Source organism: Strix uralensis, chromosome 5 (genome assembly GCF_047716275.1).
Source record: "Strix uralensis isolate ZFMK-TIS-50842 chromosome 5, bStrUra1, whole genome shotgun sequence".
NCBI classification, from domain to species: Eukaryota; Metazoa; Chordata; class Aves; order Strigiformes; family Strigidae; genus Strix; species Strix uralensis.
Window position 1 is genome coordinate 57,073,149 of NC_133976.1, and position 104,906 is coordinate 57,178,054.

General features: G+C 45.6%; 4 protein-coding genes across 11 annotated transcripts; 1 reads left to right on the plus strand and 3 right to left on the minus strand.

Annotated features, from left to right (window-relative positions):
* Positions 1-3,057: 3,057 nt before the first annotated feature.
* On the plus strand, positions 3,058-8,241 carry CHADL (chondroadherin like). Of its 2 annotated transcripts, XM_074871056.1 has the most exons (5): positions 3,058-4,558; positions 4,650-6,311; positions 7,017-7,183; positions 7,512-7,778; positions 7,913-8,241. In XM_074871056.1, exons 1-4 carry the CDS (start codon positions 4,319-4,321, stop codon positions 7,735-7,737), a joined length of 2,295 nt encoding a protein of 764 aa, XP_074727157.1. In that variant the 5' UTR covers positions 3,058-4,318; the 3' UTR covers positions 7,738-7,778; positions 7,913-8,241. The 2 variants fall into 2 exon arrangements, with proteins under 2 accessions (XP_074727157.1, XP_074727156.1); XM_074871055.1 differs by having other exon boundaries at positions 7,512-8,241.
* Positions 8,242-9,621: 1,380 nt separating this feature from the next.
* Positions 9,622-27,219, minus strand: L3MBTL2 (L3MBTL histone methyl-lysine binding protein 2). 3 transcript variants are annotated; one of them, XM_074871061.1, is made up of 17 exons: positions 27,131-27,219; positions 25,088-25,361; positions 24,713-24,846; positions 24,250-24,373; positions 23,179-23,258; positions 22,141-22,258; positions 21,644-21,778; positions 20,865-20,953; positions 18,998-19,229; positions 18,223-18,302; positions 17,528-17,632; positions 16,180-16,327; positions 15,223-15,305; positions 13,181-13,415; positions 12,339-12,404; positions 11,281-11,400; positions 9,622-10,414 (listed from the first exon to the last, which is right to left on the minus strand). In XM_074871061.1, the coding sequence occupies exons 1-17, from the start codon at positions 27,149-27,151 to the stop codon at positions 10,308-10,310; spliced, it is 2,151 nt and encodes a 716-aa protein (XP_074727162.1). In that variant the 5' UTR covers positions 27,152-27,219; the 3' UTR covers positions 9,622-10,307. The 3 variants fall into 3 exon arrangements, with proteins under 3 accessions (XP_074727162.1, XP_074727160.1, XP_074727161.1); XM_074871059.1 differs by lacking the exon at positions 27,131-27,219 and adding an exon at positions 26,378-27,066; XM_074871060.1 differs by lacking the exons at positions 12,339-12,404; positions 27,131-27,219 and adding an exon at positions 26,378-27,067.
* Positions 27,220-28,819: 1,600 nt separating this feature from the next.
* On the minus strand, positions 28,820-33,021 carry LOC141944467 (histone acetyltransferase p300-like). Its single transcript, XM_074871068.1, has 4 exons — positions 32,697-33,021; positions 32,178-32,295; positions 31,592-31,766; positions 28,820-29,624 (listed from the first exon to the last, which is right to left on the minus strand). The coding sequence occupies exons 1-4, from the start codon at positions 32,810-32,812 to the stop codon at positions 29,581-29,583; spliced, it is 453 nt and encodes a 150-aa protein (XP_074727169.1). The 5' UTR covers positions 32,813-33,021; the 3' UTR covers positions 28,820-29,580.
* Positions 33,022-42,934: 9,913 nt separating this feature from the next.
* On the minus strand, positions 42,935-104,065 carry EP300 (EP300 lysine acetyltransferase). 5 transcript variants are annotated; one of them, XM_074871064.1, is made up of 32 exons: positions 103,994-104,065; positions 102,099-102,920; positions 87,292-87,950; positions 79,848-80,024; positions 77,398-77,659; positions 76,519-76,632; positions 75,372-75,608; positions 72,735-72,828; positions 72,267-72,401; positions 71,749-71,866; positions 71,163-71,337; positions 69,041-69,118; positions 68,062-68,171; positions 67,427-67,582; positions 65,941-66,381; positions 65,245-65,433; positions 64,151-64,307; positions 63,470-63,588; positions 62,246-62,485; positions 61,600-61,688; positions 59,085-59,165; positions 58,485-58,541; positions 56,985-57,062; positions 55,811-55,878; positions 54,300-54,450; positions 53,817-53,963; positions 53,300-53,413; positions 51,391-51,556; positions 50,553-50,717; positions 48,369-48,530; positions 47,646-47,927; positions 42,935-46,344 (listed from the first exon to the last, which is right to left on the minus strand). In XM_074871064.1, exons 2-32 carry the CDS (start codon positions 102,190-102,192, stop codon positions 44,101-44,103), a joined length of 7,359 nt encoding a protein of 2,452 aa, XP_074727165.1. In that variant the 5' UTR covers positions 102,193-102,920; positions 103,994-104,065; the 3' UTR covers positions 42,935-44,100. The 5 variants fall into 5 exon arrangements, with proteins under 5 accessions (XP_074727165.1, XP_074727163.1, XP_074727164.1 ...); XM_074871062.1 differs by having other exon boundaries at positions 103,990-104,064; XM_074871063.1 differs by lacking the exon at positions 103,994-104,065 and adding an exon at positions 103,234-103,530.
* Positions 104,066-104,906: the final 841 nt, after the last annotated feature.

Genomic DNA, 104,906 nt, shown 5'->3' on the forward strand with positions numbered 1-104,906 from the left:
AAAAGGACTTGGGACGCTGGATTGGAATAAAGTGGGTGGTGTGTGCAAGGCCTGCTTGCGCCCTCTCTGCTTAACGTTCTTCTACGTTGTGGGCCTGTTCAAGGCAACTGCTGGTGAAACTGGGGTGGCTGTGATCCAGCAGGCACAGGAAAGCAGTGTTTTGTCACTCTGGCAAGGGAGGTGCTGGTCTGTGTGTAAGAGCAGTGTCCCCTCATTAAAAAAAGGCTGCCCTAAGGCTAAGAGCAAAATGCATTTTCTCCCAGTTTCTGTGACTGAATCTGGAACTCCTCTCTGTCCAAATTGGTAAAAATCAACTGAAGTGAAGGTACCTGCACCTACAGAAGGAGCTTTAATCACTGCAGGCCCAGCCCTGCCTCCTTCACCTCATCCCATCCTGTTCTTTCAGCTGTCTGTTGCAAAAGCAAATCTGTTAAGTTTTGCCATGAGCTTGAGGGCAAAACCAAGACATAAAAGAATCTGTATTTTCTGTAAGTCTTGAACCTAGCGTAGCTTTCCTCAAAGCTCCCTGGCCTCTTGCTGCTGTTGATGTCCCTGTGCCCTGGAGGAGGGTCATGGAGAAGAGAAATGTGATGCAGAACAGATGTGCAGAGACCAAGCCAAGGGGTTAACCTCTACAGGAGGCGGTCTGCAGTGGGTCCCATGGGGCTTGTCATGTGTGCACCAGCCTGCCAAGGTCAGAGGGATGCTGCTGCTTGCACAAAGACCTGTGGGCCAGGTCCTGGGGAGAACCTGTGCGGGAAGGTTTGAGTAGCAAAGCCAGAGTAGCAGAACAAGTGTGAGATGTTGATCTGTAAGTTTCTTTCAAAAGCAAACAATATTTAGAAACAGGATTCTCCTGGTCCTGATACTCAGTGTGAAGCTTAGATGTTTATAGGAAAAAGGGGTGTGTGAGGGTAGAAGTGACAGTCTCTGCAGAAGCCAGATTCACTTCTAGGTAGGACAGGGACTCAGAAATCCCTTAAACTTGGCTTATGCTTCAGGATTAGGGGAAAAAAAAAAAAAAAAGGATGGGAATTGCGAACTCTGGTTTCCATTAGAAGTTGCTCCAGAGGATGACTTTCCCAGCAGTGCCCTGGAGGAACGTGGGGTCATTCCAGTGCTGCTTCAGTCTCTCTTGTGCAACCATCTCACCCCAAAAACACTGCTGTTGTCAGAAGTATTTTTAATTTGAACTTCATTAGTCCAGCAAGGCAGTGGCGGTGCAGAGCTCTGTCTGCATGGAGCAGTTTTGGGTGCGGCAGGGCTGGGTTAAACCCCACCAAGTGGACGTTCAAGTGTGCTGCCTTCATGTGCCCTGCCCCATCAGGGAGACTGGCTGCCTCCCTAAAGCTGGTGATATCATGGCTGGCAAGATACTGCTGGCTGAACGAACAAAAAGCCTGAGGGAGGAAAGGACAGAGGTGGCACTTGGTGCCTGGTACCACACCTCCCTCTCCCCAGGGTCCTCCAGCAGAGCCCAGGCCACTGCCAGGGAGGTGTTGCTGCCCACATGGTTGGCCAGGCAAGGGTAGGGTCTCCCAGCCAGGGGAGATGAGGGGGCAGCCAGGAAGGGGGGAGCAGGGTGGGCTGGGCAGGGGCCGGAGTTGCAGGGCGGGTGATGGTGGCTACGGCGGGTGGTTCCACGTGAGCTGGCGGCTGGGGCTGCCGCTGAGATGCAGCGTGGCCTGCAGCGGGGCAGAGGAGGGTGTAGTTCAGGTGGAGGAGGTCAAGGTTCCCCAGGCCCCTGAAGGTGCCCAGCCGGAGCTGCTCCACCCTGCTGCCCCTTAGGCGGAGGGCAGTGATGTCCAGCAGGTCCGGGAAGAAGCTGGCCTCCAGGTGTGGGGAAGTGGTGCTGCGAGGTCATCTCGGTGGTGGCGCGGGGGATGGCAGTGGTCAGTGAGGACAGGCTGGTGCTGGGGCACCGGACGCAGCTAGCCAGAGCGGGAGCAGCTCGTGGGGGCACGAGGGCTCAGCCACGCAGGCAGCAAGCAGCAGGGGCAGGGTGAGGACCACCAGCCAGGCACCACAGAGCGCAGCTGTAACACAAAACAGGCACCTCTCCCTTCACCTGGCCCTCCCTAAGGCCAGCCATGACCCCGAAAGAAGGTCTTGGTGATTTGGTGTCAGCAGCCAGCTTCCCAGGGTGACTCCTACCAGCCCGGGGCAAGTTCATTCCCTCTAGACCTACCTCCCCAACGGTCCTTCCTGCGCAGCAGAGCAGAGATGAGTAAGAGCTGGTGCCACCGAGCTGCTCATCACATCAGTGCGGTGGGGCTGTCACCCTGTGTCACGGGAGCAATAAGCACCCAGGGACAGCGGAGATGATGGCCCAAGGCAGTGGCAAGGGAAGCTTTGGCCATCCAGCAGTGGGGAGGCTTGCAGAGCCTGGCCAGCATGTCCATCATCGCCCACGGGTGCCACCGGGATGGGACATACTGGTTCTGGCAGCTCAGATTGTTGACCTGGGAAGGGCTTGAAGGGGAGAGAGACATTCATGTCAACTCTTAGAGATTTTTTGTCAGGCTGCAGATCTGCTCGCATTCCCTGGGAGAGCAAAACACGGAGCTGAAAAAGGGAAATGACAGAGTCGGGGAGCAAAACAAAGGCCTCCATGACCTTCTGCAGGCAAATGATGTTTCACAGAGGCACTGCCACCCCTGGCCTCTTCAAAACAAGTGGAGATGCAAAATTAGGAGACTAAAGAGCTGTAAATGTGGCACGGCCCTGCAGCCTGCCTTGCCAGCTGCCTCCTCCCTTTTGCTCAGGCTTACCTCCACAGTTTTGGCTGGATGTCACCTTTCTGCCCTGCACCTCCATAGCTCCTGTGACTTAGCCAGAAATGGAAAGGCAGAGACAGGGAAACAGTGAGTGCAAAGCCCACATGGGTTGTGGCTGGGCTGGCGCTGCAACATGCCAGACTTCAACTCTCCTGCCCCGGTGCTCCCGGCCCCCTGCGAGGCGAGGGGGAGGCGATGTCTGGGTCACTGCCCTCTCTTCAGGGGTGCCTCCCCGCCCCCCCTTCTTCTCCTCCTCCCGCATTTCTGGCTCCGTCCGGTGAGCGCTGCTGGGAAAGCAACGCAAAGGGGCCCATTCAGCTCTCGCTTCTGCAAGGAAAGCAAACAGCAGCGCAGGAGCTTGGCAGCTGTTGGACGGCGGGGAGAATTCCCCCTCTTTTTTTTTGCCGCTTCTTGAGGAGCAGGTACCCTCCAGCCCCCGGGTGCGTGACCCCTCCCCAGGTGTGCGGGTTGGGGTGGTAGGGTGGTGCCTGGCTTGTGGCAGCGCCCAGGCACAGGATGGGGCAGGGGGGCTGAGCTGGGGAGGCATCGCGTTGGTGGCACTTGCCGGTGGCTGGGGGTGGTGCGGGGGGTGACCCCCCGGTGTGTTTGTGGGCTGAGGCAGAGCTGGCTGTGGCGGCGGCAAGAGGGCAGAGTGGGACCATGGGGGACGATGAGCCACGGCAGGCAAGGGAATGGGCACCATGGTGGCTCCACGGGTTTGAGCCTTGCAGACCCCACTGCTGCTGCTCCCCAGAACTTAAGGGGGTTGTATTGGCCATACCTGCAGCCACACTGCTCTCTCTGTGCTTACCCCAGCCTTGGTCCCTCTCTGGCACCTCCACCCCAGGCACTCGCTCCTGCCTGGCCAAAACCAACTGGTCCTTCCTGCAGCTAAACAGTGGAGATCTATTCCAAAACTTGCTATGAATAGCATGGGAGCGGGGGGGGGGTGAGGGATGGTGGTGGTGGAAGCAGGGAGCCTGCAGGGTGGGAGGCACAGAGCTAGGAGGTGGCCAGGATAGCAGAGATGAGACATTTGCAATTAAAAGAAAGGTAGCAGCTCTGAAAGCCAGTGTGATCATGTCTCCTGGGTGGGGAGGGGGTAGTGTGCTCCAAGCCAGTTCCCCATGAGTACCTACTTGCCTTACAAAAAACCAAGTCTCAATTGTAGAAGGAATATTGATACCTTGTACAGATCAAGACAATTTTATGGTAATGATATATGAATAAAAAGGGTTGGGGTGGGGGAGGTAGTGTGCTCCAAGCCAGTTCCCCATGAGTGTTGCAATGTTCCTGCCAAGCCCCTCAGAGGTGCTCCCAACTGTCCCTCAGGGAGTTTAGCTAACCCAGGTAAAAGCTGTTTCCGGACAGAGACCTGCTACCTGTGACCTTCGCTTTTCATTCTAAATATTTCTTTTCTCCTTCTTCTGCTCTCTTCCTCATTTACAACCTGTAAAATCATGGTGTGAGAGCAAGAGACGGTGAGACCTGCCCCACTAGGTCACAGCACTGGCCCCCCCTGCACCTGGTGCTGGTAGGTGATGCTGTTTGGGCACACACAGGAGCTTGGCCCCTCTCCTGGCCTCACTGCTGTCTCTCCCCAGCTGCAGGTGCCCCCCGCCATGAAGCTGTCCTGGGGGCTCCTCCTGCTCATGGTGGCCCTGGCTCTGCAGGGGACGGCTGCCACCCGCTGCCCTGCACCCTGCATTTGTGACAACCTCCGTGCCCATGTCCTCTGCCTCAATGGGAACTTGACGGCCATGCCCGGCACCATCCCACAGGTGGGTGAAGGGAGGGGCAGGGGACAGGGGGAAGAGGAGGTGGGGAGGGCAGCCCTGGGATAACACAGTGTTTTATTTTTGTGTGCAACAGCTCACCAAAAAACTGGACCTTCGGGGCAACAGCTTCACAGTCATCCCAGTGGGAGCCTTCCTTGCCACCCCTTACCTCACACACTTGGACCTGCAGCGCTGCAAGGTGGAGAGGCTGGAGGAGGGAGCTTTCCGAGGGCTGGGGAGGCTGGTCTACCTCAACCTGGCCTCCAATGGCATAACCCTCCTCTACCAGGAGTCCCTGGACGGGCTCTCCTCCCTCCAGCAGCTCATCCTGGAGGGGAACCGCATTGAGGAGATCCAGCCGGGTGCTTTCGGCCATCTGGGGTCCCTCGCTATCCTTGACCTGAGGGCAAATGCCTTGGTTTACCTCCCAGACATGGTCTTCCAGGGTCTGCAGGCCCTCAGGTGGCTCCGGCTGTCCCACAATGCTCTCCATGTGCTGGGCAGCGAGGCCTTCGCCACCCTGCCTGCCCTGCGCAGACTGAGCCTAGACCACAATGAGCTGCAGGCACTGCCTGGCGAGGCCCTGGCCAGGCTGGATGAGGCCACCCGCCTGGACCTGGGCCACAACCCCATCACCTACGTGGCCGAAGAGGCCCTGGCCATGGCCTCCCTGAAGCACCTCTTCCTGGACCACGCCTCCCTCCAGGACATGGCGCCCAACGCCTTTGCCCACAGCCCTCAGCTGCGCACACTGGACCTCCGTGAAAACCAGCTGCAGGGGCTGCCACCCCTGGCCGGCGTCAGGGCACTGGTGAGGGTCAGCCTGACTGGGAACCCCCTGCTCTGCTCCTGCCTTCTGCGCCCCTTCCACGACTGGCTGGCGAGGGCACGGGCGCAGGTGGAGGGGGCCTGTGCCGCACCCCCTGCCCTCCGCGGCCGGCCCCTTGACTCCCTGAGGCCCCAAGAGATGAGATGCAGTCACCCTCGGCCGCCCCCCAGCCCCACCACACCGTCACAGCAGCCGAGAGCGGCGGGCAGTGGGCAGTGCCCCCAGGGATGCACCTGTTCCCCCGATTTCCATCATGGGTCCTGCGAGAACAGGGCCCTACAGAAAATCCCCCAGGGCTTTCCTGGGGACACCCGCCTCCTCGACCTGCGCCGAAACACGTTTGGGACGGTGCCACCGGGTGCCTTCCCTGGCCTGAAGGAGCTGGTGTCCCTCCACCTGCAGAGCTGCAGCATCAGGACGCTGCGCCCTGGGGCACTGCGGGGGCTGGAGAGTCTGGTGTACCTCTACCTCACCGACAACTGCCTCTCCACCTTGGCTGCCACCGCCTTCAAGGGGGCCCCGCGGCTGGCCTACCTTGACCTGGACCGCAACACCTTCACCCGCCTGCCCGCGGGTGCCTTCCAGCTCCTGCCCAACCTCATCTCCCTCCACCTGCAGCACAACACCATTGAGGAGCTGGCGGAGGGTGACCTGGCTGGGGCTGGGGGGCTGCGCTGGCTCTATCTCTCTGGGAACGCCATCGGGCGCGTCGCTCCCACAGCCCTAGCTCCTGCCAAGATGCTGGAGAAGCTGCATCTGGAGGGAAACCGCCTGGTAGAGGTGCCCACAGCGGCCCTGCAGGGCCTGCCCTCCCTGAGCGAGCTGAAGCTGTCCCGAAACCCCATCAAGCACGTGGGGGAAGGTGCCTTCCTGCCGGTGGCCTCCAGCCTGCAGCACCTCTACCTGGACAACATGGGCCTGGAGCGGGTGCGTGTGGCTGGGGACTCGCGGGGGGCAGGGGCACCACAGGGCACAGCCATAGATCCATCTCATTCCAGGGACCAGGGCTGGTGGCCCCTAATAGGAGCATCCAAACAGATGTCCTGAACTCCCAAAGGCTTTAGGAGATGCTCCATAGCCTGGCTGGGAGGAGAGGCTGCTTTGGGCCCAGCTGGACCTTTGTCTTGCTCTAACCTGTCCCCCAGCTCCCCAGGACAACCTCGCTCCCTCCAGACCTTAAGCACACCCAGTTTCAGAGGGGTCCAGACCATTCTCCAAACTGCGCCCTTCCCACAGCCATTGTCTTATTTCTCCTGCTCTTATTACGAGCTGTCCTGCAGGACTCTTCACCACCACTACCCTGAATTCCTCCAGCCTCTAAAGAAAGTGGTGTTAGTACCACTCTCATAAGGACCATCCACCTTTAACAGTACCCAGGGATTGCTCTAAGACCTCCTGTGTGTCACCTTCCTTCCAGGAAGACTGAGGAGGGTCTAGTGAGTCCAAAATGTGGCCAGAACTGGTTGAGTTAATTAACAGTCCCCTAGCACATGTGCTGCTGCTTAGAACAGCTCTTCCCTGGGGCTGCCAGGTTCAAGACAGGCTGTGTCAGCTCCCCGGGCTGTGTAGGGGCAGAGATTTGCTCCCCTGCCCACATCCAGCCACCCCTGACTCACCCTCCCTTCATTGCAGATTTCCCCCGGTGCCTTTGCTGGCCTCGGTCCCAAGATCAGAAGCCTCTACCTGGAGAGTAACAAAATGAGCAACATCCCTGACATGAGCAGCTTCACAGGGCTGGAGATCCTCAACCTGAGGGATGTGCCTTTCCACTGTGACTGCCAGCTCCTTCCCCTGCGCAGGTGAGTGCTGTGAGGGGGGAACAGCCCCAGGGGAACAGCTGGACCTTGCCGTGCCAGATGCACAAGCCCACAGCACACTGGCTGTTTTGGGTCTTCTCCCACAGTGGCAAGATAGAGCATGTGCCTATGTGCAAGGAGGGAAATAGCCTGGGCTTTCCTGGTGTAGGGAGAGCAGCCATGTGCTGGGGTAGGGAGATTCTCAGATATTCAAGAGTCACCGAGCAACCTGGCCTGGCTTTAAAGTGACCCACACCCACTCACAGGCAGAGTTTTGCCTCTCCCTTTGCCCCTTCCTGTTCCTTTTCCTGATCTCCTGCCATGTTTCCAGGTGGATCGACAAACTCAACCTCCGTGTAGGGGCTACCTGTGGGTCCCCTGCAGAAGCCCAGGGGCTGAAGGTGAAGCTTTCCACCACTTTCCAAACCTGCCCTGGCTGGGGCCAAGACAAGGCTGGGGGAGCCCGTCCTGACAAGACCAAGGCCGCAAGCAAGCCCAACAAGAAAAAGAGATCAGGAAAATCACCAGCCAGAGGCTTCAAGAAGAGCAGAGCTTAGGAAATGTGTGCAGGATGCCCGAGGGCCGTACCTACAGTCTGGTGAGAGCAGTTTTTCTAGACCAGTCCCCACTGCGGTGACATGCATCTTGCACAAGGTGCAAAGGAGAGAGCCTGGTGCCACCAAAGCAATGCCAGTTTATCAAAGATGCAGGTGTTTTGGTTTTTTTTTGCAGGACCCTGGAAAGAACTGGTGCAAAAAGCTTCCTAGTGTTTGCAGCATGCTTTGATGACTCAAACAGAAAAGCCAAATACTTGCTTTTTCTTCCCAAGGCTCCCTCCAGCCATGTGGAAAAGCTGGAATCCACAAGTCTGTTTTTAAGAGCACTGTGCTTTCACAGCTTCAGAAACGACTGAAGAGCCCTGAGTGGGACTGCAAACAGCACCAGCGCAAGATCCTGCACTGGCTCAAGTCTTAGAGCAGAAAACTTAAAAATTATCATCAGTGAACACATTGCCTGAATTCCCAGCAGCTCCTCACAATTAAAACATAAGCAGATCAAAACCTTTTTATTTCCTGCAAAATTTGATCAGTGGTCCGACTGGTGGAATGGGATCACTGATCCTGTAAGTGATCCCATCGTAAGTGATGTGCCCAACCTATTCCCTGTTGGGTAGCCCAGGTTGGGTCCCCCAGGCCCCATTTTAAAGTCAGAAGTTTGTTCAAATTGAGGAGGCTTTAAAAATAACCACTTCTAGCTATTAAACGACCATGTGGGGCATGGAACTGTTACAGAAAAAAACAGGAGGAAGAAAGTCAAAGGTGTTTGGAAATTACCATCCTAAAAAGACAGGTGGCCCTACAAGGCCAGCTGTTTGGCAAGGCTGGGGAAAGGCGTCAGCCCAAGAGGGAGGGGAAGGGAGAAATGCAATGGCTTTGCCCTGAAATGAGATTCTCCTGCATTAAAACATCTATTGCAAGCTGGAGATAGGCAGAGCTGCCAGACCAGGCAAGCAGCCACAGGCAGGTGGGCAGGGAAGCCCCATTACACACCTTCAATGAAAAATCCCACACCCCTCCACATTTACCCCATCACAGTTTCCTCAGGAGCCCAGGGCCCTCCCAGGGGGTCAATTAAGGATGAGCTGGGATGGCACAGTTCTTCCGCCTGGTTTGACACAGATCCTCTCCACTTTTTCCACTTGTTTCATTGCTCCCCCACTGCCCTTTCTTCCCTTTCCTCTTAAAGGCTTCATTTGCTTCTTTAGAAGGGAAAAGAGGAAGACTCTGTTAATTACTCCCAGTCTCTGTCCCATGTTTTCTAGACAGCTTGCCAGCATGGTTTTTTTCATCATGAAGCAGGAACTATTTTGGCATCACAAGCTTTTGCCTGGAAGCTTGTGGGGAAGCGTGGCCAAGGCAGCCATTTCGTGGCCAAGGCAGCCATTTCGTGGCCAAGGCAGCCATTTCGTGGCCAAGGCAGGGTCCTGGGCAGCCACCATTTCCCCATAGGGTTTGACAAGGCACTTGCCCTACAGCCGGGCAGGCCCTGCAGTGGCACTGACAGGCTGGGCACTTCCTCACCTGCAGAAAGTTCACAGGAACCTGTTACAGGAGATTTAAACTGTTTCTCATCACTGTTGCCATACAGACCTTTCTGATTTCTGTCCTGAACTTTGATGGCCAGTCTGGGGGAAAAGAGCAAATGGCATCCCCTGCCTTAAGTTATCTAATGTGCTCTTGTGATACTCAACCCTTATGCAGAACTGGCAAGCAGATAGTGGTGAGTGCCCAAAGAAACCCTGTTGTATGCCTCAGAAGAAAACCCCAAACCCAAAACACCCCAAAACACTGTTTACTTACACCTATCCACTTACAGTTCTCTTCTCCTCCCTGTCTTGGCTAACCCTGGTATTTTGGTGACCCAGAAAGCAATTCACAAGCTTTTGGCTTCTTCAAGTTTAATTCACAGGGCTTTAGGGTACATAAATCAAATTTACAGTAGGACTCCTAAAAAATTAAAAATTCAAACTCCTCTGCAGTTCTGGGTTCAAAAGCAGGAAGTGATGACACTCAAAAAGGTCTCTTGCTCCCTCAAGAGACATCATCACCCCTTTTTGATTTTCACTTTTCACCCTTCCTGTCCTGACTTTCTTTGGGGTTGCAGGGCCTAGACCAGGGAGCACGGCACCAATGTCCTACGAGGGCAGGCAATTTCCTGACGCATGTGACCTGCACACATCATCTCAGACTGCAGCTCGCCACCACCAGCCACAGCCGAGAACCCAAACTGCCCCTTCGTGCTCTGGCAGCCTCCTTCCCCATTGGGAGCTCCTTCTCAGAAAGGTGCCTTCAAAGTCTGGCACACACAACCCCAGCAGCCACCCTGGTCATGCTCCTCAGCACGCCTGCGGCCTTTCTGGAGTCTGTTTCCCAGGGCTTAAAATGACAAGTCTGGGGGAAATTTTCTTGCATACCAGGAAAGCAGACTTGTGACGCTGCAGGGTGGTCTGCCTCAAAAAGGGAAGGGAAGGCCCCTTTAGTCTTCTGCTTTCCTCTGCTAGGGCCTTCTCCAGAGAGCCACAAGGTGAAGCGCAGGCTGCTGTGGGCAGCTGGGGGATACTCCAGGATCAGTCTGAGACCTCCTGCTTAATGCTGCTGATGGGAACAGGAAGCTCTGTGGTTCCAAACTCTACCGAGGGGTCAATGGTTTCTTCTTTCACCTGCACTGCAATGACTAGCAACAGACAGAAAGAGGGAGGGAAAAATACATAAGTAAAATCAACCCATGCTGCTTGGCTCTACATGCAGCACCCCACAAGTAGCTCTGTTCATGCAGACACTCAAAATGCCCCATGTTCCCAGCCCCCTCCTTGAGGGTCCCTTAGCACAAGCAGCCCTGTCTTGCCAGCACAGATCTATCCATGGTCACAGCAGTGATCAGGATGGGATTAAACCCTGGCAACACTGAGCTGCCTGCTCCCAAGAACAACTTCTCCTAGGGCCAACGCAGGAAAAGGTAGTGCGGTCCGTTCTTACCTGCCTGGATTCCCACAGGGGAAATGAAACCTCTGGGAGCAACAGGGACCTTCATGAAGCTCCACCCCCACGTGCACAAAGCACCTCACCCAGGGTTAGCAGGTGACCCAGCTGTCAGATGCTCTTCTGGTCACCACACCTCTTGGTGCTCAGCACAATGGGCTGTGTTCACATGCTGCGGCAGCCTTATGGGGCCTGGGATGTGACAGCACACCTCCGACATGTCCATCTCATCTCTCCTCCCTGACCTCGCAGAACCAGGCTGCTCGGTCGGGCAGGCAGACCCTCAGCAGGCATCAGCAGTATCAAGCTATCTACCCTGGTGCCACCAAACCTTCTCAGGAGATAAACCTTCCCAGGAAAAGCAGGCAAAGGCTTTCATCCACTCTCTCTGTCTCTGGAGGAGTGGGGAAGGACATTTGTCACAGTGCTGCCTTTCCCTGCCTGGGGGCACCCGTGACCCGTGCCAAGAGGCAGCCCAGGCCTCAGGGGCGGGGGGCCAGTGGCATGCAGGGCATATTAGAGTTGCATGTGGCTGCTGGTTAGATTAATTCACTGCCTTACTCTCATCAGGTGCTGGCTCTGGCAAAGCCTTGCTGGCAGCTTTTGCTTCTCGTTTTGTCTTCAGGGTAGGCTTCTTGACAGTCTGTTTCATGTTGCAGGTTTTGGCAGGTAACTTTTTTCCTTAACAAAGAGATAACAGAGCATGGGGGAAAGTGTGTTTCTTTTCGCCTAGAAAAATCAGCAACCCTGCTCCACTGAGAAACCACAGGCCAGGGACCAGCACAACTGACCAGCAAGCTACACGGTCATTAGCTGCCAAGTGGTAACTCAACAGAAATGGCCTACTGGAGAAAAACTCTATAGTCATCTCAAAATATGCCCCTCCGTGTTCTCCTTCATTAAAGGCAAGGCACTTCAGCACGTGCTTAACTTCCAAGGAGCAGGTCCTGTTGAAATCAGTCTGGAGTCAGGTTTGCTTACCTGTCTGGGTCTAGTCCTAGGCAATGGGCATGTTGGCTGCAAGGCACGGACATTGTAGCATTAATGTTTTCATTTCTAGTTGACGTTTTATTTAGGTTGAACGTCTTTATATTCTTTAGATGTCCCTTCCTCTCCACCCCCCAGAAAGGAATTTCTTGCTTGTCTACACATGATTTGCCACAGCTACTGCAACAATGACGACAATGACAAAATGGAACAATAACATGGTCCAGCCCCACTACTGGCCTCTTCAGCCATCTTAAGGCCTTCTTTCCCTCAGCACAAAGCAGGCAGGGTTGCTCTCCAGCTACCCTCCAGCTGCAACAGACAATCCCCCTCTGACCATGGACACAATAGGGTAAGTAACACAACCTCACAGCTGGAAGCAAGTGCCATCTATACCCTGGCCAACAGAAAACAGACTACAAAACAGATCCTTCCCACACACAGAGCTCTGCTCTTTCAGGTAATAGGGCAGTTAAGAAAGATGAAGCTGTGTTGTCAAACCCACAGGTGACTGAGGGCATCCACAATAAGACAAAGCCTCTCTCTCCTGCTCTGATGGGACATGGACAGAGTTCCTCTAACTGGGCCCAGCCTGCGAGCGAGCGGGAGGGCGCTAATCAAACATCACTCACTCTTCTTTCCATAGGGTTTCCTCTTCTTCTTGGGCACCTCCTTGGCCTTCACTGGAGTTGTGGGCTCTGTCATGGAGACGAGAGGGAAACGAAAGCCAAGTCCCATAACCAGTAGGTAACTGGGATGAAGTGACATAAGCGAGAAACAAGATATACCCGTCCCCCCGAGCCAACGCCCTCTTCCCAAGACAACCAGCTGAGGGGAAAGCAAGGCTCTAGCGCAGTTGCTGCCTGTGCTTCCAGGCGAGGGCCCAGGGCGGCAGACTGGGGCAGCATAGGGGAGAGAGGCCCAGTAGAGATTTGGCAGGGGCAGTAAAGAAACAAGATTCGTAGCTTGGGACAAGAAGGAAAACATCTGCAAAGGTGAGGCAGTGGCCTCCCTGTGACAAGGGAAGGAATAAACTCTTGAGAGGGATGCTCTTGCCTTTTACAGACAGAGTCAGTGAATTGATGAGAAAAGGGAGCAGGGGCCAAGCTCCCCCTGCTACCTGGCTGAGGTTGTAGGTACGCTTAGTAAAAGGGAGCTGTGCAGGGACAGGACCGCCTGGAACTCTGCCCGACTTCATCAGGAGCAATTCTCTGTTGGTATGCAGGTGGGGGAACAGAGGGAAAACAGAGCCAACCTCAAATCTCAGGCTGTTTTCTCCCACCACAGACTCCTCCTCCCTCTGCCAGCTGCTAGAATGTGTGGCAGCAGAGGAGGACCTATGGTAGCCAGCGCAAATCAAGGAGGCAATTTTCTCCTCCCTACAAGGCCCAAAAAAAGGAGGAGCCACTCACAGAGCAGGAGGAAGGAAACCTTTGCCTCTAGCATTAGAAACCACAGTAAAATCTTTACTCACCTGGAACAACAGGTGGTTGAAGCTGGTAGCCTGTCAGCTCGCACCACCCCACAGGATAAATGTCTGGAGACTCACAGTCCACCCACTGGTCATACTCATTGTCCCAGCCATCAAAATGGATGCTAAGGAGACGGTGGACTACACGTTTCACTGTGGCCACGCAGATGAGTCGGGGCTCCATCAGGTCCACTGCTTCCACCTTCATGCCTGCCTTGAAGCCATGGTTTGGGCAGTCCTGGGTGCAGAAGAAAAGAAAAGAAAACCCAAGGCCATTGTACCCAGTCCAAACCCACATCTGGCCACCAGCACCCTAGAACAGGCTTGTCTCCAGCTTAAAGCAAGCAGAGAGAGAACAAGCCCACAGACACGCAACAGAACCAGCCAGGCAGATACCAGAAGGGGGTACACATGACCAGATTCAGGGTGAGCTGTGTCCTTAAGGAATCTCAGCCCAGCCTTTGGAAACATGATCCTGACCTAGGGGAGCAGCAGGCAGCAGTTAAGGGACACCAGATCAAACCTGTTAGCCTGAGATAGCCCTGGGAAATCAGAAAGACCAGCACAGGCCCAGGTGCTGCAGCAGTGTTGCTGATGCAAAGCAGACCCCCTCCACCCACACGTCCACAGGCAGAACCCACCAGGAGCCTGAGGCTCCTGGAAACACTAGAGGATCACAGGTCACACTCAGAGGGACCAAGATACCATTACATCCACAAGGGCATGATGCTGCTTGTCCTGACTAGCCAAAAAGGGCCTTTACTTAGAGAATACATACTCCTGTGCCTTGGGGTCTCCTTAGAAGTGCTGACAGCAAAGAGCAGCCCAGTAGAGACACTGGATATTGTCTATCCTGACTTCAGGAAGGCTTTTGACAATGTCTCTTATAAGAGCCTCATAGAGGAGCTGATGCAAGTATAGGCTGGATGAGGAGACAGCAAGGTGGACTGAAAACTGGCTGAGTGGCTGGGCCCAGAGGCATGAAGTCTAGCTGAAGGCCAGTAATTAGTGGTGTACCCCAGGGGTCAATACTGGATCCAATCCTGTTCAACATCTTTGTTAATTATCTGGATAACGTGACAGTGTCACGTCAAACTCAGCAAATTTGCTGGTGGTACAAAACTGAGGAGAGACTGATATATAGAGGGTTGTGTTGCCATCCAGAGGAACCTCAACAAGGTGGAGAAATGGTCTGGCAGGAATCTCATGCAGTTCAACAAAAGGAAGTGTAAAGTCCTGCACCTGAGAAGGAACAAGTCCAGGCACCAGCACATGTTGGAGGCCGAGTGGCTGGAAAGCAGCTTGGCAGAAAAGGACCTAGGGATCCCGGTGGACACCAAGTTGAACATGAGCCAGCCATGTGCCCTTGGGACAAAGGCAGCTAATGGTGACCTGGGCTGCATTAGGAGGAACATTCCCAGCAGAGCAAGGGAGGTGATCCCTCCCCTCCACTCAGCTCTGGTGAGGCCACACCTGGAGTGCCATGTCCATTTCTGGGCTCCCCAGTACAGGAGAGACATGGACATACTGGCAGAGTCTAGCAAAGGGCCATGAAGATGAGGAGGGGACTGGAGCATCTTTTATATAAAGAGAGGCTGAGAGAGCTGGGGCTGTTCAGCCCAGAAAAGAGAAGGCTGGGGGGGATCTTATCAATGTGTATAAATGTCTGAAGGGAGGGTGCAAAGATGGAGCCAGACTCTTCTCAGTGGTGCTCAGGGATAAGACCAGAGGCAATGGGCACAAACTGAAACACAGGAGGTTCCCTCTGAACATCATGAACCACTTTTTACTGCGAGAGCAACTGAGCACTGGCACATGTTGCCCAGGGGGCTTGTAGAGTCTCCATCCATGGAGATATTCAAAAGCCATCTGGACATGGTCCTGGGCAACCTGCTATAGGTGACTGTACTTGAGCAGGGGTGTTGGACAAGATGACCTCCAGAGGTCCCTTCCACCTCAACCACTCTGTGACAGCCAGGGCTCTTGTGCTCCTCTTTGCTGACTGTAAGCACCCCTACACATCTCTTCTTCCTGGCAGCACTCACTGTGTTGAAGAGCCGTGCTGGAACAGGTCTTGCTTTAGTCTCTTCCAGGTAACTTTCCCAGTTGAAGATCTTTGCATCATGCCCTGCAGCAGGAAGAAACAGTAAGAGGGGAAAAAGGCAGTCACTGCGTAGACGAGCTGGGGGAAAAGGCAGAATAGGCAAGAAGGAAGCATAGCAACTGGTTGCAAAGTAATTGCATGAACCAGCATGTACAGCCTGATCTTGGCCATAAATCTAGTGCACAGATTCCATGGCAGTCCAGCACCCCCTCCAGAGGGCAAATACAGAAGCTGCAACTCTGATCATCCATGTTAGTCATATATCCAGACCACAGAGAAAGATGAGGAGAAGCAGCAGGCAGAAGAATTATATTCAAAACACACCACTAAGACCAGTCTTTCTCCCACCGGCAGGAACATCAAAGGAAGACAGAATAGCACTGCACAGAGGTGCTGCAACACAGAAATTCAGAGCAGGCCTTTTTGGGTATGGCCAGATGAGGCAGTAAAAACATTCCAATGGTGATTGCCTCTCAGGATCTTGCAGAAATATTGGTCTCAGATTTATTCATACAAGAACAGAGGTGACTCTGACCACTTTTAAGTACTGAGTCACGCAGCAATGGCTCTACTTATTCCTTCCCATCCTCCTTGTCCTTCAAACCTTTGATTCTGTTCAGTTTGAGGAGTGTACTCCTCTCCCACTGATCCACCAGGAGCTAACCACCATGACAATAAAGCCCTCTGGAGATGTCACTTCCTTCCACAAAGTACCAAGACTTGGTATACAGGCAGAGCTCAAATCGACTGGCTCTCTGAACCAGCCCTATCTCCCTGAAAAACAGGCAGATTGGGACCTTGTGATTTTGCTTGATCTGAACCTGACATCTCTCAGAAAAGCAACGCCCAGCAGATTCTGCATGCAGGTTTGTACTCCAGGGCAGAGTCCAAATCTCACCTTTTGGAGGGGTCAGTTCAATGCTGTTCTTCTGACAGAAGTTGACAGGGAAGATGGCGTGCGAGGAGGCATGATAGCAGAACCAGTCAGAGCCATCATCAGACATGGTTCCATCAATGCTGATCATGAGATACCCGTCCAAGAGGACCTGAGATGGGAGTGAAGTGAATGAGTGTAGAGCTTCACTTGCTCTAAAGCCTCTCCTCTCAAAGGATCCCCCTCAAGAGTCCCCACAGATGGATCACAGTTGCCACTAGATAGTAAAATGCAATGTTATATGCTTCAGGACAGGTAGTAGCTTCTCCTGGTATGTTAGACAACACAAGCTAATCCCCAAAGCAGCAATTTCTGCAGGACTGGGAACAACACTAATAGTCCTGTGAAAAGGACTCAGCCATAAACGGTCAGGAGCTCTGTTCTCCCTCAGAAACAGACTTTATTGGCAGCCCAGAGACCGTCTACACCAGCCAGGTCATTTGTTACTGGGCAGAAGGGAAAGGCACCACCTTCAGACCTGCCACTTCCTACAGCAACAAGACTTGTCCCATCCTGTCACTCACTGGTAATTGGTGCCTACCAAATCTGACAAGCATGTCTGCCCCAACTGCTTCACATTTCCAAGCAATGGCTGAAGGGAATATTTTACAGACACAAAGAACTTTCCTAGCACGCTCCTGCCAAACCCCAAGTGTCAAAGTCCTCTGCTTGGGTTCTACGAGGGCAAACAGCTTCTTGAGGGAGCAGTAAAAGCTCAAGTCGACGCTATACTTTAGGACATGCAACTCACCTCACTGAGGAAACCTGGCCAAGCAATTTACTTCCCAACACTAGTACGGGAGTAGAACTCATTACCCCACCTCATCAAGAGAGGCTGCAGGAGACATGTCCATCCTCAGCTTCCTACACCAGTAAATGCTGCCCATACAGGTACACCCCATTCCCCACACAGAGGTCACGTCACAACTCTTCCCCTCTCCTTTCTCTCCTCAAGGCAGCACTACAGAGGCCTCTCTCTACGCACACCAAGAACTGGGGAACAAATCTTCCCTACTGCATGCCCAAGGGTGAAGGAAGGGTGGCTGTCAGTCACACACACTGGACAGTTAGCTTGCAGACCAAGCATGCTCATCTTCATGCTGTCCGCTTACGCACACATGGACAACTGTGGGTCTCATCAGCTTCTCAGACCTCCAACTTCCAACGCCCCAACTTCCTCCACACATCAGCTGTCGGCCCTCTCCTCTCCCTCATGCACAATCCTACCTGGTCTTATTCATTTGCAAAGACCTGAGGAGAGACTGGGTTATCTCAGGTTCACAGTAGACCCACTTCTACACACTGAACTTACCTTGCAAACAGTGGCCACACAAATGTTGCCCAGATTCAGGGGGTCAATGGCCTCCAGTTTCATGCCTTCCTCAAACCATCCACCTTCAGCATAGACAGCTCGTACCTAAGGGAGACTCTGGTATACCATGTGCTTTTAGGGGTATGGGACAGTCCCACCCTGACACCAAGTATGCCAAGTGCAAACAGGATTAGAGCTTCTTGGCTCAATCCAAGTTGGGAGGGGATAGAAGAAATATTACAAGAAATACAAAGAGGCAGCCAAACCGATGCTGTGTTTGTGTCAGCAACCTCCTGCCAAGGCTCTGGGTCAGTCAGAGAGCCAGGCTCAGCCACTGCTCCACAGCAAAGCGAGCCTCCTTCTCACCTCAGTCCTTACTAGTATGGTCCAGCTCCTTGTTGGAACTGGTTTCTCCCATGCAATCATCTTTCCTCTCCAACTCAAAGCTCCAAGCAACAGCTTGACCTTCAGTGGAGTCCCTCAATCTGTTACTTTTAGTTCTTTAATCTTCCAATTTTGCCCTGCCCCTGCCCAACCCCAGCCTTGACACCCCAAACACTCCACTGCCCTATAGCTGCAAGAGAGACAAATGAGCCAATCTCAACAACCCACACAGCAGCATATATGCCCAAAGAAGGAAGCAGTATCATTGCTTCCTCTGCTGTGGCCAACACACAAAGGCAGACTTGTCCTACCTTCTTAAACAGATAGGGGACAGCATCACAGTAAATCTTCCGGAAGGTGGGATGGTTTACCATGTCACTTCGTTTTTCTTCTGTGAGGAATAGAAGAAACAAAGACAGGTAAGAAACCTGCAGCAACTGCAGTAAGAAAACACAGCAGTTATTAATTCCCTGGTGAGAGCTCAGCTGCTATAAAAGACCTAGATCAAAGACCATGAGAACAGGTCAGTCCCTCTACACTTTCTCATAACATGGGCTGTGAAGCAGGGCCTGCTCAAAAGCAGATGGCTGAGCTTCCTGAGCACTACTGATAACACTACCTACAGCTGTAATCACCAGGGAGAGGCAGCAAGAAAGGGAGACACAATCACAATGATCAGCAGGGCTTGAGTCTTGGTTTTTTCTGCCAGTTTAAGCTGATCAACAATTCCTCTCTGTGAAGTCCAGAAAAACATAACCTGATGGCATCCAGTCTTACAGAAATCATCATGAGACTCAAAAAGACTATAAACATCTGTGATGATGCAAACTGCATTCTCACACTGCAGGGATAGACTACCCGCTTCGGGTAAGAAACCCTACAGTCCCCCTGTCCTGACCTGTGGCAGCAGATCGCTGCGCTTTTATTTATCTAGGGGAAAAAACAGCAGACATGTGACTACTTAGACTTCATCTGTCAGATCCTGGGGCAACGGCCTGGCTCCCAGCATGTCAGGATTGGTGTAAACAGCAGGGTCCAAAAAGTTCATAGCAAATCAGAAGATGCCTGTGGGGGCCTGATCCCTACCTGCCCTCTTCATGCTGTGGCCCACTCTCCGTGACCAGCCTACAGGATGGATGAGGGGACTCCACATGTGGCACCAGAAGTCATCATCGCTGTAGCCATCCTCATAGAGGAGTCTCAGTCTGCCCCCAATCACAGTGTCCACCACTGCCATGCGTGTCCGGGACACACAGATCTTATCCACGACCTCCACGCGCATGCCCTGCCGGAACGGGTACTTCATGCTCTCCGCCATCTGGCAACAACCAACAGAAGAGGTGAGATCAATTGCACTCAGTGTTTTTCTTCTCCAAACACTTCAGAGAAGAGCTTTCCCCACAGACATGCTGGCCAACCCCCTGCACTGCCCAAGTCTGGCTGGGAGACACCTCTGGGAACGGATGCATGGTAGTGGGTTCAGCAGGGGGACAGGGAGCTGCCAGCCCCATGCTTGACAGCACGGTTGGACACATGCACCCTAAGTCTCCCCTGTCCTGGAGCCCCATAAGTGCTACCCCCACTCCAGCCCAGCAGTTTGCTCAGCCAGCACCTTGTGTGAATGTTCTGAGTGCAAGAAACAGATGTCACTTCTGTTCACCAAAAAAACAAGTGAGGAATTGTGCACCTTTTTCAGTCATGAAAGAGACTGTAAGGGTTTCAAGGCTGGCAGCAGTTAGAGGTGTAGCTTCCCAAAGGGCAACAGGATTTTCAGTTGACTTTAAAAGAGGTCAGGCCCTTATTTTTACCTTTTTACTCTGATCAGAGGTTGAGCAACATGATCTGCCAACTCCACCTCCAATGCCAGAGTTTCTCTGCAGACTGACCCAAAGGCACAGGCACATAAAGAGTCACTGGCTGCCTTCTAACTGTTTTGTTGGGGGGTTTTTTTTGGGTTTGGTTGGGGTTTTTTTTTTGAAACCTTCAGTTTGCCGATACAGCCTAGCCCTACTCATCCACAAATACCCAGAGGTGTTTACAGAACACCTGACATTTTGGCACTGTGATCCCAGAATGGTGTGCAGCAAGTAGGAACCACAGCTCAAAACAGACTCAGCCACCCAAATCAGCCTACACCTGAATCCAGAAGAACTTTTAAGGTAATGTCTTCCCTTTCCACCTCCTGTTCATTAGGTGGGAATGGAGATGCAGAGGGGAGAAAGATACTGACACCATGTGTCTCCCTCTACCACTTCCCTTCCATGGCATGAGCTTTCAGCTACAAGTTGTGGCCCAGGAGCAAGCAGCTATGAACATCCTCTCACCTTTCTGAGAAGCAACAAGGGAAATAGCAACTACATCAAGGTCTCCAGCTCAGTGTCACCAATTACCTCGCACACAGGAAAACCCATCACCTGCCTTTCAGCCTGCAGTCTCTAGGACCATCTTTCTTATCTGTAGTTCCCAAAGCTGCCAGCCACAGAAGAGCCTCTTTTCCCCAGCAAGGTCTAACCTCAGGGTGGGCTACATGAAACTCTCACTCCCTGCAAGCTGTTGTGTTACCAACACTTAAGGGAAAGGTTTTTGACTCTCAGAGCCATTCCCGGACAACAGAAACAGGGCAGAGAAAGGCCAGGTTGGAGCGGCATTGGCCTCTCCCTTCCACAAAAGGGAAAACCTCACCCCCAGTATTTTCCAGCAGACTACATGACAACAGCTTTTAAAGCCCAAAGAAGAAATAGTTGTGCTGACAGGGTATGGAGACTGACATTACCCACAGCACCATGACAGGTATCTTAGGAGCATGGGGAAGCACTCACTGCCCCCACCCTACCCAAGTTTCAAGCAGGCACATAGGAGTTGCACAGATCAAAACCAGAAGAGATGTGTTGCATGCATATCTCTTGGCTTTGGCTTCATTTCCACACATAAAATGACAGCCTCCCACATTTACCTTGATGTGGAAATCCACAGGGATGGTCCTGGCTCCCACCAGTTTTTTCATGAGGTAACTTCTCCAGTCAGTGTACTTGGCATGGATAGCTACATACACACAGGGAAAAAGCACAGGAATTACAGCACCATACTACACCTTTCTTCCTCTCTGAGAGTCCATTTGCATTAAAAGGCCTTCTTCACATTCAGATCCTGTACCTGCTCTCACGTAGACCCTGTTCTGCAAGCTTGCCCACACAACTGGCTGCAAAGGATCACCATTACAGAACTGCCTGGGCCACACAGACACCCAACTCCACTGATCTAGATGTGGAAGTGGTATTACAGCAAAAACATGTGAGCCATACCAAGCAAATCTTAGCTTGCCAGAATTCTGCTAAACTGGCATCCCTCTCTGAACTGCTAGCTGAGCAGGGACTGGAGCCACTGCACTCCCCAGAGACACTGTCCAAGATGTGGGACCAAAGAGTTCCCCCACAAGTTAAGCCTAGCCCCCATGTGGGTCAGAAGGAGGAACAGCCACCTGCATTAGCCTCTGTCCATAGGTCTGACACCAGCTCTGCATCCAGCACCCCCAGTGTCAACCACAGGGGAGATGCAGAGGGAGCAGTCCAAGCAGTCTCCAGCTTCCTGAAGAATTAACCATTCCTTGTAACTCAGAGCACAAATGGAGCTGTGGTCCCACATGCAGTGGGAGCACCTGTCCCACTGTGTTAGGCATAAACCAAGGCTCCTCCATGCCCAGGTACATGCTGGCCCCTCTTGCCCCACACTCACTTTGTGGTGGTACCAAGATTTTGCTGTTGATGGCACACCAGCCAATGGGGTGAATATCCACTGTGCCCAAATTGCACCAGAAATCATGGCCAGCATCATTCTCAAAGCCCTCGTATCGCAGAAGGGCCCTGTACCCTGTCAGGATAGAGCAGACAACCAGAGAAAGGCATTAGAAACCAAGAATTTCTCCTCTCCCTGTCAGGCACCAAAGACTTAGTCCCTACACCATGGCCTTCAGAGCTCTGCATAGGTGATCAGAGCTTCTCCAGCCATTCTGGAGGCAGAACCATCCTCGCAAAGAGCCCCGCAACCAGAAGAGGAACAGATACTGGTTTTCTCCCACCCCTACACCGTAGTATTTCCTGTTCCAAAAATCTCTCAGCAGCTGCAGAGCTCCAAAGAGCTGATGTTTTGCTTGACCAGCTAGACTCTGCTCTCTAAAGCTTCCCTCAGAGGTTAGCCATCCCCAGCTGTCAGGAATTACACTGGAGACATACCTACAGTCTGGATGACGGATGCAATCCAGTACACACGGCTGGGGAGCACGGCATCATTGTTCAGCACTTCCACTTTCATACCTTTCACCACATCATCCCACTGATCAAAGAGTGGCACCTGAAGGATTGAGGCAGCCATGTTGGGAGAGGGATGTTGACAGTTAGATCGGGGCTCAGGCCCTTGTTCTAACTCTCAGAGATATGTTTTAGGCAATTACACTTTCTCCTTAGGCCCAGGTTTGCATACCTTACCCTTCATATATATATATATATATATGCGCCAACAGCTTGAAATGCAACTGAACTGTCCCAGTATCTCACTGGGGTGTTCACAGAGGATCCCAAAAGGCAGAACATTGCATAGCAACACTTAAGTGTTTCACTGCCAGCTGTCCTATTATCCCAAAGTAGCTGCTCTCGTTCTTCTACGGTATCAAAATCCCTAACCATCAAATTGCCATGTCTTCCTCAAGAAAAATAAAATTTGGTTAGTGTTATCACAGATCACAACTCAAAAGGAACATAACAAATGAGTTTTAATATACAGAGAGGCTGGGCATGCTATAATACCTAAGAACTGCCATTTTTCCACCTATCTGCCTTGGCTACCACAAGGACTGCAAATCAGTGTGATAGGAACCACACAGGCTGGAGGGACAGCTACTGCCAGGCCCACATAAGCTGAGTTCCTCCCTGCACATCACCCTGGGCTGTGCTCACCCACACAAACTGCAAAAGCAACCGGGAGCTTTCTGCTATCCCCCCCCCAGTCATGACTAATTCTGTCCCCAGCCAGCACTGGGCCATCACCACCAGCAGTGCTTTTATCAAGTCCCTCTCTGCTTCTTCCCCCAAAACTCCTGGTCCCTCTGTGGGACTCCCATTCTTAGCTGTGAGAAGCCCCAACTTCTTTCCTTGCATCAGCTAGGGCTCAATAACCAGCTCCCCAGGCCTCTCCCCACCACTTGTCACAGGAGTACATGGCCCCATGAATACAACATGCCCTGCGCACACTGCGAGGCACAGCAAAGAACTCACGTGTTTGAAGCAGCTGACAGGAGCTGCCTTGAAGCCGTGCTCCTGCAGGTACTTTCCCCAGTCAAAGCCCAGGACAAGTGCTATAAGCAGACATGAGAGCAGAAAATCAGGTGAGATTATAGAAAAGGCACAGAATACTCAGTTACCTCTGGACTACAGCTTGCAGCCACATTGTCACCTGCTCTGGGACAGAGCCCTCTGCCCCAGCACGCAGGGACTCTGCATTCCAGTGCATTTTCCCTGGTGGGGAACTAGATTCTACGAGTGCACAGGGACCAGGGCCCACCAGAGGCACAATATATTATTAATCAACCCTTGCTGTCACTTGCTTTTGAAAAAGGAGGGGGCAGGAGGGGCAAGGAAAGGGGTCAAATCCAGCCCAGGGCTCAAGCACTCCACAGAGAGTGGAGAATGCATCCTGTCAGCACTAAACCACTTAGCAGCTTTGCCTCTCAGCGGTGACACTGCAGGGTCATATCAGCAGCACTTGCTTCCCCAGAGGGTGTTGGGAAAATCAGAGTGAAGCACTGAGATAGTAATCCCACGGTCATGCCTGATCCAAGGCTACAGCTCTACTCCAGCATCAGTCTCCGCTGGGGCTCACTTTTGCCCGAACACCAGCTTCTACTCCTTCAGCTGCAGTGACTGGCTGTTCCTCAAGCTGACCAGTGAGTGACTCGGGTTAAATATAACTCCCCACAGGCAATGGGGCAGCAAACGGCTGGGAGCAGCAGGACACATTTAAGTCAGTTTTGCCAGCAGAAGAGTCAGCACCTCATGCGACTGACTACAGAGGTTACACTCCAGGTCAAGTTGCATGAGGAGTGAGGACGAGGCTGCGATAGTGGATGAGCAGGAACCCACTAGGGCTCCATTAGCACCAGCAGAGAGAGGGAGAGAGACATGCCCTCTGTCCCGCTAGCCTGTGTCAGAGCAATCCACACACATTGTTTCAGTACAAGGCAGCGTACCAGAGGTGAAAAAGAGGACTGTAGAGCTTACAGCCCTCCAGGTGTCCCCAGCTGCTGTGGATCCAGCAGCTGCACCTCCTCACCCCTCACCTACACTCACCATCTTGGCCTGTCAGTGTCCCATCTGCCAGCTGCCCTGTACCCTGCGAATGGAGGAAGGCCCCGATCTTGGCCGACCAGGCTGCCTTGTGCAGAACTTTAGCTTTCTTCGTTGGTGGCTTCCCCTACAAAAGAAGGAACATTAGTGGCACGGGAAAGGAAGCCAGTCCCTGCAACTGGCCAGCAGGGCATGCCTCTCTTCCTTGGGCAATTTTCAGGTTACTACAATTTTTACCAACGCTCACAGGAACAAGAAGAAACAGCAGGTAAAATATCAATATGCCCTTCCTCAGCTTCTAGGGAGCACTACCTTTCAGCTGGCATGCATTCTCTGGGGACTTCAGGCAGGAAGAACAAGCCACTGGTAATGGCAGTCTGATCTTTAACTACAGAGCAACCACCCACTCCTGTGCACTGGCACATCCTTCTCTATCTGCTGGGAAGAAGGAAGGGTTTTGACTCACCTGCAGTCTGGCCAGGATGCTGGCCTTCTTGGAGTTTGAGGAGTAGCTTCTGGAGCAGGAGACACTGCAGAAACGTTTGGTCTTGGAGAAGAAAGCCTCCCTGGTACCCACAATCCCACACATCTCGCACACAGCTGAGAGAAGGAAGGCACAAAAATGTAAGCAGTTGGCAGGGTCAATGCACTACAAGGACAGAACTGAGCCCAAGTAACCTTCTTTACAAATAGCAGCTCCCCCATGTAGCCCAGAAAATGCACTCTCAATCCATTGCTGTTCCCAAAGCATAATCAAAGACCATACACCCTTCAGCTCCCCCAGCCCTTGTTCTTTCCATCGTACATGTGCTTTAGGTAGAACATGCAGGCAGTGCAGTACCTGGCTCGGAGCCACTGTCCTCTGTGAGCCGGCCTGTGGACAGCTGGGGCACAGGAGATGTTGGAAGCTCTCCAGCTTCCCGGTCTGCCACCTCATCATCACTAGATTCATCCAGACAGGAGCTGCTGTCACTGCCCATGCTGCTGTTGTAGCCCCGGAAGCTGTCATAACCCCCAAAGATGTCCAACTCATCCTCCTCCTCCTCCTCATCCTCATTGCCTTCCTCCTCCATCCGCTCCAAAGATGAAGTTTTGTGGCACAAGGTAGACACTGACTGAAAAAAAGAGACAGTCTGCTTTGAAACAGACATTTTACACCACACTCCACAACAAACCTGCCTTCGTTGCCAGGGGGGCCTCTTGGACCAGGCAGAGGCCTTGGGGTGAGCAATGAGTCCACATAACAACCCCAAAGGAGGGAGTCTGAATCCCTAGCAGGGAAGCTATTACCACCACAACAGGTCTCTTTACAGACATTTCACAGGCTGCATTCTGCTACCCAAGAGAAAACAGACAGCCATAGAGCTGCAGCTACATACAAAAAACTTGGAGGAATGTGGAAAGAATACAGGGAACTACACTGCCATGCTGATGAAGACAGAGGGGACTGCATCTTCCCAGGCACTGTCTCTCCCAATATAGTTGCACAGCACAGCAATGCAGACACCATCAACATTAAAGTCACTGCAAACTTCTAGCACAGAGTGCAAAGCTGTACACTCTGGCCACCACAGCTCACAAGACCAGTACAGCCTGGATGTCAGCAGGACAAACTCAACTCTGGAGAAAGTTCATGTTCTTTGGGAACTCCATAGTCCAGAGCTGACCTCCATTCAGAAGCTGCATCAGCAGGATGACAGAACAACATTTGTTGAAGTTTTTGCCTACAACCAGATGTCTCCACAACTAAACATCTACACTACCTCTTCGTACTTGCTGTTACAGCAAGATTGCAGAGAGGCAGCGACTGAAGAAAGAGTACAGAAGTCCAGTGACTCTTTCTCAGACTAGAAAAAAAATCTTAAACTGAACTCCAGTTTAAGCTGGGAAAAGGTGTTAGCAACTCATGAAAGAGCAGCAAGGAGTCATCATCAGCACCGGGAATGATGGAACAGAAAGGTAGACTGGAAGAGCCACACGCACGAGGCACCAGGATACAATTGTTCATCCAAGCAGGCAACAACAAAAGATCAGCAGCAAGTCCATCACCTTCCAGTGCTAAATTCCCTCCGATCCCTGGTTCCTGGGTATTATTATAGACACATGAACAGTAAAATCAGACATCACTCACTTCTGCCTCACCACATCCTCCCTGGCTTTCACACAAAACAGACCCAAGGTACCCAGGTTGTTCCCTGAAGACAGAGCTGGTCTCCTGCAGATCCACATCTTCAGACAGCACTCCTGGCATCTGAAAGCCTGAACTCCTCAAAAAAAAGCACATTCATCTCTTTCTCAACGTTATCTGGCAGATACACCTTCCTTCCTCGTAGAAAGTGATTATCTTTGGCTCGTTACTCTTCCATGAAACGCGAATGAAACTTGGGACATGCTACAAGTTCCCAGGGCTGACAAGCAAGGACAGCACCACTCGCATCTTGCTTAGAGAGACAAGGGGGAGGCAGAGGCCCCAATCAGACCCATCATCCCCTCCAGCACTAGCCCGGCCCCCGGCAGCGCGGAGGCGGGGCTGACGGCCACAGCGGGCACCACCACAACACGACGGCCGGGAGGAGGCGGCCCAGCGCTCCTCGCCCCCTCCCGGCCAGGGGCAGCCGCTACCCCCAGTACCACACCGCAGCCGTCACCCCGCTAACACAGCCTGGGCCTCTCGCCCTCCCTCAGGGCAGCGGGCGGCCCAGCCCAGGATCCCAGGGCTTTCCCCAGCACTCTGCGGGCAGCTCCGCGGCTATGGGAGCGGCCAGCCTCCCTCCGGCCCCGGTCCCGGAGGAGCCCCGGCGCCGGAGGAGCCTCGGCCCTGGCCCTGGCCCTGGCCCTGGCTCTGGCTCTGGGCCCGCAGGAGCCCCAGCGCGTCGCCGCTCACCTCCCCACGATCCTGTTCCATGGCTCCTGGGACGCTGCTAGCCCGCCTCACGCGCGAGGAGCACGTCCCCTCCTCAGCGGAGCATCTGATTGGCGGGAGCCGAGAAAAGAGAGCCAATCAGCGAGGAGTTTGTTCTCGCCGCTCTCCCCGCGGGGCACGACGGGAGCTGTAGTTCTTTTCCCGCCACGGCGGCGGTGCAGAGCGGCCATGGCGCCTCACGGCGGTCCCACCCAGGGGAGGAGGAGAGGCCGGGCCCCGCTCCCCGCTCCCGGTGGACGCACCCCCTCCGTTCTTGTAGTTCTGGATTAGCTCTCAATCCCAGAAGTTTAGGTAAACAACAAAACAAACGAAAAAACCCCAACAAAACCCAACACTTCAGCCCCATGGACGGATTTGATGCCCAGTAGCCATCAGCGTGTGGGTGCCAACACGGTGTGCGTGAAACAACGTGAGCCCCGCAGAGACGCACAGCTGGAGCTGCACATCTTAAACATAAGAGAGGACACACACGGTTTCCTAAAAACCTTGGTAAGTGGGTGAGGATTTGGTTTTAGATGGGAGGAATGCCTTTAGCGTGGCAGGTACCAAACATCACACTAGCAATGCCTTTGTCCCTGTCCTGCACCGCTGACATCACCAGCGTGTCACTGGGTGCTGGTTAAGTGCTGCCAGGCAAGCAGGGTGCAGAGGGCAGAGAACTCGCTTCTTCCCTCCCACTCTGCTCTGCCCTGTCTGAGAATCCCACGGTAAATAACCCACATGAGTTACTGCTGCTGCTCCCGCTGTCCTCATATGATCAATTTCTGAGATTTCATGCTGTGGTGGTGCAGTTCTTACCGCCCCCCCCCCTTTGTTGAGCTGCTTGGTGCTAGGTGCGATTCCACCCGCATCCCCCGAGCTATACACCAATCTGTGGAGGTAAGGACTGATAATGTTAACGAGCCTGGCTCCTGCCCCTCCCGATTGCTGGGAAACAGCTATAACGGCCCATCAACTCCTAAGGGCCTGGCACACCTGTGCCTGGGATGTGGTCAAATGGGAACAATAACAGAGTTGCACATTAATCAAATTCTTTTATAACTACTGGAAGGCACCAGAAGGTATTTGACAAAAGTCAATTATCTTGGACCCTATAAATGGCGACCACCAGGGAGACCCTTTGAGCTCTCCTGGATCACAGTGGGCCTGTGACCAGCATCTCCCCTGAGCTGGGACGCCTCTCAGGTACCAAACCCTTAAGGTGTCGTCTGCTCCAGACGGAAGGCCAGGGCGAAGTCCCCCGCTCGAGTCTCAATTATCGCCCGTTGAGGAATGCCAAGGCATTGTGAGTATTTGCTCTAAACTCGAGAGGGAAATTTTCTTTGAGCTAGCTTCTCTTTACTCTGTGTGTGTGTGTGTGGGTACATACCCTTGTTTCTGTGTGTGCATGTCTGTTCTGTGTTCATTCTACTGAATCCAAACACCTTTGTTTCTGTATGTTTGTCCGTTTTGTTATGTGCATGCATGTATATATATATATAGGTACCGTTAAGTAAGTTAGTGTGAATCTTGTCATTTTAGAATCTGAATAAGTCGCTTTTCTTTCTTTTAGTATTTCTGAATTATTTTATAATAATAAATTGCTGTTAGTTATTAATAAACCTAGATTTCTTACTAAATATTACCGTGTCAATACTTTCATCCATGACACAGGCATAAATAGATGTTTTATTTGGCAAAGAAAGTATTACCTATGCAAAACAGGCCTTGCAGTGTGCTGTGCAATTGGTTTAAAAATCTCTACACATTTATAGCATAGCTTCTTCATAACACAAATACTTCTCTACCTTTTGGCTTTTTTTCCCCCCATGGAAAAGTAGTGTGGTCTTAGCAGTACTGGTAGCAACAGCCCTCACCCCAGCTCACTGTCAAGAACAGCCAGGAAGCAACTGTCGCTCCTTATGTCTCCGGCATTGATTCTCTTCTACGCAAAAGGTACGTCCCCTGGAATTAGTGAACGATTTCCCATTCTATCCCTTTTACTTCCTTATCACCTTCATTGTGTTGACATTGTAAAAAGAAAAAAAGAAAAGCCTGTCCTGAACCTTCCTACTCTGTACAGACTGAGTAGTGAGTAGCTAAACAAGTAATGCGTTAAGCACACGCACAGTTCCTCTCTCGTGGATATAGTATGGCCTTAGTTGCAAGGGACAGTAAGGCAGCATGGAAGAGGTTCAGTCCGAAGGCTTACCTACATTACAGATACACATGGATTGCTCTTCCAGACAATCCAAAAGTGCTAAAACGCAGCTCCAGCCTGTCGCTCTAAACACAATGGAGTGTCGCCATCATTGTGAACCATGCTAAGAATCCTAGGTAGCGATTGGGGTCACAGCCAAATTACAGAGGGACAGCGGCGGGGAGCTTGCAAAGCCTACTGCGTGCAACCTGATCTGCAAACTTCCGTAGCGTCAGGGGTCCTCCAGGTTCAGGTTTTCCAAACAATCCTCCAGCGCTGTTTAGAAACAGAAAATTGCTTTTAAAGTATTTAAATAATGTAGTTGATAATTAATTATAAAGGCTGTCATTCCCTTGCAAATACTGCTAGTGCACTGTGTGACAGACAACAAAGCTGCTTCCAGAAAAGACACAGATACAGAATTAAAGGTTGTGCTGGGTTTGTGTGGCAGGTTTTTGGTAGCGGGGGAGGGGGCTACAGTGGTAGCCCCTGTGAGAAGCTTCTTGAAGGTTCCCTGGCTCCAAGTCAGACCCGCCTCTGGCCAAGGCCGAGCCAATTAGCAACGGTGGCTGTGCCTCTGCTAACGTATTTAAGAAGGGAAACCTGGGAGGAGGAGTTGTGAGGAGGACACCTGTGCAAACACCAGGGTCAGGGTAAGAAAAGGAGGAAGGGCGGCAGCGGGGGGGGGGGGGGGGGGGCAGTGTGTGCCAGTGCAGCCCCCCTGTATCCCATGGTGAGATGGCATGGCTGCCCCTGCTGCCCCCCTTGCCACCCATGGAGGTCACCAGAAGAGCAGAGATTCGCCTGTGGAGGACCCCACAGCAGAGCAGGCAGCTGCACCCAAAGGAGGCCGAGACTCTGTGGGAAGAAGCAGCCCTGCTGTTGTAGTTCGGCGCTGGGAGGGCTGCAACATGCAGGGATAACCCAGGCTGGAGCAGCACGGGAATGGCTGCATCCCATGGGAAGGACTCATGCCAGAGAAAGTTCATGGAAGACTGTCTCCCGTGAGAGGGGAACCACGCTGGAGCAGGAAAGAATGAGAGGAGTCCTCCCCGTGAGGAGGAAGGAGCGGCGGGACTGACCATAACCCCGCCTATGCTGCTGGGGGAGAGGAGGTAGAGATACTTAGCCAGGGAAGAAGGGAGGGGTGGGGGGAGGTGTTTTTAAGATGTGATAAACTTCTCACTGTCCCACTCCTGTCTGTTAAGCGTTGTTGTTGTTAAGTGTTTGAATTAAAGTGATGTTCTCTTTTTTCTTCTCCTAAGGAGCCTGTCTTTTGCCTGTGACTGTAATGGGTGAGCCATCACTCCCTGTCCTTATCTCAATTCCCGAGCCTTTTGTTTCATTTTCTCCTTCCCATTCCTGAGGGGGAAGGGGTGAGTGAACTGCTGCGTGGTGCTCAGTTGCCCTCTGGGCTCAAACCATGACAGCACAGGAGTCCAGGATGCAATGGGAGGGATTATTCCTGCAGGACAGAGGCCAGGCTGCTTCTCAGAGCTAGATACAGGTGCCCAGCTCCAAGCTGTGTGGCTAGAGCAGCATCTTATACTTCAGCACCAGCTCTGTCCCTCATCACCACACCTTCCTTTAGGAGCACTGGCACACTAGCTCTTTGTGCCTGTCTACTGGGACTGTCCCCTCACCCATGCTGAGGTGGGGAGCTCATGCTCCAGGTCCCCAGGCTTCATAAATTCATCTGCTGCTCCTCCAGAGCCTCCTTTTTAATGTTCTACTCTCTGTCATTTCAAAAGCTCATAAGAATCCTGGCAGTCCATGGGCCTAGTTTCACTTCCAGCACCAAGTGGCAGCCATTCTGGTTACAGGATCAGCTTCCAAATCCTTGAGTGCACTGGGAATTGGCACACAGCTTTAGTAATGCTTCTCCTCTCACCTCCTATGCTGACACCGTAAGAAAAAAAAAAAAAAAGCATTGCAAGGGTTTAACTTCTGTCATCAGCCCTGGAGAAGGCAGCCATTTGAAGAAAAAATGTTTATAGACTTGTAACCCTTGGTCATACATTCACCATACTGCCTTTGAAAAAGGAAAGTAAGGTAGAATAGCTCAGCAAACCAACAGGTGAACAGAAGAAAATAAAAAATGTGTGCTGCTTAAGTTTTGGCAGTCTAATTTTACAAAGGTAACTGTGAAATTAAAAGAGGGAAATGGTCACCAGCCTGACGATGATGACAATGACAGTACAGGATTCCCTGCACCAGGTAGTCAGTAACCCAACTGTTCTTACTTGCAGACATCCCTGGCTGCGGCTGTCCCATGTTGGGCCCTTGATTCATGGGAGCCTGTGGCATGCCTGGAGCATTTGGGATCATGTTTTGCTTCTGCAGCCTGGTTCTTCGTTTCTCCTCCAACTCCTTCTGAATCTTATAGATCTTCTCCGCCAGCAAGTGATAGTACTCTGCCTGTTGGGGAGGAATACAAGGCGGGAAAGATGACGACACACACATTAAGAAAAGGCAACAGGTCACAGTGATCCAGGCACGGAAAACACGTTTCGGCTTGGGTGGGGGCGGCTCCCCCTTTGCAGGGGCTGCCGGGCAGATAGGAGAGCAAAAAGGGGCACTGCTCGGGGCACTGCTGGCAACCATTAGCCCAACACCAGACATTTCTCTTCTCATGTGCTTCTTTGGGAGAACTACACACCCCGACAGGTGACACACACACAGGCAGTCCCAGGCCCCATCCAGCAGCCCCTCAACACACGCTTCCTCGGCCTGGGACTCTCATCTGTGCTTTCACCCCCCTTCCTCCCCAGCCACTATGGGATCAAGGCAGAGATACACGTGACTGGATGACGGAGGATCGCATCTCACCCTGCTGTTTGCCGATTCGTACATATCTCCTTCCACTTTCCGAGCATACGCCACCAGATTCTCCATACGCCGATCCTTCAGTGCTGCAGGGTCAGGAGTGGGAAATATGGCTTGGACTCTGGGGAAGAAAAAAAAAATAAGGCACACAAGTGATTAGGATGTTCCCAGATGGGAACATCAGCACTAACCCCGGTGATCTGAACGCAAAGCGGCAAGCAGATCTCCCCACAGACTGCAGCACTGCTACTGCTCCTGGGGGACGCTGCCCCGGGGAGATGGCTTGAGGACAGAGTGGGACACTCCCAATGCAACAGCCCCAAACCAGCAGATGCAGCTCCATTAACGACCAGGAAAGCAAGAACGCAGCTTCCAGGTTTCTGCTTTCCCTTCTCACACACCCTGATAAAACTTCCTCCCTGGCCCCCCAGTTTTGGAAGCCAGGCCTCCTCCTGCCCCACACACAGACCTCAAATGCAACAACTCACCTAACAGGAGACTGTTTTGGTATCAGCTACTCACAATTTATGAACAAGGTGGTTTCGGAGATCCTGAGTAATGTCTTCATGCCACTGCTTCCGGCTGCCCCCTGAGAGAACGGAGCCTCCTGGCCCCAGGCCGAGTATCTCGGGGCTCATGGCGGCCTACGCTGCTGCAGCTTACCGAGGAAAGCACCGACTGCACAACACCCCCCGGAAAAACGACGAAAAAAATCTTCAGGGCGGGGGTTTTCCCAGAGCGGGGGGTGGGCGGGAGCGGCGGCCGAGTGCGCTCGGCCCGGCCCGGCGTGCAGGCGGGACGGGACGGGACGGGGGAGGCGCCGCTCCCTCAGGGACTGGCAGCCGGGGAGGGCGCGCGGGGGCGCCCAGCGGCCGGCACCGCCTGTGAGGCGGGGAGCGTCCCTCAGGGTACGCAGTTGTTATTATTTTGTATTTTTTTTAAATATCCCGTGATTCGGGATCCTCGGGCAGAATCTTAACGTCGCAAGTGCGACGCCGCCAGCGTGCCGGCTGCGTTTGCTCCAGCGGCGGCACACCCTGCACTCTGTAAGTGCCCACGCAGAGGGAGGAGATTTAAGCCGTTGCTGTTGTCTAGTTCGTTCTCATGGGCTACGGAACTCACAGAAAAGCCTTGTCAGATCATCCTTAATGTTACCTTGATGGTCTTAGGTACTTACAGCAACTTGCCATTAAATCACACTGTGCAATAGCCATAGCCATCAGTTCCTGTGGTGAACAAAAAATCCCACCCCAGACCCAACAAGCATCCCAGTTAAGGGCACAGACACTAAGTTAGGCTCTAAGTATATGTCAACACAGCTCTACATACAAATAATAATAAAAAAGTAAAACAAAAACTGTGTCCAGATTTTAAAAACAACAGCTATGCCCAATTCCAAGGCTGTCCTGAAAAGGGCAGAGAAGAATTAACTGTCTAGGAGATAAACCTCAGTTTTAAGTACTTAGCCTGTCCCAGTCCTCCAAGAAATCTGGCTTTTGAGTGCTGAGCTGTGCTGCCTGTTTGATTCCTCTGCAATCCTGGGAAGATGTGGGGCATCACAGTGTCCTGCCAGGTCACCTTCCCCAGCAGCAGGGGCAGCCTGGAGGACCAGTGAATCCAGGTAATAGCAGAAGACCAGATGCTACAACACTCATCTGGCCTGGCACATAATATGCAGTTAAAGGTAGAAACCCTTTTACATATGCTTTCCCATGTAGCAGTTAAGGGCTCTCTCTCATAGTTTGTGGTGACACCAGGGAACTGGGCCCAGGTGAGAAAAGAGAAAGAGAAAAGAGAAAAGGCTTGAAATCCTTCAGTACAAGCTCAGACTGAGAAAACAGCGAGCAAACAGAAGAGCACCAGAAGTCTTTATTTTTAAACTCATGATTTTGGGGTCTAACTTCTGGCGGCTGTAACCCAGCTGGTGAATGTGGTTACAGGCTGTTAGACCCAGGTCACACCTCAGGCCTTAGGCTGCCCTGGCTTTCAATCAACAGGCCTGGCGAGATATCCGTTCTGTGGCTCCCAAACCCCTGCTCTCCAGGGAGTCATTGCCTGGGAGTTCCTTTCAGTGCCACACTCCAATCTTCACACCTTATTGATTGAAAAAGGAGGAGGGAAAACCTCACAAAATCATCCTGGAATTAAACCTTCTGATTTTAACTCCCTACCCTATCCCAGTGCTGGACAAAGAATTGCTTTGGAATAATAAATCTTGTTCTCCCCTTGATTCTCTGGAGCCAGCTGAATTGTGTGAAAAACACCTATGAGCTTCCGTAATCAGAAAATCGCTGAGTCTAAGAGGGAAGGGAAATGCTTTAGTCTCACTCTCCTGCCACCCCCACCCACCCACGCCTCAGCAGTATGAACACATTAAAAACGTCCATAAGGCTATATAGGTGCCTGACAAAAAGCATCACAAGTACCAGAGTGTGGCCTAGAAGCCTCTGTCATGGCAGAACAATGCATGATCCAAGGAAGAACCTGGCTTTTAAACAGTGCACTTGTTTTATTGCACAGTTTATCATCACAGGGTGGATGCAGAGACCAGATTCCTGAATTCCCCTTCAAAATAGTCACAAGAGAACAAGGGTGCCATAGGTACCTGCTTTGAGTCACTTGGGGGGCCATTTATATTCAGCTTCTCTTCTCCTCCCCACCTCCTCCAGCATTCATTCCACCCCCACCCCAGTCATGTTGAGAAGTGGCATCTCTGGGCTGGCTGCTTTGGGGCCCCTGTCTCCTACACCAACATCACCATCTGCACACCACTGCCAGAAAAGCAGTGATGGAAGTCCTGCTGCCTGAGCACGGTCCTGCAGGACATTCATACCAGTCCCGTCTGCTGCTTCCATCGTTGTCTTCCACCTTGTACGGGGCAGCTGAAGCTGCAGGGTGGCTCCTAGTGACTCCAGATGAGCACAAGTGGGTTAGCTCATCTTGTCTTGCAGGTTGCAGAATGCCAGCTGGGCTGGGTGGTGTGTGCTGCGGGTTTCAGTGGCAACACTGAGCAAGGACAGAGACTTGTCTTGCCTGTGGGTTTGCATGACTCAGTGTAGACCACAGACTGGAAGCTGTTTGGGATACCAACTTAAAAAGCCAGTCCCAGTGTTTGGCTGGACAGATGTAATCTCCACCGCAGCTGTGATCAAAGAAAATTAAATTCTTCGCTTCAGCACAGTACTGATCTAGCACCACAGTGCGTAGCTAGTGCCTCTGCTACGACCTGTTGTCAGCTCTCCTTTCCCCAGAGGAACCTTTCAGATGTTCTTAAAACAGAAAAGAAAATGTGTTGCTCCATGAACCAAGCAGGCTGCATGAGTTGTGTAGGGACGGGCATGCTTTTTGTCCCCCACATCCCCCCCACATGCCCCTGTAATACCTTTTCAGGCAAGATACAGCACATGGTCCACAGTCCAGGAGAGGAACAGCATGGGTTATAGTAGGTGGACTAAAAAAAAATGTCCAAAATACCTGCCCCAAGGGTTTTCTTTAGAGAAACTTGAAGTTACCGACCTGCTGCCAGAAGAGCGGAACACATCTGCACAGGAAGAACACTGTTTCCCCCAACTGCTGCTGTTGCTCTCACTGCAATCTCAAGAAAGCACAGGAAAAGCAAATGCCTGAAGGACCTTCAGCTTAGGGAGCTGGGGTTGCTATGAGTGCAAAATGAGACCCTGGCTTCCAGTGCTATGTTTGCAGACCCCACTCCTGCCCACCCCTGTGGCCAGTACCCATGGCAGTAGCACAGACGGCTGGGCCCTGTCTTGCCAGGCCTCATTTCCCAGACAAAACTTGACACCCAAGCCCTGCCTTCCAGCCCTTGGAGATCCTTTCTATATCAGCCCAGGGATGCCCCTACATTTGAGGCCTTGCTTCACCAGCCCCAGAGTCCCATGCTGCTGTGACTCTTCCTTCCACAGGGTAGGCAGCTGTACCTGCATTCTTTCCCCATTTTAGTAAGGCTACAACAGTGTGGGGCAACAATGACAACAAAAGGGGAAAGTGAAGAAGGAAACAAACCTAAGTGAAAGACTCCTCACTTTTCTGGGCAGCCTATGCCTTTTCATCCAGAGGAGCAGGACTGGCAAAGAGCTTTCTTCTTGTAATGCCACTGTCACTACCTTCCAATTCCTGCTGTTGCCCTGGGGACTGCGGGGGCATGGGGAGAAGCAAAACACCCACTGACATGTAGCTCTCTGCTCCCAAGATACACCAGAGCCTGCCACCACCCAGCACACCTGGGGAAAACAACAGTCTGAGCCATGCCAACTTCACCAGGAGCTATGAAGAGCCCTTCATAGCCCTTCAAAGATGGCTATGGGAGATGGTGCCAATAGCAATTCTTCCACCCTCCCTAAATCCACCACACTGCCTACAACAGGGAGCGTAGACTGGAGCTGTGGCTGATTGCCCATCAGTTACCCACAGCACCAGTTACAGAACAGGTTTCCCTTTCAAACATCCACCATGCGCAGGATTCCTGCTGGGGAATTACAACCAAGATCCTGTTCTAAGGGAGTGCAACTAAGGCAACTCAAGCAAATCATCAGACCCCTGTTTTTCTAAATGGAGTGCCAGATCAAAGGCGGGCAGGCAAATGCCAATGCACACAACATGCCTTCAGGGCTGATGTAGCATTGCAGTGGCTTTTCAACTGTGATGCAGGCATAGAGGCTGCCGAAACCACTGCAGATGGAACCCGTTGTGCTCTCGCACTTTCAGGGGCTGGGCTAGGCTCTGTCTCAGGCCGGGATCTATAGCATGTGATCTGTTTTGACAAGGTGAGGGAGGAAATGGTTCCTTGTGCAAACTGACAGTTACCCAAGGGTTGTGTTGTATGAAGGCAGCTGCTAAGAGGGTTTATAAAAACAAACATTCCCCAGCGAGGGCAACATATGGCTGTTCTTCAAAGAAAAGCTCATTTTAAGGGTAGGAGGCCTCTTCACACACTTAGGCAGAATCACCCACTCCAGACTCTCCAGAGAGGCTGGGCCAGAGTCCTTGAGTTTGGTTGGAACTGGGAGTAGCACAATCAAGAACATGGTGTTTGTAAAAAGACCATCTTGGAAACAGGAGGTGGAGTTTCTTGCAGAGGAACTAAGTGTGTATCAAACACTGGAAGAAGCACTGGAAAAGAAAGCAGAAGCTGGAATGGCTGTCACTGTCACATCATGTACCTCAGCCTCCACCTGCCAGCACTTGTAAGAGGCCACAAGCTCTGCACTATGTGAATAACTTGGGCCCTGTCAGGATTTGTCTGGACTTTTCTTGGCCTTCCAGGAGCTGCGTTGTAGCTCGTTGCACTGTTACAATTGTCTAATGACCAGGTGACTGGTCTTGTTCTCTCTCTCTGTCTCCCTGCCGCCCCAACATTGTTTTAGTTTTTGTACAATTATCTGGTGTGACAGTGACTGTGTATATATTATTGTGACTAATAGTCAGCAGGTACTAGGGAGAAGCCCATTGTAACTGCTGGGCCTAGAGTGCAGCTCCCAGAGAGCAACTAACAGATGCAGGGGTTTGCACAGTGGGGTGCACAGAGGGGGTCAGGGTCCCCTGCGCTCAGCAATGGCAGTGATGTGCCACATGGCATGGTCTCCCACGGACGCTGGAACGGGTCTCCCTGGGATGTCTGAGCCTCCACCCAGACTGAGCTCTCCTGTGGGAGGATATGCAGTCTTGTGCTGCAGGGAGTGTTTGAGGCTTCTCGCTTTGGCTGAGGCTGGGACAGAACAGGATCTTCTTGGAGACCCTGCAGTTTCAAGAGCCTGACCCCCCCATCTGTACTAAAGGCAGAGTCTATGCTCATTGGGTTGGGAATCAGTAATGAAGGCTGGAAGCCTGTGCCTTGTGGCACCAGGAGGATGTTTCCCGCTCTACCTGCACGTGTGCAGGACAGCAACAGAATCAGTTCAGTGCCCTCACAGCAGATGTGAGGCTGGGAGCTGTGTCCAGTGAAACGTCTAAACTGCCTGAGCCTGGGCCTGAGCCACGCAACAGCACCACATGGAAGTGGTGGGTGCTGGTGGTGGGAGACTCCCCACTGCAGGGGATGGAGGTCACCGTCTACCAACCTGCCTAAGGAGATGTGCTGCTTGCCAGGTTCTCAGATCTGGGATGTTATGGAGAGGTTGCCAAGGCTTGTCCAGCCCTCACTGTTACCAGCCCCTTGCTTCTCTTCATGTGGGCATTGACGATACTGCCAGGGGAGACTTGGAGCATATCAGGTGTGACTTCATGGCTCTGGATGCAATGGCCATGAGTATGGGGGCTGAGTCATCCTCTGCTGGTGAGGGGAAACAGATGCAGCCTGCAGGTCAACAACTGGTGGTACAGCTGGTGTCAATAGGGATTCAGCTTTTATTATCACAGGACCCTCTTCAAGGATCTTCAAGGACTTCTATGAAGAGATGGGATCCACCTGCCCAAGGGGGCAAAACCATCTTTGCTAAGCAAAGGCTGCCCAACCTGTGGAGAAGAGCTTTAAACTAGGGACAACAGGTGAGGGACAGGAGAACTGACAGTCAAGTGAGGAAGTGATGGACTAGCTTGTCAAGCAAAGGTTGCAGTGTGATGTGGACAGGAGAAATCTTGATACGTGGCAGATGGGGGCCCAGCCCATGTGTATGCATGTAAACAAGGATGTGCTGTGAGGACAGCATCCTGGGGAAAGCTCTCATAGCTCTTCTGGGAAATCAGCATATCTGGTTGCCTCTTTGAAGTTCCCTGCTTTCAGCAATCCCAGCTCCCTGAGACCAATGGGATTATCTGGAGCAAGGGAGACATTCTCAGTGAGGTAGAATCAGATTAGAGAACAGTTAAACAAACTAGACATGCTCAAGTCGGTAGGACTTGACGGTTGCACACCCAAGTGCTGAGGGAGCTGGCTGATGTCTTTGCAAGGCCACTCTCTATTATCTTTGAAAAGTCATGGTGATTGGGTGAAGTCCCTTAGGAGTGAAAGAATGAGATTCCTGTCTCAAAGACGGAGAACCTGGGAAACTACAGGCCAGTCATCCTCACCCTAATCCTTAGGAAGGTGACAGAGCAAATCTTCTCAGAAACCATTTCCAAAGACACTGAGGACAAGAAGGTGAATGGGAATAATCACCATGGATTTATGAAGGGGAAATCATGCTTAAGCAACCTGACAGCCTTGTGATGACTGGCTTGGTGAATGAGAGGAGAGCAGTGAATATTGTTTATCTTGAACTTACCTAGGGCTTTTGACACCATCTCTGACAACTTCCTCACCATCTGAGGAAGTATGGGCTAGATAAACAGATAGCAAGGTGGATTGAAAGGTTGGGATCATTGGCACAAAGTCCAGTGGACGCAAGTCTCTAGTGACAGACCCCAGGGGTTGGTACTGGGGACAATACTGTTTCCCATCATCTTCATCAGTGACTTGAATGATGGGGCAGAGAGTACATCCTCAGGAAGTTCACAGATGGTACAAAACTGAGGGGAGTGGCTGATACACCAAGGGGTTGTGCTGCTATCCAGAGGGACCTCAACAGGCTAAAGGAATGGACTGACAGGAACTTCATGAAGTTCAACAAAGGGAAAAATAAAGTCTTGCACCTGGTAGGAACAACCCCCTGAACCAGCACATGCTGGAAGGCAACTTGGCAGAAAAGGGCCTGGGGGTGCTGGTGGCAAGTTGAACAATATTCCAACAATGTGCCCTTGTGGCAAAGGCACCCAACAGCCTCCTCAGCTGCATCAGGAAGAGTATTGCCAGCAGGTGGAGGAAGGTGATCCTTCCTCTCAGCACTGGTGAGACACACCTGTGTTCAGGTCCCCAGTACCAAGAGAGACATGGACATAGTGAAGTGAGTCTAGCAAAGGGCCAGCAAGATGATGAGGGAACTGGAGCATCTGTCAGATGAGGAGAGGCTGAGAGCTGGGACTGTTCAGCCTGGAGAGGAGAAAGCTCGGGGGGATCCCTGGAGATACTCATCTGGACATGGCCCCATGCAACCCACTTTAGGTGACCCTGCTCTGAGCAGGGAGGTGGACTAGATGATCTCCAGAGGCGCCTGCCCACCTCAGCCATTCTGTGCTTCTGTAATAACAAGTGGCTCTGCAAAGAATAGGATATCTATGATGCTAGAATAAATTAAAAAACCCCAGTATTACAGTCACAGCACGATACTGCAGGCCCAGAGCTATAAGCAATTCACCAATGGTCGTCAGAGTAACCAGGAGCTGGGTAAAACCAGTTTTAGGGGTAAACAAAGAACAAGTATGCAACATATGTAAATCACTCTATAAATGGTAAATTTGTACACAGTGTGGAACGACAATCTAGGAAAGACCAAGGTGTAGAATATTTTTTACAAACAGATGACCCCAAGACTGAGGGAGAAACCATAAATGTTATACTCCTCCCTGTGACAAACTGACTATAAGCCTGCAACTTCAGTCATTGACCCTAGGACTCAAAGGAGCATCAGAAAGGATAGACATTAGAAAGTTTACATCACTGAGCTGCATTAGCATCATTGTAATCAGACAATAAATCTGACTAAAACTTTGGGTGCGAGTTCTTTTTGCTGGTCTAACAAATAGACAGGAAGTGAAACGACCTACTCTTAACTTGCATGCAACTGATTGGCAAGACGACGCAGCAGTGATACAGATGACATCCTGATTTTGTTGCCATCCTAAAGTCCTACCAATTCCCCAGTCAGCCATAGTATTTCCCCAACTGGTGGGTTCTGGTTCTCCAGTAGAATCAGGGAAAGCAGAGGCAGAAGGATGTAGGGGAAAGGAACCCCATGCAGTTGTGTTGACATAGCGCTTAGGGATATGGTGTAGTTGGGAACTGTCAGTGTTAGGTTAATGGTTGGACTGGATGATCTACAAGGTCTTTTCCAACCTAGATGATCCTGTGATTCTGTGAAATTCAAGACCATTGATCATCCACACCACCTCAATAAAATGTTTGAACTTGGCTCAGAGACAGCATCTACAAAGGGACAGAGCAGCTGTGCTGTCACATAAAATGCCTCCTGGCATTGTTTAAGCAAGTCACTACGTTGGCATTCAAACTTAGAAGATCTGTAGCCCTTGAATCAAAGCTGCTCTGCAAGATCTAGAGGCTTCCCCCCTTCAGCGTGGGTCAGATACTCCCATGCAGGCCTGGACAAACTCAAAACACATTTTGTGTGCTAACACAGAGGCACAACTGAAAGCTGTTTGCTAAGTTAGGATGCACAAAAAGCATACAAGTGAGAAAGCTGGGCACACTTTACGCTTTGCTAGCCAGTATGTGATCAGAAGGAATTTTATTTATACCCCATCCTGAGAAGCAACCCAAGGCTGAAAGTAAAGTTGGGCTTTGCTGGGGTGAGGGGAAGGAAGAGGAAAGCTTGCCAGGCTTGGCATGGAGAACACAAACTAAACCATCCCAGGCTGCTGCCCTGGCATTCAACATGGGGGTTTTTGTTTTCTGCTCTCCTTTAGAGCAGGTCAACAGCAGCCCCTCCCAGAGCAGAGGAGGTAATTGTGGGCTTTGTGCAGAGCTGGTCTGTGCCACACAGGGGCGATCGGGATGAGGATTATCTGAGGGAGAGTACCAAAGCACAGACTGCTTTCCTTAAACTTCCCACGAACCGTCCACTACCTGGCTGAAGGCTTGCTATCAAAAAATCTCTTTTTTAATACAAGATTCATTGTCCTACTAGTGTTTATATCCAAATATCAAACATTTTACTCCCCTGTTTTCTAACAGCCTCCAATGTCCATTCACACTGTGATACACCATTACTTTTGTTTGGCACTTGGATGATCCGTGCATGCAGGTTCGCCCTCCATCATCTCCCACCAGCAGTTTCCTGAGGGCAGCTTGCTCATGTTGTTACCTGTCTGGGAGTTGTGGCTATGCTGATGCTCACAACACAGCTGTGTTAGGCAGATGTGCTCTGTGACATCCCTGGGCACATCTGGGTCTTGCAGGTATGTAAGGCCCCGGTACAGCGTTAGTCCCTAGGCAGCCAGCGCTGTCTGTACATGCACAGGGGAGGGCTGTATTTTGGGAAGCCTTCAACGAAGCAGCACATAATGTTGGTGCCCAGCCAGCGCACACCATGTTCCTACATGGCAGGGGTTAATGTGCACGCAGCTACGGGCAGAACACAGAACTGAGTTTACCACACACGTGCTCCACAGCTGAAACATTTCTATTCAGGAAATCCATATATAAAATATATGGTAACCAACCACACGAGCCCTACATCTGGCAGATCACAGGGTGATGGGGCACCCACAGGCCATCCTGGTGCAGTGGCTAAGGGACATCCACACAAGCTTACCTCATGCTCACACTTCAGTGCCAAAAGGTGTACAATATATTCCAAGTGAAATAGGATCTTTTAATATCACATATCCAAACAATAGTTCTCATTTCAAAATGCAAAATAGGTCCTTTGAAGATCAGCTGCTCCCAGGCTGTGTGAGCAGGGTGGGGCACAGCTGACTGGCACAACTGTTGAGGTCAGACCTCATTTCTTTGGTAAGATACATGCCGGGAACAAACGCGAATGCAGAGCTGTACCAAAAGTGTCCATTTAGAAGACTAATTATTACTCCACGTCCCTTATTAGAGATTTGCATTTTAAAACAGTCATGTACATTAAATAGCTCTCCGACATCTAAATAGCAAACATTTGAAGTAGCATATATTCTGCTACCCCCACCATTTTAAGAACAAGCAACAGATGTGGGAGAGAAGGGAAACATTAAAAACAAGCTGTCTGTCTCACACAGTTTATTTAACAATAGGTAATAAGAAATCAATTTTTAACAGTCTATACAGTGATCGAAAGTTCATATTTATAAGTAATCAACTTTAATTGCATGATTTACAAGATTTGAGGGTTTTTTGCTTTCTATTTTCAAGTTTTACAGAAGGTGGAAGAGGGTGGGAAGGGGGCATGGGAGAGAGAAAGCAAGCATAAAGAAGAAACCCTAGGGACTTTTTCTCAGGTTAAAAGCATCCCGTTGGAATTGTTTCTTACCCTCTTTTTTATTTTTTTTCCTTTGTTAGATGTAAAAATAACGAAAAAAAATTCTTTCAAGAAAACAGAAACCACAATATATATACTACATCCATTTGGCAGCTGCCCCTGTGTATTTGCAAAAATGTCATCTTCTCTCTACATGTACAAATTATTTTAATACTTGAAGTTTTTTTTTTGAGCTCAGACTCTTGTATAGAAAATTCTTGGAGGACAAAAGTAGACTTCCAGGAGGGGACTGAGTTATTTAATATTTTTACATTTTTTCAAAGAATTGACACATTTCCAACCAAAGAGGAAAAGATCAGTATTTATTTTTATATATATATTTATATACGTAATGTATTTTTAAAGCAACATTAAACCCTTTTGTCCTCCGGTTTTAGGAAAAGGTTCTCCTGTGGTTTTTTTTTTGTTTAGTTTTTGTTGTGTTTTTTTGCAGTGACATGAAGAAAAACCAGAACAGGGAAAATGTTTACCATCTGCCTCAGTAAATAATAACTATCAATATTACATATTTTCATTAATTTAAAAAAAAATAAAACCTATTGGAGGCATGAGTAGGGCATCCTTTGGTGAACAGCCAAAAGACCACCCGCTTCCCCCAACCTCCCCAACACACACGAGGAAAAAAAAAAACCAAGAAAAAGGACTGGTTATGATTCCAGCCATAACAAAAATATATTCTTTGTACTCTACTGTCCCTCAGGTTCGTTGTTGGTTTGTTTTTAAAACCACAAACTACTGCTGCAGAGTTCAGATGTGTTCCAGGGAAAAATGTTGTTTTAGCTAAGAAAGATTCAAAAAAATTTGTCTTCAGTAGAAAAAGTCTTGAGAAAATAAGTTTTTTTTTCTTTTCTTTTTTTTCTTTTTTTTGCTCCCAAAATGCTACAATGTGTCTAGTGTATGTCTAGTGTACTCTGTGAAAGGTTTGAATTCAAGTCCGAGTTCTCGGAGCTGAGCCCCAGTTCTGTGGCGCTTGTACCATGGAGGCCTGCCATGCCGGGATTGCTAGCAAGCTGGGAGAGCATTGCACTCTGGTCCGGGCTGGCAAAGTGCCCCTGATCCATGGGGTTAGCCTGGGCAGCTACCAGTCCTGGATGTGGGGAGCTGGTCTGCGGGGAGACGTGGTGCGGAGAAGGCTGAGGTTGCATCCGAGGGGACGGGCTGGAATGGGGGGGCTGGGACTGGGGCCGCGGCGAGGGTACAGGCTGCGGAGAACGCACTTGATTGGTGAGCGATGAAGGGAGCTGCTGGCCCTGTAGGTGCGGGGACTGGGCCTGATTGGGGAGCATGTGCTGTTGGGGGCTCATAGGATTGGGCTGAGCTGGGGACCCCATCTGCTGCTGAAGTAGCCTCTGCTGGAAAGCCTGCTGCAAACTGGCTCCCGTCTCTGCACTCATCGCCTGTGGAAGCTGGCTTATTTGTCCCATGTTTCCTTGCTGCATCTGCTGCATGTGATGCTGCATTCGCTGCTGCTGTTGCTGCTGCTGCTGCTGTTGGGGATACCCAACGCCCTGGGGCTGCTGAAACTGGTTGTGGTTGGCCATCCCCGGCCCCAGTGCTGGTCCTGCTCCCTGCTGCTGCTGTTGCTGCTGGTGGCGCTGCTGCTCAATCATCTGGTGCCGTCTCATCAGGAGGTCTCGGAACTGGGGAGCCATCCCCGAGTGATTCATATTCATCTGCTGCGCCTGAGGATTCATCCCAGCCATGGCCTGCTGCGGCTGCTGCTGCGGCTGCTGCTGGGGCATGCTGGGCCTCTGCACTCCTGCTTGCATGGGGTTCATGTTCTGCATGGCTGGGTTGGGGTGCACCCCTCCTTGCTGCCCTTGCATGGCCTGCTGCGGCTGGAGGCCCGGCTGACCCTGAGGGATGCCCGGCTGACCCGTCATCCCCTGGGGGTTCTGGGACCCTGCGTACTTGGCAGCCCGCTGCTTGATGAAAGCAGCCAGCAGCTGAGGGTTGGAGTGAAGGATGTTAAGCACCTGCTGCTGCTGCATGGGTGAGCTGGGAGACCTGAGAGTCCGCAGTAAGTTTTGTAAGGCCGCCTGGGGCAGAGGTGGTTGTTTGGGCTGAGCAGCGCCAGGTACCTGACCCATCCCTGGCTGAGGTGCCATATTCATCGGCTGACCTGGCTGGGCTACTGACATCATGGATGGCCTCTGCATTCCTGGCTGCAGCTGAGCTTGGGGTAAGGCCCCCTGCACCCACGGCGGCTGCTGCTGGATTCCCGCTGGCCCCATTCCTTGATCTATATGACCACCGGGACCTCTGCCTATCTGCGGAGGGTTCATTCCCATAGGTGGCATCTGGGGCATCTGGTGCTGAATCGGCCTTTGGAAGATCTGGACCTGGGCCATCTGACGCTGGGTCTCTGCTGCCCGCTGGATCTGCATGGCCATTTCCACTGCTGCTGGGGGAGGACCCTGAACTGGTGGTTGAGGTGGCTGGGGTGGAGTTGGAGGAGTCACCTGGCCACCTGCCTTGCCCTGGGACACAGCGCTGGGGGGCTGAGTTCTTGGCATGGTGTAGGGTGGCATACTGTTGGGAGGTGCCGGTTGAGGCTGCGAGGCAGGCTGGGGCGGAGGCTGGGGTTGCGGGGTTTGCGGTGTTGGGGGCTGCTGGCCCGTTGGAGTCGTCGGCGTGGCTGGCGTGGGCGAGGGTAATCCTTGCTGCTGGCCTACCACACCGGTCCGCTGCATGCTCGCCATCCTCCTTCGGAGCATCTGCGCCTGTTGCAGGCGGTGCTGAAGTTGTTGTTGACGGAGCTTGTGTTTAATGTTGAGGCAGAAGGGCACTGGGCACTTGTTCTCCTGGCAGTGCTTTGCATGGTAGCAGCAGAGAGCAATGAGTTGCTTGCAGATGGGGCACCCACCGTTGGTTTTGCGTTTACAGCCTTTGGTGTGTTGGACAACCCGTTTCATCTTCTGACAGGACGGCAGTGAGCAGTTGGCATTACGGCACTGGCAGGCATGGACCAGAGACTGGATACAGCGCTGAATGCTCAGGCGGCGGGAATCACCGGGGCTCTGCGTGGTTGCAGTCTGCTGGTTGTTGCTCTCATCATCTAGACCAAGGCCTAATTTTTCCATCTTGTGGTCATGGTTTTTAGTGTTATAGCAGGTGATGCACAGGTCATAATCCTGGAAAGACAACGAAGGAAAAGTTATCAGTGTTCCTGAAACTCCATACAATAAATAGATGATGGCATGCCACCTTAACAAATCACTCCTAGTCCGTTCCAGGCAAATTATTGCTCTAGGGAAAAAGTCAATCTTTCATGCCATGTTGAGGTTCTAGAGAAGGAATAAATCCAAATTACATCCAGGGAAAGTGTGTGGGTGCAAGGGTGTCTGAAATCTACACAAATATATATAGCCTGAAAAACAAGTTTGCTCTGAGCTAATAAGTCACACGTTATTCAGCCGGGCCAGAAAAATCCCTTTCTTTCCTAATAGGAAAGGAGAAGAAAAAGGCAAGAAACAAAGAGCTGCCCATGGACCGCTGCTTCAAAAGAAGAGGGCAAGAGTGGCAGGAGAGGTACCAGTTCTCAAAGAAGAAAGGAGAATGAGAGCTGCATTTTCAGTTTTCAGGTGAGTTAAACAGCAAGAACAGAACAGAACCTCATTTACAACAGCACATGAGTTTGGGCTCAATAATTGATCTTTAAGAAAAAGATCCAAGTCCTCAAGATTCATTAATCCATAGGAAATTTAGAATTTATTTTCAGGTATATACAAGGGCATGGGAGCATCATATTTTCATCAGACCTTTTCAGAACCTAATCTGGAAAGAGTCATTTACTTCCAGCAGGTTAAGAAAATAAGTTACAAGCCAGATTCAAGGTTAGTCCAGCTTCTGGAGGGCACAGCATTGACCCAGACCACTGGACTCGATCTTCAAACACACTGGTATTGCAAACACTTTGGAAGACAAAAATGCTGTCTGCAGCATTCTACAGAGAGACAACAGGGTAGCGGAAGAGTCACCCAAGTATAGGAATCTGGACCTCTAGCACAGCAAAGCCTCTGTGCCAGTAAATCAGTGGAGAGCCCTGTTTACAGAAATACTGCAGCACAACACTTCTGACTCCGGAAGAAGAAAGGATGCATTGCTCTTCAGAAAAATCAGCTACCATTACAGCTCAAGCAGTTGCTACAGTTCCCAACTACTTAAGCAGCAGCACCTTAAATGAACTACAAGAAATACAATTCTACTTCAGTTCTCCATAGCTTGAAAGGAGGAGACAAAAATCACACCAAGTAGCAGATTAGCAGAATTGCTTGTTACAGAAAACATTTCCTCTCCTTTTTTTCTGAACTGCCAGAGAATGAGCTGCACAGATCATCTTCCATCAGTTAATACTGAGAAATTAGCTCAGGTAAAGAGCACTCTGGGCACAAAGATACAGGGACACAAGTAGGGAAAACTTCACCAAGCATACCTCACAAACAGTGCAGTGCCATCTGGTCTCCACATGATGCTTGCACTCATTGCAGGTGTAAACAAAGCGGTCTTGGCTCTGGGTATGCAGTTCCACCAGCATGCACATGGTTGACCACTGAGCCCTCCGTAGCGAGGAGAACTCCAGGTGCTTGTCTCTCGCAAGGGTTAGGAAAGCATCGCGCCCATCCATCAGGTCACACGGAATGAGTGGGTCAGGCTCAACGATGGGGGGCAGGGAGTTGGCTGCAGGGCCAGCAATGAGACGGATGACAAAGAAGACCTGAAAAGTAAAAAGACTTAATATGCCAGCGCTTATCAAGATGTTTTGGTTGCCAAACTTCATTATGCAGAGTGTACAATTCCAGGACCAACTAACACTTGAATGATGTGATGCCAGGGTGGTATGCTTGTTAAAGACTGGGAAATTTCAGACCTCTGGGTGCCCTGCAGGTTCACCTTCTTCAGCAGCACTGGACTGAACTGTAACAGTAAAACTGTTGTGGCAATCTGGACTGCTAGAAAGTTCTGTATGAGCACAGTTGTATTTATCCCCACTGCCCTCACAGCAAAGAGTGCCTGGACTTACTGGTACTTATCTGGTGTGCCACTCAATTCTCCAGCCAAACCTGTATAATTTACAGGGCACGACTCTGATGTATCAGAACTTTGTACACCTTGCTACTTCAGTAAAATACATATTTCTCACTCCATCAACTCTTACCTCTTTGTGCTTCTCCATAGTGGCATACAGCTTTTGGGAGAGGTCATTGGACACATTGGGCATGCCAGGCTTTTTCTTATTGCCACGACTCAAGCTGCTCTTGTTCTTACTTGTCTTCTTATTGTTCTTCTTTTTGGCATTTTTGCTGTCTCCCTTGCTCACCTATTAATTTTAAAGGCATTTTATGTCAGGTATCTATGACACACCCCATCAGCATTTTATTACTTTCACATCTTCTGCAACTGCAGGACAAAAACACACTTCACAACAATTTACTCTGGAGACACTTACCAAGGTCCCCTGAAACATTAATTTAATTCCATCAGAATCCCTCCAGAAGATACCAAGAGCAGCAATACATAGTTCTAAAAATATTAAACGCGTAAGTGCTCAGAAGGTGCAAGGCAAATGTTATTTACTGAAACTTGTTTGTCTGCTATAGTTGAACACTGAAGAACCTCTTGGATTATCACAAAGGGAGGTTCAGCAGATGGCTTCTCAGTGCAATTGAAACTAAAAATAACTGAAAAGTACAACTAATACTGCATTTAACCAGAGGTAAGGAAGACCTAATCCACCTAGATTTAGTTTGTTACAAGTGATAGATTTATTTTTAATAGACTGCATTAAACTGATTTTGATATGAAGCTACTGTTCTGAGTCCAAAAGGCACTAGTAGTACAATTTCTAGTATGCACCTTCCTCCTGTCATATCTGGCAACAGTGGAACAAAACAGGTCAGCTAAATTTCAATTATAATCAATTAGCAATGAACAGTTTATTCCTCTCTGTGCTTCTCAGAGGGCCCTTCAAAACACTACAGCATGATGATCAAGGATCAAAGCAATTCTTATCCAAATAAGCATTTTTCCTACGCTTAAAATAACTTCGTCAGGATGGAAATTTCCAGTGAACATGAATGACTATCACTTCATTTGAAAGGACAGTTTATTATTGCCTCATTTTCAAGAAGTGAAACATTGGGTCAACGAAGAGTTAAAACTATTTTTAATAATAAGGGTTAAATATTAATATGCTGCAAGCTTTCTCCATCGCAGGATTTTCACACTGCTGTGAAGGATCGACTAAGTGTTGACCAACCTCACACACAGAGCTAGGTGATTCCTTACAACTGGTTTCTGGTATATTAGAGAGATGGGAACTTGCAGCTATGCCAAGTGGAAAACAAACCTTTAAATAATACCTTCTTAAGATGTTAGTTAATGTAAATTTGATATCAAGTTGCCTAATTCCCAGGTTACTCTTTATTCAAAGTCCTTGAAAGGAGGTATTGCAAAGAGCAGCACAGGAGAACTGCAAATTTTAGTTGTAATTTTAAATCCCAACAAAAATCTAGTATCTAATACAGTGATGAAGCAGCAGTGTTTAAACAGAGTTAACTAACAATTACTACTGTATGAGCGAAACTGCTAACCTTATCCTAAATTTACCACCTCTTTCATAAAAGCTCAGAAGATCCAAGATGGGCAGATGCATAAATTCTGCATCTGTCCATTTTCAAATTTATTGTTGAATTAAGAGGCATACCTTTTTTCGTCCTTTGTGGAATGTGAAAGCACAGTTGTTGCATATTCACCAAAAAAAAAAAATTGCACAAGATACCAGCAAGAAATTTCTCTAGTTTAAGTAGCCTAACAACAGTTCAGCTGTAATTTGTGCTTCAGATCCTCAATGCCTTAAAGCTTTCTACTGAAAAAACCTACACCAAGTAAACTACTGAATCACAGTGCTTTGTTACTTTCTCAGAACATTCTGCTAAGGTTGGTGTTATAACATCTCAGTTCAAAAGAAAAGAGTTAGCCAGTATTCAAAAGCTAAAGCTTAAGGGAAAAGCTTCCAAGTCAGGCTGAGATTGCACTATAAACATTGGTAATAATTGGATTCAGCAGCAAAATATTCAACTAGCAGCTGTTTCTATCTAATTGACTTTGGTAATTAGTTAGGTTTATAGCCATATGAACAGCCACCATTCATACGAATGTAGCTTAGTGGTATTTTAACAGCTCTAATTTATAAAATGTAAAATTGAAATTTATATTAGAGTGAAGCTAGAAAGGTGAAAAATCCAGTTAACCAAAGTGCCTAGGCTGCCACTTTTTTTTAATTAGTCATATGTAATGACAACCTTTACATTAGATCATGAAATAGCAGAAGCATTCTTACATCCGTGCTTTCATTACTAGTGTTTTCTTCTCTCTTCCGTTCTTCTTCCTCTTGCTCTAGTTCCTTAATGCTCTCCTCTAGAACGTTAGGCCAGAAATCTCCTTCAAAGTAAGGTAGCTCTTTTGCACTTGTTAGACGATCTTCTGTTGCCTGCTTAAATATATCCTGAAAAAGAGCAGAACACTTGGTTACCACTACTACAAGTTACACAAGTAAAGGCAACCTTTCCAATAAGTAACAAAAAAAGGCACCAGCAGATCAAAGGAGAGCTTAATATTTCAATTCACTTTACAAGAGCGCATTCTAAGCACAAATTTAACACTGCATCAGTTACAGACAGTTTGTCAAATACATTTCAAATATTCCCACTCTGAAGAAATAAATCCTTACCATGTGGCTGGATTTACTTATCCATGCTTACCAAATGGGACAATATAATTGCTATATTGTCGACACTAGCTGAAGTCCTGATAATTCCAAAGATTTTACATATTTCTAAACTGCATCAGCAGCTTAACTCTGCAATTTTATTTAACATAGGAAGATTAAAGTTTCCATGTATTTTCTTTGTATTACTGAAATGAGATTTGCTCTTTTACAGTACTCCTCAAAAATTTAGTTTGTTCTACGGAATAATTTCAAATCTCTTGCTAGAATGATTTCAGAAGCTACATGCTTTGAAAAAAACCGTATTTTAACTCTGAACTTTTAGTGCTCAATTCTCTTAAAACTCATACAGTAAACTCCAAGAATCAGGCACAATGCATAAGACAAGGAAGAAACCAAGACAAGACTGGTCAAAACCCTGCCCCCCAATACAAACAGACACTTAACAAACCTTGTAATCATGGACAATGCGCTCCGACACAGATTTGTCCAGCATCTTTTTGTACCACTCTTGAAGTCGTTTGGGTTTGGGTATCTTTTGGTCAGGAGGATGGCAATGGAATATGTAGTCATCTCCTTCGCTAGGTGGGCATGCCCAGATATGTCCAGTAGTATACCTAGCATCATCAGACAAAAAAAAGTACATGTGGGCTATGATGAGGAACACTAGAGATTGCTCTCCTCTCTGCCACGAGATGGAGCCACCACAAAGTTGGCTGGTGTTACCAGATGGACAATAATTACAGCTCTCCAACACTTTAATTCTAGTGTTCATTCCGGCTTCATTCATGCAATAGCATTACCATCTTTGCACTATTTTTTTTTAAATTCAGCACTATATGTGGAGCAGTTTATATAAAGCATGCATGTTTTCCAGTCTAGATAAAAATCAAAGCCTGATATAGACCTGCAATTGACACCTCCCAATTAACTAATGTAAAAGAAAGATGGAGACTAGGTAATTCTGGCTTTCACTACTGAAATCTTTTTCCTTGAGGCAGTGCAGTCACTCATTATCTAGCAACATTTTAAAACCAGATTTACTTGAACACACATTCACTTTTCTACTGTAAATCCACTGGTTTTTAAACTCTGAGGATCAGTTTAAAAGGTTTCACAATTATATCTGGGAATAAACAGTCACTGTCAACCTATGCTGCTGGGTGTACAATTTAAATCCTATGAAGAGAGATGACATCCAAATAGTAGCAGCTGCAGAGAATATAATGCCACAAAGATCACTTTTTCATCCTCAGTTCTTCTCTATTAGTTTTTGAAAAGAACTCCAGTAGGAGGAATAATCAGACCTCAAGTTAGAGAAAAATGGCCATCCTTGCCGTGTTGAGAAACAGCTCAGCAGAACCCTACCCAAACCCTGGGAACTGCAGACAGTTGTCATTCCTTCTGCCTGAGAGGGGAGAGATGATACTGCATGACCAATATTGTTTTCCCAAAATGAGAACCTGATGTTACCCATTAGCACAGAAAACAGCATTAAGTAAAACTGAGGCTTGAGCTCTATGCGACAATTTTACAGACTCACAGGTTAGAAAATACACAATAGAAAAAAGCAGGAAGACGTCTAACATATACCTCTCAAGTACTAAGGAAAATATCATCTCACTGAGGTACCACCCACCTCCATTCTGACTCTCCTAATCTTTCTCATGCAACTACTCTAAACATAGTCCCTAACAATTTCTTCATGAGTAACTCTGTCAAGCTGTACCAGCTACCTTTGACACCAGATTGATGTTTATTTCACTGCCTTTTCTACTTCAGTAATCATGGTCATTTATTTTCCACCTTTCTCACTTCTTCAGTTATTCTGTGTTCTCTTCTGTGCTGTCCCAAGTATATTCTCCTCTTTCTTTTCTAGCTTTTCAGTTTCTCACAATTTCAACGACTCATTCTATAATAGATTTCTTAGTGGCCTTGCACAGCTGTTCATCAGTACAGACAGAATACACTTACCTTTCTCCTTATAAACATGGGTAAGAACTTACTTGTCAGCCCAAAGGAACAACCCAATTAAAGCAGTGGCATTACACATGGACTGCACTATCAACAAGGCCAGCAAGATTTTATGGTCCAGATGAAAAGGCTCACTTTCTACTTAGACTTAAGGAAGTTTTATATAAGTTTAGAAATCTAAAAATATCTGAAGCATAAACCTCTCTCGAAAAGCCTGAAATCCCTTTTTGTCTTTCCTCATTTTCAACTATACACAGTTGTTGCCAAGTTATTCTATCACTGGTTTTAGGCACCATATTCTGTACAACAGGATGCAGTAATTTCACTTGCAATAAGAACCACTTAGCACAAATGCTGCACAGAAGAAAACATTAAAAAAGACTTACCCTAGTTTCTTGACGTATTCTAAATATCCAATTAGTATTTCATGATAGACAGCAGTCCTCAAGCATTTAGGGCGGAAGAAATGAACACTGTCAAGGTAAGATATATACACTCGCCTAAAAAAACCAAAAAGAGGCATGATGAGTTCTACAAGTTTCATGTTATTTTATATAGTTGAAGCATCCAATACAACAGCAATCTTCAAAGCCCCTGATCCTAGTTTACCCTTAGAAACTCAGCTTTCTTTTAGAGAGATGAGGCTAGAACATCAAAATTACCCAACCCCTTCCTTGAGAAAACCGACAACTGATCCTTAAGGCAACACTGTCTGCCAGCCAGCACCCCTAGTAAGAAGCAGCTCAAACTGACATATTCCCTTACAGAAGCTACTTTGTTTCTGGACGCTCATAGCACTAAGAGTCTTCACATACGCAACACTGAAGCTCTAGACAGATCTTCAGAAGGTTCACCCAACTGAGACAGTACCAAAATAAAACAGACTTTCATGCAGCTCCTCACCTTTGATTGGGTGGAGGACAGTCTGAGCCATACTCCTGTACATGCATCCCAAAGAAGCATAAGTCCACACCATCAATCTCCTCAAAGGCGAAAAGCGCTTTTGTTCGGTAAGGGAAAGACTCAGCCATCTCTCCGCTGTCTACAAACCTGCAGATGACAGAGGGTAAAGAGGAATACCAAATATATTCACATATTGGAGAATACATGTAAAGGCAATGATGAGGTCTACTCAGCGCAATTTTAGTGCGATTTTAAGGTTAAATGCTTACAGACCACTCAAGATACAAGGCATCCACTTTTTACTATGAAGATAACACTCATCACAACTAATTAATCAGCTGCTGTAACATCTGTTTGTCAAGAGCTGGTCAGTGGTGATGTTTTGAATACAACAGTATTTTTCAAAATAGTGGCATATACGTAAATTCAAATAGCTTCAAACTCCCCCAAGAGAAAGCACAATTAGAAATGGAAAGAACATACCTTGCTTTCATTCCTGGTTTTACTTCAACAGTTTTGTCAGATGCATGTACCACCCTAACTGTAACCTCTCCTGCCTCAGGGTGATTCTGTCGTCTTAGGAAATCATTGACTCTGTTCTCCAAGAAGGTACCAAGTCTCGTAGCTGGTAACCCTGCAGGAGAAAAATACAGATCTAAACATATACAAAACTGAACTGTTAAATGTGATTTCTCTATTCAGATGTTAAATGAAAAGTTTATGATAAACACTAACATTTCTAGATGGGGTGAGCTGCTTTTCACCTGCAGGCATGTTTACGGTTTATACATTATTTAAATGAAGAAAGAATCTGTATTTCAACCCAATTTCTACCTGTCTTAAAAGTCAATCACAATTAAGACTCCTCCTGAATAGAAGCTATTAATTACTTAAACTGGGCTACAAAACACTGCTGTCAGACAGCTTCAAGAGCAGATGTTGCATTTGGAAGTATATTCTGTCTATAAAGCCACACTAGCGAAGTTAGTCTCTCCACTTACCAAAAGAATATATTTCAATAATGGAAAGAACAACTAAATACAACTGTACCTGCAGGTAATGTAGTTAGCTTAGAAGTTTCTCATTTTCAAACAATCTTCATACAGAAGAATTAAAAGCATGACATTAGCTGACAAAACACTAAAGCTGAAAAGGAGGTGTTTAAGAGTTCTGGTGTAACAGGGCCTGTCTCATTGCTGTCTGTGACTTCTGGCAGAGTTATGTATCTGCCAATCAGCTTTTTGTTTTTCCAATTTGACATTAAGTATGCAATGCATACAGGTTGATAGAAACAAAACCTGATAAAAACTGTTAAAAAATCCTTGTATTCTTCCTGTAATCTTGGTGAATCCAGGGAGTTTTGATTCTTAAAAGAGACTCAGATGTTGAAATCATTCACTGAATGGTTTGCTGAATCTTTATGCTATTGGTTGGCCAGGGATTTTTTTTTTTATGTAGCAGAAATGTAAATACTCACTATTTGTAAGAAGTACACCAACCTAAGAAACTTCTGAAAGACTTATTTTGTCTATAGACCAGAGGGACAATGGCTGCACAAATTTCCTCCTACACTGCTTTCAAATCAGCTGCCCTAATCAAGAGGAAATGTCTATAGAAAGTTTTGTCATTAGGTGATGCAACCTTTACCTCCATCAAAGCTTTTAAGAGCAGCAGTACTCACAGTGACTTGAACATGTTATAAATTTAAGTTAGACTTCAGTCACACAGCAACTATTTCCCAGTGCTATTAATACTGCAATTGAGATAAAAGGATGTGTATCTTCCATTACCAGTGCTCTGAAACAGTACATTAAACCTCTACAACAGACTATTAACGAGCAACAACACCTGTGAATGCAAACATTCAATTCAGACCAAAGGTATCCTACTTTAACTCAAAACAACTGAAATAAATGCAAACCAATCATAAAACCCACCTCTTCCCCACTCTTAACAAGTTATTTAAGATTTTTTGGTGCAAGTGTCAATCTTACTTTTAGCAGAGAATTTGTTCTCTTTCCTGGTTCGTCCTGTTTTCTTCAGGCAGCCATCACAGACAAAGCTGAAGCAGAAATAGGAGAAAGTGAAAAACCACCCCAAGTCAGACCATGAAGTTCCTTAACATCTCACCATTAGAAGCAAAATCTTTCACCAGATTTTATCTGGTGTGGAAAATACCTTAACTGAAATAAAAGACAGCACAAAGAACAGTGCCAGCAGAAACAGCCCAACTGTTTCAGAGTTGCAGAGGAGGATCTAAGTTCCAGAGGGTGCATCACCTGTCAGTCACCCATGTTATCACCTGCAAGCTCAGGAAACAGGGCCTCCACTAGGTCTAACAATATTGGCTTAAAGTATTCTTGGAACAAATAGTCTCAAACTACTGTTTCTGATGAAGATGAGATACTGCAACACATAAAGCAAATGGCTGATTTTTTCCTAAATGCCCAATTATACTGTAGCCTGAAATGACAGGCAGATTCTTCCTCAGTTGCAGGATGTCTACCCTCTTCTGCAGCAATGTGGATGGAACAACAGAATGGTAAGTCATAGCTTTCTTGTCAAGAAAAGGAACATTTGAGCTCTTACAGAACTTTACCTACGTATAATTTAGCAGCTTTTTTAAAAGCAATTAGACAACAACCTAGTCTGTTGATCACAAACTATGGAGTATCTAAAGGCTAGATTGTTTTTCAATTTAATCTGATCGCTCATTCAAAAAAGTGAATTTACCTGTTAAATTCTTTAGTTGTTACAAAATTTTTTTTGAAGATGACAAAGCAATATGATTTGTACAGAAAATAGATCAGTATGGAATTGTTACCAAAGCAGAAACATCTTTTCATATGTTATGAAAGATGTTATCTTTAAACATATATTTAAACATATCTAAGTTATCTTTAAACATAAAAGGCTGAAACACAAGACTGAAAGGCCCTTTTCACACAAAGGAATGTTAGAAACATTTAAGATTAGAAACAAATTTACACACAGCACAGTAAGATATGATGTCTAAATTTGATACCCCATAGATTCTGTAAAATTTTCAGGTGGGAATGCAACTTCTTCCATTAGACACTCTTTCAAACATAACCAATATAAGGAAGTTTATGCACTAACTAGTAAATCAATCATATACTCTCTACTTAAGAAGGAGAAATTCCTCACCCAGAAGGCCAGATTATCTCATTATGAAGAACACAGATCTGGTGCATTTTTCTTCCACACTCTATACATTCAACAAATCTGTAGAAGGAAAAAAAGGGGGGAGGGAAGCAAGGTTGGTATATCATTACTTGCTTGTATATTTTATAATATTTTATTAGAGGGGTTCTAGCATTTGGGCTCTTGAGCCTATTTAACATAGAGGGCACATTTATGCTGAGAACAGTCTCTGAAATGAATTAAGAATGTCAGCTCAAGTCAGGTAGACTATGCAGGGACACATTATGTTACCATTTGCTTGCCTTACTGTCATCCACTTCACTCATTTTCTAAAGTGAAACCCTTCTAAGGATAAAATCTGTAAACTGCTTGTTGCTATAATGTAGAGGAAAAGGGGATTCACAGGTATCAGAAGCAAAGAACCAGGAGAAATAGTTGGCTGTTAGTTGCCCCACTATGCTTGAAGCCTGAGGTACATTGCAAATATACTACAGAAAGGCAGGAAGGAAGAAAACATAAGCTATATCAAAGTCACTTTTAGAAGACTAAGAGATTTAAGGACAGCTGAGGTGACGTGATCTATTTCACAGATGTTGGTGAATGTAATTCTCAAAAATACCTAAAGTTGCTTCATGTTTCAGGACAACCTGACTCCTTTTGAACATGTCTATTAAGAGTCTGAGACTCTGAACAAATAGCTGTCATTTATGTAGAGCATATGGTACTGTACTGTAAGTTAGGCCTGTATTCTAGTGTTAGTCTGTACCTTCACTATAACAAAGGGAAAGAAAAGTTACTATTCTTTCCTTCCCACAGCCCTTGTAAAACAGAAGAACTAGCTGAACCTGAGGTCCTTCGAAGGATGGTGTGGAAGGAATACACATCCTTTTTGCTCATTCATTTGAGAATGAAGATAATGTTTGCAGAGTAGCAGCACAGGTGTGTAATACAGGACCACATAAAGTGGCTTCAAAAAACCCCTCAGGAATATAAAGAAAAGCGGCCGAGCCACCATCATCTTAACTTTACTGATTGTCTACAGTTCTGCTTCCAGAGCAGTGTAGAAGAACGGCCCGATTCAAATTTAACAACTTTTCCTTCTACTACAGCTGCCTGTAAAATATGACAACTAGAAAAGCCAATGCCACCAAGACAGCTACTGTCAAATGACTCAAATCAGTTCTGAGACTTGAGCACTTGCCACAACAGCGTTTCAAAGCAGAGTTTGCATTCATCCTTCTGTTGAATCCACATTCAAGACAACAAAATGCACTAACTTCGGCCCATACATACAGCACTACATATTTCTCAAGTACAGCTGTGGCAGTTGGGTTCTCAAAACAGAATGCCAGATACACTGCTTACTGCACAGCCCCTGCCAGCTGAGCTACATGAAATTCGGAAAACATTGAAAAACAAAGCTGATGGTGAGTGAACAACATGTCTTTTACAAAATAATTATAATAAAATGAGGATCATTCGAAGTGTGACAGCATTACTTACAGTTCAGGGTCCAGTGTATCATTTTTCCTTTTTGAAAACTGTTCTTTGTTTATCGTGCTATGGAGAAACAGGCAATAAAACTCAGTTTTAACACAAGACAACATACATTTGTGCCATACCACACATATCCAACACACTAAGACAAAACCTTCAAGCAGATTTTTTAAATGCTCACTGGCACTACAAGGAAATGAGCTGTATTTCACAAAGGGACTCTGCCTTTGGAAAACTTTCTTTTCTATGGGACAATAGCTTGCAGAGAACCACATTGCTCCCTTCTTCAGTTTTACTCAAGATAAATGGTAAAACTTGCTGACGTTCAAGTTTTGGACCAGTCCGATCAGTGTTTCATAGTGAAAGGACTATTTGATATGTCTCTGTGATATTCTGAAGGCAGAGAATTCCAATTATCTTTGATTACTGAGAAAGGCAGGTTATCTTATTTCAGATTCCTCTAGTCCTCCTCCTAGAATAACTTCAAAGGATAAATTTCAGCTTCCAAACGCTGCAACCCCAGTACTAAACTCCTTTCCTTTGAGAAAGCCCTACAGATCATGATGCAGCTTATGAATGCACAGCCCAAGCAAACAATTAACTCACGTTTGAGGTTGTGATGGGTCATCTCCCAGAGAAACGCTCTCCCCTTGGATTTCGTTGAAGCACTTCTCACAGAAATGATACCTGTCAGCAAGAAGGCCATATTTGGGTGAACTGCTCCGTCCACACAACACAGCCCAAGTCAAGCAATGGAGCCACCAATCACAGCAGGCCAAGGAAGGGACAGGAGCAGAGAGCAGGTCATCAACGGCGACAAGGATATTCAATGATGCAGATTTATGGGCCCCACATTGTGTTTGGTTGGTTTTTTTGGGGGGGGTTGTTTTTGGTTTTTTTTGCGCAATCAAAGCCAAGTGCAGACAATGACAAGCATGAAGGAGAAATAAAAAAATAACATACACACGAACAAAGAAATGGGGGTTTGCAGGACAAAAACAAAAACATAGAAGCAGGACAAGACAACACAAAGCAGAAAGCCAAGGCAAAGCACAGATTAGCATTAAATCTCTCAAATGGGTTCACAAGCAGCAAATGATTAAAGCAAATTAAACACGAGTACTCCATTTTACCATACCCATACCCTCTTCATTTTAATAATCCATGCCACGTACAGCAAAGAATTAAAATGAGAAAGGGGGAAAGAGCCGAAGGAAGAAAGAACTGCTACTCTGACTTGTACATCAGGACAGCAGTTCTGCTAGCAGGAAGATCTACAGGAGATCAATGGAAGAGGGATAGTCTTCCATCTTAAATGTATAAATGCTGAAAGGCCACAGGACTCTCTCCCAGTTGAAAGGGAAAGCTAAACATCAGAAGCTTCCAAAAGAATAAAACTTGTCCTCAAAAATCTTAGAGAAATTAATTACAAAACTGTCAAACCGTCTGTGAACTAAATACCTAACATTAACTACACACATAATGGTCTACATTGATATGATTCTGCCATAGCCCAGTTTGAGTGCAGAACAGTCCAGGCATCAGTACAGCAAGCATTACAGATAAAGATTTCATTTATACTTGAATAAAACAGATTATTTCAAGATTCTACCCCAGCCCTCAAAAATGTTCTAAAACTGTGGCCTCTCCATTACAAAGGCATGTTAACTGAGTGCACAAGACATCAAAAAAAAAAAAGAAAAAGAAAATTCAACCAAGTTTATTATAAACCCACACAAGCCAACACTATAACAGCTGATAGGCTAAAAAGGCAGGTCTCTTAACCCTCTCTCCCACTTTTCATCTGAGATAATGCAGAGAACAGTACTTCTAGAACTGTACATTTCTGTCTATAGATATGTATGCATGTGTGTATATGACATAGTTTACAAATCACATGTATACACCTGTTATAGTGCAAACATTCCCTCCTAATGTTTGAAAACACATAAAGCATGTCATTCTTTTGGTCCATCTAGTGCTTGTCCATAAATGTAAGCAGAAGATACTGACATGATATGAAAAGCTCTACGCTATGTAAGTCTAAAACTACAACAGTTACCATGGGACACTATAAGCTTATTTTACACTTCTTCACTCCTAAAAACCTCCATTAACTGTTACAAACGTTTATGAAGCCTTAGAAGGTTAAGATATAACTCCTGTAGTTCTTCGATTGCTTTTACCTGACCAGGTACTTTAGAAAACTACAATTCTTGCAAAATCTTCCTGGCTTTCAGATAAAAGCCTTAGTGTTTTCATTGTTCTGGGGATTTTTTCTTTGTTTAAGGTGTTGGAAAGAATGGAGAGCAGGAATTAAACTAATGGGAGGTGACAAGTTTGGAGGTTACCAGCCCTCTACTTTAGCAGGTGCATTCTGCTGACAGGCCAGGGCACATGAGAGTGTCAAAGCATGAATTTCCTTGCTTCTTCCTGCCTTGCTTCCCCAATTGGCAAAGAGATGCTTAGCAAGAAACCTTCTTTCAGAAGTCAAATAGGCTTAAATCCTTTAATAAACCCCAAGTCAAAAATAATTATTCAAAAGAGCTGTAGAAGTGACAGCACTTTACACTGATGCTGACAGCTACTGTGAGACAACTCCCTTAAGGAAACATAGGGAGAAAAAGCAAGCATCAATCTACTGAAGATCTGAACACACAGATCTTCCAATGAAGATTTGCATCACAAAAATAAGTTTGCTCTTCAGTGTTAACATCAGAAAGACTTGCCAAGTATAATATGTATTATGAGCATTAATATACTTGCTGCATAGTTAATTCAGTGTTCTGCATGAAAAATACTGCTGCATAGAAGGAAGCAAAGACAGACTTGTCTATATTATTTGTAGAGAACTGAAGATTTAATTAACCACAGGAAAAAAAATTTAGTAAAACATCACATTTCTGCAAATAAAAGAGGAAGAGCAAAGGCTGTAGTGAACTTTTGCAGAAAAAAAAATCATTATCATAAGGTAAACTATTCAAGGGCACTTCCAGCAAATTTTCATCTTAAAACACAAAGGTATACACATATAAAGAGGGTATATATATATAAATACATGCACGCCTTTAACAGATTGATTGCAGCATGCACAAAACTGCACCACATGAGTTTTCCTTACCTGTTCTGGTAACTGTAGTAAGTGGCATCTCGAGGGATTGTGCATAGCTGTTTGCCATAGCAACACAGAGTCTGTGGCGAGAACTCCAACTGCAAAGAGGAATGGGTTGCCTTAGTACTTGTATGTGTTCTCACTTGCTCTCCATGGGAAGCAAGTGTAACCCAGACAGCGATCATTTCCACCTTATTCTGTGCAAAGATCTCAGTACAGCAAGTGTATGAAGTAATAGTCATAAAAAACATTCAGTGGGCTGTTATTTTCAAGTTAGTCCTTCTCCAAAGATAGAATGCATATCCAAACAGACAATGGACATACACAGTCTCAATATACAGTGAACAGAAAGCACTTTGGCAGTAACACATCTGTTTAATTTGCAATAGCAAACAGGCTAACCCTAATCAAAGTAAGCTTCCAGTTACTGACTTCTTTACCCCCATGGGCTTATTTATATACAAATAGATGATTTAAGCACTAGATAGAATTAGAAGATCCATAAAAACCTCAAAATCAGATTACTCAGCATTGCTAAATCCTGGTAAACTTCCAAAATTTGACACACCATAACTGCTAACAACTGCAACTGCTGTATTTTTCCCCCTTCAACACCAGGAAGCAAGCAGCAGACTAAAAATATTTATTTTCTTACCTTTCTTCCACAGCAATAACCAAGGCTCTGCATAACCGGGTCAATTTCTTGCTCAAACACCTCTGCTAGTTTGGAACAGTACTTATACACCCGGGATGTTTTGCGGTTATACAGCCAGGCATTATTGAACATGAGCCAGATGTCATCTACATATTGCCACGGTTCTTGATACTGTCCTGTGTCTAGCTTCCTCTTGATAGTAGAAAGGTCCATGGGGTTCTTCACTATGTCAAAATAATCCTGCAAGAATACACAGTGTATCAAAACACTACTACAGAACTATGTTGTGACATGACAGCATGCGCATTCTCAGTATATGAATTCTTCTGCAGTACATCAAGAAAAACAGGTTCCTCCCTGACTTGACTGTCAAACTGCCTGTGACATACAATGAAATCTCTAAGTAATACCACATCACTCCCCAGTGCTTTCTTTTCATTATTCCTTTATTTCTCAGGCTCTATTGGTCTTCCACTCCTGATGAAATAAAGCCACTCTAAGCTTAGTCAGCAAACCAACTATTACAAAAAGTAGGAAATGGTAATGTTTTTGCAGCCACTGAGATCTTGGGATATACATGACGGCATTAATAGAAAGCAACCATTTTTAGTAGACCAGACAACGTAATAAACAGAAAGAAATAACTTTATTGGATGATAAAAGATATCATGTCTCCTCTGAAGAATGCCTTTTTCCAATCTCCTCCCATCAGTTATGGGACCACTTCTACAAGAGACCTCAGGATATGCCAGCCAATTGACAGCTTGTTAAAGAATATTAGCAATATTTATGTCTGCTTATAGTACAGCAGGCCTTGAATTTTCGTAGTACCTATCCTAAAAAAACCCACAACAAAACCAAACAAAAAAACCTTTCAGGTTGCTCAAAGCACTTAAGTAGGAATTCTACGTATACATATTTGTGTATAAATATTTAACTTGTGTGGTCAAATCCACAGAGTTTAAAAACACATATCCTTGAAGGATAGTCATGTCTTCTGAAGACAACTGTAAAACAAGCAGAAAATTCAACCTAAACAAGAACTGTAACTTGAATAGTCTCTTCCTTGCTTATAACAGATTAATGTTCCATTGCCTAAGCTAAACCTCTTCAAATGCATCAATATAAAAACATTAAGACAAACTTAAGCTGTTCACAAACAGGTATGTCATAATACAGTAGTTTTGAATTAAAGCCAGAAAAGTATCTTGCTAAGACACTCACAGGAATTCCTAGTAGTTGGGGATCTACAGGCTGTCGAAATGGAAGAGACTCTGGATCCTGACGGTAAAGTGCCTCCAGTGTTGGCATAAGTGCCTGCCGCAACTCTTCTGGCTTGAAAACTTTGAAAAAGTCAACATTAGAAAGACAGCAGAAACAGCTGTAAGAAAGAAACCTGATAGAAAATGTGAGGTCTGTGGAAAAAGACCACAGACAATGGGTTTAAGGTACTTAGCATGGCTTGTTTATCCTCTGCAACACTGAGTTCTGAGGATATTAAAATGATCACCTGGACACAAGGAGATGGCCAAAATATTAGAGAATCTTGTTTTTATCACAGAGGAGACTGCTAAATTTAATAGAGCCAGTTTACATTCCAGATACAGCCCCTCTCTGAGGTCCCAAGAAAATACTTGTCTAGAAAATCTGTAAGTAAAGAGTATTTCAAATCTCTATTGTATTGACAATTTTACTAAGGCTTAATGGCTAATACTAAAGCCTTAAAGAACTTGCCCAAAGCCAGTTACAAGCACCATGTATTATTAGATATTCTTATCCAAAAGCCACAAAGAACAATCCATATAAGCCTACTGAGTATCAGTGAAGAAAGCTCAGCTTTTCCCCCCCCAAAGATTTCTCTAGGGAGATGCAGTGAATTTCAGCCAAAACAGTGTTCCTGCTTACTTTTTTTCTTAGACTGCCCAGCTGCCGGAGAAGACTGAGTAGCTGGAGTAGTTGGTCTTTCTTCCCCCTCTGATACTTCAGTCTTCACTTCAGATTTCTTCTCTTCTTGCTCCATTTGGTCTGGTTTACATTCTTCCACGGCTGGTTCAGCTTTAACCTGCAAAGTAGTTTGAAGGCTGTCACTTATGTCTCCTGTGAAGTCGCCCATCCAATCTGCCATCCTGCCCACCACTCTTCCCTAGGATTAAAGGGTACCTACTTTGTAGTCAAAGCTTGCCTAAAACTTGAGCAGATGGGCTAGAAAGCATCGTTAAACACTGCAGTAGTAGTAATGATGAGCTGCTAACCATTCTGAGCCGCAAGTAGACACACAGGTACTCATCCAGCCCTTCAGGTAAGTCCCACAGTCTCTCATACACTGGGGCTGCCAGGATGACTCTACTGGCAACCACACTCCTAGCTGTCCTCAGTGACAAGTTGTCAGAACCCAGTAAAGCAGACCATCACATACATATAGAATCATTTAGGTTGGAAAAGATCTTTAAGATCATCTGAGCCCAACCATAAACCTAACACTGCCAAGTCCACCACTAAATGTCCCAAAGCACCACATCTATACATCTTTTAAATACCTCCAGGGATGGCAACTCCACCACTTCCCTGGGCAGCCTGTTCCAGTGCCTGACAACACCTTCAGTGAAGAAATTCTTCCTAATATCCAATCTAAACCTCCCCTGGGCAACTTGAAACCGTTTCCTCTTGTCCTAATAGCTGCTATTCTAACATTTAACAGCTGCCATCAACATTTGAAAGACTGACCTGAGTGCCCTCTTACACTGGCATTTACCGAAAAGCCTCACAGCTGCCACCACATTATCATGGTCCTTCCTGTGGCCACTGGCTTCTACTACTTCACCAAGAAACAGAGACCCTTCTTTAGAAGAAGTGGAAAAAGACACACTCAAAAGAGCAGCAGCAGCAGGTAGCACCCACAGCTCTCATTGAACTCTGGAAGGAATGGCTTGCATGGAGACAAAGCATCTAGCAGCACTAGATAAAAGATACTCTACCCAACAACTGGCTGACAATCTCACCTCAGGTTTCTCATCTATTTGCATCTCTGTTTGTTCTGGCTCCCCTTCATCTGTTTTAATATCCATTTTCACTTCCTGCAAGGGTGGCTGCTGCTGCTCTGGAACAGTCTGCTGAGAATTCACCTCTGTGCTGCTGGTGGATGGAGGGTTGGATACCTGCCCATCAATGCTTACAGCTGGCTGTGAAAGCTGAGGGAACAAAACACACATTATAAACAGACTTCTAATGAACTTTTTTTTTTTCTCTCTAATCTACCTTTTACCTATCCTACATTTCCACCAAGTTTAAATGCACTCTAGTCCTTCTACTTCCTTTACCTGAAGAACATACTGCTGCACAACTCCAATTATAGAAAAACATGAAACAAACATGCACTGGAAGCCCTAGTATACAGAAAATTACCTACTGTTTCCCTATTGTACACCATCACTATACATAAAGACGTCATCCATGTTTCGCAGTGAATTTCAAAACATGTACTAGAATTCTAAAAAATACTCCCTCTCTGGAAATACTAGATGATCTATAGACTTGTCTTGATGCAAAAACTGTTACTTTCCAAGTGTAAAACCACCTATTTTGATATTAAACATGCCAGGAGTTACCTCCATTATCACAGACTTGAACCAAAATAAAAAAGATAAACCTTACACTTAAACATTTGCAGGGAAAGCACAATTACAGTATTTCCTTACAGGTGTTGTGGGGTGCTGAGGCTGCAGTGGTGCTGTTGGTGTGGGAACAGACGCAGTCGTGCTCTGCTGTGACAAGGGTTGCTGCTGTTGCTCTGCCGATGGGGTGACTGGGACTGGAGGCTGGACTTGTGGAGGCAGCTGTGCCTGCGGGGGTGTTGGAGTCTGCCTTTGAGGGGGGTGCATAGTTTGCGACTGTGGTCCAGGTGGCATTGCCTGAGGAGTAGGTGTGGGGGCAGTAGTGGCAGCTGCTGCCGCCTGCTGTTGCTGTGATCCCAAGCCTGGGGGCGTGTGGTGAGGTGTTGGGGTTCGGCTAGGAACTGGAGAAGGAGAATTTCGGTGCATGGGAGGCTGTGGAAGAGGTGGGCAGTGAATATGGCTCCCTTGAGAACCTGGAGCCATTGCAGGAGAATTCACAGGGCAGGAAGCGCTGGTCATTTGTGCCTGTGGGAAAACAAGTACACATCTGCAATGACTTGAAATAGAAAAGCAAGAGAAATAATTGTCAAATGGCTGCTTTCCCACAGTTACTGGCATACTTTTAAAAAGTGTGACAAACTATCTGTTTTGGTTTTAGAAACTATTTCAAGAGGAGAAATGGTCTACACAATGCTCCACACAAACACAAAGCTGTTCTATAACTTATTCAGCTCTAAAGGAGAAGTTCTGACAGAATAACTTACACTTGTTGATATATTTAAAGAATGGCACACCTACACTATCAGTTTGCAAAGCATTTCTTTCCGAAACTGCAGATTTGTACATCCTGAATATGGGACAATGCACCACAGTGGAAAATTGCATTCAAATACACTTAGTGTTCCCAGGCCCCCACTCCCAAGAGTAGAAACTGAATTTATCATCAGAAAGTACAGCTGTAACTGTACCATTATTTCCTTGGTCAAGGAAAAAAGCTGTCACTCCACAATAATCTTGCCTGCAAACTAGGGAGAAGCATCAATGAGAAGCAAACTGACGTTCGTTCCCTACTTCTTCCTGGCCTGAAAGGTTCTTGCTGAAAAGGGAGAGGGAAAGGACAGAAAGGAAACTGCTACACCGTAAGTTCAGATCTTTAGTAGTGATAACCCTCCTATCCCCCAAAGCCAGCAACACACATTGATCCTGGACAGACATGCCTTTTCACAACTTATTCCACCAGCTCTTAATCTCTCAGACTCTGCTGCTTCGCTGTTCAGCAAGAAACTCTTAACTACTGCAAGCTAAGTAACAATTTCTTTGCTCCATAAAAACAAACTTAAAAAAAAAGACTGTCACACTAACTAAAGCCTGAGAACAAGTCAACAATGTTTCACCCTTGCCATTCCCAGTGCTACATCAGGAGAACGGAGAGTCTCAATAAATGAATTTGGTTGACTATAATTCTGAAAGCATCTGAAGAAAACAAGTTGTTCTCCATTACTACAAACTGAACAGTGAAACCAGTATATGACAGAGCCCACTGACACCACTTCCAGAAATCAGAACTTACTTGAGAAACTGGTGTCTGACTGCCAGGCTGAGTCATAGGCATGCTCGCTGTGTTCATTCCTGGGGAAGAAGCAGGAAACTGGGTCTGTTGTAGAAACTGATTTTGACCAGAAGGCTGGCCAACTCCTGGTTGCTGCATACGTGAAGGAAATCCCATCTGTTGGAAAAGAAAGGAACTCATTTTACACAATGTGCATACACCTCCATAACATTTTACAAAAAACCCATTTATCTTGTAGAAATTGATGCTTGCCTCTTATCTTGTAAGATACAATATGAAAAGCCTGCTTATAGCTCCTCTCAGAATACAGAAATTATAATTTCCCTTGTAAGCTAAAGAAAAGGATATTGATTTCAGATTGGGACTGTGACTTATGATTTTTGCTCCTTGTTTTAAGGATGCAACAGCCTAAAAAAGCACTTAAAACTTATTTTTTAGGCAATTTGTACCATGAAGATCTAAAGACTTACCATAGACCAGACAAATCTTTCAGTGGAGATGCAAAAGGAGAAACCCAAAGGGTCAACAGAACGAAGAAATAATGCTTGATTTTTAAATTTCTTTTTATTTAAGGAAACCACAGCCAACAGAAGCACACATGAGAGCTCAACACCCTGGACAAAACACACACTGACCTGGTTCATGGCCCCAGCCTGGCTTAGCTGTCCAGGGTGCTGAAGAGGAGGGGTTTGCCGGGGTCCCATTGGTGACAGCTGCATGTTCATCTGGCCAAACTGATTCATTCCTGTGCATTAGTGCCAAAAAAACACTTATAAACAAAGGCCTGAATTCTCCTTTGGGCACCATTCAACATTTGGAGAACAAATGCTGTCAGTTTCTTCTTTTTCTAGCAACCATTTTTCAAGCATGAAATATTACAAAGGAAGTAGTTCCTTCTATCAACCAGTGACACAGAAGAATTTTAAATATGAAGTGTCCAAGCTACCATATTCCTTTAGAATACGGACTAGTTTTTTTTCCTCCCGAAAGACTTTTTTCTACTGTTATCAAAGCTCTAAAGTTTGAGAACTACTGGAGTACATGATAAATACCCCAAAGTGTCACATCTACTGCTGAAGACCAACTCTCTACAGAAAGTTGCATTGTCCTCATTACATATTAGAAATTCACTCATTGAATCCCAAACTGTATCTTTAATTCTTAAAATACTCTGTACGTTGGCTACAATACTTCTTGAATATCTAACAAAGGTTCTCCCCCTTCCTTCTGAGCAATAATTCTCACCGTCTTCCCTCTGCCACCAACATGTCCTAATCTAAGATGGTTAGGCCTACCATGTTTGACTGACCCCACCATCCTATGTTCACACAATCAGAAGTTCCGAAAGCATCAAGTTCCTTATTTAACAAAGCAAGCAGCTAATGTGCAGCTCAAACTGACAAGATCATGAAATGCTATTAGAGAGGGATATATAGTTCTTTATATACATAATATATATATATAGTTATAGAAGTATTAGACCATACAGATAGCTATTCTCTTAATCAAATGGGAAAACTGCAGGTGAAACAAGGACTATGACACTTCAGCAAGAGCTGCCCAATTCCAAGATTCCTTCAAAATCACAGTAGTGAATTTTCTTCAAATATTTACCTGGCTGTGCCTGCATGCGATTCATCATCTGGTTTGGCACATTGGCACGTATCAGGGTTGGGTCAGGAAGAGGACCATCTGAAAAAAAAAAGATATTGGAATAAGATGATGGCATTTAGAAGACCACCAGGTTTTATCCACCAAACATTTTAGTGAGAATTACACACTAAAACCCATGTGTAAAAAACAAAGTACGGACACAGTCCAGTAACTAAACACTCCTGAAGAGTCCTCAAAGTGTGAGGCAAAAACCAAAAACTCCCTCGAAAATATAAGCATGTCCCATTGACAGAAACATCCTCTGACTTAAGAGCCAGCTTTCAGAAATAGAGAACAAATTTGAAGTACGTTATCGACAAACTTAGTAGCTCAGGAACATTCCACACCACAAGAACTTCTACAGACCACTCTACACTGTTACTGCACCTCTAGAGTTAAAACACTATGAAAACTATATGGTTCAACAGAGTATCAAAGCTCTCAAGAGAGCTACTGGATCACATAAGTAACCAAAAGTGTCAGATCTACCACTGATCAACTTCCTACAGAAGTTACAGCAAATGAAGTCACAGCATCGACCTTTAAGGATCTTTCTTGGATCTTGGCAACGCATCATGGTAAATCTTGTTCTGACTTCAACCATAAAAAAACCCCAGAACTGGATTTACCATGATACATTCGAATTTAAGCAGGAAAAAAAAACCTCAGATGAAGATTCTTGTAGCATATGCTAAGAGCTACTGGATCTTTTTGCAGTGTTATAAAAAAACAGGAATTTTTTGTCTCTTGACTAATTCAAATTTTGCCCCATCTTCTTAAATAACTTATTACAGTGTCACTGACAGCTATACATCTGCTTCCATGAGGCATCTTAAGAACTCCATTCTTAACTGTTAAGTATCTAAGAACATTCAAGACTGAAAGAATCAAGGAGAAAAATCCTTCTCTTCTGAGAAGAAAGCTCTCAAGAGAGTCGGGGGGGAATGGGCAGTGCTCTAGAAAATATGTTTGCAGAACTGTTGCACTTAGTTTTAAGAAAGACTACTTCAGTTTCCAGAGCTGTCAGTCCAGCATCACAGAGGGGGAAAAAAAAAAAAGATTGTGGCTAGAGTAGTTTAAAAAAAAATTACTATTTCTGTTTTACAGTTAAAATCAGCGTACGGGATGCCATTTTATTTAGAGATGTACAGTTTAAAATCCTGTATTTCAATTATTTACTGGACTTAACTGGAAATACAATATTACTATGTCAGCAGATGCCTCTCTCCACTTTCTAACTAGAAATATCACCCACAATAATGTGTTACCTGTTTTTATCTGTTACCCAAATAAAAATATACTAGATACCTGACAGCCTACAGCACCCTGACCCTTCCTGATGTTGTAAAGAGACATTTACACTCTTCAGCAGGCATGATAGTTTTGATCATTAACTTCTCTCCAAAGTCAATTTTATTCTAATATACAAATGCATGGTTAGCAGGGAACCTGATGGCAATAATCATAATCTGTTTAGCATTAGGAAGGTCAATTCAAGTAACAGAACTACTGCGAAATAGAAGACAGCTGCAAGGGGAAAAAAGTGAAATCTGGTTTTCATTGCATCCTGGAAAGGCCGTTTGTCTGAAAAACAAATGTGGCATAGAACAAGCACTATCTAAACTTTCAATGGCATCAATACCTACGCACTCCAATCATACTCTCTGCTTAGCAACAATAGTAATACGGATGATAATTTTAAACACCACACAACATTATGAAAATAATTTCTCTTATAGTAGCAGAAGTTATCTTTACAGCAGTTAACTCTAGAGGTGAACCTAATGAGACTAAGTTCTACAATGTTAAGGATGCAAATTATCTCCATTCCCTCCACCCTCAAAGTGTAAAGGTTTACAGTATTTCAATTTGTTCAGAAGACTAAATGCTTTTAGATAATCTATGGCCATTAATTAACACATAAGCAAAGATTTTGCAAGTACTTCTGAACAAAGAGGAGAAAGTTCCGTTTAACTTTGAACCTGTGAAACAAGAAAGGCAAAATGGTCACCAGCCTGACGATGATGACAATGACAGTACAGGATTCCCTGCACCAGGTAGTCAGTAACCCAACTGTTCTTACTTGCAGACATCCCTGGCTGCGGCTGTCCCATGTTGGGCCCTTGATTCATGGGAGCCTGTGGCATGCCCGGAGCATTTGGGATCATGTTTTGCTTCTGCAGCCTGGTTCTTCGTTTCTCCTCCAACTCCTTCTGAATCTTATAGATCTTCTCCGCCAGCAAGTGATAGTACTCTGCCTGTTGGGGAGGAATACAAGGCGGGAAAGATGACGACACACACATTAAGAAAAGGCAACAGGTCACAGTGATCCAGGCACGGAAAACACGTTTCGGCTTGGGTGGGGGCAGCTCCCCCTTTGCAGGGGCTGCCGGGCAGATAGGAGAGCAAAAAGGGGCACTGCTCGGGGCACTGCTGGCAACCATTAGCCCAACACCAGACATTTCTCTTCTCATGTGCTTCTTTGGGAGAACTACACACCCCGACAGGTGACACACACACAGGCAGTCCCAGGCCCCATCCAGCAGCCCCTCAACACACGCTTCCTCGGCCTGGGACTCTCATCTGTGCTTTCACCCCCCTTCCTCCCCAGCCACTATGGGATCAAGGCAGAGATACACGTGACTGGATGACGGAGGATCGCATCTCACCCTGCTGTTTGCCGATTCGTACATATCTCCTTCCACTTTCCGAGCATACGCCACCAGATTCTCCATACGCCGATCCTTCAGTGCTGCAGGGTCAGGAGTGGGAAATATGGCTTGGACTCTGGGGAAGAAAAAAAAATAAGGCACACAAGTGATTAGGATGTTCCCAGATGGGAACATCAGCACTAACCCCGGTGATCTGAACGCAAAGCGGCAAGCAGATCTCCCCACAGACTGCAGCACTGCTACTGCTCCTGGGGGACGCTGCCCCGGGGAGATGGCTTGAGTACAGAGTGGGACACTCCCAATGCAACAGCCCCAAACCAGCAGATGCAGCTCCATTAACGACCAGGAAAGCAAGAACGCAGCTTCCAGGTTTCTGCTTTCCCTTCTCACACACCCTGATAAAACTTCCTCCCTGGCCCCCCAGTTTTGGAAGCCAGGCCTCCTCCTGCCCCACACACAGACCTCAAATGCAACAACTCACCTAACAGGAGACTGTTTTGGTATCAGCTACTCACAATTTATGAACAAGGTGGTTTCGGAGATCCTGAGTAATGTCTTCATGCCACTGCTTTCGAATTCCAGTATTGGATGGTTGAGCTGTTGGCATGGCTCCCAAACTGGCAACGTTGGCGCTTTCACTCATCATGGGGCTTCAAAAACAGAGCAAGAATTGAGGGCAAAAGTCTAGCCCAAGCTTAGTCATCTTATAGTCATAGCCTCTTTTAGAATAATGTTAGGACAAAGTGCTAGTTCAGCCATTCCCTAATCAATGGACAAACTCTGCAGAAATAGCTTCACAGACACCAAAACAACGCCGTGAAAGAGTACATGCTGTCCTACCCAAGGATTTGGAAAACTGCAACAAAAGCTACAAAATCCAAAAGGGAGAGATAGTCATCAATGGCATTTACCCCACTGTTTATTCAAGAAGTGCCATGAGTTCAAAACAAAATCACTGGGGTGCAAAGAATAATTCAACTTACTTTTGAGAATTCATGGTTGAATGTAACATTGAGTCAGGAAGCAGATTAGGGGTTTGAACCCCTACTCCTCCATTCACTCCCATTGGATTTGCACCTAGGAAAGAGTAAGTATTCTTAAGTCAACAGCCCATTTACTGTGCAAAATCAGTAACTGCTCAGTGTTAACAAGGGTCTAGACTTTCAAGTACTTTGACATTTGTGAAGGGAATTTAATTACCTGTTACTCTCTACCCTCTTCAAACACAGAAAAAGTCTGAGGCACAATACTAGTGTCTTCCAGGTGAAGCATCACACCACATGACTCCTCACATCCTCCTAAACCTCTCAAGCAAGCTATTTCAATTTGCTGCAGATGTTATGTACCAGAGTCCTTTTCTGTGACTCTCTAACTAAAGATTCAGCATTACCGACGACTTCTGGTTCTTTGTTTGGAAATGGTTGGGTTTTTCTGTCATTCAGGGGCTTAGGATATATATTCACAAAGGCTTCAAAAACTTGTAACGTCAGCTACCACCTACATCTGACAAGGTCCCCTCTCACCCACTCCATACTTAAGGATCCTACAACTAACTGCAATGTTTGTACTAAGAAGGAAAAAATCTGACAATTCTTTGCAGACAAAACCTCCAGTAATTTGTTACGTACCAAAATCTGCTTTTCTGAATCACAGCAGATCTCAATCACCATAAAAAAATACCTATTTTCTTCACATGCTACAGTTAAGACTCAAACAGTGAAGAAAAACACAGCATTTTCTGTCTGGAGCTTCTGAACAGATCACTTTGTGAAGTTGAGTGTAGCATGAAAGTCATTACCAAGCTTCACATGTATCTGGGACATCTGAATCCTACAGAATCTGTATTTCTGAAAGTAAGTATATTAAGACTAATACATACCTCTAATATCACAACCAAGCATTTAACAGTCTTTTCATAAAGCTGCCCCCAGTCTCCCTTCCCTTAAGTCACTTTCTTCTCCTTCCCAAATTCACTTTGCCATCTGAGAGCAAGCTGGTGTAGAAGACAGCTATCGACCTGTGCCTTAACTCTCTTTTTTCAACTGCCAAAACCAACCATTTGTTTCATGTACTGAGGATTGCATCTTTTCACATGGCAGTCCTCACCAAATCCTGCTGTTTCTCCTAAACCAGCCCTGCTGTCATGTTAGCCATGACCTGATAATTCCTGTCTCACCTGCTGCAATTCTGTCCTTAGTCACTCACTCCTAATAATGAAACAACAGTCAAAAGTCTACACCTTCCGTGCTTATCCTTTCTACGTTAAGCTTCAGTTCTTCACCCTCCAAGAGCTTTTCAACCCCATCTCATTGGATTTTCTTATCAGTGCTACAAGGAGCACCCAGTAAGAATGTGCAGACCAAACTCTGTGTCTATAAGTAAAAAACCCCCAGAGAACTATTTTGCTTCAGAAAAATGGATGATACATTCCTTTCAACCTTTCACAGCCCTCACTATAACATTTTGGAGCTTCTAGAAATCAATTTATTTGTATAACACTAATACACAGTAGAAAACCACTATTATTTTAATCTAATTGTTTTAAGACTAAGCTCTCTGGACCCTTCCCTACACTCCTTTTTTGAAGGCTTTACACACTGGACAGCAAAGTTTTAGCAGTTCACAGGTCACATGCAACTTACGAGGACCAGTCATCTCATTAACAAGTCTACTCTACCCAACAGCCTTTTGCTGAGTAACTCAGTAGCAGCATGTCCTTTGGTGCAGAAACAGAACATCAAACTGCAGCCTGCAACCAATTGCTACTTTCCTCTGTAATCTCTCAAGTCCTTCCCCAAGAAATTCCTGTGCATACACAGCACTCATTCTGTACACAAGGTTGCCATGGGGCATATAGGCAAGATCACTACAATCCCATACAAGCTCATGATAAATCTCTACCAGCCCATCTTTCCTCTTTTCCATTAAAAAGACCCACCTCTACTTAAGCAACTCAAGCAAAGAGCTTGGGGTGAGAAAAATTCCTGTAATGTAATCTCAAAGTATCAAAGTTAGATTTGATGGTTAAAGGTTACTTCCTTTGACACCAGTGATAGCCATGTTAGAATTGCACTTCAAATTAGAATTCTTATGTAGTCTTTTGTGATTTTGCAATAGGCCACCCAGACAATTTACAGTTATGTGAGTCCATGTGACAGGATTCAGAAAGCCTGTTGTTTACTACTATTCATTTTGAAAACAAACATTACGTATTTGAGATACAACTGCTGCAGTTTGAGTGACAAGGCAGTACACTTAAATACAGGCATTCCAATGCATGCATTTCCAATTAGAAACTCCTAAAAAGCTCAAAACTTGCATTACAGTACAATTATAAAGCTACAAAACATTAAATAAAATACTTCAGAAAGCTGGTTCTCAAAAAAATCATTTTTCCAGATAAAATACTTTTCCGAGATAACTTGTTTTCCAAGAGAAAGCATCTCAGCCCTCTAATGTTCCTGTTTCACTGAGTAGCTTAATATCTCAAGTCTAAAATATTGCAAAGCCATAGCTTTTGCAAATTAACTAGCAATATTAAGCTAGTAGGTTAAGAAAATTTTCATTAGGTAGCATGGGAAAGTTGTCTGTAGTTTGTATTTTAACACAAGCAAACTTACTCATAGGATTCATAGGACGCAGACCCTGAGGTGACTGTCCTTGCTGCTGATTCTTCACTTGAGCCTGAGGCTGTGTCTGCATCTGGTTCCCTTGATAGGTCAGTCCGAGGGCTGCATAGGCTCTCTCAATGGAGCTGGGGTCTATCTGACTGGTAGTGTTTATGCTGGGTGTTGTCTGCTGCCCCACACCCACAGAGCCAGTATTTGCAAGTCCTACTGCAGCTCCGCCCAGCAGTGCTGGAAGAGACATACCAAGTTAGTAAGGACAGCAGGAGGCAGCCAAAAAGGTCCATGAAAACAGGGAAAGAACATGAAGAGTGCACTGGTTGTTCAGAACTAAAGCATCTCCTAGGAGCATGCAGAGGAGAGTTCAGGTCTGAAAAACCTGTCATGAAACAGGTATAGAAGTTTTGACCCAACCAGCCATTCCAACAACATGCCGTTTTCCCTTTGAGCTGCTGAGAGGAAATCCCACTCTAAGTATTTAGGACACATCTGTTTGCTTCAAACTGAAAACAGAGACACAACATGTCATAGATGCTAAAGGCAGAAGGGTACATACAGCTCTTCAGCAGCCATTGTAATGCTTTTTTTTTTCCTTCCATTTTCTTAAAACAAGAAATAGCTCATATTAGTCATGAGAAGAGTCCAAAGTAACATTAAGAAAGGAGGAAAAACCCCATACAGGTAACACAACAACAAACACTTCGCCAAAGATTTTGGCAGGAAGACCAAGGGGACACAAAGAGGAGAGGGAAGAGATATCTGATACAAACAAAGGATGAAGACAGAACCAAATACCATCAGGGCTGAAATGACACAACTCTCTGTGTGAGTGCACATCTGTCTCCAGAACCGGGCCAGCTGGAAGAGGTGGTAGTGAAAAGCCAATCATGTGGTTAAGAGAGCTACGACTTGTTCACCTTTACCACTCTCCTGCTAGGAAAATCCAATGAAGTTAGAAAGTGTCCATAAGCACTAGCTGTCAGAGACAGAAAAATACTCTGCGACTCTAAAGCAAGAGGAAAATCATATTAGGTGTTCCCAGGTTCAAGGGCATCACCACTATCACCTGGGTGCAAGAAAGTTAACTCTCAACGCGCATTTTATGGTTTATCCAATATACAGAACTCCCCAGTAGACTTACATTGTTGATTTCTTTTGTCCCCAGCATTTTTCAGAGGCAAACATACAGGACAGTCATGTCTCGTACAATTCTTCCAGTGCGAGATGATTTGTCGGGAGGATGCGCAATGTGCCACTGAGAAAGGGAGGAGAATAAAAAACTTTCACGAACTACTGCCAGTATCTCCACATGGTCAACCCAAACTGGGTAGGGTGCAACTCTTTCTCTCAGGGCACACATGTATATCAACACAGGTCAGTAAACTATTACTTGAAATAGTTCAGCACTAACTAGGCCTGAAAATGTAGCCAGATTTCTTCAAGTACTGGCTCAACCAAAGCTTCCTTGAAAGCTCTGTATTATACATGCAAGCCTATGTCTCCCTGACTTGAAGGGTAACACCATATACATCAGGCAGACTGTACCAAGTAATTGAGATGCCAGCAACTTGCACAATCCAGACAACGCTAAGCTACCAAAAAGGTAGCATATACTTTCCTTGGCTAGTATGACAGACTAGAGTTTGCCAGTGGCAGTAGCAGCTTAATTCCTGGCCAGCTATCGCTTGAGATTTGTCTCTTCTCTTTAAGGGAGGCAGGTAGACTCTTGCTTGCAGATTCCCGCTTTGTGTCTACCCTTATCAGGAGGCAGCATCGAAAAGATCTTACAGTGAGTTAAGTTAAGCAAAAGATCTTCACTTGTCTTTGTGCTATCTTGTCCCCTCTAACTTGCCTAAACTTTAAATGCTCAGTACTTGTTTATGATTTCCATTCTTAAGGGGACAGATAGAATCTTTTTTAACCTACTTCCCAAGCCACCCACTAGTTCTTCATCTCTTCCTAGGAGCCCTTCTCATCCTGCAAATGTTGCGCATGTCTATATAACCACTTCTCCACTTACCCTGGCAAGATTTGCCAGCCTGACAATGTGTCATGTGGTTCAGGACATTCTTCATGGTTCGACAATGAGGGAGGTTGCACTGTCGCACCTCCCCGTTGGCCTGTTCTCGCCGCTGACACTTGTGAGCATGTAAGAGGAGAACTAGCTGCTGCTGGATGAGTTTGCGTTTTTCTGGATCTGCTGTCGGTGCTCCAGATCCCATTCCTTGAGAAGCTGCTGGCCCCATCCCAGCTTGCTGAACTTGGGGAGCCTGCTGCTGGCCCTGGAGAAGGTGGAAAGGAAATTCCCAAAAATAAATCTATTTTTGAGATAATCCACTTAGCACATAAACAAACAACAACAAAAACTGAAGAAGAGAAACAACTTACTACATTCTGTGATTAAAGGGGTAGCTCACCTATCTGTAGTTCTGGATGACTCATATTAAATATACCCCTTAGCAACAGTTCCGGCAATAATTCTCTTTCCAGCCACAATTTCTTCCCCGTATCACTTCCTAGTCCTAGCTCTTGCCTTATCAAAGACCAGCAGAACTTTGCACATGCTCACAGGTTAATTTGTGGTGCCAGACCACCCAGAAAATATTAATAGAATTTAGACCTCAAATCTCCTCCTCATTTTGGAGCCTAGAAAGTTGCATTCACAGTTCTTTCATTAACAGAAGAAAGCAACTCTTAGAATGACAAGAGTTTTCGTCCTATTTCAGTATAAGGTGCCTCAATTTGAATGTTCCTAGAAAAGGAGAATGAAGTACAAGTTCTGGGAACCTTTTTCCATCAGGAAACTTGCACACAGGCATTCGAAACAAGCATCTCCAAGTCTGTCTCTGCTAGAGATGAAGCACAACTTCAGGATAATGCCACAAAACTAATGTCAAGTATGGCAACATCTAGTACTTCTTCTGTACTTCTGTTTATTTCTTCAGACTTCTTCCCATTTCTTCCAGGTGCCATTTAAGGAGTACCCAGCAAAGAAGAGAAGTTGAGGGACTCTATGTTGCTTGTATCACTTCAGTTCAACAGCCTTCAGTTTCTAACAGACTCTTCACAGAGAGTTTTAGAGGATGTTTCTGGAGATCTCCAGGTTTTTAGATCTCAGCTACCTGCTTTCCTAAACCCCAGTTCTCCCGTAGCTCTTCGATACTAGCATTAACCTTTCATTTTACAAGGAGACTTCACCAATTACCCAGTCCCCTCAGGGTTTGTATATGTTCCAATATGACCGTAACTGCCTTGTTTGCAGCCTGTCATTCTAAATGACAACTGAGATAGCAGCAACTTTTCATTCCTAGGTTCAGCTGGGTAGCAGTTCAACTTCAAAAGAGTTATATACTCTGCACTGAACACATGCTTGACAGCTGGGGTTCTGAACAGCAAGTTTTGGCTGCTTCCTCATTGGTTCATACAACCAACTGGTTTGCTAGACTTTCAATGTTTCATGCTCAACTTAAAAAACATTAAATAAAACTCACAGGACTGAGCTCTTTTTAATTCAAAGGTATAAAAGTTACCAGGAAATGTTTTTTCAGCAAGTTACTAAGATCAAGAGACTGACCCTCCCAGGGGGTGGGGTGGTAGAATCTGAAGCAGGGAGAAACACAAGCTGTATTCAGAAATGTGTATTTGCTTCCCAAATTTAAAAAAAAAAGATGTAGGGGGGAAAAAAGGCAGGACATATTGCATGTCATACCCCTGATTTAAGCTTCTAAAATACATTCAGCCACCAGTGTTAAGCTCAAGCTAGGGTACCTAATGTTAAAACCGGTCATTTATAGGCTTGGGCCATCCACTTTTCGACCACTTCTCCCACCACTCTTATTTCCCCTTTCCTAAAGTCCTGCTGCAATAGCTGGGTGAGGGAAGGTGGGGAAGAGGGAGGCAACAGGGCTACTACAGCAACAACTGCCAGGGAACCTCCAGCATCAGGACTGTTGTGTGTGTTCATGTAATTCAGAACAGGAACACACACACTACAGGGGCTTCTAAGCCCTATCATAGCTAATACCTGTTTAAGAATGGATACTTGTCTCTCCCAAAAGCATCAGGGAAGACAAGCAGGAAAACAATCCTCAAGACAAAGCCACACTGAGGAGAAGGGGCCCAATACACACACCAACCACAACAGAAGGTACGGGAGAGGAGAGGCAGAGGTGTCCAAACAGGTGGCAAAGCTCACTTCAGTTAAGAAGCTCCATTTCATTTCCTCTGCTAACAACGTTTGAAGGGCGAAGAGTGGAGGTGCAGCTTATCAACAGAGAAAGCACAACTCAGCCCTCTCATTCATATCATCCTATTTAGGAGTCGAAACAAGTGCATTATGTGTGGATTCAGGAGCATGCACTCACAGTGGGTATGACAGCTGCAAAAATTTAAAACATGGCAACACCAGAGTATATCGCTCCACTTAGGTCTACTACAACATTTTCTGGAGATACCTTTCATTCTACTTACCATGTTAGGCATTCCTGCCCCAGGAACTGGCTTCTTGTCCATTGGAAACTGTGGCAAGCTATTCTGCAGTCCAGCTTTATTCTGCATCTGAGGCCCAAGTCCACTGGCTCCGATCTGCTGCCCAGTATTCTGACTATATGGCTGGCCGTAAGGGCTGGGATTGCTCATCATTCCCATCTATGAATTAAAATGGTAAGATGTTCAAGTAAGATAGCTTAAGTTCACAATGTAGAAGGCAAAGCAATACTTCAGAGAAGCAAGAGTGATCACAGCCATGAACCAGCTGCAATGCAATACTGATCCACATACCTCCCCTGCTCCTTTATGTGCATGTATTTACCCATCACACAACATTAACTCCTCAACCAAACAGTTCCTATAAAGTTAGCGAAGCCAACTTACCAGCCTTTGAGGTCAGTCTGGTCAGAATTGACCTGATTATTTCTTTATAAAACATATTCTTCAACAGATTTCTCATTTCAGCTTTCCCAATCACAAATTGGTACCACGGACTATATAACTTACAAGCCTGGAAGAATTTTTCTGCTCCCTACATCTGTGCAGACTCCAAATGGAGGCAAAGACCACCTTCATTCATATCAGCAGGGTTTATCCCAAAACTCTCCTACCCAACTGTCAGCACTCCCACAGCTCCCCTGCAGACAACCATAACAATGCATGTCTGCCTTTCCAGTACACAATCATTTTCTATTTAAGAATACACCATAGGCATAGGTAACACCACACACACAGTCACAGTAACTTGTTTGCAGTGAGCAGTACTAGAGGTCAAAGGAGATTGTAGGAAGGAACTCTGCAAACAAAACAAATCTATTGAACCATTCATCCAGAGGGGAAGTAGATTCTTATGTCATACAAGCTATATGCATATTAAACTGTTTTAGCATACCAGAATATACCGTTTGTTGCCTTGGAATGCCCCAGAACCTAAGGAACAGTTAGGAGCAATCTTGCCAATAAAGTTGTCCTCTGACTTTTTTTTTTTCCCCATTCCTTGCATTCCCATCTATTTTTCACAGGAAATCTGGCCTTCTAGGACCAAAACAGCTAGCCATAGAGGACCAGAAAAACTGGAGATCTTTGTTAACATTACCAAGTTCTCACCACTTACTACTCAGGCAGGATCCTCGAGGAGCTATAACTTAATAATAAAAGCAGGAAAATACTTTAAAGAGCTGCATTGTTTCAAGTCATGTCAGCATTTGACTAGACAATGTTCAGTCTCCTCAATGCTTTTTGGTTCAAGTCTGGGCATTTTCCTGCATCCAACCCACACAGAGAAGTAACCTACATGCCCAGAGATTACCTGCGATTAGTCAAACACTTTCCTTTTTCAGGTTGTAACATCTGCCAATCCGTTATAATATCCTTCAGTTTGTCTTTACAAAATAAAGCAGGATCAAACCCAAGCTACAGGATGAGGAACACAAAATTCACTAAAGAACCTGCCACTTTAGACATCTGATACATACGAGTGAATTCCCTTGAGGCCAGCCCCCCTCCTCCACACACAAGCAATAACCATAATCACACAGCAGTAATACATTAGAGAGCAATGAAAAGAATCTACACATGGCAGATGAACAAACTAAGCAATGATCAGGCAAAACTAAAAAAGCTTCCTTTCCTCTCCCTTCTTTTGGCATCACCCCTGCCATGTCTCGACTATGATGAACACACATGGTGACCGATTAGGCAGCTGCTGCCAAAACCAGAACAGGTAAGACTCAAACCCTTCCTGCCTCTCCCTCAGAAGACTAATAAGAGCTTATGTGCAAGCTGAGCAGAAGGTAATGGGAGAAGAAAAACGTAAGGAGTCAGCAAACACACTGTCAGGACTCTTCCCCATCATCACTGCTGCCTCAAATTGACCAACAGGTTCAAGGAGTGACAGTGGGAATTATTTCCTTAAGAAAACAAGGTGTTTTCCTGTAAGATAGCCTGATCCCTTTGGCTCCACAAAGGGTTTTGAAATCAGGTATATGCCCAAAACCAGAAATTTCTGAGCAAAGTTTTCAAGTGTGTTAACAATCATAGCTCCCAAAGTTAGCTGACACCCAAGAGTACACTAAAACAGATTATGTTGGCCATCACTAACACTGCCCCCATATGACTTCCGCAACTTATGCTGCTATTAGCCTTTAAAAAAACCTAGCCGAACAACTCAATTGAAGGCTGAAGGCACATTTTCACACCCTGGTGTCACATGGAGAAATCAAGATGCCCAACTCAGCTGGGGACTTCACACATTTATACTGAAGGATTCAGAGTAACTGTGGGCTTGCACTGGTGAGCCAGCTCTGTCCCGACTGCAGGGGGAGAAATCCAAACCTAGACTTAAAAAAGCACCTTTGCTATGTCACCCAAAAATCAAGCTGCTTAATTAAACACAGGGATGAGGTTTGACCATGCCAATCCTTTTTATGCGCAATGCAGCTGGACACAAACTTTATGTGAAGCATCTGGCGTTTTCAAACATATTAATCAAGTTGGCCCAGCAAAAAGATCTCTGATGTTTTCTCAAGCATGAGCCATTCGCACTGTTTTGGGTGCAAAACCAGCCCCCTCAAACAAGGTTGTCTCCAGGACAGAAACACAGGGCTCTACTCTCCCTAGGGTTGAGAACCATCATCCACCCCAAGGGGACCTCCTCCACCCTGCTGTACCCAGGGACCTGGCAGCAGAAGAATACATGCCCAGTTCAGTCCAGCTGCTCCCAAGACGGGTAATCCTCAACTCCCCACCTCAACCTACAGGAGAGGCAAAGACCAGAGAAGCACAGGCTAGGTTGTAGGGCAAGCATGCCAAACTGACTCCGAAAGCCACACACTCAAGCAACACCTAAAAAGGATGCTAAAAACCAAATGCTCAAGGTCTCCTGGAACAAATCAGCAGCCATCACTTGGTCCAGGTGAGACTGACACCTGCCAGATCCACAGCCAAAACTCACAGCAATGCCCCCTGGTCCTGCCATCACAGACCTACTAATCTGACCACACCAACCTGCACACAACTCTAGACTGGGTCAAGAGAAGGATCATTTGGGATATTCTTCACCTGGCACGAGGTCGCCTTGTGACCCTGGCACAAGAAGCAGGAGCATGCTCATGTCATTTGCTGTGACATGTTGAGAAACATGAATAAAACATCAAGCAAATGATGACTTCATGACTACAGAAGGAAAATAAAAATAATTCTGTATAATTTTATCAGTAGGAAACAACCAGAAAGACTAACATATAGTTCATCACCGTATTAATGATCTATTGGGAGTGAGGGGTAGATAAACAGTCGAGTGCTGAACCACCCGCCAAAGAAAGGTGGTGTTAGTACCACTGTATGAGACAAGTACAAGGCTGTATCTGCAATACCATGAAAAAACATACATGGCTGAAACATAATGTTTTAAGACACCTATTACAAGACACTAGCATTATTTCACTGCCATCTGTGCAAGAAACTCCCCTATCCACCCCAGAAACTTAGACTCAAAGACAAGTCTTTACAGCTCCATTTTTCCCTCATAAACAAACATTCCTCACTTACACGGGGATAAAGTGAGCAATTATCCATTTTTTCACATTAGTTCACCAAAGAAGAAAAAGCAAAAGTACCAGAACACACAACTACACTTTTAATGAATTGCTGTACTTGATTGGATGGTACCCTTGGTCACGATAAAACCAAGTGTATCCATTACAACAGGGGAGAACCCTCAAAGAGTAAGCCAAATGACAAAGAATTATTACTGGAACTGTAAACATTTCCAGTAATTTCACATGCAAGTGAACTATGCACATAGCAGAGGCAGCAATAATGCCCTTACTAATCTGAACTGCCTTCACATCCATTTCATTACTCAAGTAACAGAACATTTCTTGAATCAGTGGGAGGTGAAATCTAAATGACCTGAAGGCCACGTGAACCAGTCACTTTTTGATAGAGCACTGCTATCACAGAAATGCACGCACCAACTTATATGCAGAATGCCCTTATCCCCTGATAAGAGGCTGGACAATAACTGGTAACTGGGCACTCTCATCAGAACTCAGTGGAATAACCAACCAAAGGTTTTAACTAGATATAATTTCAAATGAAGAATGGTTCAAAACAGGAAACGTGAATTTGTTCTTAACTTATTATGGAGCTTGAATTTGCTGATTACTTTTAAATTAATCAAAGCTGTAAAACTATCTAGTGAAACAAAAAGCCCCCAAAATGCTTAAACACTGAAAGAATCAAAGCATTCCAAACAATTTCCAAAACTCTATTTTAAGAGTAATAGGCATGTCTGTCATCCTCCTAACTTGCACACAACCAAGCACATAGAAAACAAAAAGCTATTCAAGAAAGCAAAACTTGATACAATTCCCTTCCCCTCAAAACTTCTAACAGTTCCTTTCAGGCTAGACTTTCACAAGCATTTTTAAGCTGGTACTGTCACCAAAGCAGGGTCCACACCCTCCTCTGACTGGCAATATCAGCTCCTTTAATATGTCCCCTCCTGAATATCAGCACTAGCTATCCAACCGGTGAGTATAAATTGGACCACAAAACCAATTCAAATTAAAACTTATTTTTTTAATGACCATATGAGTCTGGATTAGTTCCACTGAGCCTGTCATGCAACTGGCACAGAGATGGCATGCGGACAGCATTGCTTCTTTTATGTCAGTGACTGCTTACATCATACATAAAACTACAGCATTAGACCACAGGATGTACGGGGCAGATTATGACAGTACAAGTTTATGTATACCAGGTGACCCCAAATAAATTATTTACATTGACATTTGAGATTGAGTCCTAAAAAGTAACATGCACAACTAGAAGTTGTGAAGTACATGGCTAATGTGTAAAGCAAGTGCTCCACTTTATTGCTAGCCAGTGTTTTGGGAGGAGAGAAGGAAAATGCTTCAGTAACTTCACAGGACAACAGAGCAAAGCAGAAGCGTAACTGATTTTGCTTTCCAAATTGACTAGCCACTTGGAGCTCATCTTTACTGTTAGACAAGCATAATATCCTCCCTCCCAAGTAGTTAACCTCACAGGAAACCTGAGCTCTTTCTCCATACAAACCCTTGCAGACAACACACCTCTTTCACCAAGAGAGAACTCAGACGCAAAGGGGCTGACTTTGGCAAGCTAGCATAATGAAGTTGAAAACAACCAAAGTGTCTGGTCTATTTTTTCCTCCCACTGAAGGACAGCTCCTAGATAATGCACATTTTTTGCAGCGATGAAGGAAACCGACAGAAGTTATTACACAAACTCCCACATTAACAGCAACATAGTACTAAATTTGCCAATTAAAAAAACCTGTCTTTTAAAAACAACTGCTTAGGGTCTTCTGTTTTCATCTACTTTTTGAAGATTTGTAGGTGGGAAAAAACAAAAGCAGATGGGTGGACAGATAAAACGGTCAGACATTACTGTTGTCAGATTTTGCTAACTCCACTGCATGAAGTGAAACACAGGCTCCCTGCCAACAACCAAACCAATTGAAGACATTCTGGAATTTCAGCCTCCATTTCAGACTGTTCTTTCTCATCCGGCAGTTTCAACTCCTTTATGAGGGCTATACCCACTGTACTTACACTAGAAGTTTCAAGGTTTTTTATCAGCAATAAAGAACTCTAAGTATTTTTAACCAGTCTGGGACTATGAACTAAAAAACAAAGTTATAATGTATTTGGTCTGAATATTCCCAGAAGCACAAAATGTTCTTACTTTAAATGTAGAGCACATTTCAGAATTCAAGCAAGCAAGGAAGACAATTTAATTTTGGAGTACATCAGTCAAAAGGTTGATTTTATGTCCTTTCTTTAATTCTTCCAGATAAATGAGTTTATTATAGTGCATAACCCTACTTTAGCTCTGATAAGTAAGGATTAAGAAGTTGCATTTCACCCAAATACCCCATACATCAATTTTTGACCTCTGAATACAGTTTTCTGAAGATCAAAGTAATATTTTTTATTTTTTTTTTTACAGCCAAGGAGTAATGAGACATTATATAATTCCAATACGAGAATACTTTTAAGTAGTTACATATTTCTTTCCACTGTAAACTGCATACAAATTTTCTACTGTAGCAATCAAGCTTTGCAACAATTTTCCTATCAGGCAAAAATATCTGAAATGACAAGATCACAAAACCAACTCCTTACTAGACATATCTATATGTATGTGTGTGTATATATATATACACGTGAACCATTGTTAGCAGCACAATGAGCTTAAGCAAACAGCTAAAATCAAAGATCTTCATAATTAATAACATTCACAAGACACTAAAACAATTTTGCTTAATACATTAAAGCATAGCAAAACCATTAATACAGAGCATAATTTTAATTTATGTTTCAAATACATTTATAGACTATGCAACTTATCATTTCAAGTCCTCCAAGTGAACTGACTTCAGCACTCGAAGATAGATCTATTCAGGTATTGCAAAGCACCTTGGAAAACCTTTCTGCTCATTAGCCAAGAACCACAAAATACCAACCTGAAGTGAACCGAAACAGTATTTTCTAGGCTTTTAATCAAAATGCTAAAACTTAAGAAACACCCAAGTGGCTCCCTACTCTAAAAAAGCTAATTGTGCATGAAAAAAATTAAATTTAGACATCTCCTTGTCACTTAAACCACTAGGTCTTCTCATCTTTTCAGTGACTCATGATAACAACTTTCTTCCAATCTCCTAAATTACAGAAGCATATCTACTTTCCTGTCCAGTATAAAAATAAAGTATGTTTTTCAGCTTTCTGGTTTACTCTCCTATAGACAAAGCCTTTGTAAATTTTAAAACTACAGCTGAGTTGGATTAACAGTCTTTTAAGAATCCAACATTTATCTTCAGGTGTTTATATGAGCATTCATTCTCCACCATTAACTCAAATACCTATTTCTTAACAAGGCCAATGTATGTCTTAGCACATACAGTGTATCAGTCCATTCAAACCTGTATGCGTCTCTTGGCAGATGCCAGAGCTGATCTCAGACAACAAATACTCTCATTAAATGTCACACAGAAAAAAGCACCACATCTAAAAGGTCCTGATGGATTCTGCCAGCATCACATTAGATGGGAAAATACATTTGCAGACAACGCATAAAACAGAATAAAATACAATCAAGTTAGTTTTCAGAGCTGTTGATAATCTATACTGTCACAAGATTTCTAAAATAGGCTTTTTAATCTAGCAATTGTCTTGCTTGTTGTGAAAGACTCAATTTTCGCCTCCCATGACTGCCACAAATTCCACTTTAGCAGCATATAAACTATTTACCACATGATCCAGGACTCTTAAAAGAAAAAATTCTGTTCTATAGAACCAATACTGCAGAGAAATAAATCCTACAAAACAAAGTCAACCACAAGAAGGAAGGTAATAAAGTCAAGTTTAGCTTGTCTTACCTTGTTCATGGCTCCAGGCTGTGGCCCTCTCAGTCCAGCCTGTCCTCCCATCTGCGGAGAGCCTTGCTGCAGTGTCTCAGCCAGCAAGTTACCAGCACTACCCATTCCTGGGTTTGGATATGGCATATTAGGTCGCCCTCTGCCTGCTCCAATCGAACCGTTCATGACTTGCCCCTGCATCATCCCCTGTCCATTGCCTGCTGCCAACATCCCAGGATTCATGCCAGCATTCATCCCTGTATTCATTCCCATGCCAGGCTGGTTAACTGGACTGTTTACTGTTGGCATCATTCCTGCTGTGGATTGGGCTGAAGGACCCTGGTTTGGTCCGCTTGCACCCATCGCCATATTGGGAGACGTCAACCCAGCCTGTGCCATGGGGCTTTTCACCATGCTGTTTAACATTCCCATTCCAGGACTATTTTGTTGAGTTTGACTGGCCATTCCCTGGCCAGGTCCACCAACCCCCATATTGAGATTTGGGGAGCTACCGGCCCGTAAAAGTTCAGAAAGCTGCTTGTGTTTAGAGGCAGCATCTTGTGCCAGGCCAAGGCTGGTCTGCAGCTGGCTAATGTCACCACCGTTGGTGAGTCCCAGTTCTGTGGAGCTGATCAGTTCATCTGGCAAGTCATGTTCCAGATCAAAGAGTGATCCAAAATCTGAAAAAAAAAAAAAAACAAAAACAACACAACAAATTTTATGTGATGTCAGAGCAATCAGTAGTGTCTTGAAGAAAAATCTTCTTCATTAGTTTCTATTTTTTATTTCAAGTAACTACTAAAACTTCACTTTCTATGTTCCAGCAAAATTCCTGTATCAGTCATTACTGAAAACTAGCCAATTTGTCATGATAAAGGTAATTTCTCAACTTCAGAGTCTTAACTAGAGAAGACCATTTTACTTCACTCTCCTACAGCAGTTTATGTTGAAAGATCACTGGGTATCTCAGACTATGTCGTCTCAACTTGATAAATTTGACAAGGAAGGAGAGGAAAAATACTGTATTAAAAAAAATCCCACAGAGTTAGACAGTGGAATTAGACAACAATTATTACAAAGAAATAAAAGGTTGATGGGAAAGCACTGTCTTTGATTTTTAACTTTCACTGAACTCTGTCACTTTTGAAACAGACATAACAAATATAGTAATATAGTTCAGCATTAGATGTTTACTATTCATAAAATAATAAATAGTGGTTTGTTTTGGTTTTTGTTTCTTTGGGGGGGGGGGGGGGGGGGGGGCGTTGTTGTTGCTTTTTTTTTTTTTTTTTAATCTTCCACATTCAGTCATTCCCAGCACAGAATTGCAAAATTCCACTGAACTCCACTGGACAGTCAGTACCTTCCCACAATGAACACTGTCAGAAAGCAATCAAAAATAACCCTTCTGGCCACAAAACTGTGAAAAAACACTAACATGAAAAATCAAATTCACATCTCAAGAGCCCATGCAAAGCAGTCCCCAAGGTAACCAAGTGAAGAAAGGTTACTATTTGGGATATATAGATAAAAGAATATTACACAGTAGCCAGAGTCAATTTGCTCAAGAAAGCGAGCAGTTCTTATGTCCACAGAAGCAGCATGCACCCTGATCTGTATATTTAATCTATGGTAGTTAAAACAAAAATAACCTAGAAAGTTTATGGCTAAAAACTAAGACACATAGCTACGCACAACTAGTCTGTAAAGCTTAGTATTTGGAAATCTGATAATACCTAGTAAAGGAGGGTTTTTTCAGTCTTAACTATTGGAACATTTCAGCACCACTTCTGTCAGAAAGGTCATTTCATGGATGCTCTGTAGGAGGTATTGCACTGCATTTTCAAAAACTTCAGATCTAGACAATGACCTAAAATATCACTCTATCTCAGCAACTGCATTTAAAAGGAAATGTCAATTACACTGAATTCTAGAGAGGCCAGCAAGATGACTTGGTCTAAATATTAATGGAAAAAGACTACAGTTGAACAGCACGTAAATCAGAAAATCTCATCAGCATTAGAAATCTGTTCAAAATGTTTCACACGATACCATACTCAAACTGCCAAACTCCAGTACTAAAAGAGTTTCAACAACTTTGCAACTGTTATCACAGATAAGATCATGATTTAAGAATTCTGAAAATATGGTATGAGGTTGGTAAGAATGCAGGTATACCACAACAGAGGAGACTTTATAACTCCATTTATATAATCTTTATTACTGCAAAGCACCAGAGACAGAATGAAAATTTCCACTGAAGAACTACGTTTTAAACTATTAAAATCAGTCAGCCCATTCTTCATTAATGGAAATCTCATCCTAGAAGTTACGTTTTGCAACGCTTACTAAGGACTGATCTTTCATTTGCATCATGAATACTCTTCAGCATGACCGGTATTTTTGAAGATTTAGAAGTGAAGGAAGAATCAGAAGAATAAAGCTTTGTCCAAGTTCTCCTCCATTTAAAATGATGGATTTAGAGTTTTGTGTCAGTAGACTTATCTCAAAACACACACTCACCAAAAAAACCTTACAGTGCTCAGTGGTTAGCTTAAGAATTAAATACTGATGAACTTGGGAACAGTTACAGTGGAAGGGACCCTCAAATTAGAGGGGAGATCAAGGAAATGGAGAAAACAATCCAAAACAATACATGACAGTTTGAAATAGCTTCAACAGACATCTTAAGACGCCTGTTAGGATACCTTTAACAGGCAAATGCTGAAGCACTACATCTAGAAAACACTCTGGCTAATAACCTGATGAACAGCCCATGAGTAAGGAAGGAATAAAAAATACCATCAGTAATTCACAAGTTAGCCTGCTGTCCAGAAAAAAAAATTCTCCTTAATGATGAGCAAACAAAACTTGAAAACAAAAGTTAAGTGTCTCGGAAGAACATCAGCCAGTATAAACCCTGTACCTACCACATAAACATAACGGCAGCATGCAGCAACCTCTCATCTGCAAACTGGGAAACAGCTGTTGAAGCAAAGATGCCCACACAGCTCAAAGGCCAGTTTTGTGACTGACTAACTGGGGAAAAGAACCTCTGCTCTTGAAGATACAGCTTCCAGGACAGGGCAAGTCCCAAAAGAAAAATCCCCACTTCACCTTTCTTGAGGTCAGACCATCATATATTAAGTCATTCACAAAACCACCTGGAAAATGATCAATGAATGTCTAAATATGAAGTACTAATTCATTTTTTTCTCAGAAAGACCCATTTAGATGATTTCAGATATAACACTGCAAAGGGACAGTGCAATTCTTTTGAGACACAAAAATTTGCCCATCTTTCTTCACAAGAAAATATTAATCTGCTTCTCTGAAGAAGTTGTTTTTAAAATTCCCCCTCCTCATAAATGGGCAGATTTTCACCTTTAAGGCTTACTTGCTCATATCCAACTGGAGTGTCCAGGTACAAGCTATCTGAGCTCCTTGGCCTGGTCATTCTGTGCCACCCATAAACAGGAAGAAAAATGTCATAAAAACTCAAGTGTTTTTAATTCTTTTTATTAATGTCTCAAAACACACAAATCGACAGCTACATTAAAAAAAGCAAACACCTAAAAGGTTGAGATAATCCAATCAGATTAGTTCTTTGCATCAAAAAAATGTAAACTGTACTTTCCATATAAAACTAACTTCTTAGGATTTTTAATCCTAGAGAATACACAACAGAAGATTCATCATAAAAGAATATTATCAGCTACAAGTCAAAATCTTTAGTAAATGCCAACAAGACAATATTCTGGTGTGAGATTGCTCTTTCTAGAAGTCTTTTCCAAAAACAAAACTTCAAATTCTTCCTCATCCAGTATATCAACAACAAAACTAGAAGAGCTTCCAGTTGTCTTATCAACTATGAAAATTACATTTTATTCAACTGTCAGGAGGCAGAAGTTTTCAGATACAGGACTGAAATGTAGACAGTCTCAAAAGGCCATAAAGATCAGTAAAACTTTGTGCATATCTAGCAAAAGTTGCCATCCATTACACTGTCTTTTACATATAATATGTATCCTAAAGCCCACTGTAAAGAGTTCTACCTATGACCAATAAAAAAATGGAAAGGCTGAGCCAAAGGCACAGCTTAAGACAATGGTAATAAATATCCAGGGAAGAGACTGACTTTCCAGTACACTGAGTTCACTGCTAGCCTTGCAATCTGTTTCATTAAGGATACACATGAAGATTTCTTACTAACAAAATAAAGCTTGTGGGAAGGCAAAGGATGCAGATTAGTCCTGCAAAGGTTTGTCTACCCGATTCATAATCCCTAGAGATCTTAGGGTACAATCAGACACAGAAAAATTGGGATGTAACAGAACAGACAGTATCTGGCCTAAGAGCTGAAAAATATCCAGTAACGTGCAGGCAGTAAGTGGTAGAGCTAAATCTTGATCTCAATAGAGTGGCACAGAGTGATTCCACATTATGTTACTTACGGTATTATTAGTGTATTTCTTTCCAGAGGTAACAAGAAGTTACAGAATAGATTGTTACTGCCACCTAAGATTCAAAGGAAAGATAAGTACCTCCACAAAACATCTAAGTAGGTAGTCAGAAAGTCTTAACCTGAGGTAGTCGCAACATGCAAAGGCATATAATATTTCCTTTTAGGAACTGTACCACTACTGAACACTAAGGCAAGTTCATTTTTTGTAGAGTCAAGGAACCGGCCTGACTTGCCCTGGCTACATTAAATCTGTAGTGAGAAAGTGGGTCAGAAAAGACAGTAGATGGAGAGGTCCGTTTCTTTCAATGGCAGTCCAGTTAGTCTAGATTAAGCAATATGAACTGCAGCCTAAACTGAGAAAGCAACTTCAGAAAATCAGTGTGCTAACTTGCGTTGCATACTGTGGATTATTTTCTTAGTTTTGAACCCTCCTTCTAAGAAGTCTGTCTTTGACAGTGTCTGATCTGCAAGATGCAAGGAAACTGCTGGCCTGGAATGGAAACCTACCTGGCACCAAAACAGACTTTAAACTAGTACAGATTCAGAGTGTGCAACCAAAATCCTAAATCAATTAACACACTGGTGCCTTAACAAGTGATCAATTTTCAAATGAGTTACAAAGTATTTATTTCAACCCAGTTTTACTGCAAAAGCACCTGGCAGAACCAGTGATGTAACAGTTCTCAAAGCATGCAAGGCAAGGTAGAGATTTCTGACAATGCTTACAATACAAGGAAAACATTTCCATACTAACTACCTAGTAAAGAAACTGACATGTGGGTTCAAGTGTCACATGCTAGTTTCTTTTGCATGCTTTCTAGCCTACAGTCATGATTCAGTTTTCTCATTTCTGGATTAAGACAACAGACCTCTATTCACCTTTCAGAATAAAACAAGCATTTCTATCAATATGGATATTATCTGGTTCCAGCAAATAGGCTGCAGTGAATAATACTCTTTTTCTAAGAACTTGCCCACATGCTATAAAATAGCAAGAACACTTTACTCTCATGTGTATGTACCCTCTGACTCAATACGTTCAAGCATTCAGTCTCAAAGAACAGTTGGTATATTTGAAGAAACAAACAGCATCATGTGCGAACAGTGACGCCTGAAGAACCCTGCATGCCAGACATGTAAGACAACTTACTCCAGTGCTCACCCTCGCTTGCTGATCTTAGAGGTAAGAAACTTTACAGTTCCTGTCCCTGCATCGCATTTATTATATTATATTCTGAACACAGACATATCAAATTAGAAAGCTGCTGACCAGTCACCTTTTTGCAAATATTTCTGGGCTCCAAAAACCTATCAGTGGATCAAATTACAACACAGTCGTTAGGTTCACAATGAAACAAGTGGACAAGGCTTAATACAGGACACTGAATACAAAGCATGCATGTGACAGGGTTGACAGGAGCCACAGATGATGTTGGACTACACAGAAAACATGATACCTTTGCTGCGCTTTCAGACAAAGAATAACAATAAGCTGCGGAGGTCAGTATCTTCCCTGCATGGCGACATGAAAGCTATCCAGGAATTGAACAGGGCCTAGATGTAACAGAGGAAGTGCCCAGAGAATACAGCTAATATTCCAAAGAAGCCAGCCATTCAAGTTTGCATTGTCAAGCACCAGCATTACAGGCCCTAAAATGTATTGTCTGAAGTGACCTTAAAAAAAAAACAGAACTCAAAACAAGAATAAAAGTAGAACAAAATAAGGAGACACATTCTCACAGATGATTCTCATGTAGCCATGAAAACGCAGATGCAAAGATGAAGCACAGACTTGAAACAAAGTGCTAACAAAGGAAGTCATCAATTCTCAAGGCAATGAGTAAATCAATTGTCAATGGCAAAAAGCGAAGCTAGACACGTTCAGACAGTTGGGGGGGGCGGGGGGGGAACGGACAGATGAGCGACAGACCATGTGCCTAAGAAAGAAGCAAAACCTCTTAAAATTCTTACCAGGTGGGTGTGAGAGAACTTTGCTATACAGCATTTTGGAGATCAGATTTATTCTTACCATTAAAGCCCATTAAGAAGGCTTTTCATGGTGATCCCCTATGAAGCCACAATTACCCAACAGTAACACAAACTGCCAAACCATTTTGTCCTAATGCAAAATGTAGAGTTAATTTAAATTAATCCACTGATTTGATTTGCCACAAAGGGGCAAAAATTCAACATCAGCCTAAAATATTAAGATCTAGATTCATCATTGCAACTACTGTTTCCAAAATCCTAGGACATCAGTCCCTATACAACCTTAATCATCACTCACCCCCGAGTGGAAATGTGATGCAGAGGCCTTCACTATTGCTTACGCAACAGCTACTGAGAACTCGTATTCTGTATTATGCTATACGGGTAACAAAGTCTGCAGCATTAGCCTTCAATATTAATACTGTTTCCTGCAAGAAACTGGGGAAGCACTGACTCCTTCCTTACCTGCTAATCTGGAAAAGACCTGGAATTTGTTCACTACACCAAGAAACTTGATAATTTGAAGACTGCAAACAATATAAGCAGAAAACACATCTAAAAAGGACATACTCAAAACCCCTGGAAGACAACAAACACAAAGGCAGAAAACAGTAGCACATCATGGTAGCACACAACTTCAGGCACAGATTTTTTAAAAACAACCAAATGTTTGTTGGTCAAAGTCCAATCCACCATCCAGAATGCACATCATTTCATTATTAGTTGTAACAACCAGGTATAAACAGAAGTATCTCACAAGTGTAAACAAAAAAATCATTCTAAAGAAGCAACAACTTACTGTTCAACATCTACTGAAAGTTCTAAAATTAGGACCTTTCTCCAATTTTAAGCTAGCCTAATTCCTATTCAAATACTGGTATCAAACACATCAACTCTTGCTTAAGGAAAAAAGTCTTAATTTTGCAAAGTCTCAATAATCTGCAAGTTTAAATCGGACTTGTCCCAAACCAATATCAACAGAAAGCTTATTTCAGTAGACTCTGGTTGATGCATATTTTTTGCAACTTCAGAAGAAAATTGTATTTATAACAGTTTCCAATTATCATATTTAAAGTTCTTCAAAAACCAGTATTTAGAGATACAGATGACAGCAGGTGTTTACCACTGAAAACCATAGTGAAAAATTCAATGGTTATGATTCTGGAATACAGAACCGTAGCTGTTCTAGGGAAACAGAAGTGGTAATCGTATGGGAAAGACTGGGTGCAAGAATCAAGATAAGGTACTTTTAATGTTTTAACATGACTTAAGGGGGAATTTCAGAGACACTGGTGTTTGCGTAGCTGCCTATTCACGCTGTTACCTAACACAATGCAAAGGTACTGGTCTTGCCATCACTGGTGACCCAAATAAGATGGAGTTTTAACATTTTAATTCCAAACTAAAGTCACACAGTTTATTTCCTTGTGAACACGTTGCTATCTGTGTAAATTTCACTGGGTTACCTTTACTGAAAAGTCTCTAAATTAGTATTCTTATTCCCAAGACTATGCTGTGTATATGCCACCAAATTCCCATAAGACCACATTAAGTTACCTTGGTCTGCGGTATTGTTAAATATTAAGAATGGCATTTCACTTGGGAGTCTGGTAAATTGTAGACCACCATGCATACAAGTCTGGAAAGTTAGTGATGCCTTGCTGGTCTGCTATTATGTGCATAAACACACTGAATCAGTTTCATTTTAGAAGTGATTACAAATCAGTTTCAAGAAAAGAGTAAAGTTCACCACATTGTCAAGTTAACAACTTTGAAATGATGCAATCTGAATATACAATTACTAAAAAGTCAAGTCTGTTTTCTGAGTATTACTGACTTGAGTTCATTCAATGTTACTCCTGAGTAAAACCAGAAAGCAATGCTGAATTCATCTACCAAAAAATATACAAGCAAACTAAAAACAGAAGTCAGCAGATCAGACTTTTCTTTTCTTGAACCAGTAATTTCCCAGAGCTCCTGAAATTATACTCAGGAATATGTAAAAGGCTTCAGCAGAATTTGTACTGAGCAAGCCATATACCAGCATTTCACCAGAATTTTATTTATTAGAATTCTAAAAAAGAAAAGAGAATTAGATTATTTTAATTCATTAACACAGTAAGAATATGTTGTAAAAGAGATTAGCTATTCATTGTATTTGGGAGTTCTACAAAGCAACGAACAGTAAATCGTGATTCCTCAGGCAGATATGGTTCAAAACTCTACTTGTATGTCTTATGGAGATGCAACAAAAGGTGCAGCATAGAAGCATTTTGCAATCAAATGAAAAAAAGCAAAACCTTCTCTGCCCCATCTCACAACCACCAATAACAGAAAGTGGCCTGCACTGTTTTTGATGGTCCTGTACCTAAGTTGCACTTTTTAATGAAAATCCTAGTTTGGACCATGATTTCATACTCTTACTGTTCCTGTAAACACACCCAACATCAACCAAACCACAAGTTACTGTGATTTGAGTTAAGTCAGAATTCAACACTCCTTTTTCTGATTTTCTTCAAAAACTTTTGGAAGAAATGCATGCTTGAAAAAGAATATAGCACATCAAGTTTTTAAGAGAATCTTAAATACATTCATATGCCAATTCATTTTAAGGAAACTTGTTGCTATTTAGGAAGATGACGGAGACATGTTGTCAGATCGCTTACTGCTCAGGGAGAGGATTTCTATGAATTGCCCTAGTTCAAGTTCTATTTGAAGTTCTACAAATTCAAGGTAATCACAGAAGTTTTTTGTCAGTGCATACAACCATATGCAGAGACAGATGTATTTTACTTGAGCCTGCTGCTACACTTTAAGTAAAAACAGAAAAGCCAAATCCTTGGAGACAGGTGTGCATTGTTTATCTGTCACTGAAATCTACATAGCAAAATTACTCCATTTGTCAAATATTAAATCTAAATTATTTTTGGCCAAGCCCTGTCAGAGGGGGCACTAGCTCGGGTGATGAGAAAGGTTAAAGTAGTATCATTACATTGTTGGAACAAGCACTGAAAGGCTGCTCCTGCTAGAGCAGCTAAGCAAGACACTGAGGTGACACTCTGGACATAATCAAGCAGCCTACAAAGAAGGTGCAAGAAATACACACTAAAGCATACCAAATCAAAATCTAAAGTAATTTTCTCCAAGTTGTAAAGGTACAAGAAACCAAAATTCCTACTAAAGTTCAGTGTTTACCCCCAGTACCTTATGAAACCTACGTCCCCTAAAAAGGTACAGTACCCTAGAGTGTGTTAGACCCTTCCCAGATAAACTTTGGTTTTCTGCAAATACACAACTGACCAATAACCTGAACTAAGGACCCTTTAGACTAAATCCAAACCCTGCTCTAGGACTGTGAGGGTCAAGATGCAAAAATTAGTAGGTTTGTTTTTTTTTTTTTTCAAATCTAGGATTTAAATTCCCAAGTTCAGCAACAAAGGTCTTCCCTGCAATACCAAACTTGTGAATCTGTTTAAGTTGCAACTGTAAACCAGTTTTCTAGTCTCCAAGTTTTTTTATTTGTTTGTGCTCAAGACTCAGTTTTACATCACAATATGTACAGTCCTTGTGTTGTAGTGGATACTTTTTTTTTTAAAAAAAATTAGGTACCTTTCTAACACTGCTCAGAAAAAGTACATACATGTGTCAGACACACACAATCCACTTGGTGAAAGGGGCAAAAAAAGCAGAGATGTATCAGTTTGGAAATCTATGAGGTTCAAAAGCCTACAAGATTTTCTTTAAAAAGTTACTAAGCACCATATGAATGATCACTTCACTTTTTAAAGAAAATCTTGCAGGCTTAAATTATTTTAATTTAAATTTATTCCCAATGCAGTTACTTTGAGAACGTACTTAGCTACAAGGCAAAGATAACCGTTTTTGCCACACAAGCATCCACCACTGCAATACTTGATTTACAGCAAGAAAAAAATGTGGCTCTCAACAAGAAGGGATAAAAATATTTAACTGATGACTGTAAGTTAGATGTAACTAATGACTTGGTCTTAAACATTAGCCAGAAAACAGATTTGTGAAAAGTATTGAAAGTAGTATATACAAACACTAGGAAAAAAACATAGCTGTCTGAAAACAGAATCGTAAACTATGCATATACCTCTGGAAAAAGCAGTGAGACAAGCTTAATATGATTAATTTTTTGCAAAGAAACATCGTGATACATTTGTAATGAAAGGTGATTATCAGCAAAAATTGCAGTAGTCCAGGCAAGAAGTTTTATTACAAGTCTTAAGACCTTTGATGTAAGGGACAGTAAAGTTTTAATGGTCAGAAGCAGTTCCTGTAAATAAAAAAAAAGGAACATACAAACTCTACTAAAGATGGGTACTGAAAAGGAGATTGAAGATGTGCTCTTACTCTGAAAAATGCAACATTAGGGTATAGTAAACTGAAGGATGTTAAGGTACATACCACTGATCTCTGACGCAACACACATGTCAACTACTTGTAGAAAACCAACTTCCAACGTTACAGCAAGCCAGAAACACTAAGCACTTAAAATCCTACTTTCTGATCAAGCAACTCAAAGAAATGATATCATACAACCATGCTGCAGCAGAGAGTATACCCCATTTTTATTCCTTGACAAAACACAGCAGTTCTGAACGCAGAGCCCCAAAAGCTTTCCTAGTTCACAGAAAACAGGTTCTTTCTAAGGGGGGGACTGTAAAACATGATTTAACTCTCCCTTCCTGAATATACCACACAGAAATCTGTATGTGGCAATTTCAGCACACCTGTATTTACTGCAGGAAAAACTGACAGGTTCACAAATTAAAAAAAAAAAAAAATCACGGTTTAAGGCATCCAGTTAAAATTGTATCTTTACAAAAGACTTCCACCCATTTAGTCGAGGAGATAACTATTGAGGATGCACTCAAATTAGTCGGGGGAGTGGGGGGGTGGGGTGTGCAAAGTAGACTGGTGCACACCAGTTTGCTGATACAATAAGAAAGTCATGTTAGAGTAGGTGCAACATACCAAAACAGTGTTTCTATCAGTAAGGAACTGTAAGCAAAACGAGCTACACTGGCAAAGTACAGAAGAGTTGTACTAGCACCCAGTGTCACAAACTCAAATCCCATAGTAAGGCTACTGTACCAACAAAAGGAGACCCCACTGTAGAGCTGTAAAGGCCCTCAGACAATTTAACATCTGGACAAGATGTATGCATAATTACCGTTCTTCTCTGCAGCAAATTTAACATTTAAATAGGAAACAAAAGTTGTACAAAAACCTCTAGCAGTTTAAAGGAATCCACGCAGTCCTGCTCCTGAAGCTATTCTAGAACTACACAACATTTAAGAAAAAAATGAGACCATTCAAAAATTCTAATATACTGCACAACACTTTCTAATATACTGCACAACACTGACAATACCAAGACTTTCTAAATTACTTCAAAATATTTATTACAAAATGAGCTACAAACATTTCAGTTTCCCTGTAAGTCTACATTATTCTTACCTCTTGAAGAAGGAATTGGTATTAATAAAGTAACTCAAAACTACGCTAGTACTTATGTTCTATGGCAAAGCAAATTCTGAGCAGAGAACACATGAACCATTTAAGATTAAGGCAGACGAAGATGCAGCATTGCAACAACAGTGGGAAACGCAGCTGTATTTGGCTGCTGTCAATAAATCAAGTGAATTAGGACAATCTTTGCCAACTTCTTTTTAGAAGAAAATCACCAACATTTGAGTTTAGTACATTCCAAGCCCAGAATATCAGTATCATCCAGGTCTACAGTGAAAACATAAGTGAATTAGAGACTCAACTTAGTCTTCAATATAAATACACTTAACATCTGCAACTTTGTAAGTTAAACTAGAGTCAGTCATTGTTTTTAGGTATCTAACAGGCTAAAACAGTATTTCAGATTAAGAAATGAGTCAAAAAGTTAACAGCAAGAGAAACACATGGAAAGATCCACTATGCACGTGCTAGAAAAAGTTTCATCAACAGCGCAAGTTTCTTACCCTTGTCCTTCCCTCTCTCTAATGATGCTATGAATCTAAGAGTTTTTAAAAAGAGTGCTTGAGTAAGTACATAAGCACCATGCTATTTATTTTCTATAATTAACTAAGGAGTAGGGACAATACAACAGATTCTAAAAGTGGAATTTACTCAATGAAAACTGCTTGCACTATTTCAAGGAAAATTTAAGGAGCAGACAGGTTAAAAAAATGTAAACTTCAAAGCAGTTTCCCACAACAGCAGTTAGACAAAAAATTGCAGTCTCTCAAGCAGCAAATAAAATATAACCCTCAAAACACGCTTATTGGTTAAGAGGTTTGATTTTATTTAATTAGAAACAGACATAAGATCATGTTAAAAAACACAGAAAATGAAGCTGTCCCAAATCCAGGTAATAAATTGTCAAAAAAATCCAGAAGAGTAAGAATCCTTTAATAGTTTTTAATGTAGCATATAAAGGTGATGACAATCACTTTGAGAAAAGTTATCCCATTTGTGCACTACTGAAACTGTCCAACAATCCCTAGTGTTTCACCATAACTGTAAAGAGTTCATTTAGTGAGCTGCCCAGTAAGGTAACAATTAAAACAGACTAAGTATTCTGTGAAAATCTGCACCTGCTAAATTGAAATACATTCACAAATTATCCAAACCTTATTTGATCACAAATGTCTTAACTTTGATACGTGTGTTCATCTGAATCAACTTTCGTATTTTCAAGTATCAGGAATTCTCTCACAAAACACATTTTTATTTCACCTCTCTAAAAAGAGCAAGATAACCACTGTCAAGACAAATTAAAAATGGTTACTACTGAATACAGTACTGGTTTCCACGTCTAGCACAAAAACCACAACTAGCAAGGAGCAGCTTCTCCAACTCTTCTACTCTTCCTAGAGACCTGTTGATATTAGGAATAGTCACGTCCTTCAGTTACAAAACAACATTGCCTATATCTAATATGCTCTAAAAGTTACACACAGACTTTTCAAAACTAATACATCATTCACCAAGAATAAAGGCAAAAATCAAAATGTTGAAGATGATTCCAAGTAGAATCACATCCACTGCTCGACCAAAAACCAGCTATTAAAGCCTTCTGCTTACTGTCAGGTGAGGAGCTTTTTTTTTTTTTAATAAAAAGCAAACAAACAACTCTTTTTTTTTTTTTCTTGCCAGCTGTTACCTGCACTGAACAAGACCACCGGTGGCTTCAGAAATGCCACCACTCACTGGCCTCTGGCAGGAGAAGGCCTCCTCCATATCCCATAGGCTAAGAAGATCTAAAGTGAGTTCAAAGAAACTCCTGTGGGACAGGTAACCAAGTACTCTCATAGCAAAATGACACCGAATACTCATCTGCTTCACAAGAAGCATTAAAAAGCTGAACAGTCCTTTGTTACTCCCTCCCCCCTTCCAGTACAACCAGTTCATATTTGCTAGGAATTGGGACACCTAAGATTTCAAACCTCTAGCTTGCCTTCACAGCAGCACCGAAGACCTTGGCAGGACTGCAGAAAAGTCCCTTTATCTTCATAGCCCTTAAGTCTGCAGGGGAATTTCAGACATTTTGGTCTCGCAGCAAAGAAATGGGAGATGCAAGATGAACTACACTCCATATTGATTCTTAATGCAAATAAGGTGAAATAACATTTCATTGCTAAGAAGAGTCTCGATAAACCTTATGCCCCAAGCTTGGGATCTAGATTTTGGTTTTAGCTGTTTTTCCCTAAAGTCGATGGTCTATTCGAATCATCAGAAAAACAGTTTTTAGATATCCTTCTACAAGAAAGAGTAAGAAGAATTGTAAAAAGTAAATCAAATAAGCAGACTGCACGTAAGAAGGAAAAAAAGATGGAGAAATAAATCTCGTTTCTAAACGAGCTGTAAAAAAACCTTGTATATGCAAATAAAATAAGAAACAAGACAAATTTGTGTGTACGAAGGTACACACGTAACTCAACAATAAAGCGTACAAAAGCATCATCTTTACCACTGTTTTGGATTTCTGCAACTGCCATTAAAGGTATATGATTAGCAAGAAGCTTAGTAATAACTACTATTGTGAAAGACACAAAAATGACAAACTGTTAAGTCTTATCCGCAGTTGATCAAAAGCACAATAAACTCAACAGCTTTGCTTTCAATCACTTCCAAAAACCCAGAAGGGCAGAAACATCCGAACACCCTCCCCGTGCGATTAACGCAAATAGGTTCAAACGGAGCGAAAACGGGAGAAACAGACAGACAGAAAGGCTGAAGGCAGGCACGAGTTAACAGCAGCAAAAGGGAGGAGATTTAGGCAGAAGAGGGGAGAAAAGGGCAGTAATTGCGGCACCGAGAAGTGGGGAGGGCCTGGGCCCCCGAGACTGACCTGTGCCGTCGCTGGCGGACACGGAGAGCGCCGGTGAGGAGAGTTTAGGCCGCTTGGCTGAAGGCGGGCCCGGCTCCACCACATTCTCGGCCATTTTTAATTCTTTTTTAGACAATCACTCAGAGCAGAGACGGTGCAGGGTGAACCCCAAAACCTTCACCTTCTTCTCGGGCCCCGAGTCAGCTGAAGAACAACAATAATGCCGAGAGCGAGCGAGGAGGATCTGGCGGAGGAGGGGGGCCAAGTTCCCCTTTTTCTGCCCCTCGGGCTCCGGGAGGGCGGCAGCGGAGAAGCAGGGAGAAGGTGGGAGCTGGGGCGGGGGGGAAGAGGCCTCTTCCCCCAGGCGAAAGGGCTGAGCGAAGATGGGAAGAGCTGGTAGAGCCCCCGCCAAAAAAAAAAAAAAAAAAAAAAAAAAAAGGCTGGTGGGGTTGGTTTTTTTTTTAGTAAAATTAATCCCGGCTGTTGTGCTGCTGATGCTTCCTCGCCGCCGCCACCATCATCATCTTCATCCTTCGGGGGGTCTCCTCCTCCTGCTGCCTCCTCACCGCCGCCATCAGCCTCTTCCTCCTCGGCGCCGTCCTCCTCCTCCTCATCGCCACAAGGAGGCGGGCGAAGGAGGGGAGAGGAGGAGGAAAAAAGAAAAAAAGATCACCGTCCTCTAGCAGCAGCTCCTTCCCCCTCCAACACCACCCAGCAAAAAAATACCCACCGCCAGCGACAGGGCTGGGGGGTAGGCGGCGGGGAGAGAGGCAAGGCGTGCGCGGGGTCCCCAGCTCCACTCGCTTCTTCCTCGCCCGTCGCTAATGGCTGCAGAAACGGGAGCTGTAAGGATGAGGAGGGTGAGGATAAGTCCCAGGAGTCTCCGCTTCACATCTTGTTGTGCAGGGAAGGAGGAGGGGTTGTTGTCCTGATGGAGGCAGCACCGATCGCGGGATGGGAAGGTGGGGGGCGGGTTTCAACACCCTCTCTGCCCCCCCCCCCCCTTCTTCTCTTCTTTCCCCTTCCTCTTTCTCTCGCTCTCAGTAGCGGGCTGCCCCCCCCTCCGGCGCAGGCAGAGGGGCCGATCCCACAGCAACGGCAGGAGGAGGAGGAGGAGGAGGAAGAAGCCGGCCCCTCCCCCCCCTTCTCTGCCTACCTTCCCCCCTCCCGGGCGGCCGAGGACGGTTGAGAACGCTGGCGCCGGGCAGGGAGGGGGCTGCCCGTCTCCGCTCCCGCGGACCCACGGGCTATGCGGGGCGCGGAAAGCGAGGGAGAAAAACCTCGGCCGCTGATCGGGCGCGGCGGGGACTCCCTCTTCGCCTCTGCGAGGGTGGGGAAGGAAGCGAAGAGGTTGGTAGTCGGGGGAGGGGAGGGGGAGGCCGGTCAGCGACCCCTCCGAGAAGAGGAGGGGGGGTAAAATTAAAATAATAAAATAGAAGAAAAAATACGCCGGGGGAGGGTCAGGGACTCGCCCCGGGGTGGGTTAAATGGCCGGGAGGGGGAGGGGGTCCTCGGCGCTCCCCGGCGGGGGGGGTGGGGGGGTGGGGCGGGACGGCGCAGGCAGCGCGGGGGCCGAGCGCAGGCTCCCTACTGCCCCTGCCTGGCGCTCGGCGGCGGCCCGGCTGCGGCCGCTCCTGTGGCGTGTGTGGCGGAGCGGGCAGAAGCGGGGGCAGAGGGGAGCGGGGGAGAGAAAGAAGTCGGGGAAAAGGAGAAGAGAGAAAAGGAGAGAGAGAGGAAAGAGAGGGGACGGACAGGCTAGCGCGGGGGGGGGGGGAGGGGGGGGGGGCGTCTCGGCTCCTCGCTGCTCTCCCCGTCCCCTGGCCGGGCCCCTGAGTCTCTCTGCGCTGCCCTCCCCCTGGCTCGCCCCGTCCGGCTCGGCCTCTCGCTCTCGCTCCCTCCCTCAGTCGCTCACACACAAACAAAATGGCGGCTGTTGTTTCTTCACTCTCCCGAGTCCTCGGAGGGAAGCGAGCGGCGGCGGCGGCGGCCGGAAATGAGCCAAGAGAAAAAAGGGGGCGGGGCCAGGCCTGGGGGCGGGGCCTGGCGGCGCTCGCGCACACAATGGAACGCGGGGGGCTGGCGTGCCGCGAGGGGGGGTGGAGGGCAGTGCAACCGCCCAGCCGTCGTCACGAGACCGCGCCCGTCCAATCAGCGCCCGCCTCTTGCCGGGCTCTTCCGCAAACTCCCCTGGCTCCGCCCCTTAAAGGCAAAGGGGTTTTTTTCATTTAAAAAAAAAAAAAAAGCGCTCCTTCCTCCTCCTCCCCTCACGCTCTTTTCTGTCGGCCGAAAAGTGTGCGGCGGCGGCCCGGAGAAGGCTGGCCGTCACCTGCGGCTCAGGACGAGCAGGGAGGCGGTCTCCCCGCCGCACTCCCCGGTGCCCGCTGCCCAGCCCGGGGGGCTGAGGGGCTGGCGGGCGGAGCGGGTCTCTCCCGTCGCGGCCCTCCCTCACGGGTGTCGGCGCCCGGTCGGCTCCCCGCGGTGCCGGCGGGCGGGACGCTCCGCCCGCCGGTCCTGGGCCTTGCTGCGCCACAGACATGGCAGCCCGGGCCGGCAGGCAGGGCCCGGGGCGGCGCGGCGCCTGGGCGGGGGTACGCCACCGCCCCCCCGTCTTGGTAGAAGCGGGGATGGGGAGCAGCACCCCCGAGCAGCGGCCGCACAGACCCCCGAGGCCCGGCGGGCGGTGGACGTACGAGATCTAAAGACGCTCCTTACGTACAGCTTAACTGGGGAATGCAGGAGCTGCCGGAGGTTTTCATCGACGTTACAAAAAATAAATACCCCCCCACACACACTTTACGCCAGTGTAAATAAACCCACAAAAGCCACCAT

Bases quoted from the DNA above. Each gene is read 5' to 3' on its own strand.
- LOC141944467 (XM_074871068.1), bottom strand. From the start codon at position 32,812: ATGAGCCCCGAGATACTCGGCCTGGGGCCAGGAGGCTCCGTTCTCTCA. The intron at 32,296-32,696 runs GTGAGTAGCTGA...TTTCTTCCCCAG, and splicing joins AACCACCTTGTTCATAAATT to AGTCCAAGCCATATTTCCCA. The intron at 29,625-31,591 runs GTAAGAACAGTT...GTTTCTAAACAG, and splicing joins GCAGCCAGGGATGTCTGCAA to CGCTGGAGGATTGTTTGGAA.
- L3MBTL2 (XM_074871059.1), bottom strand. From the start codon at position 26,530: ATGTGCTTTTTTTTGAGGAGTTCAGGCTTTCAGATGCCAGGAGTGCTG. The intron at 21,779-22,140 runs GTATGTCTCCAG...CTATCCTGACAG, and splicing joins ATCCGTCATCCAGACTGTAG to GGTACAGGGCCCTTCTGCGA. The intron at 20,954-21,643 runs GTGAGTGTGGGG...GTGTGTATGTAG, and splicing joins AATCTTGGTACCACCACAAA to CTATCCATGCCAAGTACACT.
- CHADL (XM_074871055.1), top strand. From the start codon at position 4,319: ATGCTGTTTGGGCACACACAGGAGCTTGGCCCCTCTCCTGGCCTCACT. The intron at 4,559-4,649 runs GTGGGTGAAGGG...TGTGTGCAACAG, and splicing joins TGCCCGGCACCATCCCACAG to CTCACCAAAAAACTGGACCT. The intron at 7,184-7,511 runs GTGAGTGCTGTG...CCATGTTTCCAG, and splicing joins CAGCTCCTTCCCCTGCGCAG to GTGGATCGACAAACTCAACC.
- EP300 (XM_074871064.1), bottom strand. From the start codon at position 102,192: ATGGCCGAGAATGTGGTGGAGCCGGGCCCGCCTTCAGCCAAGCGGCCT. The intron at 69,119-71,162 runs GTAAGAACAGTT...TTTTTTTTTCAG, and splicing joins GCAGCCAGGGATGTCTGCAA to ATGGTCCTCTTCCTGACCCA. The intron at 51,557-53,299 runs GTAAGTCTTTTT...TGATGATGCTAG, and splicing joins GAATACGTCAAGAAACTAGG to GTATACTACTGGACATATCT.